The sequence below is a fragment of the Eretmochelys imbricata genome, chromosome 9 (assembly GCF_965152235.1).
Source record: "Eretmochelys imbricata isolate rEreImb1 chromosome 9, rEreImb1.hap1, whole genome shotgun sequence".
NCBI classification, from domain to species: domain Eukaryota; kingdom Metazoa; phylum Chordata; order Testudines; family Cheloniidae; genus Eretmochelys; species Eretmochelys imbricata.
The window spans coordinates 44,639,206-44,783,384 of NC_135580.1; the positions used below are offsets into that span (position 1 = coordinate 44,639,206).

Here is a 144,179-nt window from a genome sequence, read left to right on the forward strand (position 1 = left end):
CGAGCATGCCCAGCTGTCGGAGCTGGCTAACCACCTCTGGGATGGAGGCCTACTGTTCCAACCCATCATCCATATCTGCAGGCAAGCTCCAGCTAGCTTTAACAGCCATGGTCAACTGTGCCATGAGGGAGGGATACAGGTAATTTGCCTCCAAGCTGGCCCCTATCTTGAGACTCCTGTGAAGGAGGGGGTCTGTAGTGAGTGAGCCTATCCTGCCTAACTCAGGGGGTAAGAGTAAAAGCATCCACCCCATCGTCCCACAACAGTAGCAGCCAGGCCAGCAGCGGTTCCTTGGGATGCTGCATGAAATCCTGTAGCTTAGGATTTCAATTCCTGGATAGAATCCCTTCCTACCATTTGATTGTTCTCTCTGTGCGGTCCCTCGTATTTCGACAACAGGAGGCAGTTGTGGGTACAGCCCCGCCTTCCTGTCATCCCCCTTCCTGGGGGACTCGCCTTGCTTGTCTCCCAACTGTCCCCATCCCAGGTCTCTGGATCCCAATCGCTTTTGCGTACCAGTGCGCATATGGCAAGGGGACGCACATCTTGCCGTCCTCCCTTTCACCACCACCTCCCTTTCGTAATGTGAGCTGCCATAACTGCATCGGTGCTCTAATCGCTAGACCCATTCAGCCGTACTAGCGATGACTTCTTGGGTTAGTGAATGGGCCTCGTTTGCTTGCTGCAAATCAACCTCTAATCTTCCTATCCTCTGGCGCTGAACCAGCAGCGCCTTGCCCACTGCACGGAGCAGTCAGGAAGACCCATCCCAGGTCCCCCGCCGCTTTTCACTCCGTGGGTCCTACTTTGTCCAGCCGGAGCTTGGATATCAGTTCCTCCAGCCTAACTGGGGTAACCCCCGACTCCTGCTCGAGCTCCGGCCATGCAGCAGGGGCAACCAATTCCGCCAGCTTGCGAGCCACCGATGCCCACCATCCCATGGAGGGCCACCCGGGGATGCGGCTCTCTCCCTCCCCATAATCCTTCCTTCCCCTAAGAGGCATCCCTCCGCTGGTATCCTGTTCGTGACACCAATTGTGCCTGCGGGGGTGGTGGGGAAGATACCAGTGAAAGGAGGATGCTCAGGCCTAAGAATAGTAAACTACGCTTTATTGAAGGAAGAACTTACGCTCCAATCTGTGCGGGGAGCCCCTAGGATGCACAGAGGGGTTGCAGGGGACTCTGGTCATTCAGGATAGCTGACCAGGCAGGACTCCACCGGCGGGGAGCCCTCTGCGGCGCTATATTCTCTGCGCTTATCTCAGGGTTGCATGGGGTCAACAGCTGGTTTTGAGAGGAGGTGGACAAAAGGGCAGAGGAAAGGGTGGGAGCAGTAAGGGGGACAAGGTGGAAGCAGGGGAGAGCAGGAGAAGATAAAGAGCGCTGTTTGTGAGAGGAGTGATGCAGGAGAGGGGTTACATATTATGCCACAATATCCAGATTATCAAGTCTTTAACTATAAAACCAGCGATGGTCTTTTCTCTCTGTGAATCCTATTGTAAGAGTGGTTTATTTGAGTCACACAATATCCCTTAAAAACAGACTTTATAGTTATGACCTATTATAATCCGTGTCCTATAAGCATGATGTGCAATGAATGAAGCACAGGTGTTCCACATTCTGCTGGCTTGTCACCCAACCTGTCTGGAGGCTGAGAGGTTTATGTCCATTTTGCAACACTGTCTCCACTGCTCTAGTTGGGAAGCGAGGAACATTTGCACTTCTGCACGTCTGAATAGACTTTCTTGCGTGTTCAGTTGTTTGAGTGAACTCTGGTAACTTGATCTGATCAACTAAAAAGCTGAGTAACATTTTAGTGATCTTTGATGTAAAAAAGTTTCCTTATAAATTAATTTCCCCATGTATTTCTCATTTGACTGGCAACAGGATATGGGGCATATTGGGTTAACAGTTCATATTTTCTTCATATAGGCCATCACTGTCAGGTAAGTTAATGGGATCAGTCCAGTTCATGGTTTTAGTGCAAATCTCTGTCTAAGCGGAGGTTTGTTTGCTTTCACAGCACAAATGGCAAGAACTGAATGGCCAGAGGAACTGAATTGCCTGTGTTTGGAGGTGATCAGGAAGGAGGCATACTGGGATACGCTCACTGCTGGTGCCTTGCTGTACCTGTTCTGTACCAAAACAAAGAACTTATTTCTCAAGGGCTAGCAATCTAGCACCTTTTGCAAGCACCACAGTCACTTTAAGGGGTTGGGGTAAAGCATCAATTAGAAGTCAGTTTAACGATTCCATAGCAATGTCAGGCCCCTGCCACCTGGGATATTCACAGCATGCTGTGAACATCACATACAATTGCAGCCAGATGGCTGTTGTTTGGGAAATACCTTCTTTACTGGAAGGGATGGTAATAATAGAAAATTAGAAAAACATGATAAATACACACATGTGGTAAGTGTTCTGTATGAATGCATTTTCCATCTTCTGCAACTGAAATATTTATTTCCTATAAATATGTTTATAAATGTGTCAATCAGCATGAGGGAAGGCTTTAGCAAAAATATTTCTAGGGTGTTAATAACGGAGATTGGTAATCTGACAATTTTGTCCATTTGTTGATTAGTCTTCCAGGGCCTGATTCTCATTTACACTAAAGACCCTACTATAAATGAGAATCAGGACTTCAGTATTCTGAAAGACAGTACAAGGCTCTCATCTTCTGAACTACATGATGATTGACAATTTTTACCGTTCCTGTCAAGAAAATTAACACCCTGCTCAAAGCCAGTTTGATTTCTTCTCTTACCTTTCAACTTTCACTCATTTCTAAGGGCAAATAAATCTGCTGCTGTTTGCACGGGCACATGAAGGGTAGCTTAAACCTTCCACAGGGGTAGATTAAACTTTTTTGCTCAGTTCCTGGCTCCCTCTTTCAAAAGAACGAAACGTTCATAATAAACCATAAAAAAACCTCAAAGGCAAAGCTACCTTTTGCTTTGGACACATTTAAAGAACTATCAAGTTTTCTGCAGAACCAACAGAAGATAAAATTCCAGTTTTGCTTCAGGCACAAAGGAGTTTGTTTCTTTTTGCACACCTGTTTTATGTGACACATGCAGTGCAATGGTGTATGCTGCAGAATGACAGTTTAGAAAAACTGTATTTGGGTAATAGGTGAAAGTCAGACAATGTCATCACAACTAATAAAAGAATTTATTGTAAACTTATGTATATTACACAATTTTACATTATAATACAGAATGTGGAGGATTTAAACACTCAACATTTCAAATATGGACAATGTTCGTAAGGAGATCTTTGACTGACATTAAGACTCTTTAAAAAAGTCACAAAGGATATAGGGGAATATTTAGAAATATTCCAATTTCTTCCACACTTAACTTGGTTTACCAATTTTTACAGCCTTCCCCTTGTTGTGACACAACTTTCTTCCCTTCAGTTCTTACGGAACAGATTATCTTCTCATGAAGAAATGTCTATCCCACCACTCTTGAAAATTCAAAGACCTTTTTGCAAAAATGTCCTACATTTGGAGGACTAAACGAATGTTATTACTGGTAGCCGCTTTTGGTTTCAATGGATAATTTGTTCTTAGCAAATTTCACGTTGGATTATTCTCCTAGGGGTAACTATATTAACCTGGGTTTGCTCAGAAATGAATCAAGAAACTCAATCGTAGCTCCTTCAGACTATTATAGAATAGATGCCTTGGTTGAGGGGCCATTTTAGAACTCAAATGCTGAACACTTCGTTCTCTAGTGTTACAGAAAGATCATGTGGCTCAAGCAGTTGGGGCAAGACTTTGAATGGCAGGTGCCCAAAGATGGGCTCCTAAATCCATAGGAGGTGCTGGGTGCTCGGCACTTTTGAAAACCAGGCAACCAATGAATAATTTAGTACTAAGGGATGGAAGTGCATGTGTCACTCCAGAACACCAGTGCACTGGCTGCCCAAAAGGCCAACTGCCACATAGGCTCTGTCGTCCCATCCCAGGCTGCATAAAATCTTCTTCCCTAACTTAGAAATTGTGTACAAGAGTATCTAAAAGGTGCCAGAGGCTTGACTTCCCTACAGCCTGCAAATAAAACAGCAAGGATGAGAGGCTGCCAGGCTGTAACAGCACTTTGGGAAGCTAAGATAGGGCCTGACGTTCCTAAATTAAACTGATTCCTCTCTGCTCTCAGCACTGGCCCAGCCACTGTGCTCTAGCAAGAGTCCCCACAGCAAGAGTACTTCAGACTATTGTAGAGTAAGGGCCGGACTGTGCAGCTGTTCCTAAGGCAGCAAGCGCGCTCTCATGCAACGGCTCTTGCTGGGTGCTCACCAGCACAAGTGAGAATTCCACAGTTGGGCTCCAGAGTGTTTAAAACATCCCCTCCAATGCCATCAAAGCGCTTCATCTCAGAGCCCGACTCCAATTCCCTCTCATCAGTCCCATTTTCAATGTTAAGGGCAAACAGAGCAGTACTGGACTCTAGTCCTGTTGATTTCAATGGGGCTATCTGCAGACGAAGGTTCTCTTTACAGTGGGCACCAATGGCCAATTCTGGCCTGAGGAGGACAGTGTCAAGGGTCTATAGTTTAAAAACTAATTTAATTTTATTCTGGTTTGTAACTGCTCTTTGAAAGTCTGAAACCACCTTTTTTCAGCTGAACCACTCTCCCTCGATCATGCACATAGTTGTGTTTAACTGCAGAGCTCCTGGCATCAAGTTTATTAAGCTTTCTAGTGAAAAAAGCACTCAAGTATTAGTTTTGAAATACACCCTGTTCCCCAACAAAATAAGCTTATTTAGCACTTCTAAAATGCTTTACAATTTGAAATTGCTGCACAAATATTAATTAGGCCTCAGAACACCCCTATGAGATAGATATCTTTATTCCTAATTTTGAACGTGGGGAAACTGAGGCACTGAGCAGTGACACAACTTCCTCCAGCCCAAGCAGCAAATCAATGACCCAGGTGGGACCAGAACTCAGGAGTCCCCAGCTCCCAGGCCCTCATTCAATCTATTATGTGGTACTGCCTCAAAAAGACAAGGACTTTGAAAGCTTGATAAAGTAATAGTCAAATTTTGGACCCTTGAACCTTGACAGTATGTTTACAATATTGCCAAATACATACTGGGAAGATTTTTATATTCCCGGTTAGACCTTCTTACGACAATTAGCATTCACAAGGCTGCAGGTGTGCCCGTCAGATGTGGCATTCACAAGAAGGAGAACATGGTAATACCTAATGTACGTGAGTGGTGGGACCGGAAGTAAAAGTTCTATCCACAGCCATGGTATCAGATGCTCCCATGTCCAAAGTACCCATGTTTTCCCCAATCCTACTGGGCATCTTTCTGCTATACAGAGTTTAAACCAAAGCTTTGTTGCTGTCAGTTCCTCACAATCTGTGCTGATCATCGACTAATGTTCTCCAAAGATTTAAACAAGTATTACAGAGCTAGTGGCTTGCTCTCCAGCTCACTAACTAGGATTCTTCCAGCACCAAAGGTCAATACTTGCTAGGAAAGCAAAGGATCTCGCCAATCAATGCCCAGAAATCTTGACACAGAGTTCTCTGTAAAATGAACCATGCATCCAAGTCACTTTACTTTTCCCCTCACATAGATCACATGCTCAGTTAGTCTCTTTAAATTTGACGTTAGTTATTCATCTTGGCCATGCCCCCAACCTACCATCACTGGGATGTCTGAGGTGCTCACTCAGTCCCTCCTAAAGGAAGGAAATATTTGTTACCGTACAGTTAGCTGTATGGTTGATCCTGCTATGTAACAGAAGCCACGTTCACGGTGTTCAACTATATCTTCACAAATCGCTCAACACAATATCAGCCTCCAAACAAACCAGCTTCCAAAGCTGCCTATTGCTTTGCATGTATTCGCAGTACCTCGGGAAAATGGTCTCCAATGGCCCCCCAGCTCAGAGCAAAACCTGTACTGGTCTGTGGATTGCCTCAAAGGCAGCTGAAGTGCCAAAGAATCATCTCCATCTTAAAAATGCATCACCTCAGCAAGCTATCCAGCCATCAGTTGGAGAAGGCTTATTTCGCTGTCAAGTCTTTTTCAGCTAGCAACTGAATGCAAACTGACGAAGTCTGCTCGTCCACTTACTGACTAAACAACACTGCAATCTAACAACTTGATTTGGAACAGAGCATCATTTTGTTGCATTAAGGTGCATCTTTAATTGGAGGTAACGATCTAATAGCCCAACATTATAAAATGTATATAATAGCGTCCCACAGAGACGGTGGAATTGTCATTAAATACTTCACTCTTCAATCCATTGTTACTACAGCATCTTCAGGTTATTTCACTGTTCTTCATTTAATATCCTCATATGTTTGTTTGTGAGGAAATCAAGAAAGGGAATATTGCAGATGGCTTGGTGAATATTCATCACCGTGATCTCTCTTGGAATCCTGCAGAGAACGAATCAAAGAAACTATTACAGTATGCAAAAAGCCAACTGACTCTGAAGTGCCAGGCCAATAAATTTACTAATGGGGGGAAAAAGCCAAAAAAGGATAATAGTGTTACAGCTTCAGAGAAAAGGTATTAAAATGCCCTAGCACAAAATATATGCTAATCAGAAAATCTGGAGGAATACTCCTTGGGCATAAGCATACGAAAATTAAAGGGAAGTGCTGAAGTATCAGTTTTGTGGAACAGGCAGTATTTTAATTAAGCCATTTGCTTGCACATGTTAAACACTAAGGTGTTTTTTTTTTTTTTCCAATTTCAAGTTCTGCTAGAACACTATGAAGACAGGGCGAAGAACTCCCTAAATCAACTAAACAAAAGGAGAATAGTGTTTGGATCAGGAGTTACTGTAAGAACTACTTGATTCCCATGCTACTACATAGGCTACTGGGGTCTTGTCAGGCCACTGGCAGATCATTTGTAGGTCAACTTGTTTTGATCAGGGTAGATCAAATATTCCACATCCATCCCAGAATCCTGAAGACAGCCGCCTCCCCCTTAATTTTCATCTGTAAGTCCTTGCATGGTCCCTCAACTTGCTCAAGGGCGAAAAGTAGCACTTCGCTAATTCTCCCTCCCTGACTGACTGAGGATGAGTTTGCTGCTTCTACAGAAAACTCGAGCCCCTGCCAGCCCAGGAATCATAAGAATGGAATGCAAACAGTTGTAAAACTGAAGTTCTTCTGGTGAAAATACTGGGCCCACACTTATAGTCTAAGCTGATCACTTTAAAGTTAGTTTTCAGGCGACCAATAACTTTACACCCTCATGCGTACCGGTCATCTTTAAAGGAAGACAGCCTTCAATGAAAGTGGGACCCCTTACACAAGCCAGCAACGGAGTGAAGATTTTTGTTCAGTAATTCTTGTAGTAATAATAAAATAAAATTATAAACAATTTAACAAAGGTAACAGACATCCTGCAAAGACCAAAAGTGTGCATGCTATAAGACAAAGGAAAGTGTAGGTCCTCTACGTAGCGGGGAAGGAGAGCTAATAAGTGATGACATCAAGAAGGATGAGGTATTTCATGCCTATTTTACTTCAGTCTAAAAAGCTTAATGGTGACCTGTTACTCAACACAATTAATATTAATAGCATAGAAGAAGGAACACAAGTCAAAATAGGGAAAGAACAGGTTAAAGAATATTTAGATAAGTTAGATGTATTCAAGTTGGCAGGGCCTGAAGAAATTAATCCAGGGTACTGAAGGAACTAGCTGAAGCAATCTCGGAACAGTTAGCAATGATCTCCGAGACAGCTGGATTGCTGAAAAGGAACTTGAAGTTATAGTAGATCACAAATTGAATGAATCAACAGTGCGATGCAGTTGCACAAAAAGTGAATATCATTCTGGGGTATGTTAACAGGAATGTAATATGTAAGACATAGCAGGTAACTATCCCGCTATATTTGGCACTGATGAGGTCTCAGCTGGAGTATGTCCAATTCTGGGCACCACACTTCAGGAAAGATGGGGACTAACTGGAAAGAGTTTAGAGGAGAGCAACAAAAACGATAAAGGGTTTAGAAAATCTGACCTTTGAGAAAATTAAAAAACAAAAACAAAACTAGTTAGGTTTAGTCTTGCGAAAAGAAGACTGAGGCGGGACCTGATGACAGCCTTAAAATATGCTAAGGGCTGATATACAGAGGATAGTGATCAAATGTTCTCCATGTCCACTGAAGGTAGGACAAGATGTAATGGGCTTAATCTGCAGCAAGGAGATTTAAGTTAGCTATTAGAAACAACTTCCTAACTGTAAGGATAGTTAAGCTCTGGAAAAGGCTTCCAAGGGAGGTTGTGGAATCCTCATCATTGGAGAGCATTAAGAACAGGTTGGACAAATACCTGTCAGGAATGGTCTAGGCTTAACTGGTCCTGCCTCAGCGAGGGGGCTGGATTTGACTGCCCAAGATCCCTTCCAGGTCTACATTTCTGTGATTCTATACACTGAGGGTTCATTGCTCACAATGAACTATGTGAAGTTTTAACCATTTCTTAAAGCAGGTAAAACTTGTGTAAATGGCATAAATGATAAAAAGGAGGTCAGTCACTGTACCTGTTGTGAGGAGCTGTCTGGTACCCAACAGCCAGTGCTTGCCTTAGGATATCATTCACAAGTTGTTCAGTGGCCTAAGACAAAGGCAGTGTTAGGGGACGACATGTGAAAAGACTAAGCAATGGATATTATTTTTATCTGACTTCAATTTCATAAATAAGCAGCAGCTCAGTCAAAAGTTTGGTTTTTATTTTTTTAAACTCCGGAATCAGTTAGCTTTTATAAAATTGATCAGCCAATAGACTATAAACTGTACCAACAACCTGAAAAAGATTCTGTTGTCCTAAGACCAACAAAGCCCTGCTAAAAGTGATTTGTATGAGCCCTAAATATAATACCACTAGGACTTCCCAGTTTCAAGCTGTTAAAGGGCTTTGGTGATAAATAGTATATTCTTTGCTTTATCCGAAGTTGCAAATGACATATACTGGTATCATACTCTTGTATGAAGGAGAACTACCACTCATTTCAGGTATCCAGCAGCCTAACATCCAGATGGCCTAACATCACAGTCGAAAAAGGGACAGCAATACTTGGGGAAAAAATACTTAGCCCCTTTCGAACACTAATTAATCCTCAACATCTCTATAGGGTAGGTAGGTATCTTCTTTTTACAGATTGGGAAACTCAAAGTGACATGTTCAAGGTTACAGAGTGATTCAGTGTCAGAATAAATATCAGAGGATTAGAGTTTAGGTGTTTCTAGATCATAGTACTGTCTCCCTCCCAACAGACTACAGTTAGGAGGTTTTAAACACACGCACGCACACAGACTGAACACTTGATTCTGTGCAAGTCTTCTGAACTGATCATTAATCTATACTACTGGGTCTAATACAATTACAGACATGTAATCGCTGTCAGATAATAGCTTACCTTTAAAACCATATCTTCTATTACTGATGCATAAACGTTCTTGTGCAGCTCAACAGGCTGAAAAGAAATCCCTATCTATAAAATGAGAGAGAGAGAGAGAGAATTTTTAATCTGACAGATTACAACGTCAAATAAAATAACCAATAACAGATAACGCTTTGTTACGGATAAGATGACAGTGAACAATGTGTTTCGAGAATAACTAGTTACAATGAAAAAACAAATAAACACTGTAAAGTTTTAGTACAATATAATTTCAGGGTTTAGATCTGAATATCCAGTGCAGGTGAAACCCGATCAGACAAATGGCTGTGGGGACATATCTAAAACGCGGAAAAAGTTAAATCAATTTTGATTTGGGGGCACTTGGGGAGCAAAAGCCCCCCAGCCCTTGTTAAATTTGTACCTATATATAGCCTAGGTTTAGGATAGTTTCACGTTCTGTCCTCTCCTGGTTGTGAAGATTGAATCTGTATTAAATAGTTTTATTTCATCCCCCAACATCCTGCCTTTTGTGCTGGCCATGACTTGCACGTGGTCTGCATATGGAGTTCTGCTCAGATACTGGCAAGAAGGAAAAGTTTTACCCTCTTCCCCTCTGGCTGATGGGACTGGAAGGAGAAAAGCTCTCTCTTCTCCCCTGCTGCTACACAGAGGATCTCCCCTTTCTCCCCAATCCGCTACTATGAAGAAATACATCGCTTGCTCTTCATCAACTAAGCACCACAGGATCCATCTGGACAAAATACACTATTATAAATATAAGGTAATTACTAGCTCAGTAGCAGTTCATTAGCTTTGTGAATCATGTTTCAATACCTTCTGTGCCATGTCCCTCACAAACTCTGACGCAGGCAGGGAGGCCAAGTAGAATTTCATCTCCTCTTGTTTCTCTTCCTGTTCCTTCTTAATGTTTATTTTCAGTGGCTCAGTAAAGCTGAGGATATCCACTTCCTCATCATTCTCTGGTTCTTGTTTCAGAAACTGCTGCAGCTCCTCCAGTTTTTGGCAGAGTTCTTCGCCACTGGTGTAAGAAGATGGGCACTCTAAAAGAGAAGCATTCAGCCTTACTTAAGACATGATGGGAAAAGCATTTAAAAATGGATACATGCCCAAGGTCTAGTGAGAAATTCAGGTAATTAAAGGGCACATGTTGGTACTCCATGCTTAAGAACACAAGGCTGAAGAAAGAACAAATACTACCTGAGATTCTTCTCTTTAATGACAACAAGTGCAAGTTTACAGTACAAAGTGTTTGCACTCACCAGTTCCTGCTAATCATGCCACTTAAAGAGGCTGCACTTCAAACATTACCAGACTAATGTGGATTTACTAGAAGTCTTCCAGCAGTTCTTTTGTAGAAAAGTCTGGTAAACTAGAGGATACTCCCCTCACCACTTTGAGAAATAGAAATGCACACAGCTCTGAATACTAATCATGTTGCTAAATGTAATGATCTAATTAAAAAAAAAGAGGGGCAGATTCTCAATTGGTGTAAATGTGCATAGCTCTATTTTCTCTGTATGAGAATCTAACCACAGCCCTGCCAAAAGATGACAATTACCATTCCTCTGAACTATCCTGTCTCCTTCCTGCATGTATTATTCCCCTTAACAGCCAGTCATTAGTAACTGAAAAGGTTGCATACATTTTTGACCTTTCCTTTTGTACTTATCAGATGCTTTCCAGCCCTACTCGACACTGCTCACAACTGCTGCTTTGATATTTGTCTGGAGAGATTGGAAGTCACGCACTGTTCCACAGCTGCCTCTCTCTCTTTGGGAAAATCCATATCTTCATTCCATTCTTTAATCCCACTGCCCTTCTACCTCTTAAAAGCCTGACACTTCCAATAAACCCTCAAAAGCGTCACAAACTTGTCATTATGTTAACTGTAAAATGTACAAATTTTCTGAAAGCAATGAGACATCCAAACAGAACTCAATTCATAATTACACGTGGAACGGACAAAAAAAGCCCCATCATAGGATTGTGGTAAGAAAAAAAAAGGTTACTCACCTTTGTAACTGTTGTTCTTCGAAATGCGTTGCTCATATCCATTCAAATTAGGTGTGTGCGCACCGCGTGCATGGCTGTCGGAGAATTTTTACCCTAGCAACACCCGGTGGGTAGGCTGTGGAGCTCCCTGGAGTGGCGCCTTCATGGTGCTTGATACATACCCCAGCCGACCCAGCGCCTCCTCAGTTCCTTCCTGCCGGCTACTCTGACAGAGGAGAAGGGGGGGCGGGGTTTGGAATGGATATGAGCAACACATCTCGAAGAACAACAGTTACAAAGGTGAGTAATTGTTTTTTTTTTTCTTACAGTGCTTGCTCATATCGATTCCAATTAGGTGACTCCCAAACCTTACCTAGGCGGTGGGGTCGGAGTGAAGCAACATGGATTGTAGGACCCCTCTACCAAACGTCGCATCGTCTCTGGCATGCTGGACAATGGCATAGTGCAACGCGAAAGTGTGTACCGAGAACCAAGTCACGATTCTGCAGATCTCATGGATCAACACCTGGGCCAGGAATGCCGCTGCCAAAGCCTGGGCCCTTGTCGACTGAGCAGTGAGGGGCGGGGTCGGTACACTGGCCAGATCACAGCAAGCGCGGATGCAGGATGCGATCCACAAAGAGATCTGCTGAGAGGAGACCGGGAAGCCTTTCATCCGGTCCGCCACCGCAACGAAGAGCTGGGTCATCTTCCTGAAGGGTTTTGTATGCTCAATGTGGCCATTCGCACCTGGGTGAAAAGCCGAGATAGCCGCCAGGTGAACTCTGACCGAGGATGCTGCCAGGCCTTGCTGCTTTAGGTCCAGAAGATGCTCCAAAATGAGAGGCATGGATGCCTGGAGGGGGGATGCGATGTGCTGAGTGCACCAGCATGAAAACCTCTTCCACTTAGCTGTAGATGTGGCTTGAGTGGAGGGCTTTCTACTGCCCATCAATACCTGCTGCACAGATTCTGAACAGAGAAGTTCTGAAGGGTTCAGCCATGCAGCATCCATGCTGTGAGGTGGAGCGATCGCGAGTCGGGATGACAGAGGTGACCGTGATCCTCGATGAGGAGATCTGGAAGAAGAGGCAATGGGACTGGGGCATCCACAGACAGCTCCAACAGCATCGTGTACCAGTGCTGCCTGGGCCACGCTGGAGCCACCAGAATCACTTGCGCCCTGTCTCTGCGCACTTTGTGCAAGACCCTGTGCACAAGGGGGAATGGAGGAAAGGCGTAGAATAGACTACTTGTCCAGGGGAGCAGGAAGGTGTCTGTGAGAGGGAGGGAAGAAAATTGGAGAGAGTATCCCCTTTCCACCGTGCGAAGGACCCAATGGTCCGTGGTTATGAGGGACCAAGCAGTGGAAACGGAATAAAAGATTCAAGAAAGGTGGGGTAGGATCCTGAACGAGGTCCGGTACATCGTCCTCGGCTGTCCCTTCAAAAGGTTTGTTTAGAATCTGTTGAGGGTTTGGACGGGCCCTGGCCCTGCCCAGACTGGTGGTTGGAGGGTTTCCTCCTGCCGTTATGCCCCCATCTCCTATAAAAATCCTGCCTCGGCTGAAGAGGGGGATAGGAGCATTGTGGAGGCTGCTGAAGTTTAAAGGGCTTCTGCTGGGTAGCTGGTGTGTGCATGCCCAGTGACCTCATTATAGCACTTGAGTCTTTAAGGCGTTGCAGCCTTGAATTGGTCTTGTCCAAAAACAGACCCTCTCCATCAAAGGGGAGGTCCTGCAATGTTTGCTGAAGCTCAGGTGGCAAGCCAGAAGCTTGCAGCCAAGAGATATGCCTCATTGCGATTCGTGAAGATAAGGTCCAAGCAGCAGAGTCCGCGGCGTCCAATGAGGCCTGCAATGAGGTCCGTGCCACTGTTTTGCTCTCTTCTGCCAAAGCCCCAAACTCCTCTCTGGACTCCGGAGGTACTAACTCCTTGAACTTCAGCATGGAGTTCCAAGAGTTAACATTGTATCGGCTCAGGAGCGCCTGCTGGTTAGGACTCCTGAGCTGAAGTCCCCCCGAGGAATAAACCTTGCACTCAAACAGATCAAGGTGCTTGGCCTCTTTTGACTTGGGTGCCAGGGCTTGCTGACCATGCCGCTCCTTTTCATTCACTGAGGCCACGACCAGTAGACAGGGCTGTGGATGCGTATAGAGATAGTCCCCCTTAGAGGGGACAAAGCATTTCCACTCCACTCCCTTAGCAGTCAGGGAATGGATGCGAGCATTTGCCAGATTGTTCTGGCGGTGGTCTGGATGGTCCGAACAAGGGGTAGGACCACCCTAGATGGAGCCTCAGCGGACAAAATATTGACCACAGGGTACTTCACCTCTATCACCGCCTCCGCTTGAAAGTTCACATTCTGCGCCATCCTGTACAAGAGGTCGTGGTGGGCATGGAGGTCTACTGGAGGGGGACCCGATACCGCAGTGCCCACCACCACCTCATCGGGTGAGGATGAGGAGCCGGCCACGGGAGGAAGAGGGTCATCTGGAGCCTCTTGCAGAGCCCTGTGCCAGCGATCTTGGTGCCAGTACCAGGAATTGGAGTTGGAGGAGGGCCTGAAGCCGGGAGGGAAGACACCACCGTCTCAATGGTAGCCTCTGGTACTCACGGCTCGGATGGGACTGATCGAGAAGCCCCAGATGGATCACCTTGGGCTTGGTGGTGTGCCCAAGGCGTCCAAAACGGCCATTGAGTAGACCCTTGAGCGGGACCTTGCTCCTGCGCCTGCCAATATCCAGCCCCTGAATCGAGGCGGCTGAGTTCCAAATGGCGGCAGTCTGACAAGTGCGACTCTGCCTCCAACCCTGATGAACGAGAGGTGAAACGTGATGGACATGGTGGTGCTGAGTGGGTCTGCGCCGAGTCCCATTGACGAGACGATGGAGAACGGTGCTGCCACGCTAGGGAGTGGTGCCGGGACCTGGATCAGTGCCGGGGCCTGGATCTAGGCCGCGACGATGACTGGTGTTGAGAGCAGCGTTGGGTCTGGGATCTACCCCTTGACAGCGACTGCAGTGGTGTCGAGACCAGTGCCGAGAGTCGGAGTGGCACCGCGATGGAGAGTGGTGCTGAGACTGTGAACGGTGTTGGGAGTGGGAATGGTTCCGAGAATGGGATCGGTGCCGTGGCTCGACCGATGGTGCTGGCGGGTGGGTAAGTGCTGGTTTGCCCCGGGACGGTGCCACATGAACCGGTGCCTTGGTCTACTGAGGGGATGCCGACACTGTCATGGCAATCAGATCCCTTGCAGCCGTGAAGGTATCTGGAGTAGACGGCAACTGGACCTCAACCACGTTGCGAGTCGGGGAGTCCAGTCGCACCAGACTCAACGGCTCCGCCCTTGGGGTCGGAGTCAACGGTGCTGAAGCCGCTAGTTGTGCCCCATGGCACTCCGCTATGGGATGCGACTCTGTGGGCGATTCCAGGGAGGCTGGAGCTTGCTGAGGTGGGTCAGCCTTTTCTGGTTTCCGGTGCCGCTTCTGGCCAGAAGAGCGTGAGTGGTGCTGGACCGATGATGTCGGCTGCGGTGCTGGGGAACGTTGGTGCCACAGGTCTCTATCAGAGTCCAACTGTGGTGCTATTCCTACCGCTGCTGCCGGGGAGCTGCGCACCAAGGCACTCGGTGCCAGATCTTGGCGTGCCGCTAGAGGCTGAGGGCTAAGAGCCGCCTCCATGAGGAGCTGTCTTAGAACGGAAGTCCCGCTCCTTCTTAGTCCGGGGATGAAACCCTTTACAGATCCTGCACTTCTCAGCTTGATGAGATTCCCCCAGACACTTCAGGCAAGAGTCATGGGGGTCGCCTGTTGGCATGGGCTTAGAGCAGGAACCACAGGGCTTAAAGCCTGGAGCCTTGGGCATGAGTCCACGAGAAGAACAGGAAAGAGGGAAAACCCCTCCAACCCCACTAACACTAACAACTATAACTATTAACACGATAACTACCACTATAAGTATTAACTATTAAACTATGAGGAATACGTTAGGGAGAGTGGAGAGCAGCAAAGCCGAGCTCCACAGTTCCAACGACTGTCACGGGCGGTAAGAAGGAACTGAGGAGGCACTGGGTCGGCTGGGGTATATATCAAGAGCCATGAAGGCACCACTCCAGGGGGCTCCACAGCCTACCCACCGGGTGTTGCTAGGGTAAAAATTCTCCGACAGCCGTGCACACACCTAATAGGCGTGCACACACCTAATTGGAATCGACAGGAGCAAGCACTCGAAGAACCACGCCATTTTCCAGCTCAAGCACAACACGTTTATTTCCACAAGCACAAATTTTACGAAACATCAAGTTGTGGATGCCAAAGCTGGCTGAACTGTGACTTGCTTCAGAGTGAGGAATAGAAAAGTACAATCATGCTCTTTTATTAGCTCCATGAACGTTACTGATGACTAAGGCTATGTTTTAGTCACAAGTATTTTTAGTAAAAGACATGAACAGGTCACGAGCAGTAAACAAACACTAACTAAACTTGGGCCGGGGCGGCGGCGCAGTCGCTCTTGGGGGGAAGGGGCAAACTCCCTACCCAGCTCCATGTGGCCCAGCAGCTCCTAGTGGGAGGGAAGGCCAGGTGGGCACCGGGTACTGCCCTGCCACGAGCTCTGGCTCTGCAGCTCCCATTGGCCAGGAACTGCAGTCAATGGGAACTGCGGGGGCAGTGCCTCTGGGCGGGGCAGGGCAGAGAACCCCCTGGCCCCTCCACCTAGGAGCTGCAGGGACATGCTGTCCGCTTCCAGGGAGCCCCACTTCCCCCCCCCCCGAGGTAGACGCCACCCCACACCCCAATCCCCTGCCCCAGCCCTGAGCCCCCTCCCACACCCAAACTGTCCCAGCAGCAGCTGGTGTGGCTAGCCCCGGGGCTGCCTGATCTTCTCAGAGGCTGTGACCTCTGTGACAGACACGCAGCCTTACTGATGAGCGAAGACAGGAGTCACAGTACAAATATTTACGTGACTAAGATAGGCAGTAGTGGCTAAATTCTGTGAAGGCCATGGAGCTACTCTGTAGTAAATGATGAATACTGTACGCTGACGTGGTTATTGGGATGTTTACTGTATGAATATGTTGGTTTAGCTGAACAGCAGGCTGTAAGGAAAAACAAGCAGGATGGGCAGAAGAATTGCTCAAGATAACAACCCCCTCCCGCTAACGCTTGAGGATTGTTTGTTATAGGACAATGGCAGAGCCAGTCTTTGAGGTAGGCATAGTCAAATTATTTTTTGTCAAGATCCAAATTTCTTGGTCAAGGTATTGTCAAGGTCCAGACTCTACAGAAACATTTTTCATACCACAATAATAATGAAAGTAAGAGTAAGTAAATAAAAAATTTTTGCGGTCTGTTCAAAAGCAACGGTTGGTCCAGATTTGGCCCGTGGTTCGCCAATTGACTACCCCTTCTCTGAGGAGTCTGTCTTGACCTCCTGCTGAGCCTACCAAACTGGTTTTGACAAGCACGACCAAAACCTGGGAGCTGACAAGCGCAAAGGAACTCTGGCTGGATTAAAAGGGACTCACTCAAGAGAAGAGGCAGCTGCTAGGGAGTTGTTCTGGGGGACTAGACTGACATGCAGGCCCTGTGGGGGTGTCTGAAGAAGTTAGGCCTGCCCAAGCTACTATTGGGGATGGTAAGCCGTGAGGTAAGATAGATACATGTGGACTCTGAACACCCTCTCTCTAATGCTTTGTCCTACCGTTAAAATAATTTGCTGGTTTTGAGAAGGCTGTCCTGGTCACTGTATACCACTGGTCACAGACTCCCAAAGGGAAGAACCATGGTGTCTGATCCCAGTTGGACCTGCCAGGCAAGCACAGCTGATACACAGAGTACTGTACCCCAGGGCTGAGAGTGGGATAACTGCAGAATTCCATGCTAGAGAGGTAAAGGCCTGAGGCCTGACACCAGAGGGGCTGCGCTCAGAGTTCAGGAAAAGGACAGATGTGCAGTTACCCCTGTGCCCATGACAGCTGATACTTTATCTTCACAAGTGGCATTTGTGGTGTAAAATCAAAGCTGTTAAGTCCCACTAGGGAGCCGTCCCGTGGTTATGGACGGCCTGGTGGCAGACAGGTGGAAGGCTCATTTCTGTGTAGGTGTAAGCAGTGCCTCTCCCCCAGGCCTCCCATGAGTTAGGCCAGTTTCATGTTCTCACCCTGGGTTTATTTTCCAGCAGCAGAACAGCCTCCCATGCTGTGAACAAATTTCCTTTCAAAGACACACAGTCTAATTAGGCAAATTAAAACCCTCCATGGAGTTTCTTTAAACCAAGAGAGCTGGCTCTATATGCACGCTTGCAGTCTGCTGGGGAAGAAGACTATAAAGATTTATTAACACTCAATTTCATTATTTGTCTTGCCACCATTGGTTGCGTCCTTGCTCTTAATGTTAAATAATTGACTACTGTTTCACTGATTTTTGGACTGCTTCTTCTTCCCTGGCCCACTTTAACTGTCTCTCACTCACTCCATGTTGGGAAAGCATGCTCCATTCTGGAAGGCAAAACCAGTAAGGTCTAATGTCCTCAGACTACTGTCCCAGAATCATGCTGGCCAACAGGAAGTGATCGGAAAGCAAAGATCAATCTGACGACCCTTCAGTCTCTACTCCCTTTATTTCACAAGCACATCACTTCTGTAACATGCCTAATCATGCAGGAGGCCAGGGGTCTCAGCCGCACTTAGCCAGGCATACCCGATCCAGCACAATACACTGCCAGGGGCGCAACCCAGGATCAATCTTTTCACAGATCAATAAAATCATTCTGAGATCAGACCGGGGAGGAATCCAGCTTTAGGAGAGGGATCTGGTTTTGAAAGGGATTATTTGAAAGTGATACAAAGGAGCAGCACAGGAAAGAGTGGAATGAAATTCAGAAAGGGGAAATTTTGTAGGGAGAAGATTGTAGGGAGAAAGGGGAAAGTTGTAGGGAGAAGATTCCTGACAGTGAAATGTGTTCAGCTGTGCAATACTATCCACAAGGCAGCGATGGAAACCCCAGCATTCCCCCACTCTTTGTCTTAGACCGTAAACTCCTCAGGGAAGGGGCTGTCTTTCACCTTGTGCTGGTACAGTGTCTAGTCCAATGGAATCCTGAAATTGGTTGGGGCCTCTCTATGCTACTGTAATGTCAACAACTAGGCTGCACAGAGCATTGAAAACAAACAGTAAGGAACAATTTGGTTTGGTAGGAGGAAGGGGCAGATGTACTATTAGGCCTTTCTGATCTCTAATTTCTGCAGTTCCAACAGAGTGAAAATAGCTTCAGGAATATACTGGAGAATAAAGTGGGAGAGAGATGTGGGGTGTTTACCAGGCAATGTCTTTTGGGGGTAAAGGGCACTGGAGCTGGCCTCCCTCAAATGCTCACCTGGCTCACTGTCGATTTGAGTCAGCACATCTTCTATTGAATCTTCCTCGTTCCTTAGGGCTTCAGGGTCAGGCGGAGTGTAGCCGTGGCATCGACACCAATGCACCACATGCTTGGTTTTCAGGGGGCTGATGCTGTGAAATCTGGGATGCTTCTCTATGATTTCTTGTAGGATTTTTCTCACTGTCATTGCTCGTTGCCACTGTGGGAAATCAAAGTGAGTGCTTTGTTTAGCCGAGGTGTTTTACGTTCGAGTTCTAGGAGACCAGAACATGGTAAAGTGCAGTAATTTAGGGTCCTAAGAATACGGAGACTGTGACTACACCAGGTACTTCCTCAGAAAGCAGCATGACCTGAAAGAATGAGCATGGATTGGTGGTCCTGATCCTGAGTCATTCTGTAGCCTTGGACAGGTAATTTGAACTCTGTTTCTGTTCCCACCATCTGTGTCAAACTGAAAGATCCCTACCTCACAGCGGATAAGTTAGGTACATAGTCAACATAATCAATCACACTTCTGGCTGAACTTCAGCCTTCTATTGTTATAAGCAACACCTATGATCACAATAACTGAAAGCCATTAGAGGGAAATAAGTATCTCTATTGTTTTGCAGCCTGTTTAATTCTGTGCACCAGAACCGTGCTGCATCTAGTCAGCCGCATTGTTTCCTACACAGGTCCTTCACATAGCAACAAAGGGAGAAAAATTATGTAAACAATAGGAAAATGCAACTGCAACACCATAAAAATAGCTCCAAAACAATTATGCAAAATATTTCTCCACAATGAATTAAGAATCTAGTTCAATAATGGCTCTGCCTGAGAACAGAACTCACTCAGTCCTTCTACAAAGAGCGAACACGATACAGAGCAATTATAATAGAAAGGCACAGGCAGGGATAGAAAATATAGTGACAGGTTTCAGAGTAGCAGCTGTGTTAGTCTGTATCCGCAAAAAGAACAGGAGTACTTGTGGCACCTTAGAGACTAACAAATTTATTAGAGTATAAGCTTTCGCGGGCTACAGCCCACTTCATCGGATGCATAGAATGGAACATATCGTAAGAAGATCTATATATACATACAGATAAGTTGGAAGTTGCCATACAAACTGTGAGAGGCTAATTAGTTAAGATGAGCTATTATCAGCAGGAGAATAATATTAATTATATAGCTCATCTTAACTAATTAGCCTCTCACAGTTTGTATGGCAACTTCCAACTTATCTGTATGTATATATAGATCTTCTATGTGTTCCATTCTATGCATCCGATGAAGTGGGCTGTAGCCCACGAAAGCTTATGCTCTAATAAATTTGTTAGTCTCTAAGGTGCCACAAGTACTCCTGTTCTTTTTGAGAATATAGTGAAAATATATTTGGAGAAATTAGAGACAATATTATGCCACACAATGATGGCATATGAAGACAATGTTTAAGGAGGAGGCTATGCAAACACTGCATTATATTGTACAGCCCAGCAATTTAAAAATATTCCAAAAAGATTTTAAGTTGAAGCAACTGAAAATTGACCTTTAAGGTTATTTACATTTAATTAATTCTGTAACAGTAAATTGGGGTACTACATGGAAAGAAGCCCGTGCAAATTATTGTGAAACATGCCTCCATTTCCAATATATCAGAGAGTATTTTTTGTCATAGCTAAGAACTTTGGAATAGCTCCAGATTTCCCTATGCAGAAGCTTCCCCAGTACTTATCAAACATGTGAAGAGCGGATTACCTCAGCTGCCCTTCGTTTTCCAATATTCCAGCTGTAATACTGTTCCACCGAACTGGCACGGAAAGAACTGACATCTTCACCTAAAGAGAGCACAGCCAAAAAACTGCAGTAAAATTTTAATAACTCTGAAATCTAATCTACTTTGCTGCTGGCAATTTCTGAAAACCCCAAATAGGTTTTCGTTGGATACATTGTGCTTGGTGGGGAGAATGGGAAAAATGGGCTCTCTGTGTGTAGTCCCCACAGCACAAAGAATTCTATGCTCTTATAAAGAGTGGGCACATTCCCTGCACACAGCACGTACGTTCTTAGTTGTACCATCACTCTCTCTCTTTGTCAAGTTAGGCTGATACATGTGAGACCAACCATATTTTAAACTCCCAAAAGACAAAACGCGACTGAAGAAGTTCAGTGGTGCTTTGCTATTGTCAGAAGTAATTTCCTTCTGAAAACACTTATTTGGCTAACAATTAGAAATATAAACACAAAATAGAAAATGCAACAATAAAGCAAAGGACATCTCAAGAAGTTTTTACTGGCACAAATTTAGGAGGAGGGTATTAACTCCCTATCAGCAGATCCATGAGTGTTATATAGGACTCCTAAAATAAGAAGCAATGAAAGCTTTACTGCACAACCCACTACCACCATTTTGCTCATGTTACTGATTTTATTCAGTCTGTCCTTTCCAGTCTCCAGCAGCTTCTCCTCACTGAAGTACATTCATTACTAAGGAAACCTCATTAGTAGTATGTTTCCCAATCACGAGTGGTGTGTGGGTGTGCAATTAAAAAGGACCTTTTCCTGATCAATGACAAATGAAACGGACTGATGGTTGCCTAAAAGTTGCCATCATTGGTTAGATACGTACCAATATTCTAGTGTGAACTACCCTGTCTCTCTCATACAGGCAAGACAACAAATATTAGGGCTTGTCTATACTTACAGCTAGATCGGCAGTGCTGCGACTGATGCAGCGCTGTCGATTTAGCGGGGAAGGTGAAGACCCACTAAGTTGATGACAGAGCGCTCTCCCGTTGACTCTGTACGCCAACTCCCCGAGAAGCGTTAGGGAAGTCAGCGGGAGAGCATCTCCCATTGACACAACACGGTGTAGACACCGCAGTAAGTTGACCTAAGTTAAGTTGACTTCAGTTACAGTAATTTACGTCACTGAAGTAGCATAACTTAGGTCAACTTACAGCTGTAGTGTAAACTAGCTCTCAGTAACTGCCAAAAACAGGCCATGTTTTGTTGGCAGGATTTGACTGATTTAGATTCCTAAGTATTTTGCAAGCAACAAAACCCAAAAGTAAGCGTTCTGAGGCAGTGGTCTCACTTCATTCCATTATGCGTAATTTTCCCAGCTGCAAAGTGCCATGCACACCTTTGGTGCTATAAGAACGACGAACTGATTGTTTTCATACAGATCTTACTTTTCTCAGCAATTAATGGAACTTTCTTCACTATTGCTGTTAAAAGTTGCTGGACATTCTCCAAATGTTCTATGCTGCAAAGAGAAAGACCACAGTGAAGAGTAATTACTTTTTAGAAGAGATAAATCAGATATACAGGATTCTAACATCACTATCAATTTAAAAAAAATCCTGAAAAAATGCGTTAACATCAACACTGGTTTGAATAAATATTTCCATGCCAGTCCCTGATTTTACAGTGGTATGCACACAGATGGCTCCTTAGTCCTATATGCAGCCCCACTGAAATTAACGAATGGGTTCTCGATGTGGGCATAAAGTTCCACCCACCAGGATCAGGACTCAAAGCAGTCGTGGTCTCTTTTTGGTTTGCATTCTGCTGGGATGTAATCTCAGGAACAGGCCTTGCAGTAATGCCTAAGCAATGTCTACTAACAGTACAGTCGCTGTATGACGCCACTGCGTCAAACAGGTCTGACAGCAAGACGCTATTTCTGTAAGTTCTCACAGTAGGAACGTGCTCACAGTATTGCAAGATTTATACTTCACCAAACTCTTTGATGCTGCTGGTCCTCGTATCCCTTTCCTACGCTGCTTTATTACAGTGAAAGACAAGGGAACATCGGGCACATAATAGCATGTCTGATAAACACTAGCCCATGACAACTGATTGGTAGCAGAACATGTAGAAGTTTAGGTACAAACTTAACCAGTAACCATATTTTTAAAAAATATGACCTTTCCCTAGGATTTCCTTGAAGTTATTTAAGACCAACTGGTGAAATTTAAAGAGCATATTGGCTTCTGATTGATTTACATATTAGCATTCCCATGGAAGTCTCCACCAGAGTAGAGAGTACTATGACATTTTAAAAAATGGTAACAGGAAAATGTAAGTTATTGGCAGGATTGTGAGCAGAGGGAAGATCTCCTACATTCAGGGATTTCTACAGAAAGTTATTTTGCCGGTCAAGCTCTGGGTGAAGAGCTTCCAAAAAGCACTTGTGATGGCGTCACAAAGAAGTCCCCAGATTCTTCCACGATATCAGAAGTGCAGATGCTTTTAAGACACAAGGAATCAGATATCACATCCCCAGGCCTACTCCCAAGTTAGAATGTGGAAAGATCTCTTGACAATTACAGCAATATGTGAATAATAACATTCACAACCAGACAAACATAGAGAGAGGTAACACACATGAACAGGGTTTACTAAAGAAAAAGAAATTGAGGGAGGATCAAATTATCACTTCCCCAATTATTTTCAGTTGTATTCCAAGGATCATAGCCCAGCATTGATCAGAACACGCAATTGCAGTGGGAATTATGAGTGAATAGATTATATTCATAGCAAATCCCAAAAATGATTAAGCACCATTAAACAGCTTAATTTTTAGCTGTTCCGAGTACAAGACCATTCATAAAAATCAGTATTTTAATACTATATCCTGCACATATGGATGTAACTGAGGTCTGAAAATGAATGTCAACCAACGGACTACCTAGATTATAGTACGCTACAGAATGTATCGGTGGCTGTCCGATTTTAATCACTTGACTCCTCAGCCAGTGTTCTGATACTGTTGTGTACTGTCTTATAACCTGCCCAAAGACTAAGCCATATAGCTCTTTAGACAGGAAAGAACAATTACTTGATAACGTAATTTCCAAGTTCTGAGCTCTCTTCTGTTTTTACTGCTGCTTGACCATCTTGGGAGACCAGAGAGTGGCAGTTCTGTCCCGCTGAATCAGGCTCCATCTTAACTTCAGAGAAAAACAGAACAAATTTTTAAAATGACAGCGTCATTGATAGTCAGCTGGGAAAAGCCTGATAAAACTCAGAGTGCAGTAAAACCAGAGCTATGCATTTGATCAGACCGGCTCTATTTGGGAGCAGGAGGGAGGTGGGGAAGAATGATTAAAACCACCTGGAATACCCACATCCACATTCCAAAGACCGGTACTGAACAGGGAATATTGTCAACCTGCATGTGTGGATGATCTCTCCCCACACATCTGGCAATGCAACCCCACCTTGTGTGTGTATTCTACACTTTCAGCACAAGCCAACCCTGCCCTGCTGGCCATTCATCCTTCATCCAGTGGAGAGAGAGAGACTGAAATACAGCTTCACTCTATACCCAAAACCACTTAGTTGTCTTCTTGTAAGAAATATTCATGTCTGCAGCATCAGCAGCTTGTGGGTTTTGTGTAGGATGATCCAATTTCAATGGAACTGCTTGCAAGCATCCCTTGGTTTTCTGTCAATTGCAAGATCTGGGATGGCACAGTCATTGACATTTAGTGTTGCTGGGAAGCACTGCCAAATGATTACACCACTGAATTACCATTCTTAGGGTAGTGCTCACGCTTTGATTAACACACACTGCTATGAATAGTGTAGCATTGCATACATTTCCACAGTGGTGGGTTGGCACCATGCAAGTTTTACTACCTATGGGAACCTTTCAAAGTATCCTCCTTTAAGTTCTTTTATCCTCTTCTGTACATGTCTATCCCATGGACTATGTTGTGGGCATAGTGTCTTTGTTCACTTTTCCAACCCCTAGATTCTATTCCTATTACAGCCTAATTGATGGACATAGCGGAAAACAGATCCAAAGGCAATGGGATCTACTAACGGGGTCAGAACACTTCCATACGGCAGCCATGTTCATTCAGGCACAATCAGTTTCTTTGAGAGTGCTATTGACAATTCATTTTTTTACCTTTAGTGACAGATGTTGTGGAGGGGATGGGTACAACCGTACTAGCTGCAGTTACAGCAGTTGCAGCAGACGCTTTGCTGGTAGACAGCGACTGTATCACTGAAGGACAACAGGAAAAGAATAAAAATGATGTGTTGCATACTTCTAGATACTCTTCCCAGCTCGTGCTTCACCCTTGTTTTAGGTGGATAGTTTTATTAACCCTTGATAGCAAGTTATATTGTGTGTGCAACATGAAAGCTTGGGAACAACTGAAACCCACTACATGCTTTCTTCCTGGGTGTGTGTAAGCCTTGTATTGCTGTATGGCAAGAATGGCTGAGCTCTTTGCTATGTCAAACACCATCTAGTGCCCTCCACTGCATTTACCTTTGTTCACAGGCATCAGTATAGTCTGAACACCTCCAGATGCTGTATTTACGCTGAGCTGTTTGATCTGGCTGGGTACCGTCAGCACAGCTTGCTGGGGACTCGACTGGTTTGAGTGGATCTTTAGCAACCCTAAAAGAAGGGGGAAAGAGACATTTTAGACAATGCTTAGTTCAGTCTATCCCCTAATATTTCTCCCTCTTTCTGCATGAAACAGGATGGTATAAGTTATGCTTTGCTAACCTCTTAGCAAGCCCATGCTCACACTGAATTGTTAAACAAGTTTTTTGCTGAGTTGGATAGTTGCCAACACATTATATAACTATACTGCACAGGGCTTTGATATTTGTGAGGTGAGATTTATAATACACAAAAAGAAAAGGAGAACTTGTGGCACCTTAGAGACTAACAAATTTATTTGAGCATAAGCTTTCATGAGCTATAGCTCACTTCATCGGATGCCACAAGTCCTCCTTTTCTTTTTGCGGATACAGACTAACACGGCTGCTACTCTGAATAATAATATAAATAAATACATATATATATAATATATAAATACTCTATAAATAATACAGTAATCTTAAACAGAGACTGAGGTGTTGTGTTAATACCTATAGAGTTTAAAAGAACACGGCAAGATATTCAGCACAAAGGACTCTTGTCAGAATAAGACAAAAGTCTTGACTTACATTTTTCCTGAAACAACAAGGAGTCCAGTGGTGCTTATGCTCCAATAAATCTATTACTCTTTAAGGTGCCACCGGACTCCTTATTGTTTTTGTGGATACAGAGTAACACAGGTACCCCCTGATATTTTTCCTGAACTTATTCTTAGGGATCTGATAAACATAACCTGTAAATGAAGTAAATTATATTCTACCAATATAGCTCCTATTACAGTAGATCTGAGCACATCACAGTCTTCCTCAAAACATCCCTGTGTGGCAGGGCCATGCTATTATCCCCATTATACAGATGGGGAACTAAGACACAGAGAGACTAAGTGACTTGCCCAGGGTCATGCAGGAAGTTTGTGGTGAATGGACCTGAACCTGGGTCTCCCAAGCCCTTTAATAATAAATACTGACTGCCTTGAGAAACAAAGCTAATAGGAGCATATAGCATATTTACAAGGGGGATTGATTTCAATAATCATTTTTATCATGATTTAAGTAAGCGGGCAGGAAACCTTGATTTAAGTAATAATTTTAATCTTGTTTTTCATTTGAATTTTCCTAAAGAGAAGTCCATTCTCATTGGTTGGTATAATTATTAAAACATGTTGATTTGCAACTAAGTATAGCTTTTACACTAAAAAGTCGGTATTTCTGTCTGCTAACCAGGAGAATACACTATATCTATACATGTTTATTTAAGCAATTATCTAGCTTAGAACACATTTATTCCAATTCTTAATTTTTACATTATTTTTTAATGTTAGAAAATGGTGAATGACTCCTTCCTTATTTACTAGATGACAGTTCTCTAATTAGGATTTGCGTCAAGATGCATTTGGATGGTAATTGGAATTCAATTAAGAATGCACAAAACTGTCAGTTTTCATTTTTTTTTTAAATAAAATGAAACTACCTTAAATGTGCTGGGATGCATAAGAAAAAAATTGTTTCTTAAAATGTTATGCATTTAGGACTAACTGAATTATTAAACCAAGGAAATACGAGCCATCGTTAGTGAACTGATGGTTTGGGTACAAACTGTCCTATGTCTGCAGTATTAGTGTGCAAATCTCTTTGGTGTTTTCCCTTTGATACAACCATGTACTTGGACAAGTGGGATGCATCTTTGTAAAAAGAAAGTAAACTTGGCATCAAAACAGAGATTCCTCACTAACCACTAATGGAAGGAAAGCTAAAGTCATTACTCTAACCAGAAACACTCAATATGCAAATAACCTAGAAAGTCAAATTTCAAATTGTTCTTTTCATTGTTCTTTTCGCAACCTTCTTTCTGTTAATCAAAAAGTCATTTTACTAAGACAGATTTTAGAAACTAGAGGAAATTGCTAAATCTACAGTTAATTTCTGATAAGAGCTCAAAAATGCAAGTGCTCTGAATTTTACTGTTTACTGTACAAGGTATCTGAAGGAGTTATAGTCCAAATCTAAATTCCAGTAACAAAAGGCAGAAAGGAAGTTTATTACCTGATACAGCAGCTTTGCCAGAAACAGGGGTTGGTGTAGTCATCAAGGAAGCAACACTTACAACAGTAGAAGCAGCAGTTTTACTAGCTCCTGATGCACCAGTCTGCCCCTGGTTTATACAAATTTGGTGTTGCTGTCCTGATGTCTTTGCCACAGGACCCACAGTGGAAGATGAACTGGAACCTGCACCATCCGCTTGCTATATTAAAGAGAGAGACATGGCAGTGTCAAATGCGGTTTTATTTTACTGAGCATTTAAAATAATTTGTCATACTGCTAGAGAGAAGCATTTAAAAGAAATAAAAGCAACTGCATCTAGATCTATCCACAGTCCTACTGTCTGTCTTTAGGGAATACTATCATGCAAAGCAAAGCTCTTAAAAATATTTCCAAAACATATACATTTTGGGTCAGTTTCCCTGCAACTACCCTGGAGTTCTGAGCAGGAATGAAACAGACCATACATGTAAGAACTACTGTGCTGCTACTGGAACTTCACGAACAACGTTCTCAGGAACCAAGTCCCCTATTCACACAGGAGGCTTACCTCCTTGTTGAGGTTAGCACAGCACAAAAGTTTACAAGAATCTTGAATATTTCAAGGCTGGTCAGAACTCTAGAGCAGTGGTTCTCAACCAGGGGTATGCGTACCACTGGAGGAACACAGAGGTCATCTGGGGGTACATCAACTCATCTAAGTATTTGCCTAGTTTTATAGCAGGCTACATGAAATGCACTAGCAAAGTCAGTACAAACTAGAATTTCATGCAGACGACTTTATATTGCTCTATGTACTATATCAGTGTTTCTCAACCTGGGGGTCGCAATTTATTTTATAATTATACGGTAAAAATGAGAAAGTCAGCCATTTTTCAGTAATAGCATGCTGTGAAACTTTTGTTATTTTATTTCACAGTGTGTTATCTTATTTCAGAGTTTATTTCAGTTTTTAAGTGAGGTGAAACTTGGAGTAAGCAAGACAAATTAGCCTCCTGAAAGGGGTACAGTAGTCTGGAAAGGTTGAGAGCCACTGCTCTAGAGCCATCAGCAGAAAAAGGGAAAACATTTTGTCAGTTTCATCTTATAGATGCCTCCACTGACAGATAATGGTTTTGTTAATGCTTTATCCACATCTTAGCGACAGTACATTGTTCAGTCAGGTGACTCATTTAAAAAGGGACACTGGTAACTTAATAGTAGGTAAAGAAATTTAGACAGAAGCGTGACTTGTTCCTTTTGTGATTTTAGGGTTTTGTACTGCCACCATTCACCACAGTATCTGAGCAGCTTCAGCGTAAAATAGACAGGCAACATCAACGTCCTTAGCGGACTTCATAGAGTCTCTGACTCTTCTCCCTTTTGGAGACAAACTGTGGGTGGGTGGTGTTGTGAATGAGAGTCTAGCAAAGGTGGAAAGTGACACCTAAGATTATTATAACTGAAAGATTAGAGGAAAAACATATAGCTTTTTCTTTGTGCATTTGTTTGTGTGGATCTTTCACACAGCAAGAGGGAAGAGAGAAATCCTTTTAAAAAAAATAGGAAAATGAGATTCAAACCACACACACACACACAATTAAACTATAAAATGGCAGGGGACTCAGCTCAGGGGCAGGTGAGGAGTAACTACTCAACTTTTTTTTTTTTTTTTTAAACTGACTTGATTGCAAATTGATTGTGTCCACTAAGCTTGCCAAATATCTCGCTATTCTTTCCCTTGTTGGAGTTATCACTGCCAATTTTTGCTTCAGATTTGATGTTGCTGTTCCACTCACTCAGCTGTAACATCATGTAGTACACAATGGGAATGGCAGTGTAAGGGACAAGTCAATAGAGGGGTTAAAGTTTATTTTCCTGACAGGACCATATTAGGACAGCTTTAAGTGTCCTTCATAGCACAAGTACTACAATTTCAGCAGGACTGAAAGAAGAATAAAAAAAGAGGTAGAGTAAAATTTTCAGAAGCACCTAAGTGATTTAAGTGGCTAAGTCTCATTTTCAAAAATGACTTACACACTCAGAAACCTAAGTCCCAAAGATTTTCAATGAGATCTAGGTTCCTAAATGCCTCATTCATTTTTGAAAATAGAACTTAAGTGTTTTTGAAATTTTTACCAGTAGACTTTATTTAAATTACATAAATTAGAATATAACTGGCAGTGGTCCACCGCTACTTGAGAAAGCCTAGAGGGAACCCCAAAATGTTTGGCTCTCTTTTTCCCAACACTTTTGGAATTTAAATGCCTTATTTCAGGCTCACTCTGCCACTCTGGGATGCCTCTCTTGACGGGGACTGCATTATCATCACTTTATTTAGGGACAAACAGAAGGGTCAAACTTCGAATGCTGAAAATTCACAGGACAACAAACCTTGCAGGCTTCCACCCTCAAGGAGATCTGTTCACAGCAGAGTAGAGACCAAAAAGCTCATAGAGAGTCAAGGATCTCAAATGTCCAATACTTAAGTAACAGCTGCTGGTTATTTGTTGCCCTGTTGTATAGAGACTTTTAAGCACTTTGCAACTTCTGGTCTTCTCTCAGCCAAAGTCAGTATGTGTATTTGAAAGGAGAGTAACCCAAAGTCTGACCTCTTTCAGGGCATGCTGCAAGATCCTTCTTTTTCACAAACCCTTTCCATCATGACTGGATTTATTCTATATTTCAAAAAGAGATACATATAACCCATATACCCCCTGAACCTGCAAAATGAAGAGAACAAATCACTCCATATCAGTCTTTTGGGGACCTCACTGTGCTGCTCTAATTTACCAGTGTGGTGCTCAGATACTACAATGATGGGTATTATAGAAAACCCCACAATAGATAACAGAGGATGATTAGCACTGGAACACTCAAAGGACAGGCAGTTTTAACAGAAGCTGCATTAGTTACAATGACTTCGATCCATCTTTGTGCTGTTTTATTCCTCTTCTGCTGTCCACAGGTAAAATGATAAAATATGCCCAAATGGCAAAAAATACAACAGAAATTAGTTGAGTTTCCTGTCAAGCATAAAATTGGGCAAGAACACAAGCAGATGTCAGAAAACACAAGAGAGCTAATAATGTTGAAGAAAAAAGGTTACTGACGGGGAAAAAACAGCAAATTATTTCTTTAAGATTATATTGGTTAGGAACCAAACATTGCATATCGTTACAGACACCTGCATCAGCAGAGACCTGAGTGTGAAGTTTTTATCTTTGTACCAACATAAAGTTGGTTAGGCGTGTACGTCAGTGCACACATGTCGACAAAGCACTAAGTTTGTTCCTCCTCCCGTTAGAGGTCATGAGCAACTGAACTAGGAGGAGTCCACATGCATAGCATACTCCATGCCAAATTCATGCTCTACTCATGCAAGCACACAGACAAAGATGATTAGAGCAGAAGTGTCTCCAAGCATCATGCTAGCCCCTTTCCTGTGCTCATGTCTTGTACGTATGCGTCTCCTGGATGCTTTGTTTTTGACTTCTAGGTTCCTGTGACCATGTACTAGCAATGCTTCTTCTCACCTGTGCAACTCCGTTTGCCGGGAGGGACATGGCTGGGGTCGTGGCTGCAGTGATCACCCCTCCTGATACTCTCAGCACGGTGGTGCCGGGTTTGGAGAGCTGTGAGGAAGCAGGCACTGATTTCAACGAACCATCTGATATTTTCATCAGCGATGTTTGTCCACCAGGAGCCGCCTTCAAAAGAGAGAGTTCAGTTTAAGAGAAAGCATTCCAATGAAGTAATTTTTAAAACAGCTGCTTTTTGTACTAGAGCAGAAAAAATCAGAATATTTCTGAGGGAAGAAGAGGTGTTTTTGAAGCCAGATCACTAAGCTTAACTTTGAGACAATTGTTTATAAGCTGCTCATTGTCTACATTAGAGTCTACTTTTTCAGAAGTGACCCAATGATTATGGGTCTCTCAATTTTTGGGTCCCCAACGTGAGACACCTTAAAAGAACCTACTTTTCAGAGAGAACCTGCATTTATTTGCACCTGCAATTTAAGTTACTAAGAAGTCTCTGAGCAGGTCTACAATGCAGGGACATGGGACATTTGCAAGACTCAACCTGTGGATCCAAATAAAACAAGGTGCAATATTGTGTCCAGTTATTTGCACTATGCATATGCAGGGGTCACTGTCTGAAAATCTGGCCCAATATTTCACATACAGTACAAGCATGCTTTCTGTTTGTTTTTTTTTAAAAGGCTAAGCCTAAAGTTGGAGGTTTTTTCTTCGTTAGATTTTTTTTTTTGAAAACCAATCTGTTGCAATGAAACTATGGAATAAGTACAAAACCTGTTGCTTGCCTACCTAAACCAAAAGAGGGCTAAACTTTTTGTAAAAGTGTTACATTATTTCCCCTCATCACGAGACAATACGTATAGTTTGAACAATAGAGACAAACAAGATATTTGAAAGTTACCTGGGCAAATAAAGCAGTCTTCTGTCCAGTTATTACTTTTAATGCCTGCTGTCCTTGAGTGGAAGATGCTCCGACTCCTACGCTGCCCTGAACAACTGAGGCTGGTGTCAACTGCTTTCCAGAATGCTGGGGAGATGGCTGACCAACTAAAAACGTGCCCTGGTCAAAAATAAAAAAAAGTTACCTAGGTTAGGCTCTCTGAGTGGAAATCAAATGGTATGAAAAAAATTGAATTCTGCACCAGTAACGTGACAGTGACATTTGTAACGGCTTTCTCTGATCTGAGATTTTATTTTAAACAAAGATTTCTTGTCCTTCAGGTTGCACAGACTAATCAGATTTGCTACTGTCATTTGGAGTTAACAGAAATATGAAAGCCCATATATCTTGTTTGCTGACCTCAAAGGGTCTTAGAGGAAATCTTCACTCTCCGCAGCAGTGAGAGTACACAGGGCTCAAAGCACTTACTACCACAAAGATTATTTAAAAAAAAAAAACATTTTGCAATTAATTACAGTGGATGTTCTTGCTAGGGGCAGCACTCTCATCTCACTGTAAAGCGACATTATGTGAAACACTGGAAGTGAGAGAACCTCAGAAGAAAAGGTCACAAGCCAGGTTCCAATCTGCTCAGACACATCCACTGTAATTTAATAAGCCTCACATACTTCACAGTTTATTCATTGTGACAAATACAATTTCCCTTCTGAATGTTCAGAGACAGCTGGGCGGAGAGAAAAGGACCGGGGGCAGTCTTCCTTTCAGCTCTGAAGCCTAATTAATTCCACAAAGGTCACACCTAGAACAGAGTTGAAGCCATGCTAGACCCAACAGCAGCTGGAGACCCCACTCTAACAGACTAGCCTGTGGACCCCAGAGTCCTTCCCCACATACCATGACTTAATTGCCACCTCTCACCTGTTTTGTTTGTTTGTCCATTCTCTCTGTTAGCTTTTTTCATTGGCCTCTTCGCCAGCCGCCGCCCCCCCCCCCCCCCCCCACACTTTTCTGGCTTTGCTTCCCATGGCTCACTCTTGCTTTTTCTCCCCAATACCTCCCTCCTCCATCTTTCGATTTCTAGTGCTCTCTCTTCCCCCTTGGGGCTGCCTCCCTGATCTCTAGCTCTTCTGGTGTGTCCACCTCAACACCCCCCTTTCCCACCTCTGTTTTGGAGGTTGCTTCTACCCCTCCTGTCCCATTTTTGGGGAATACGCTTGCTCCCTGCAGTCATTCACTGGTGCATGTTCTCTCTCCTCCTACTACTCCCTTGTGCTACAACAAACAACAATGCTCTCTGCATCATGCAACAGCCCGCAGGGAGCAGAAAACTGCACCACACAACTCACAGGCGGGAGAGTGGCACAGAGCATACTGTCAGCTGCAGCAGAGATGAGAAGAGAGAGTGAATGGCCAGCAGGGCAGAGAGGTGGCCATGCCCTCCAGAAGGGTCTGGCTCCCCCTCAATTTGAAACTCAACTATTACAGGACCACGGATGCTAGCACAAGGTCTGGGCACCCCTGGATCAATTAAAATGCAGTACAACTCTGACCTGTGGTGTCTGTTTGAGGATGTAGGACGTGTAGGTGAGATGCTGGGATAAGCCACTACTTGTGCTTTGGGCAGGGGCTGCTGCTGCTCCTCCTCCTCCTCCCCCTGCACTTGTAGAAGAGCCTGACTGAAGACCTGTAACAAAAATCGAAACAATGACTCTGCAGAGTTCAGCATCAGAGGCTGAGCAGCCACACCATTTCAACAGTGAAACTACACAGAAATTCGCTTCTCTCCAACGACACCACATTCCTCTCTTATACATGTCTGTCCTCAGATGGGTGGGTTCTATGATAGCTCTTCAACAGGTACACAGAGACAGCAGCTGAGGTATCTATGTGCATATAACTTTAAAGGCCTTGTGTGACGCAGGCTGCCATGCGCTTCGTAAGTGAGCAGCATCTATGCACTGATTTTCCAATGCAGCGGGCACAGCATGATTCTGGGGGTAGTACTGTGCTCTTCCACCTCAGCAGACTCTGGGAACAAACTGACAGGGACTGAGGCTGCTTGTGGGTGCACGGAAGTCTTTTTTGTTTTGCTCTGCCGTCTCTACAGTCAGAGGCAGATGCAAACCAGCAATTTACTAGCTCTTTCAAAAGCCTCTTATAGATTATGCATATGTGAAATCCTACTAATGACCCTGCATGCTACTGAGTTTGCTTTTACATCAGATACACTTCACCAGTGTTTGAATATAATTTCAGAGTCGTTACAGAGCACTCACCAATGATTACTTTGCAAAGAGCGATAATCTAAGGCTGCATTTGGATACGCTTACTGAACTTATACTAAGAGCAGCGTGAACTCAGTCCTATTTTCAGTCTCTTAAAGTGGGCAAAATGGTTACTGTTTTTCCAAAGAATCAGACGTTTGCTTTACTTATCAGGTTATACTGTCCATTTCCCTGCTAGTGCAGGATTGTGCCCAACCTAGCTCTGAGAGTCCCAAGCAATGGGGCTCCCAGCAATATATCACAGACCAAAACACCTCAGTTAGGAAGGTCTATTTCAGCACTGACATTTATCTTTTTTTTTTTTTTTTTTTTTTAAAAAACACTTCATCCCACTGTTTCTGGTTATAGCCTCGTGTATTGCACTCAAACTCCTCCTCTGCCTTCATGGTGTCAATACCAAAGCTGATCAGAAAATGGGCAAACACCCCTCTGGTAATTTTGATTTTTTTGGGTTTCCCAATGAAAATTTGAAAACTATCAAGGAAAAAGGCACTTTTCTGCAAAAAAAATTTCATTTAGTCAAAACCCCCATTTTCCATTAAAAAAGTTTTGACCAGCTCCAGTCAATATCGTTCATAAATTTGTCAAGGTGATCTCCCCCCTCCCCTGACACCAGGCTCTCTCAGGTGTTGCAAAGCTAAGATACCCCTGTCATCCCTTTGAGCTTTCTGTATAATTTGGTCCCTTGAGCTCCTTGGCCATTTTTGTTGCCTGTTGCCAATTCCCTCTAGCTGTTCTCTCTCTGTTAATTTTTGTGTTCAAAAACGAAAGGAGTATTCTAGGCAAAACTGAACCAGCCCCGTCATATACATTATGCAACATCTTTGCATAAGAAGCCTAAGAGAGCACTGGGCTTTTCTATAGCAGCCACGACACACTGCAAACTAATATCTACTTAATCATCAACCTAATACTCTTAGCAATACTGCTTCCCAGCTTTTTCACTATGGCCCTGATCCAAAGTCCACTCAACTCAATGGGAGTCTTTCTATCAACTTCACTGGACTTTGGATCAGATCCTATATGAGCATTTGTGTTTTAGATTATTTCCCCCTCAGCCAGAACAGCCTGCCCTTTTCCAAGATGAATCTTCTTTTTCTTATTTTTTGCTCATGTTACCAGTTTCTCTCGTCCCTTTTTAATATTGGTCACGAGTTTTCACAACTGCTTTCAATTTAATGTCAGCTGCAGGTTTCAGGAATGTGCTGTACACTCTCTTTCCCGGATTACCAATGAAGGGTTAAAAAAAGCATGCTGACTGGCTGGAATCTTCTTCTTACTTGATCACTATTTGCAGTTTTTGCTTTAAAAAAACCTGGGGGTCAAGGGATGACTTATATGAAAGCTCTCAAGGGTCCCCTCACTGAACAGTACCATGCCTTTTTTTTCTCTTTTCTTTAGTGAAGAAACTTGTCTATTACTAACTCCCAAGGTACCAGAATAAAAGGAAAAATGCTTAACACATTAATTACAAAATGATTACATTATTTAACTCATTAGATTTCCCTGCAAGACTAACTAGCATTGTTTGTGGCTCGCAGTATGGCTCCTTGGGGTATCAGAAGCAGTTTTCCTTTTCCCGAAGGATTCTTGCTGTTGGTGGTAAGGTACAGTTTGGTGCCTGGTGGTAAATTAGCCAAGTTTGCCAGGTTTGTGGCTGGCAACTGCAGCGTAGCCATCACTAGAAACGAAATAAAAAACAGAAAACCATGTTAAAAATTCAGTTTTGCAGAGTAGGATTCATAATAAAACCTGGGCAACTGAAATAAAGTCAAACAAAATAGTGGCTAACCAATGAACACTGTGCATAACAATGAAAAGACCAAACAAATTTATTTGAGCATAAGCTTTCGTGGGCTACAGCCCTCTTTATCGGATGCATGAAAGCTTATGCTCAAATAAATTGGTTAGTCTCTAAGGTGCCACAAGTACTCCTGGTCTTTTTGCGGATACAGACTGACACGGCTGCTCCTCTGAAACCTGTGCATAACCATGAGAATGCTGTGCTCACAGCACTAGGTATCTCTTCTGTTGAAGACAGTTTACATATAACTACACTACACTAGTAATTTTAATAAATTTTTACTACAGATCTCTTAGCATGTTGTTTTGACTAGGTGTTTCCATCTCATTCTGAAATATAGTTGTGTTTGGAATAATACTGGAGCATGACAGAGTTCCAAAATGAATCATCCGATGAAGTGAGCTGTAGCTCACGAAAGCTTATGCTCAAATAAACTGGTTAGTCTCTAAGGTGCCATAAGTTCTCCTTTTCTTTTTGCGGATACAGATTAACATGGCTGCTACTCTGAAATCTGAATTTTGTAATCCAAGTTGAAAAGAAACTTTACCTGAACCTTGAGATCCACTTTTCTGAACCCCTGCCGAAGTCACCTGAGCCTTTGTTAAAGTTTGCACAGGTTGGGCAACAATTGTTCCACCACCTCCACTCACAATGGCTTTTGCTACTCCTTGGGTTACAACCTGCTTTGGACCAACAGCTTTTGCTACTGAAGAGCTGGATTTTGCCACAAGTATCTGACCACCACTGATAGCCACAGCTTGTTTCACCGTTGACTGTAAAGCAGAACCGACTGGAACCCCAACGACCTGTAATAAATAAGCAACCGATGACACTCTTCATGCAGGGTTTCTATGGTACACCACCTGGAGAGAATTAACATTCCACCTGGTGGGTTACCCAAGAAGTTAGTATCTATTTCAGGGCATTTCAGAGGTTAAACAAGCTACCAGGTTACCCATTCTGAAACAACAAACTTAATGTAATGGGGACTCAAACACATTAAAATGTAACTAAGACCAACAGAGTCAGAGACTATTAAAAAAACTGATCAACTCGCAACCATTCCTGGTCAGTCCACTGGTGAGAAAATAACTATAAAACCAACCATGATTTCAGAATGCCCATTAAAAATTTGAGTGTGACACACTTATCCAAGGACCCTCAATATTCCCCAACACAGGAAACTGCTTCATTCAGAAGGAACCTGAAGTTTGCCTTAGTGAAGTGCAGAGAGCCATGAGACCCAAGGAAGCCCTCAATGCCTACTGGCAAAGGGTTCACTATTATATCAGTAAACTCTTATCAGGCCTGACAAACAAACACACTACTTTCATAGTATTTATCCAAAAAGTGTCTTGTGAGGTATCAAATGAAAGCCAGTGACACCCTGGTCATTAATATCATTGTAAAATGTCTATACTAACACTATAGAAGGAGTTATGTATACCTATTGATATTATGCCTTAAAGTCTGTAACCAAGCAAAGGGAGAACCAGGAGGGAAGGTAGTTAGCTCTCTGTCAAATATAAATTAAGTACAGTAAAGCTGACCCAATCCGCATGTAGTCAACAGGAAAAAAAACAGGTTGACGACAGGGTGGTGTAGTGGAGAATTTGGACTCAGCATGGGCGACAGCACACAGGAGAGCAATCAACAGGGGCGAAGAGTCTTATCTGTTAGTGCACTTCAAAATGATGCATTTCAAAGGTCTACTGAACCATAAGAGGAAGGAAAAAGAACCTCTTTGTTATCCATTTGCTGAGAAAACCCCTTTGAGGGCATAGGGGTATTCACAAAAGTCTGGGTTGTGGTGATGACTGGAAGCCAGCAAGCTCTGCAGAAAAGCTTTGGTGAGAGACTGTATTAGACAAGGACTGTAGCCTAAGTTTTAATCTCTAGAAAGCGTTATACTTTTGTTGGTAACCATTTCTGTTTCCATTATTCTTGTTCAACACTCACCTGAATCTATGACTCTCTGCTCTTTGTTAAACAACTTCTCTTTGTTTTCACTATAAATAGATTACAGTGCTGTGTTATTACAAAGGACCCAATCCTAAATTGTAACCTTCCAGCTGTGTGCACACTGTCTCTTTGGGGACAGCATACCTGGCAATTACAGAGAGTGTCCAGTGACAGGGGCTAGACATCACAGGGGGATGCTTCTGAGGAGTTCTGGGCCTGGGATACACTTGGTGTTAATCTGCAAAGTAAAATGCGGGCTGGCAGGGTTCTGATGAGTTTGTTGGGGTAGCTAGCTGAGTGTCCAGGAACTGACACAGGTTGGCACCAGCAAGTCTCTCTCGCTGAGGCAGGGGGATAACATGCTGACCTACGGTTCTGAAGAAACTTAAGTTTCAATTGACTCATGAAAATAAACTCTGGAAACTTTGGCCCCAATGTTGAACTAAAACAGCCTCAGTTTTGTACACGGACAACACATCCAGGGAAGTATCACATTTGTGCACCTGCCAGACTAGGCAAAAAGGTAGTTTAAAGAACAATTACCTGATTTGTAAATATTAATATATATTTATATACGAAAATATATTTTGCATACATTGGTCCATGTGCTTGGCAGGTAGATTTCACTGTATACACCTATTCTACCAGAGTGGGTAGAAAGGAAGGAAGTAACCCTTTTGATGCCTGGATTGTTGAGCCATTACACATGGAGCTGCTAAGTGCCAAGCATGCCCCAGCTGCTTTGCTTCTCTCTCACTGACACATCACGCTGAAATCTACTGTCGTTCTTGTTCCACTGATGCAAAATAAAGTTTCCATTCTGGGCTAGTTTTTCCTGATTCTCTCTCTTAAACCTTTGCAACGGAGGAGTAAATAGGAAGCAGGAGGTTGTTCCCTGCAGGCAACAATGTGCAGCTGTTTCCACCCCCTTAACTTCCCCATGTAAGTAAAATTACCTATGAAAAATAAGAGAATAAGATCTACCTCTAGAGCTGGACTTGAACCTGTGGCCTAGCACTCCCTTACACATAGTACCTCCAGCATTCTAAGGCAGCAGCACAGAGGTAGCTGATTTCCTATGACCTCCCCCCAACTCAATGGCTGTAAGAGAAGCAGCACTGACTGCTGCCTGCTCTCCCCCCAGTTCTGTGCTAGCAGCAGGGTAGGGATGCGACAGTGAAACTGCAGTGAGTCCAGGCAGTTTAAGATATCAAAACATTCAATACCTTCGATTGGGCGGTCCCCTCTCCCGTGCTCACGATCTGCTTCTGAGGTGACAAAGCTATCATGTGACTCCCCTTCACAGTGACATACTGCTGCCCTGAGGCCTGCGAGGTTGTCCCAGTCACCGGTAGCTGTGGTTGCTGGGGCAGCTCTCCAGGCTCCTGCTTTATTATCACCTTTTCATAAGGAAAATTGGAGTAAACAAACTGCTTTGTGCTCCAAAAGAAATCATCATCTGCAAGCATCAGTCTTCAGAGAGAGGCAGGAGCTGCCGGGCTGAGAACGACACAGAGAGCCAAAAGCTCTGGAGCTCTGACACCAACTCCCACCGCACAGCCTCTGAACCACTCTGACTTCACTTCCTGTTTTGTCAAATTGGGCAAATACTTGCCAACTTTCAAGGGGCCTTATGAGGCTTAGTTAGTGTTTGCAAAGTGATGGGAAAGCCACAAGTGCGAAGTGTCATTATTAATATTAACTATGTGTTTGTTCTGTTTGGAAGCTTCAACTATGCATTTGTCTGCTCAGGGCTGAGCAGTACTCTGGGCTTTTAATTCCCATCCAGGATCCTGCCCCAAATATGGCCTGTACCCAAGACAAAACCCCAAATGTTGATAAATCCTTTTCTATCCTGCTACATTATGTAAAAGGTGTGCCTTATTCATTTCAGTTTCGACCCCTATTACCACAGGGTCTCAGCAACTTGAATGTATTTATCCCCCTAACTGTTATTATCCCCATCTGGGGAACTGAGGCTCAGAGACTGGAGTGACTTGTCACAGTTACGCGGGAAGTCTTGCGGAGCAAGACTGCGTCCCGGACTAGCACCGTAAACACTTCACCACCCTTCCTCTCTCATCCAAATTAACTCACAATGTAAAGGAATGTAAGGCAGCCGCTCAGAGCTCTGGGATAAACATGTAACTTTGGATGCCAGGGCCAGTAGTTAGAAATGGAAATCCTCTTCTATTAGATCATCCTATTCATTCCTCTGCAAGGAGTGGGCAGAGTACTGGCTCACAAGACGACAAGTGATACTACAGTTGGTTAAAAGGAAATCTGGACAAGTGACACCTAGGGAAATGCACTTAAACACCAATATTGGACAGTCAGAAACCCTGGTAAAGTACTAGGCGGCAGGGAAAATAGCCTAGAGGCTCAGACCACCACAGTTTATTTTTCATGTACAGCAGAAACTCAGAGTTATGAACAACAGAGGTACGAACTGACCAGGCGACCACACACCTCATCTGGAACCAGAGGTACGCGATCAGGCAGCAACAGAGACAACACAGACAGGAAAAAAAGCAAATACAGGACAGTATTGGGTTAAATGTAAATTACTAAAAAATAAAAGGAAAGCAGCATTTTACTTCTGCAAAGTAAAGTTTCAAACTGTATTAAGTCAATGTTTAGTTGTAAGCTTTGTAAGGTTATGAAAGAACCACCATAACACTTTGTTCAGAGTTATGAACATTTCATAGTTATGAACAACCTCCATTCCCCAAGGGGTCTGTAACTCTGAGGTTCTACTGTATTATGCAATAAAAGTACAGCTCTTTAAGATTTGCTAGAATATGGCAGCGGTTCATCAAGGAAAAGGATGAATGAGATGGAACAAGGGAGACAGAAAAGGGAAAGAGGGCAGAGGAACAATCAAGCCAACAGAACAGAATGGAAATGAAGACTAATCTACTGACAGTTGCAAAAGTTTTCATTTCCCTACTCACGTAACAAGGGAAAGGGCAGTCAGGCCCCAAGAACTCACTCCCAATGGTACCATGACATGCACTAGAAAAGTTACACGCTTTGTGACGAAACCCAGTGTGCAGTGATACTACCAGAACATGCAGCCCTATACAAAGCCAAGAACATAAATCAAATACCTTTGTAAAAGCTCCAAGTCCGCCTGTCACAGATTTAGGGCTTTGCGCCTTAGAATGACTCCCAATTGGACAAAGGGGCGGCATGGTTGCAAATAGAGAATCCTCTTGCTACGGATGAATACATATGACACACAATTAGGTGGAACATGCAATATAAAACATAAAGCAATGACTTCCTGTAGTCACATTACTGATAACACAGAGTGCCCTGAATTCCTTATCTGCACTGTTGTTGTAGCCATATTGATCCCAGGATATGAGAGACACAAGGTAGCTAAGGTTTTAATGGCTCATTACAACTGGTTTTATGGCTCATTACAACACCAATTTGTAACCCACCCTACCACCTGCAGAACCCTTGATTACCCACTTCATTTAAGTGATCTCCTACAGTGTGTTTGAACCCCTTATGCTTAACAATCAGTCCCACCTTGTGTTTAGCTTAGACACTCTGGTTACCCTCTACAGACCTCAGGAAGAGCTCGTGAAGCTCTAAAGCTTGTTCTTTCCACCAATAGCAGCTGTTCCAGTAAAAGATATTATCTCGGCCACTGGGAGCTGTGGGCGGCCATGCCTGCTGATGGTCAATGTAAACAAAAAGAAAAGGAGTACTTGTGACACTTTAGAGACTAACCAATTTATTTGAGCATGAGCTTTCGTGAGCTACAGCTCACTTCATGCTCAAATAAATTGGTTAGTCTCTAAGGTGCCACAAGTACTCCTTTTCTTTTTGCGAATACAGACTAACACGGCTGTTACTCTGAAACCTGTCATAATGTAAACAACCTGTCTCATGGCCAGCCAGCGGATTACCCTGATGGGCTGCGTGTGGCCTGTGGACCGCAGGTTGCCCAGCACTGACCAACACAATGGAATCCTGCCAAACAATATAAGCACCTGCAAACATCAAATCCTTTTTTGTTGCAAGTTATATCACCAGCAACTAAAACAATGTTTATTATTGTATGGTAATTAGCGGATAGAAATGGACTGATCGCTATAGTCACAGGCATGTTAAAGTGTTTTTATAATAAGCCTAGATTTTTCCATTCTTTAAACGTTGTAAATTTAAATTAGGCTAAAAACTGGCACACACAATCTAAGAGTTGGGAGCACATTTTAAAAGAAAAAAAATTGGAAAACCACTTGCTGATTTAAAGTTGCAAACAAAACAAAGTTCTGTTTCAGATACATTTTTCTTTCCTTTAAGCAAAAAATTCCGATGGCACGCAAACTTCATAGTAGAACTGGCAGGCTTGTGCAGAAGTAGCGATATTTTCTACCTACATTATGTACGTCACACACCTAGATCTGCAAAATTTTGTTTCTTTCATTCCAGCTGTGGAGGTTGGTAGATGAGTCAAATTTTTTTTTGACTCGTTCCATACTCTTTTCAATAAACGTAAATTCTTACTTTCAGTCACTGTGCCAGAAAACTATTGAAGAGATGAAGAAAAATGCTGAACAGACGATGCTTTGAAATGTTACACTGGACTGTTTTAATACAACAGAATTTGTTTCTACCCGTCCAAAATTACGTGTTCCCAACCCAGTGGAAGACACATTGAGATTTACAGGGAACAGACTTCCACTTATTTTTCTAATTAACTTCCGATTTCTAAACAGCGTCACCTTGAAAATATGTAATTCATTCAGTATGGGTGGTGTGCATCTTTGGATCTACTCTGATTTGTTTGACACTACAGAGAAGTAACTGCTCCGAACCAGTGAAATAAAGAGTTAATCTTAGCCTTGTTAATGGCAGTCACTGTGAACAGACTTTTTTTGTTTGTTTTTAAAATAGAATAAGGGGGTGCAAAAATCACAGTTAAAAAAGCTGCTCCACGTTTGCTGCCTCAAATATGTAAAAACTTGTTTCCTAAGAGAAGTGATATGATCACTCTGGGACAAAGTCTATGGATTGGATCTCTCACTATGATAAAAATACAAGATGGGAATACATGCTTCATTTTACGGAGTAAATCTTGTCATATGTACACACGTGACAAAATTCCTATTCTAAAGATTCTCAGAGACAGACCTGGTTGGAAAGGAACGTTCTGAATCTCAATTAAAAAAACTAAGAGGCTCTTCTCTGTAGACTGAATGGCAATTATCCAGGCAGCCTAAAATCAATTATTCTTGCATGTGCTGAACAGGCTAATGCTGACAAAGCTCCAGCACACCCCAGGCTCCACCAACTACTTTCAAAAGAGGGTGTCATTGATGCCATTAATCTGCCAAAATACCCTTCTCTGTAAAGAAAATGGGAAAGATTTTGTCTGAACTAACCCAGTTCCATACCTTTAGAGCTTTCCAGCTGTAAAGCACAAACCCTATTCATTCTCAATTTACCGTCAGTGACTCCACATTTGTCTGGGGCAAATACTTTTTTGTAGCTAAAGCTTCCAATGTCGCTAGCGCATTGGCGCTCTTTTTATCTCCCAGTTGTTGACATGAACATTTTTTTGATGGAGGTAGCTGTAAAGTCACCGAATGTCAGCTATTGGCCTAATATGAATGTATTAGTCATGCAGAAAATTTGGAACTGAGATTTTAAAAATATGCACCTCTTGTTAAATCTGATATCACCACCAACCAAGCCAAAAAAGATCAGAGTCTTTTACAGAACAGAGTCTTTGAAAGATGAGGTATTTTGACAGTACCGATAACTGTGCCCTCCAATGATTTCCTTATATGCTAACAAGAGACTGGCACTTTTCAGAGAAGTACTCACAACTCTAATTAGAGCTGAATGGAATTACACTATCATACCATATAAACAATTGTGCTAGGGCGGCTAGACAGAGTAAACGTTCAAATGTACTAATGAGAAAACATGAAGTTGTCTGGAATCAACATTTATGATGCTAAAAAAGCCTGCTCCACATGAAGCTATTTCTTTATGGAAACAGACAACCTAACAAGAATATTACCTTGACAGCTGATGTTACCAAGCTGCTTCCATGGATCTTTGAGACTGGAGATCCGGCTCCATGAGAGGCTTGAGAGACACTTGTCTGTTTGCTTGTTGGGCTTCCTGTGTATTGGAAGATAAGTTTTATGCAGTGTTGTAGTAGCCATGTCGGTCACAGAATATGAGGGGGGTGGGGTAACGTCTTTTGTTGGACCAACTTTTGTTGGTGAGAGACAAGCTTTCAAGCTTACCCAGAAGCTCAAAAGTGTGTCTCTCTCACCAACAAAAGCTGATCCAACAAAAGATATTACCTCACCCACTTTGTCTCTCTATTGGAAGATAAGGCAGATTTCAGCATAAGGGTTCAGTCCTTGGAACCACTGAATAAATACAGCTTTTCATCAAACAAGGAAGACATGATCGGGGAGATCAGGATGGGGACAAGTTACATTAGTGTTCTGTTACAGAAGACAATGTATAGTCAAAAGCAACACAAACTAAACATCCCTTCTTTAAAGGAACAAGACCTCTCTAAACATAATGCTAAAAATCTCTTTTCTTCTTCAAGTACTTTTGAATATTAAAACACACATTTTTAAAATCTGCTTCTTCCCTGTTTGAAGAGTTTACATTTGTACTCCACTCACCAAACTAGTTTCACTTTCTGATTCTCAATCAATGGTACAGTTCTGCAGCACGTGGGTTGCACATATAATATATCCCCTTGCAGTGTTTATTTATAAACTGTTTAGATTTATATTAAAAACAAAACTATACAGATATTTCTATTGAGGGCAGGTTTTGTGAAAGCTGGCTTCTACAAAACCTTTGTTTCAGACTTCACCTGACTTAGTAGTGTCCCTTTGTTTTACCCTCTTTTAAAAAAATTAAGATACTGGGTGGGAATCTGAAAACTACCTATGTGACTCTGACATACAAGTCCTCACTGACTTCCAATGGAACTCGTGCCCCTAAGCCACTTAGGTGCTTTTGAAAATTCCACTCGTTATCAAATTGCATCGGATTTACCCAAGAGAACTCAAAAACAGAGATTAAAAGAAATTCAGCTACTGCAAACATACAGTGGTTTTCCACCACTCAGTTTTCCTCCCACACAGTTGTACGGGGGTGCTCACTGAAAAAAATGTGATTTTCTGACAAAGAAAAGGGACACATTTTAATGAAGATCTTCCCCCTTTTTCAGCTATGTCTAGTGAAAAAACACATACTACATAGATCACTGTAACCAGGATGAACATACTATGTCAGCTCCAAGTGTCATTTTGAGAAGCTATCATACACACCTATATATAATTACGTATACGTGCATTTAGACAGGAAATTCTTCGTCTGTTTCTAATAATGGACTCACAAACAGTTATTTTTCCTTCAACATGCAGGCAAGGGTTTCCAACTGGCTCCTATTGCCTTCGATCTGTCTCCTGCAGTCTGTACTCCCCAGACCGACAGACATTCACTGCATAGGTTCCCCTAGCGTAGAGGTGGGCAAACTACGGCCCACGGGCCACATCCGGCCCGCAGGACAGTCCTGCCCAGCCCTTGAGCTCCTGGCCAGGGAGGCTAGCCCCCTGCCCCTCCCTTGCTGTTCCCCTCCTCCGCAGCCACGTGATCTCATGGACAGCACAGCTGGCTCTGGCTGGGCGGCAGGGCTGTGAGCTCCTGCTGCTCTGAGCTGCATGGTAAGGGGGCGGTGTGTGTGTGTTGGATAAGGGGGGGGGGCAGTCAGGGGACAGGGAACTGTTGGATGGGGCAGGGGATGGTCAGAGGACAGGGAGAGGGGGTGGTTGGATAGGTGTGGAGTCCCAGCGGGACTGTCAGGGGGCTGGGGGGTGGATTGGGGGCATGGCAGTCAGGGGACCGGGGAGGAGGGAGGGGTGTTGGATGGAGAGGGTCCGGGGGGGAGGGGGGCTGGTTAGGGGTGTGGGGTTCCAGGAGGAGGTGGTCAGGGGACAAGGAGCGGGGGGGGGGGGGGGGTTGGATGGGTTGGGGATTCTGAGGGGGGCAGTCAGAGGGCAGAAAGTGGGAGGGAGCGGATAGGGGGCCAGGCTGTTTGGGGAGGCACAGCCTTCCCTACCCATACAATTTTGCACCCTGATGTGGCCCTCGGGTCAAAAAGATCTCCCACCCCTGCCCTAGCGTCACCTCTGAAGCACCGTGGGAATCCAGTTAAATGAGTCTGGGGTGATCCTGAAGCCAACCAGCTAGAAGCAGCTGAATGAAAGTTCACAGTTGCACAAAGGTTGATACATCTCTTCTCCAGACCATCTTAATCCAATTGACCTATTGTTTCGATACAGCTAGAGAAACGCATGCTGGAATCTCTAGTACTTGCAGGTCACACTTCTGGGTTAAAGATGGGGAGCTGGCGGGGAGAGCACTTTGGCCATGGCAAAGGCACAGCTTTAAGCGTCCTTGCTTTTTATCAGTGTGTAGCAGAGCCTCACATTCCTCGCTTCTCATCTATGAAATGTGTACACTCCCTGGGGAAAAGAATGTGTGATTTCTATTTGGCCTTACTTTTTCTGTCACGGCTGAAAGCAAATTCCTTTGACGTTAAACGGACACATTCTGTACATTAATTATACAAACCAATAATACTGCTCTTCCTTTGTAAAAGGCTTTCAGATCTTCACAGATCTAAGTGAAGATAAGCTTGAATGTATAAAATTAACCTGCTACCTTCTACAGATCAAATTACGCACCTGTGCTTGGGGTTGCTGCTCCGACCATCTGTGCCGGCTTGTCCACAATAACGTATGGGTTATTAATGACTGAACTAGCAGACCCCAGCTTCATGTGCACTGGAGTGGAGGTTGGGGTACGAGGTAGTGGAGACGGGCTTGGGGTCGATATTGGAGAACCTTAAGGAAAAGAGTCCAACACTTCCCATCTCAAATTTCGTAAGGACATAAAAATGCAATAATAAAAAATGACTTGTAGTTCGGACATTTAGCTCACGGTGCACTTCCAGCCTGAGCGGGGTGCCAGGGCTGCAGGGGTAGGTAAAGCTGCATGATTCCAGACCTCCCCTCTCGCACTGTCAATATGCTCCTGTAGATGAGGGTGCTGAACAGCTCCGTGAAGCCATTCATCTTCCTTCACCTAGAGTGCCCCCTTTTACAGCCCACCACAGGAACAGCTCATGAATAAAGGGCTGTAGGCTCAGGCAGTCAACCACTAGGCCAAGCCTCTATTCTATCCTACACTCAGTTCAAATGCAAGAGCCCCCAAGAGCCATTACAGTACCACCATGTGGATTCTTGGTAAGTGGAAAGGGGATTAAACTGGGGATGGAGGAAGGAGGAGACAAAAAAACAGATGAGTTAAAAGGGGAGCAGAGAAAAAAAGATGGAAGAGTGAGATCATAGACAGAAAAGAGAGGGCAGCCACTGCATCAGGGAACAGAGCAAGGGGGCTGTGTGTGGGAGAAGGCAATCCTCCAATAATCTGCTCTCTTGGGAGAGAGGGCAGGAGGACTGCCAGCTAACAAGGAGCAGAAACACTCAATCCAGGAAGACCCTGATGATTTATCGTGACTATCACAAACCGAAAGGGGTCTGGGGTCTTAGCATGAAAAAATTAGCAGAGCCTAAGAAATGTTTAAGCAGGGGAACATCTGGAACAGCAAAGCTTGATATAGAAAAGCTGAAGGGTTTCAAGGAAGGCAAGACGGCTCTGTAACTCTCACCCACTGGAAAGCATCAGAGTCTCACTCATGCGACAAAGAAAAGAAGAGCAGTGGGACAGTACGTTAGGATGATAAGAACAGTTGGCACACATTCAAACATAAGCTGCTGGTGCCCTGGGTACTACTTTAAGATGGCAAGGACGACTATTGGCAGAAGAGAAAATACAACCACGCACAGGAGAAGCCAAGTTGGGAAGAGATCATCAGTAGCACCCTGCTTGGTACCCTGGTTCTTCATTCTCTATATGACCTTCAGATGAAGGTGGGGCTTTACAGACAAGGCTCCCAATTTCCCAAGTGACCCAGCAGGGTTGGCCATTAAAAATTTTTGATGCAACACCACAGCCCGGTGTAAGGCATTGCGTCAATGAAGAGAATGCACATTATGTTTGGCAGACGAGGGACTAGAGGTGAAAAGAGTTAACAGTACAGGCAAATGTAGCATGACTGTCTGGTTGAGAAGTTACTAAAAGGAAATCATTTTGCCAACTGCAATCAGCTGTTTATCTAAACAAACAGGGAATTACTGTCAATGGGGAAGGGAGGAAGCAGTTTGATTCTAAGGAGGGGACTTTGTTACTAGGAAAATAACAATTTATATACAAGTTTAAACCCGGTAATTTCCCTGATAACATAAAAGGAAACACCTTCGCCCACTTTACCCAGCCCAGTTGTTTGGCAATTTGCAAAGGGAAGAAGCCCTTCTTCCCATGCACACACCCTTACATGCAAGATGCATTTCAATATTATGTTTTGAACTAACAATTTTCACGCCTGAGCCCATTAGCAGCGGTAGCAGCCTTACTAAAGAGTGATCTCAAGTGGGTTGCTGGTAGTATTTATGCCCAGTGAGAGACTAAAACTAGTTCCCATCCTGCTTTTAATCTTGAATTCACAAATTAATCATTTTGTATAAGTTTTTTTTTTTTTTTTTAAAGATGGAATCTTGTTTAGTGCATTACACTGGATCTCCCAATTGCCTAACGTGTAATCTTAGCATGAAAAACGGGAAAGGACACAAAGCAAGACCAACTAGTTCAATCTCATCGTTCAGTATAAAGTATGATACTGAAACTAAAATGTACCTGATACAATCTTGCAGCTCATGGTGATGGGCTGGAAGGATTTTCCTGGAGATTCTGCGGGGCTCGGGATCTGACCCTGAGGTACTATTTTGCAACTAGCTGCAATTGGCTGAAAAGCTGAATTTCCATGAGAGCCAAAGGTTACTTTCTGTGTTGCCAATTTGGTGGGAGTCCGTTCTATTGAAGATGGCAGGGAATAAAAAGTGGTATGTCTTTCAGTTTCAGCATTCACAGGGAATCCTGATTAAAATATGGAAAAGAGAAATGTTTCTCAGGCTGACTCATCAAATTCCTTGTTGCGTTTCTCTACACAGACAAAAATTAAGATATGACAAACATGTCCACAAATATAAAGCATAAGAAAGTGGGGGTTTGGTTATGATTTTTTGCATTTTCATTTGTTATTTTGCTGGATACATCCTGAACAAAAAATTAAGACCCAGACTAACCATATACTGTTTTACCCAATATGCAGTCATGCACATTCGCTTTTAGCATATTTTTCAAAGTCACATTGACTTACCTAAAACTATTAAGTTTTGAGTGTTCATAAGACAGATAGATCAATGTAGCGGAGGGGAAGTTTCCCCTGAAGAAAATCCCTGTCCCTGCATATTTAGGAATAATTACCTAGGGGTAAGAGAGCTGACTACTGCCCTCTTATATTGGCCCATAGTCTACTCTGGTGTGGCAGAAGCTGCATTACTAAGGAGCTCAGTTACTCATGGATAATGGGCCACTAACAGAGACGCCAGTGTAGAGGTCCCAGGGGATGAAAAGTAGGTTTCCTATTTTCAATTTGCTTTATGGGCTGTCCCTCCAGATGTATTTAGTGTCTTTGCTCAAGTCTGAAAAATGCTAGTGTATTGATAGTTCAAAGGCCTGCATTTTCCTTTTTTGGTGTGAGACCATCAGAAGCACTCACTGAAACCTTGAACCTTCTCCCCTTCGCCTTCCCCATCCCCCTAACTCAGAACCACTGCCACAGCACACTGCAGGAGTAGATGACATGGGTGGAAAGGACGGCTGTGCCACAAACACAAGCACTCCCACAACTGGAAGAGCTGCATCAGGAGATTTTACCAGAGATGTCAGGGTAAATAAGGCCTCAGAGCTACAGCCACCAGAGCCAAGCCAACACTCCATGTTCGAGCATTTTGTGGGGCATAAATCGCTCCCTCTCATTACACACTTCTGCGCACTGGAATACAGATGCTAACCAGGAAAGCAAAGGGTTTCTCACTCTTTTCATCCCAGCTAAGAAAAATAATTGTCCCACAAGACCAGATACCACAACACCCATGAAAAAGTAAAACGGCAACAGGGTCGGCCTTTGTTTTGCTATGCAATCTGAAGACCAGACTGCTGGGCTCAGATGGCCTCAGAATGGTTTGTTGCCCCCAGTTCAAATGATTTTAAAATCTCAATTGTTGGAACATTGCAAAGGCACACATGACAATTAAAGGAAGATGTTTAAAAGAATGGAGGCTCAGTGGGATTCTACCTGTCCCTAAAGGAAGACAGCGAAGGCGAGACAAGATTAGGATGATCAACAAATGGCTCAGGCAGTAGTGCTATAAGGAGGGCTTCGGGATATTTGACCACTAGGAGGCATTCAGGGACACAGGACTGTCCTCATGGGATGAACTTCACCTGAGCAGGGAGTGACAGACTTATGGGTTGGAGGCTGGCAAAACTGATTAAAAGAGCTTTAAATTAGGAATTCGGGGGAGACGCTCATCTAATCTCCAGGTCTGATTCTAAAACCCGAGTGGGAGGAAAATCAAGTAAAAGAGGATACAGCGATGGAGAAAGGAGTAACGGAGTGCAGGAGAATGGATAAGAAGAAAAGACAATGTCAATATCATTAACAGTAACTGTCAGGTAGGCAATACTCACAGTAAAATGACTATGTCTAAGCAAGCAAAGAATCTAGGAGAAGCCATACAGGAACAACTAAAATGTCTGTACGCCAGTGCAAGGAGCCTGGGTAACAAAATGGAGGAGCTAAAACTACTGGTGCAGGAAGTGAAACTAGGTATTATAGGGATAAGAAAAACATGATGGAATAGGTTTCAGAGTACTCCTTTACTTTTCATGATGGAATAGTATTCATGACTGAAGTACAGATATTGAAAGGTGTGCTGATCAGAAAAGACACTATGTTAATGACAGGGTAGAGTGTAAAGAAATTAGAAGTGATGGAATGGATAAAACTGAATCTGGGTCAAAATCAGAGTGGGAAAGAAAGGCAACAGAGGCTCCACACCAAGATAGTGCTCAGGGTCTGCCACAGACCCTCAGGATCTGACGTGGATAAGGATAGAGACCTCTTTCATATTTTTAATGAAGTAAATACTAGTGGAATTGTGTGATCATGGGATACTTTAATTTCCCAGATATAGAGCGGAGGACAAGCGCTACTAATAATGGTAGGACTCAGATATTCCTTGATGTGATAGCAGACAGATTTCTTCACCAAACAGTCACTGAAGCACCAAGAGGTGATGCCATTTTAGATTTAGTATTGGCAGGTAGCAAGGACCTCACAGAAGAGCTGGTTGTAGAGGACAGGTTTGGTTTGAGGGATCAGGAGCGGCCTAGTCCAGTTTAAACTAAATGGAAGGAAAAACAAAAATGGTCTGCAACTAATGTCCTTGATTTCAAAAGGGCAAACTTAAAAAAATTAAGGGAATTAGTTAGGGGAAGTGGTCTGGACTGAAGAACTCAAGGATCTGAATGTGGAGGTGGCTTGGAATTACTTTAAGTCTAAGGGCTGGTCTACAGTACAGGTGTAAGTCAACCTAAGTTACACTACTTCAGTTACGTCACTGAAGTCGATGCAACTTAGGTCCACTTACTGCAGTGCCTACGCTGCGCTGTGTTGATGGGAGATGCTCTCCTGCCAACTGCCCGGGAGCTGGAGTACACGCGTCGACGGGAGAGCGCTCAGCCATTGATTTCACCAGACCCACTAAACTGACACCGCTGCATCGATCGCAGCACTGCCAATCTAGATGTAAGTATAGACAAGGCTAAAGTTGAAGAAACTAGGTGCAGCCTGCATCCCAAGCAACAGGAAAAAATTCATAGGGAAGAGTTGCTGACCAAAATGGATGAACAAGCATCTCAAACAGGTTACTGGGAGAAAGTAGAAAGCTTTCCTTGCTGATCCATTACTTGTAGGCTCTCTCTTGGCGTATTTCTACACTGCAATTAAAAACCCACGGCTGGCCCATGCCAGCTGGCTAGGGCATGCAGGGCTCAGGCTAAGGAGCTGTTTAACTGCAGTGCAGACATTTGGGATCAGGCTGCAGCCTGAGCTCTGGGACCCTCGTGCAGACATTCAGGCTCAGGGAGGGTCCCAGAGCTCAGACTGCAGCCTGAGCTCAAACATCTGCATCACAATTAAACAGCCCCGCAGCCTAAGTCAGCTGGGACAGGCCAGTTGTGGGTGCCTAACTGCAGTGTACACATACCCTTGGAGGTCAGAAAGTGTAGGGAAAAAGTGAGAGCTGCCAAAAGCCAAGCAGAGTTGGATCTTGCAAATGAAATTAAATACAAAATAAAAGGTTCTTTAGCTATATAAATAAAAAGAAAACAAGGAAAGAAGAAGTGGGAGTGCTAAACATAGAGGATGGGGTGGAGATTAAAAATAATCAAGGTACAGCCCAACACCTAAACAAATACTTTGCCTCAGTTTTACTCGGGGTAACGAAGAGCTTGGGGGCAGTGGCAAGGTGGCTAATGGGACCATGAATATTAAAGGAATTGGCACATGAAATTACAAGCCCAATAGCATAGATTTTCAATGAATCCGTAAGCTCTAGAGTCACGCCCTATGATTAGAGAATTGCAAATACAGTACCTATATTTAAGAAAGGGAAAAAAAGTGATCCAGGAAACTACAGGCCTGTTAGTTTCAATTCAATTGTATACATGGTGTTAAAACAAATTTTGAAATACAGTAGTTAAGGACAGAGGTAAATGGTAACTGGGATAAAATACACCATGATTTTACAAAAGGTAGATCGCACAGAATTCTTTCCCAGGCATTTGGCTGTTGGATCTTGTCCACATGCTCAGAGTCTAATTGATCACCATATTTGGGGTCAGGAAGGAATTCCCCCCCTAGATTAGACTGGCAGACACCATGTGGTTCTTTTGCCTTCCTCTGCAGCATGGGGCACGGGTCACTTGCTGGTTTGAACTACTGTATAAATGGTGGATTCTCTGTAACTCAAAGTCTTTAAATCAAGATTTGAGGACTTCAGTAACTCAGCCAGAGATTATGGGCCTATTACAGGAGTGGATGGATGAGGTTCTCTGGCCTGCGATGGGCGGGAAGGTCAGACTAGACTATCATGATGGTCCCCTCTGGCTTTATAAATCTGAGTCTGAATGCAGGGCAGGATCATGGTAGCTTTTGTTATATAACAGAAAATAACTTGCTTTAATGATGCAAAAAGTTGGTGTTTAAATAAGACTAAACCGTGCTTAAGGAAGAGTGTTTTAATTTAGGCTATTTGGACAATGAAAGTTTCTGTAAGATACACAGAAGTAAAGACTGCTCAAATGTTCAAAGAAAAAGTGGCAGCTATTTTTGACAGTGCCCAGGACACTTAAAAGATTATCCCAGAGGAACAGCCCCTGAAAGTGGGAATTATGTTCCTGCTTAAGCAGTAAGAGAAGTATAGGTCCTTGCTTTGAAATATGCTATCAACAGTGACAGAATCATGACTGACACAGAAGGTGCAGACAGCATGGAGGGGTATGACAAAAACTGCTCTATTTAAGCCTAGTGAAGGCATTTGCTTCAAATGGTGAGGAACTTCTGGTTAAGGCTCAGACAGAAAGTCAGGAAATCTGAGTTATATTCCCAGTTCTGACACATTTCCTTGGACAATTCCCTTAACCTTTGTAAAATAAAGATAATTCCCTGACTCACAGGGGTATAATGGGGCAAAATTAATGTTTGTGAAGTGTTTCAACATCCCAGGATAGAAGGCCCCAGATCAGTGTTTCTCAAACTGTGGATTACGACCCCCAGATTGAGGAGAGGTGATCATACATTTGAGGGCAGGGGGAGGGGAAGAAAACACCCCCGACGCTTGACACATCTGCCCCTCGATAGACAGAATGGGGCGGATGTCCCAAACCCGGTGGCATTGAATCACCATGCGCTAGGTTGCAACACCAATCAAATTTGGAGGCAGAGGGCCACATTTGATTGGCACTGTGACCTACCACATAGGATCGCAATGCCACTTGGGTTTGGGACATCAGCCCCTCTCTCTGTCTCCATCTATGGAGAGATGTATGTGCCTAACCTGGCTAGGATGCAACACCTAGAGTAGAGAGTTGGGCCCAGCCCTGCGGGACAGGAGCTGCTGCTGTGGGGTGAGTGCAGGGTAAGCTCGTTCTCCAACAACCCCCCTCCTTTTTGTAACCACTGGGGGTTGTGTTAACAGAGGTGAGCCCCAAAGGGTATCATGGCATGAAAAAGTTTGGGAACCACTGCACTAGAGGATGGTCCAGTGGTTAGGCACTAGCCAGGAAATCAGGAATCCTGGTTTCAATTCCCCTGTTCCACTACTGACTTCCTTGGGAACCTTGTGCAAAGTCACTTAGTCTCGCTGTGCCCCAGCCCCCCATCTGTAAAACGGGGATAGCATCACTTCCTTATTTCACAGGGATATTGTGAGGATAAAAGCCATTAAAGATGGGAGATGCTCAGATACTGAAACAAGAGGGGACACATAAATACTGCAGCCTTCCCATTCCCCTAACACCTTCATAGGCAGTCCTTTTCTGCAGCCAACACAGACAATCTGCAGTACAATCCCAGTACTCATAAATGTACATTTATGCCTGAAAGGCTCACACATTTAAACAGGCTGAGAAGATCACCTGTCTAAGTTGCCTGAAATGCACAGAGCATAACTGAAAGCACTATTCACCAAGTCACCCTTTCCAAGTGTATGTGCTGCAGAAGGCTTTTTCTGTTCCTGAGTTTGCAGAATGACCTACTCAATGAACTCTTGATAAATAATACTTCTCTGAATTCAATTTCTGTCACAAGCCTGTTGCTTCCTCAATACACTTAGCAGCCAGGTGCCAGTCAGATGATTTATGGGATATTTCAATATAGCTTGAAGTAAGAGTGTGGTAACTTGTAAACCAAAAACCCATTAAAAGTGACAGCCCCAGTATCAGTACTAGCCACATATTCTAAACAAAAAGAGAATACACGAATACCAGTTTGCTTTACCTTTTTCCACAGAAGCATCTGGAATGGACTCAAGTAACTGTTTAATTGGTGAAGAAGCTTTCACTGGCGCTGGTATACTTAGTGGTAATGGTAAAGACGTGGGGACATCAGAAAGGTCAGATTCAGAAGACTGGGAAAAGAGATAATCCTCGCCAAGAGAATGCCGATGTAGCTCAACATCCACTACCTTCCAGAAAGAGGTGAAAGGATTATGATAAATTATGCACTTGGCAGCCCAAATATTGTGAGTTACGACGCCTTAATTTGGCCAAAGCCTGCAAGCCCTCCGCACATGGAACTACCACTGATTTCAAAAGAGGCTGCACGGGCAAATGTCTCGCAGGATTAGGCCTACAACAAAACCTAGAAAAATACAATGATTTGTGATATTAAATATCACAACAAAATAGCACATATCTACCCCTACAGAATTCTGAACAGTGAACATCATCAGTCAAAGTTCCCACAAACTCAGGACCAGATCCTGAACAACTAATCTGTGTTATGTCCCATTAAAGTCAGTGGGATTCCACATAGGTGCAGGGGTATGTGTTTTTCAGATCTCAAAGCAGGATTAAGGGCTAACCTTGTATGCTTGGTTTGGAAATCCCTTGAAGCATACACTACAGCATTTGTTTACTCTTCAAAAATGTTCCTCACTATCTTGAGGAAGCCCATGTTAAAATCTACTTCACTGAGTGAAAAGCTGAGATTATGCAACTGCACAGAAAATCCTTCAATTTAGTAAAATAGAGGAGAAAAATCAAAATCAGAGATGATAAACTATGACTGAGGTTAAGTGATTTATCCCAAGTCTAAAATAGAATCTTGTCTTTAATCCCACAGTCCTGAGCTCTAACCACTAGATTACAGTGCCGCCTATACTGCAGAAAACAGTCAACTAAGCACAACAGGAAGGAGTTCACCCAACTATGGCTAAAAGTGAACAAGTCATAAAATCACTGTGAATCAAGAGGATAGTTCATTTGCTGGCCACTGGCTTCACTATTCTCTATTTTGACTATTAGCTCTAAATTCATTCCGTTCTTTAACTCATTTTTCACTTGTGTGCTAGATTTTCTGTGTGTTATTTTTATGTTAAGCTCATTCAACTGATCTTCTAACAAATATACACATACACTATTTATATCTTGAAAGTTTGCTTCTCTTAAAAATATATGAATTCATTTCTCTTGAAAATAACGAAGATGAAACATCAGCGACTTAAGGGCACTGCATCAAGCCAAGTCACTTTCCAGAATTACTTTATCATTTCATGTTGTAATACAAATCTAATCTATTGTTACAAGAAAAGGTAGTTTGGAGGGTTGTTGTAGCTGTGTTGGTTCCAGGATATTAGAGAGACAAGGCGGGTGAACTGATGTCTTTTATTGGACCAATTTCTGTTGGTGAAAGAGACAAGCTTTTGAGCTACACAGAGCTCTTCTTTAGGTCTGGAAAACGTGCTCCAAGTGTCACAACTAAATAAAAGGTGGAACAGAGTTTGTGGGTTTACTACAAGCATAATATTTCTTCTCATGCAGCCATTTTTAAAAAGAGTTTCCATGCTTTTATTATGAAAAGTTAAAACTATGGTAAAATTTTACTTGGCTACAGTCACTACAATTCTAGTACTAAACTTCTTACTTTGCTAAGTGTTCTGGGATATACAGTCCATGAAAGATTTTATATAACAGCTAGCATTTCCATTCTACAGCTCAGTAACTCACCGTTTCTGCACCAAGTGTCTGCAAGCCAGTATAGGTTCTGTCCAACTGTGGAAAACGATTAGATGAGTGAGTACATTGTAACATGTTAAAATATTAATATTTTAGCTAAAGTTTACAACTAATCTTTTCCGAAATAGTAACAGCAGCAAGCTCCTAACTACAATAAACTGTGATTCCATAGCAGCGCAGTGATATATCAAATTTACCAAAGCTAGAGATCACATTTTCTTTGGCAAGTAGCACCGTTTGCACTTTGTAGTGAGCAGAAAAACCATGCTGTTGCTAGGAGGGGAGGAAGGTAGGGTGCGCGTGCGTATAAATCTGTAGGGGGAGGGAAGACTGGCGTTCTGCATTAACTAGAATAAATTCTAATTAATTTAAATTAATTACATAAAAATAATTTAAGGTACAAGTGACTCTATCCTCGGACAAGTGTCCTTTTTATTCTTTGCATAAACCCAAACAAATATGAAACAATTTCAATTATATGCAACAGCATCATTAAATGGAATTTTTGTTACTGCTTAGCTAGTTTACCCTCAGGCCAACTAACCGACTGAGGTCGCCTTACCCAGTGCCCCATCAGTAGATAAGAGACAGGAAGTTTCAACGAAAACTGTGACACCAGCCGACAGAAGAACCCAGTAGCAGAGACTGCCTGAGCCATACAAATTTCAGAAGAACTCATGCTAGCAGACTAAGGCCCTGTCTACATTAAGGACATATACACCAGTGTGCAAACTCTTAACATAGACATGATCTACTGGCACAAAGCAGGGTTTACACTGATGCAGATTAACTGGTTCATTTACCAGATTAAGCTCCACCACAGTAAACTGCAAGTCTACTAGAGCTAGGTGGAGATGAGATTTTGTTGAAAAGTCAAATCAAGAATATTTTGGACAAAGCCAGAAATATTTCAATTCTGAAATATCGCAATGGTGCCTCAAGGGAGTCGTAGTTCAGTTGCTTCAGGCTCCCATTCACTTCTACAGGCCAGGCTCACTGGCCAGATGTCGTCTTCCAGAATGCACCAGGGTCTCTCCCCAAGGCAAAGGGATGCGGTGCATCAGGGCAGTCACTTGGCCAGGACCCACGGTGATGCAGTGCACCTGGGGGGCCCACCCACAGAGAAGGGGAGTATGGGGCATCCCTTCTATAACTCCCACGTGGCACAGCTGTGGCCATTCAGAATTGGATTATTTCAGTTTTCCAGGATTTCAGTGAAAAGTTTCATTTAGTCAAAAAACAAATTTTCCATCAAAAACCAGTCTGGATGGAAAGTTTTCAATCAGCCCTAATGCCTAAACCATGAGCATGCATCGATGTAGTCACACTGGTGAGACTTTCCTTAACACAGACAAGACCCAAGTCAAACTATAATAGTGCAGTGACAAAGTTCTGAGGACAACTAAGAACAGTGAAAAAGGAAGGGTAATAAGTGAATTCTGCTGGGGTTGGGCTCAAGTAATTAAAAAGAAAATAAAAGTAATGGCCATTTTCAGAAGTGCTGTGCACCCATTAATCCTCTGCATTCCAGAGCCTTTGGAAGAGTCAGGCCCATAAGAAACAAATGAGGATTCTGGGTTTTCCCTCTTCACCCCTTCAAGAACAGGGTAAGTCGAATTGTCAGGCTGCAGATCCTTGGCAGCTGCAGGTAAAACCACGGGAAGGAACTCAATAGAACACCACTCCTTATGTAGAGAAAGATGCCCCTAGTAAAAGCCTAGAAAGTTAAAATTGATGAGAAGATGATAAAAATCCAAAATCACAGGGGAGAGCAGCTAAACACTTTACTTTTCTGACCAGAGTCAATTCCAACTTCTTAGACATTGGATGCCCCCAATGGATCATCACCTCTTATATGGCTGATGTCACTTACTTTGCTGTATTTTCCATCTTCATCTCATATGTCCCCTAGTCAGACGTCAGAGGGCAGCAGTACACAAACACAATAGAGGAAGGCCACAAACACAGCACATTCCATAGGTTCTCTTGCTGACTCTATCGCCCTCTGTACCAGCCATTCTATTGAAGTACCTTCAGATTGTGTATGATATCGATCCTCTTGTTCTGGCTGTCCTTAAAGTGAATCTGAACCCTCACTGGAAATTCTCCCCAGCCTCGTCTGGTTAAATGAAATGGAGGCTCTCTGGAAACAAACAGAAATTCACATTACAGATACCCATACTAACAACTTCCACATTCATCTCTTCAAACAAAAGAATGCTTTCCTGATTGGCTGCTAATTATCCTCAATCTCACTCTCCACCAGAGAGAGAACATGCGGTCTATGTAGACAGTCACAGACACATCTTCATTGTGCATGCGGGAAGGTAAAAGAAAATGATGCCAAAATGGTGAACATTGTGCCAGAAGAGAAAGTAGTAGAGTCAGTTCCTTAATAAATGGCTGCATGATGTCAGATGAAAATCAGTACCATCTGACACTGTCGCAAGCTGAATTTCCAATGCAGAGTTACTATTCTTTCTCTCCTACCATCTATCTAGTCATAAAAGACATTATTATAGTGTTGGTAGACAAGACCAAAGCAACCTCATTTTGAGCACCACCTTCCCTGAATACTTCTGGACCCTCACTCTTGCCAGTGCAGGTTTGTCCTTTTATATGTATATGTAAGTATACATATGTAAGTTTATAAGTATGTCCCAGCTGAAGGGATGCATGTTAGAGATTATTATAAAAAAGGAAACCACAGAAATTTATAGTAGCCTGGGATTTTATTTAACTTATATCAGTTCCTGAGGTTGGGACAGATAGCTAGCCCTGCCTCCCCCACCCTTTCAATCCTGACTGCCCAAGAGCAATGCAGTCTCAAGGACACTGGCTATGTATACACATTTCCAGGTCATAAATCAATGAAGGGAATAAGGGTTGTTAATTTATTAGTAGGGAAGGAATGCAGGGAATGAATAGTGCATGTTATTTGCCCAAACCTCATTTTCTCAACACTCTCATTGCGGGAGTGTGAAAAAGGTGAAAATAGGTGTCAGATAGTTCTTTCTAAGGGCAAGTCTACACGATCGATTTAGTAGGTCTAGTAAAGAGTAAGGTAGACGGAAGAGTAAGGTAAGACTAAAGGAGATTTTCTCCCATCGACCCCACGGTAACTCAAACTAAGGTACGTCGACTTATTCACATAGCTGGAGTTGCGTAGTGTAGGTCGACTTACCGTAATAGTGCAGACATAGCCCAAGAGAGGGAGAGAAGGGACAGGGGGAGGAACAGATCCTATAAAAACCCCATCTACAGTGGTTTCACACCAGTGTTTTAAAAGATGCTTGGACAAGTCCTGCGGAGGGAGTGAGGCCAATGTACATAGGAGTTACTTTCCTAATCAGTCTGAGTGTGTTATGCCCTTATCTTAGTGGCAGAAAGAAGAGTGGAAATCTACTGTGGGGGAAAAATCCTGTAGTTTACTCTGTTGACCTCAGTGGGGACATATTTTTCAACAATGGCTTTGGAGAGGGAATGTTGACACTACTACATTTGGAAGTGCTTCTCTCTAGTGTCAACACAGCCATACCGTTATTGTAGTCATTCCTCAAAGCATGAGGTTCAACCCAAGACTATGAGTTGCCCACAGGAGAGAGCAGGAGGAAGGCATTTCAGGAAAAAGCTCCTTACTGAAACACACAAGTATCTTTAAACAAATGGGAATTCTAAAAACTCTGGCAAATAAAATGAACTTTTCACATTGGACTGGGTGGGAGAGAACATCTGTTTCGTCTGGCGTACAGCCAAACTTGCAATGTAAGTGATGTAATGAAAATAACAGATACACAAGTCCATACTGCTAATATGAAATACAGCATTTCAAGTTTCTCTCCGGTAGGAAAGGCTCTCTTTAATCTGTTAAAACAACTTGGTATGTGTTTCACAAGACTGTGGCATAACAACTAGCAAGTGCTGACAAACACCTGGAGAATTAGCTATAGTTAAGCCAAGTTAGAAGTTAAGCTAAAATACCAACAATGCAGCCATAAAAAGAAGGTGAGAATTTCAGTATTTCAATCCTGACAAGCTCAAAGACTCAAGTAATTCTTGATTACCTGACTTCCACCAGGTCGTTAGGTTTGTAACTGGGATGAAGGAAGAACCAGACTTTCTTGACAAAATGATTTATGCTGGGTTCTCTCCGAGAGCCTCGTACATACACCATCCATTTATGGGTTGACTGATCGTTCTCCTCTCTCTTGTCAGGAGGAATATACCTAGCAGAAAAAGTAAAAAATAAATAAATAAATTTACATACAAAAGATTTTGCTATGCTGGTTTTGGATCAATTTGGCAAGAGTTTTAGGAACAGTAAAAGGCTAATTTAGGCCTATACTACTGGCCATATTTGGAGCATCTTAACTGCATCGTCCAACATTTCACCAAACCCTTCAAACCCCCTTATCCAGGAACAAATCTGAATGGCTTTTATGTACATTTATACTCTTTGCTTTAACTGCACTCCTTGGTATCTCAATATATACATGCTACCCTTCCTGTGAAATAGCTCTGTGTAAATTTCCACCATCTAATCCTTGTTTCCTAATTAGGGGGTTTAATTTTAACCCTTCACGAGTGAGAGAAATTTACTTATCAAATCCTCTTCATACAGTTTTGGAGACAAATCACCTTGAAGAATGGTAAGAGTCAAGCATAATATATACATAAATCTTAACTTATAATAAACTACAGGGCTTGACCCACAAAGTCAAGATCTGGACCCAGATTTCTCAGTGTTTATGCGTGTTTTTAGGACCCATCTCTAATGGCAAGAAAAACAACATCCAACATTCACCACCAATTTGATTCTTTACACTCTGTGGGAAAAAAACCAGACATGAGTAGTGCTGCAGCTGGGGCTGATGGCCAGAAGTAGAGCTGTTCAAAGCTTTCCAAAATGAAAATTTTTTTCTCACCACAATTTAGCCTTCAACTTTGAGAAAACATTCAATTTCTTTTTTAAAATTCCCCATTTTCTGAAAAATTTCTCCAGAAACTCTAGATTAAAAAAAAAAAGGAGACTTTTGGTGATTCTGCTAAATGAGGTATATTCTCTCCCCTCCCACATTTTGGGGCTGGTTTCCTCCTTTTTATACTGTCAATTTTGATTGGTCATTTTAGTCACACGGGGGGGATTTGCTAATCCAGAATAAAGGAATCCCATTTTTAAAAATCTCTGATTTTGGAAAAAAACATTTAAAACGTTCTGGAAAATGAAAAATGGAATGGTTTTGGAAAACAATGGAATTAAAAACAAGTTTTGGGTTGTCAAAATTTCTGTGACTCCGTGTTTGTTTTTTTAACTAGCTTTTGCTAGAGGTGAGCTGCACTAGCAACAGGATGCAAGGGAATTCGCACAGTGCATGCCCGCACTATGCTAGCCACACCCATTTCCAGAACTTTAATGACAAAATTAACTGGCTTTGCAAGGGTTTTGACAGAAATGCTGCTCAATCTGACACAAAAAACATGAAATGACATTTCCTTAATTTGTTTTCACCTTAATTCAATGACATTTCCAAAAATTACCATACAGCACTATGGTACTAACTAAGCCTGCATCTCTTACCATGGTGGGAACCATGTAGTAGCTCAGTGCGACGGTCTTACTCCAGCTCTGACTATCCTGGCTTCATTGAACCACATCCCATCAAATACTAACTCCTACCTTCACCAAAGCAGAGTTCTGTTCCTGCAACTGGAGCCCTGTGGGGTCTCAGGGGCTTCCCAGGCAGATCCTATTGCAGGATCAGGGCCCAGTGCTGCAGGTGGTAGGGCTGGAAGAACTGAATGGGTCAAAATAATTTCTAAAAACCTTAGTTTTGAAGCAAGTGCAGAATCAAACTCCACAACTGTTATTACGATGAGTACTAGCCCTGGGTCCCACAACAGCTATTGCTCACACCCCATGGCCAATAAGGAAGGACTGGACTAGGAGTGCTGGTATAGCTATCGTTTGGAGTGTGCCTCAATTTTAGCTACTTCCTAACTTTAATCCACAATTCAACTAGACGGCTAGCAACTAAGACAATTAGTAAGACCTTAGATACTAACTTGGAGACGTTGCCAACCACGATTGTTTTCTTCACATAAAGCCGTGAAGTTTCATCATTTAACAGACCGGCCTTTCGCTGGCCTGTTTTGTGAGAGCTTGTAACACCAGAAGTGTCCTGAGGGGCAGAAAAGAAAAAAGGAAAAAAAAAAAAAAAAAAAAGCAAAAATCAACTTCGCAAACACAGACGTCTTTGGTACTAGAAAGTAAGCTGCTGTAGACCAATAAAAAAAAACATTCTAAAACAGACACACACAAATTGCTAACTGCCCATTTTCAAGTAATTTATGTATACAGCAAATAAACACTATATGGCAAAGCCGGGGTCCAGTTATCAGACATACACAATTGGTCTGGGCCAATATTTTACAATAGCAATTAATTAATTTGGATGGCCACCTCAAGATACTTGATTTTCAGAAAGTGCTGAGCACCTGGTGTCTGAAAATCAAGCCCCTTTCAGGAGTCTCAACTTGGGCATCCAAAAATCAGTAGCTGTTTTTTTAAAATCTTAGCCCTGATCTCTAGAACCAAATTCTGCCCCCCAGGGCCTCTATAATTACTTCAATGGAAGTGCCAGATATGTGTCTGGAGGAAAAATGTGGCCCTACTCCAGTAAGAATGATGGATAACAACAGAGCACCAACATCCAGATAAAGCCAGTGAATAGGCAGCAATCATCAGGTATAACACAAACAACCCAAGTGACCTTGTAGCGATCACTTATTAACTGAAGGACAAATCTACAGGAGAAGGTAAGATTGTAATCAGGTCCAGGACAAGTATGTGCTTCAGTGTCATTTTGCAAGGGGACTAGAGATACTTTTCTGGGCTCTTGACTGGCTGAAAATGTTGCCCTGAGAATATGGTAGAAAAAGGTTAAGAACCCCTGCCCTTTCTGAGACCCCCCCCACAACATGCTATAAAAATTCCAGGGCCCAGCAGGGGAGAGGGGACTCGGAGCTCTGGACCAGGGTGGGGAAGTTGGGCATAGGTGTAGTTTGACTTTTATTTTGGGTGGGCACAGGCCAGTGGGGATCGAGCCAGCTCCGCATGGCAGGGTATGTGGAGGGAGCGACACCTCCACTCCCTGACTCACCTCAGCAGGCCACCTACCAGTCTAGGTTTGGGGGAGGAGGGAAGGAAAGCGCAACCAAAATTTATAACTCAAAGGAGGTGGACTCAGCTCAAAAAGTTTGAGAACAGTTCAGGGTGCAGGTAGAGGGGTACCTAAGGGCTGTGTGCGGGCATGGGGGTAGCTCAGGGAGTAGCTTGGGACTGTGTGCAGACAGAGGAGTAGCTCAGGGTGCAGGGAGAGGGTTAGCTAGGGGCTGTGTGCCGGGAGGGCTCTCCTGTGGTCTCTGCTCCCGGAGAGCTCTGCCAGCCACAGGTCCTCCACAGGCTCTTACCGGGTGTGAGAGAAAATGGGGCTGGGAGCTGAGGAACAGCTTCAAGCCCCTGCACTAGCAGCAACAGGAGACAAGGGAATGCTGCAGATGCCTGCTCCATGGCACCCGGCCAGAGCAACAGCTACTGCCCAGCTCTGGCTTCCCGCTTCCGACCTGGCCAGGGGGTGGGAAATGTGTGTGGAGCTGCCCTGCTCTTGCAGTGTAGGCGTTTTTGTTTTTTGTTTGTTGGTTTTTTTTTTTGGGGAGGGGGGTGGAAGAACATCCCCTTGCCTCCCAACTCTGCCCATGGGCTCAGAGCTTCTGCTCTGTGGGGAGCACCGAGGTTCCAGCCCCACTGCTCCTGGCTTCAGCCCTGCAGGGGGGTGGTCATCAACCCCGCGGATCCTGGCTTCAGCCATGCAGGAGGTACTGGGGCTTGGACTCTGGGTTCTAGCTGCAGGACCCCACGGCCCCCCTGAAAAGGTTTGTGGGCCCTGCTGTTGAGAACTGCTGAGGTAGGGTCTTCAGTAATCTGACAATCCACATGTCTACAATAAAAATGGATTCTGTGTTGAGTTTATTGGAGAACAGACGAGTGAAATCCTGTCATGGAAAGTAAGGGGCTTACTGCAGGCTATCTGGCTACACTCTGGCAGTCAGTAACTCTCCAAAACAGGGCTGGGGCCCTGCTACTTGACTGGTGGTTCTGGGCTGCCTCCCTGCTTGCTCAGCATACTACTCCATTCCGCTGGGCATTATTCAACTTCACGTGCCATACAGAATCAGTTATTTCCATCACTGGTTACTGCTACTTGCCAAACTGTGGAATTTAATTATCTTCAATGGGTCAACCCGTCACCGGGATGGATTAACGAGGTTCTGCTATAATAGTAACTACAGGGCTCTGATTTTTTTCCTGCTGGAAATGGAGAGACTCTTTACAGGACTCTTATGGCAGATCTGGATCATTTCTATTAGTCTGTATGTTATTAAACAATCATGCCTTGGTTTAGGCAATGCTGTGTAATGATTAGGGCCGGGGGGGTGGTGGGGGACGGTACCAGGAATCAAGACTCCTAAGTTTCTCTGCCAGCTATGCAGCCAATTCATTGAGAGACCCCGAACAAATCTGAGAACTTCCTTCTGTAAAATGGGTGCAGTAATAAGTACCGCCTGCCTCGCAGGTATGGTGTAAGTCTTAGTTCTTATTTGAAAAAGGGCTCTGAGATCCTCAGGTGAAAAGATGCTATTGATTCTTCATAAGCTTAAGTCTGGGAATTTTATAAAAGAGTTGAACACTTTCCTGGGAACAGTGGAAAAAAACAGATCCCACCTTGCTGGCAGCATTTTGGCTGCAGCCAGAAAGGAAATGGATACCAAGTTAGGCTAATTATGATTTCCCAGAGAAGCAGCTGGGTACAGATGAGAAGATTCCCCTTTCTCCTGTGTAGGGTTGTTAACTGGGGCTGCTTACGAGGAATCTGTTTCTCCGGAGAAGACACCGTTTGCTACTGTTCAGAGAAGAGTTAATTTGTTAACTTGCAACCCCCAGGAGCAAGTGAATTAATTTGTTTCTATTCCTCTGAAGGAAATGAGCTGACAACTGACCACATTGAAAACAGGGAACAGTTGGTGTTTGTTGTAGGAAAAGGAACTTTCTTCCCCTTCCTTCCCTTTCTGAGGGAAGGAGATGGTTTTTGCTTTAACACCGTCAGGATGATTTAACCAATGAAGACACCCTGCCAGTTAGTATCATATTATCTAAAGGGGTGCTGAGCAGATCAAACCTCAGATACAGTAGACGAAGTCTTCAGAATTGCTGTAAGTGATGCAATTCCCATGGCAACTAGCAGCCAGGCAGCTGCACCACTGAGAGACACATCCAAAACAATGAGCGTTCCAGCACGTGCCAGCAGAAAGCCACCATCTGGCAAGACAACTTGGATGCTCACTTGGATACAACACTGCTGGGAGCCACAAACTTCCCCCTCTCTCTCAGGGCTTTTCTTCACTGCACAGTTAACTCAAGCGTTGCCACTAACTTGAGTTCCGTTCACAAACAAATCTCTTAGCTCGAGTGTGGTGGTGCTTTTAAATCAAATTGGCTGACTCCCCTCCCTGCACCCTGAGCTACTCCCTGCCCGCACACAGCCGCTAGCTATCCCCTCCCTACTCCCTGAGGTACCCCTGTGCCTGCACACAGCCCTTAGTACCCCTCTCCCTGCACCCTCAGCTGTGTTCAAACTTTCATAACTCAAAAATGGGGGCTCAGCTCAAAATTTTGGTTGCAGCCCCACCCCAAACCCAGACTGGTAGGTGGCCTGCTGAGGTGAGTCAGGGAATGGAGATGGCGCTCCCTCCACATACCCTGCCATGCAGAGCTGGCTCGATCCCTGCTCACCTGTGCCCACCCAAAATAAAAGTCAAACTAGACCTATGCCCGAGTTCCCCACCCCCCCGGCCCAGAGCCCCAGGTCCCCCGTTCCCTGCTGGGCCCTGGAATTTTTAATAGCATGTTGTGCGGGGATCTCAGAAAGAAAAAAGTTGAGAACCTCTGCCTTAAAGGACCTGTGTGCTAACTGGATCTGTAGCCTAACTCAGTGGTTTTCAACCTTTCCAGATGACTGTACCCCTTCAAGGAAGCTGATTTGTCTTGCATACCCCAAGTTTCACCTCAATTAAAAACTACTTCCTTATAAAAATCAGACATAAAAGTACAAAAGCATCACAGCACACTATTACTGAAAAATTGCTGACTTTCCCATTTTTACCATATAATTATAAAATAAATTGATTTGGAATATGAATATTGTACTTACATTTCAGTGTGATACTTGAGCCTGTTTTTCACTTGTGAGCTTTGTCTGAAGCCTGAACCCAGGCAGCGGGGCTGAAGCATGTGATTTAGCTTTAGGGGACCCCCTCTGGAGTGCAGCCCTGGACAACTGCCCTGCTTGCCAACCCCTAATGCTGGCCCTGCACTTGTGACCTCCCTTAAACCCATCCCTCGACCCCTATGGGGGCTGTAACCCGCAGGTTGAGAAACATTGTCTAGATGAGTTGAGTACCCCATGGAAGATCTTTGAGTACTCCCAGGGGCAAATGTACCCCAGTTGAAAACCACTGGTCTAACTTATTAGCTGCCAACCCGATCACTCTGCAGTTCAAGCATTATTTCACAGCAAGGCTGCTCTCACTGGAACTAACTTGAGAGGAGTTAACTTGAGTTAATTCTGTAGTGAAGACCTATCCTCAGTAAGTCTGCACAATCAGCGAAAGGCAACAGAACAACCTGCTGTTGGGGCATGGAAGGACCCCCACAGTATGTCTAAACCATGATAAAAAAATCTTCCATACTGAGTCTCAGAGCTCAGGTCAGCTGATGCAGGCTCACAAGGCTTGAGCTGCAGGGCTATAAAATTGCAGTATAGACATTCGGGGAGAAGCCTGGGCCCCGAGACCTGGGGCCTCAGAGCCTGGGCTCCAATCTGAGCATCTACACTGCAAGTTTATAGCCCTGCAGCCTGCCAACCTGAGTCAGCTGACCAAGCCAGCCACAGGTTATTATTGCAATGTAGACATATTCCCAGAGAGCAGGGTTGAGAAAAATATACTCCTCACCCTAGTCCCCTGCCAACGCTGGCACAGGCCCTCCAGGTAGTTGGGAAGGAATTTCTGGGACCACACACACCTTCTGTCCTTCTGCCAACCCCCTTTTCACAGCTTTACATTACCCGTCCGGTATTTCTACTTGGTCTCTGATCCAGGTTGTTTGCCAATCGCTCTTCCATGTCCAGACTGCCATTGTCTTTCTCCAGGAGGAAGTCATTGTGCTGAGATAATGAGTCACTTTCTGAATGGTTAGCAGATGGAGTTTCTGAGCCATGATTAGCAGGAGATGAGGATCTGGATGGCGATTCCAAGAACTTCTTGACTGAAGGATGATTAAAAACCATAGAGTCGCATGTCTTAGCTCCCTGCAATAATAAAGTTCAGGCAGATCCATTATTTTTTCCAGCTCAAATAAAACTGGCCAGAAAATGAAGAGAAGAGTATCAGCATACAGAAACAAAGAACCAATATTTAATCATAGGTAAATGATGATTGAAAAACTGACTACTGCTCAAGAAAAGAGGGCCAAATAACCTACTCCAACACTAAAGATGCCTTGGTCCAAAAAAAATCTCCATTGCAACACACCCAGACTACTTTGCAGGATGACATTAAACCAAGACTGGCTTCTTTAGGCTTGCAGGCATGTACTTTCCCATAACACAGGTGGTAACGTCACACCGTGTACACTGCTCTATTCCTGTGGTCAGGCAGGGTATTTAAATGCATTAGACTCTTATTCTTCATACAACTGGCATTCTGCAAAAGACTAAGAGATAAGCTGCATGCATCAGTGCCCTGCCTGCTCACAGAAGGTAACCAGAGGGTCAAGAGTCACATGCTTGCTCATGCCTGCAAACCAAACCAGGCATATTAGATCTCATCTTAGACCTACCTTCCTTAACAGAGTACCTTTATAAGTGACCTGCAAAGGACAACAATGGGTTAATGCCCCTCTTTTGGCTTTTTTATTATGTATAAAGGAAGCCTAGGAGGCTTTTTCTTGCTTGCCAGTTTAACCTTAAGCATATAAATCTGCCTCATCAAGGAGCTCTCCTTGGAAGAGAGAGAGAGACCTGGAGCAATAACTTTCTCAGCCCTGAACTGAAGAGGTAGGAGATGGGGGTTCTGAATCTTTGGGGGATGGAATTTTCAACAGTGCTTAAGGGCAGTGAGAAGCACTTCAGTGTTTCGAAAAATCCCATGGGTAATAAAGCTCTTTCCTCCCAACTGTTTGTTAGGCAATTGCGTTTAATAGAATCATAGAAGATTAGGGTTGGAAGAGACCTCAGGAGGTCATCTAGTCCAACCCCCTGCTCAAAGCACGACCAACACGAACTAAATCATCCCAGCCAGGACTTTGTGAAGCTGGGCCTTAAAAACCTCTAAAGATGGAGATTCCACCACTTCCCTAGGTAACCCATTTCAGTGCTTCACCACCCTCCTAGTGAAATAGTGTTTCCTAATATCCAACCTAGACCTCCCCCACTGCAACTTGAGACTATTGCTCCTTGTTCTCTCATCTGCCACCACAGAGAACAGCGGAGCTTCATCCTCTTTGGAACCCCCTTCAGGTAGTTGAAGGCTGCTATCAAATCCCCCCTCACTCTTCTCTTCTGTAGACGAAACAAGTCCAGTTCCCTCAGCCTCCCCTCCTATGTCATGTGTCCCAGCCCCCTAATCATTTTCATTGCCCTCCGCTGAACTCTCTCCAATTTGTCCACATCCTTTCTGCAGTGGGGGGCCCAAAACTGGACACAAGGCTCCAGATGTGGCCTCAGCAGTGCCAAATAGAGGAGAATAATCACTTCCCTCAAATACTCGCTAATACTCACTAATTAAAACAAATTTTTTAGACAGTCTGGCCATGTCTACACTAGCGAGTTTACAGCGACATAGCTATACTGATGCAGCTGTGCCGCTGTAAGAGCATTTGTGTAACCGCTGTATGCTGATAGAGAGAGCTCTCCCGTTGATATAATTAAACCACCTCCAAAGAGCGGCAGTAGCTATGTTGGCGGGAGAGATGACTCCTGCCAACAGAGATCTGTCCACACCGGCGCTTCTGTCGGTGTAACTTATGTCACTCAGAAGAGTGTGGTTTTCTCCCACACCCCTGAGCAACATAAGTTACAGTGACAAAAGTGCTAGTGTAGACATTGCCAGTCAGAGGCTCTCTCTTCCCCTCCTGAATCCTGAGCTTTGACTTCCTTGGTATTTGTGATGTAATCATCCTACTAATTCTCCAGTTACCCATAAAATATTCCATGAAAAACCTTTCAGCCTTCTCTGTGCATCAAAGGAGCAAATAACCAAAAACTCATTTTGTTTATACTCCTCTAAGCAAAGAGACTTACTAAATGTCAGGAAAAAAGTTAATAACTGAAACCATATTTAATTATAAATCTCAAAACCCATCTGTACTGCAGTAAGTTCACATGGTCAGAAAAGCTGGTTTTTATTTTTAAATTACAGCAGATCAAGAATGTTGTAAACACAACTTGCTGGAAGGTCACAGGTATTTAAAAAGGGAACACAATGAATTAAACTACAACAGACTGACACACTTTACTAGACAGTAAAGCAAAACTATGGTAGCTGCCGATAAAACCAAACCCTTACTTAAAAACATTGCATAGATGGCAAAAAATCTACCAGCCTTGTAAAATGAAAGGAGCTTTGGTCTGGCCAACATGCAAGTTAGACCCTTTGAGTGAAACTCAAATTCAATCAGAAATGCATCTGAACTTCAGCACCCAGCACAAACCTCAAAAGCTGTAGAAAAAAACAGGGGCAATGGCTGTACTTTTGTAAAGATTTCTTAAGCAACTTCTGAAGTGAATGTAATATTTGTGAAGCACATCAGACTCACAGATAAATTGGGGAAACAAACTCTCCATCTGACAGAACAGATACAGAAAGCGGGAGGGGGCAGTACAAACCCATTGTTAATGTGCCTTCCCCGTGGTACTAGAGGGAGCACTTGAAGATCAGAAGTAGCTCAGTCATCCAGAATAGTCAACACAGAAATCCAGAAAAAAACTTTCCTCCCATCACCACCAAATTCTCTGTCCATACCAATTCACCAACATGTGTTTGAAGAGGCAAAAAGCGAGTCGGATTTTAAAAAATAAAATTGTAAAAAGCCACCTGGAAGTGCTAATAGGATACTAGTGTAACAAAAGCAACCCCTGCTGAGTAGAACCACGCATCTGGGTATTCTCTAGGCAGGTAAGGCAAACCCATGGTTTCCATCCACACGCCCAAAGTTTGACACAGCAGTTCCATCCTTTATTAGAACACAGATAAAACATTACCCTCAATCCAAACATTAGCAATTTAAAGGTGAACTGCAAGTCAAAAACAAAACTTCAGTTAAACCCAGACACAGCACGTCCTGACAGTCCAACTTGCTAGACCACAGGGGCACATAGCATGGAAGTAAGTTTTAGCTAGCTGTTTCTAAATTCACTTTCTCCCATTTATTACATCTCCTTGGTACTCCCTGGTTCACTGCAGGTATTATTCTGTGAAGTCATAAATACAGTGGGCTCCATGTGTAAAAGTAAGGATGGTTTTGAAGTTAAGGCACTGACTGGGACTCAGGAGATCTGGGTTTCTGTTCCCAAATCTGCCAGATTCCCTGTGTGACCTTGGATAAATCATTAATCCCTCTTCTATCTCAGTTCTAATCTGTAAAATGGGATAATACTGTCCTACTCTAAAGAGTGTTGCATAGATAAATTCACTAATAGTTGTGAAGTCCTGTGTACTAATACCGTGATGAGCACTGTAGAAAAGACACTACATTTCAGAAAACAAAACATGGGTGGTGATGGTTTTTCAGGGAGAGGAGGGAACAGTGTTTCTGGGATAAAATAATTTAACAGCGTAGTTAAAATCTGTCTCTGCTGAATGCCCCTGCAGCCTGTTTTGTGGCAGCACAAGTTGTGCGCAATTCAGTTACCACGTTTGTTTTACAGTTCAGCTTTCAAGCGTTTACGATTGTACCACAAAAGCAGAACAGGAAAGCTACACAGCGGCTAAACTATGCAGTCTAACTTTGCAAATATTCTGAAGTTTTACTGTTCCAAAAATAAATTTTTACCTCTCCAACTTTAAGGAGACCAGCAGAAGCATAATAGTTAGCCACAATGCAGGCACGAAGCTTATCCATCATCCTCCTTGCCTCAAGCAGGCGCTACAAAAAGAAGAGAAACTGTATTATAAAGTACTGCTATTGCAGCACTTTTCAATACTTCCTGATCCTCTAACTTATCTCCTTTTAAGAGAGAGACCTTTATACCTGATCTATGACTTCAATCTCATGTTCCTTATTCTTCATTTCAACAGCAAACTGCTCTTTAATAATTGTCTCAATCTTCTGTACAGCAGCATCTCGAGCTGTTCAAAAAAGCACATTAAAGTAAAAGGGAAGTTTTCAGAGGCAAGGATTTATAGTTCAATCCTAAAGGTTCTAAGTGAAAAGAAATGTTATAGAAGGAAAAATAAAGTTTACAGTAACTGAGCACAACACAATGAAAGGGATCTCTAGCACTGAGTGCCAATTTCTTTTTATTTCTGGTCTGCACCAGAACATAATTTCTCTTAAAATATGTACATAAGTTGGTTTTTACAAGGATTTTTTTTTCTTGTAAGCACTGAGGTGGGAGACCAGTCACGAGACACTGTTTACTATTAGATCTGAAAAGTAGTAAATATTAAAAGAGAAAAAAAAGCCACACACACTGCAACATAGCCGTTAGACTGTAACAAACATATGCATCAATATGCAAACAAAATACAAAGAGGATGACGGGGCAGAACCACACACACACCAAAGAGGAAGTCTACAGATGGGTACGGGAAGGCTGTATCCTACTATGATATAAAGCAGTGGTGCCCAACCTTCGACCCACCAGAACATTTCATAAGGCCCATGGCCCGCTTCAACATAATACACTAACGGCTGATTCATTAGTATTTCTTGTCATGTTTATATCATTTTAGTTTACACAAGGAAGTATAAAAAAATGCGATAAAGAATGGGTTGTTTAATTGAAGTGTCATGTTTCATATAAAACAAGCCTGTAAATAACTCTCTGCATTCGCAGCTCAGCTGCAGACTAACCGGACCAATTAAACATATACTTCTTTAGTGATTGTTGCTATAAAAATTCAGGAAGACATCTTTGGACATGCACAGATTAGCTGTAGTCTGCCCTAGATGCAATACTTTTGACTGGCAGGTAAAAGCAGATGACGCACAAAAATGCCTCCAACAAAAAAAAAAAATGAAAATTGAGCGTTGAATGTCATGTTTTTCAAGGTAAGTGGACCGATCAATTCTTTTTTGTCCTCATCAAGGCCAATCATTATGTCTCATTTAGAAATAAACAGTTGCAGTGTGGAAGGAATATAACATCAAGAGACACTATGACACAAAACACAGGAAAAAGTATGATGCATAACAAACTGCAAAGATCATGTCTTTGAAAAAAGAAATTGGAAGTTTACAGCAAATGCTAAGAAAACAAGAAGAAAATGCAACAGAAGTGAAGGCAAACTACTGTATTGTGTATTTACTGGGCACTAAATGTTGATCTTTTTCTAACAGGGAGTTCATAAAAAAGTGTCTGAATGTGGTTATGGAGGAAACGTGTACTAACAAAAGGAACCTTATTGAAGCAGTAAGTCTGTCTCACCAGACTTTTACTTGAAGAATAGAAGATATCGGTGAAGATTTAAAAGAACAGCTCTGTGAAAAAATCCAAAATTGTGAGATTTTTTCAATGGCTTTGGATGAAAGCAATGACATTACTGATGGTGCTAATTGTCATTTGTGGAATAAACAAGGCATTTCAAGACACTGAGGAGTTTGTGGTGCTCCAGACACTTCATGGGAAAACTACTGGTGAAGACTTGTTTTGGAGATTTGCCCATACTATTAGGGAACTCCGTCTGTCTTGAAATCAACTTGCCACGGTAACATGAACAGCACTAAGAACATGGTAGGCCACAAGATTGGACTGGTGTACAAGGCTGGTGATTCATGTAACGCTGAAAGGCCAATGGCCTTGCATTGTATTATTCACCAACATGCTCTGTGTGGAAAACTTCTAAACTTGGAAAATGTAACGACAACCATGGTGGCCACTGTAAACTCGATTAGAGCACCTGGGTTGAATCACTGCTCATTTCAAACATTCCTCAAGAAAACTGATTCAGAATACGAGGATGTGCTGTACTCTAGTGAGGTATGCTGGCTTAATCGTGGAAATGTGCTCAAACTTTTCTTCACCTTGCGGAATGAAATCAGTATTTTCACGAATGAGAAGTCTAAAAATGTATCTGAACTCTTAGATCCAGTGTAGTTGTAGGATTTGGCAACTCTAACAGATTTAACAAGCCATTTGAATTATCTCAATTTGAAATTGCAAGGTAAAAAAAGGCTTGTTTCCCATTATACTCAGATGCAAAAGCCTTTCAAGCAAACCCAAAACTCTTGCGACAACACCCAGAGAGAGGAACACTATCTCACTTCCCTTCCTGTGAAAAACTCAGTCGGGATGAAAACATTAGCATTCCGGTTCCATAAGCCCAAATGGTAAAATTACTGGACCTCCTGGGTGAGAATTTTGAGGTCAAATTTTCTGAATTCAAGTCACACACAAGTGACGTTTGACGGTTGAAAAATCCTTTTGTTGCTAAAGTGGATAATATCCCTGTCTCTCTGCAAATGGAGCTGATTGAACTGCAATTTAACGAACACGTTTAATAAAAAGAAACTAGTGGAGTTTTACTCACTGTTGCCCAATGATCAATTAGAACAATAGTTCACTGCGAAGCCAGAGACCCACTCAAACACCTTAATCTCTAGTATGGCATCAGATGCTCGGTACCACAGTAAGACACCCGCATGTCAAAGTAATTTAACTTTGAATATAAAAGGGCAGGGTAGTCTTTCATTAATGCAAGTCCCAGCATAGCATCATCTAATTTTTGCAAAGCCTCAAATACTAAGAGTTACTCTCCTTGAAACTGAAAGTTAGAGACTTCAGCCACAACGGTGACTGAGTCCATCAAGGAAATACAGTGCCCACAAATTGGGCTGTTGTGATCTCCTTATGGGTGCCCTTAATTCCCGCTACATCAGCCCACAACTCAGTTTCTGCAATATGTTACAAATGGAACACGGCACTCTGGCCTGGCTGGAAAATTAAACTGCCTTTCCGGGAAAAGTAACTGGGTTCAAGTTAACTGACTGTAGCTGAAAGTCCAGGTCAATCTCTCCTCCTCCCACTCACCCAAACCTCGGATCAGAACTTTTAAGCTTTGTCTACATTCAAAGCTGCACTCGTTTAACGTAAATCCATTTAAAACCCGACTTAGTTAAACCAGTGCAAACAAAAATTCTTAAACTGACTTCAACTGACTCGGATTGCTTACCAAATTAAGCTAAAAATCGATATAAGCCAGGTTTAAATAGATTTAGGAGACTGTCCACACAGGGGTTTGCACCAGTTTAACAAAGTAAACCAGACCTGACAAGTACATTCAAACTAAAGCTCTGCCTCAGGCATGCCTACTAGTGCACTTCCCCCTAGTCTCACGTCCAAGTTACTTATATAGTTGTCAACATCTTCCCCGCTCCTGGCAGCTCAGTTCTTTTGTTCTGCTCCAGCTCCTTAGCTTCCTCAGATCCCAGACAATTCTGTTCCTTCAGCTCTACTTCCACTCATCCCCTCCCCTCCCACTAGCAGCTCAGAGCTGCTATGCCTGTTGTCGCTCAGCCCACTCCACGTCCTGCGACATTCACTTGCTCAGAGAACACTTCAACTTGTCTAGAGCTGCCAGGCAATAGGATTGTTCCCAAATTTAGCATTTTCCATTGTGCTGAATGAAAACCCATTCACCCTGCTGCTTCTTCTCTACTCTCCACTGTATTCTTCCATCCATCCAGCTTTCCTCCATCAATTTTACCTTCCCTGTCTGCCTCTTTCTCCCAAGTCTCTCTCCCCTATGCTGCTTCTCCAAGTTTCACTTCATTGGCCTCACCTGCCAAAATTATGATCATTTGTCTCCGCTTCTGCAAGATTCAGACCTCTAAACATTAGCAACAGCCTTCTCTTCCCAGCTATGGTTTGCCACCCAATTATATCGTGTGAGCCTATGCATTGTCTGTCAGCACTGTCTTGTTTCTTTACTTAGGTCTGGTCTACACCTAAAACTTAGGTCAATCTAGCTACATCACTCAGCGGTGCGAAAAATATACACCCCTCAGAGATGTAGCAAAACTGCCATAAACCCTAGTACAGATAGCACTAGGTTGACAGAAGAATTCTCCCAATTTTTATGCATTATTTGCTTCCTTATCATCAGTACTCACTGTAACTCTAATGTAACGCTGGTTTGTCTGCTCAGCTAATAGAGCTCAATACCTGCAGTCTTCCACAGGGTACAGTACATGGAGAGTTTTATGTTCCATAAGATTCCATGACACACAGTTCCTACCTGACTGTTCTGCTGCTTTGTGACGTTTATTTGGATGTGTGACTGAAATCTCCTCATAGTCTGGGTCCTTCTCCTCAATCACTCTCTTGATTCCAGACATGGTAGTTTGACTGCTTCACTGAGAGGAGAAAAAAAGAAATCCATGTTATTACCCACATTGACAATTGAACTGACTTCAGGCCTCTAAAGCCACATGATTTAATAGGGGAAGTCTGCCCTCCAACTGGTAAGAGAGGAAAGCCTATGTTTTGAATGGCTGTTTCCCTTATTGCTCCTAGCTGTGATTTATCAAACTGCTCAAAACTCTACATCGTTCCTGTTCTGATTTTGTTACACACTACTGTACAATCGAAGAGTGCAGCTCCAAATCCAGGTTTGTTTCTCTCTACAAACACAGGCAGTGGTACCTTTTTAAAGTAAATTTTTTACTGAGATGGCAGGCCAGAAAGCAGACGTTATCTATCTTGCCACTGAACAGTTACAGCAATGCAAGATATCTCATCCCTCACCTGGAGGGAACATCTTTACAGGAGCTCACTTTCCATACCTTTTTTTTTCTTGGCCCCTTTGCCAAGACTTCTAACAAAGAAGCCAGTTGTCATGGACTTGCAATAGGCACATTTGGCCAGTCAGAAGTAATCAGAGACCACCAACTTTTCTCCCACAAACTAGTGAGGGATGTTCGTTACCAACTGAAGTGAAGGCACCGAATCCTGTTTCTAATCCTCTGAATCATCCAATCTCTTATTACTGGAGTGTCTGTGCTTCTTCAGTGTTTAGAGAACATCCAAATTTGTTGGGATTAACTGATTAATACCCAATTCTAATAAAGCTAGGATTCTCATCAGCATGTCAGTTGTCATCCCCTTTCTTTCTCACCTAATTATTATACAGTAATTTGTTCAATGCAAATTGATTCATTCTTTGGTATCAACAAACTGGGCAAGTATAATTGTGAATCTGCTGAGGTCCAAATAAGCAAAAAAGATTTTTAAAAAAGCAACACCAGTAGAAAAAGCTAGGAAAGTTATACAGGTATGAGGTAGGGTGTGAATTTAAGCCACTGTAGATATACCAGTATAAGGCTCCGATTTGATACTTTTATTCCAGAATGAGAGTGCCTTTTTCCAGTTTCATTTATGTTGCTCTGGATGGGGTTTAAACTAAGCCCAAAAAAGTCATTCTTATTCCAGAATAAGAGAGTTCACAAGGTGAGTTATACTTGTATAACTAGAAAAGTTCCCCATGTAGACAAGCCATTAGAGATCTGAAATTACGTAAGGATTTGCTTTAACATAAAACTCTGCATTTTTCATTTCAATAATCTACAGTAAAAAATGATATGACAGCATGTATGCTTGTGTCAACTGTAACTAGGTTTAAAATGAGTGCCCTTTCACAATCAGGTACAGTCGAGAAACATGGCTGATCTTAGCTGCATAGTTCGGCCACATGCTACAATAAACATTTTGCATGTGCTTTTATTTTTTACCTTTGAGATATCAGCAACGTAAAGTCTGGTTTCCCCTGCCTTTGCTAGGGAACGTGTGGGAGGTGTCCAATGTGGATTTTAAACTCTCTGCCCTTTTCCAAGGAGTGGAGTGTTGAATCTCGAACAGATGTCCCCTTTATTGCCGAAGTTAAACGGACATTAACAAAAGCCGTTTTAAAGAGTCAGAATAGAAGTTACTTTCTTTCAATTACTCAGCTTTCAACTGTGATTTGTGTTACCACTAGTCTTCCAGGTGCCTTTACAGTTTGCGGGGTAGACAAGACCTGAATTTGAAATGAGAAAGGGAAAAAAAATTCTTAGATGATCTTTATGTGGAGAGAAAGAGGGAGGGCCCCACGAGGTTACCCGTACCCCTGGATTTGGGGAGAACATGGCTGCTTGCAAACAGGGCATGACCCTCCCCCGCCACTCACGTCGCCCGCTGAGGAGGCAAATGTGCCACCTTTGTGTCTCCTGGCTGCGGGGGCAGCAGCGCGCCCTGGGCATGGGGTGCCCATGGGCTCGCACATCCCCCCAGTTGCACGTACCGCAACCCCCCTGCCCGTTCGGGGACCCGACCGGCGCCCGACCCAGCCTCAGGGGGGAGCTAGCCCCGTCCCAGGCCGCAGCCCCAGGGCGAGGGGGGTGGGGGGGGAGAGCCAGGGCGCCCCCTGGTGCAGGGCAGGGGCCCGGGGGCGATTGCCCCTGCAGAGCCCACACCGGGGGCAGGGCGCCGGGCAGGCCCCGCCTGCTGCCCCCGAGCCATGCGGCCGCCCCCGCGCCGTCCCCTCGCCGTGCTACCCCAGCCCCGCGCCGCAGCCTCCCCGCCTACCGGCCTCCGCTGCTCGCCCCGCCCGGCCGCCGGCCCCGAGCGCTCAGCGCGGCCCCCGGCCGCCCAGTGCAGCAGCCGCCGCAGCGAGCGCCGCCATCGGCCCCGCGCCCTGCTCGGCTCCGGCTGCCAGTCACTGCGAGGGGCGGGAGCCGCGCAGGCGGACGGCGGCGAAGGGGCGGGGCGAGCCGCCCGGCGGCCGCCGCGGGGCGCCAATGGGAGCCGTGGCGCCTGGGTCGGGCGTAGCGGAGCCGCTGCCAGCCCCACCTCGCCTGCGGCTCAGGGGAGATCGAGGCCGGCCCCAGCTCCCCTGTGACCCGCTGGGCCTGGGCCGAAGCCGGGAGTTCTCCAGCCGGGCCGCTGCTCCTGGGTTGCCCTGCTGGAGGGCCCCGGAACGGGTCAGGAAAAGCCCCCAAACACACACCGGCCGGCCGTGGCCAGTGTAGAGTTTGAGCCCCAGTCTCTTTGTTAGGATAGGAAGGGCCCTGCAAGGGGTAACGCGGCTCTGCACGGCGCCTGGATGGCAAAGCGCCCTTGTCACACAGGAGACTGATTTTAAGGGAACTGTTAAAGTTTCTCTCTCTGGGGAATAAACATCTTGCTCCGTGAATCAACGAGCCATTGGCAGCCTGGCGTATCCCTTTTTAACTCTACCTCGTTCACTCTGGTTGACCTTCTACTAGTACAAAACAACCAAGGGACACAATGATCACAGGAAATGCTCCTTTAAAAATAATGGCTGCCCTCTCGCATACAGTTTTTTTCCTCTAAAAGCTATCAATACTGCCCTTGTGGGAGAGCAAGAGGAACTCTGCTGGAACAGGCTGGAGGGGTTAGGAGACTTGGGGATTTGTTGTTTGTCTGAAAGGCAGAGGGGGAACTAGTAAATATTTTGCTCAGAAAAGAGACCTTTGACTTATAAGCAGGGCTGCCAACTGCCAGACATCTAATTTTGACCTGTTGCATGTCTAATCCTGCTTTGTATTGTTGGGCTCACACTAGAGTCAATGGTGAGCAGTGACAATTGTAGTAGCAGCCATAAACCCGCCCATATAGGCTGCAGCATGGCTGGACCAGAAGGCAAATCAAAGTAATTCATTATTTTTTGAGGCCTGATTCCTGATTTGTTGATGTTTAAGGGCTGGCAATTCTGAAACTGACACAAATATAAACTGAGGGCTGGTCTACTCTAGACAGTGAGGTCAACCTAACTATGTTGCTCAGGGGTGTGAAAAATTCACATCCCTGAGAGATGTAGTTAAGCTGACCTAAACCCCAGTGTACTCAGGGCTAAACTGATGGAAGAATTATGCCATCAACATAACTACAGCTTCTGGGGGGATGGATTTACTGCAGCGAAGAACCCTTCTGTCACCATAGTATATGTCTGCACAGCATCATAGCTGCAGCGCTGCAATTGTGCCGCTGTAGAGTTTCTAGCATATACGGACCCTGACCCTCCCAAAGTGCCCAATATTCCTCTGAGGGATGTCTGTGCAAGTATGTCAGCCACTCAGACTATGTCCACACTAGAAATGCTGCAGCTGCAGTGCTTGCTGTAGTAAATTCACCTCTCTAAGAGGCAGTAGAAGAATTCTTCCATTGACCTAGCGATGTCAACACGGGGCTTTGGTCAACTTAACTAGACGTTGAGTGCTGTGAAAAATTTCACACCCTGTTCAATGTAGTTAATCTGACCTAACTTTGTAGCGTAGACCAGCCCTTGGTTTCTGCAGCTCTGAGGTCTCAATCTGCCTCGTCTTGCCCTAAACTTTCCCCAGGTTTTGCTGCTGGCCTGTAACTCCACTGGTTGACAGACCTCCACAGCCTTCTCTCAAGGTTTTCCTGGCCTCACATGACTTTTGCTAAGTACCATTGCTCTCCACAATCTATCTTTCACCCCCACAGTTAGTTGCATGTTTTAGTTTAATTCACATAAAAGTAACACTAACATGGCTGCTACTCTGAAATCTCTCCTGACATAGGTTACCTTCATACTAAGGCTTTGAGAGACACTGAGTCCAACTGCGAAAAGGGAACAGATAAAGAGAAGTCATTTTGAGAAGCTGGTTAAAAGAGTTTAGGACTGACAGCATGGAATATGTTTTCTCTAAAAGGATCAGCAGCATATACTGGAATCTTTGGAACTGATTTATTGGGAAGTAGGGGAGACAGATGATACATTTCAAATAAGGATAATAATTTATGTTTTCTTGTCAAGAGGGGGGTTGGTGGAAACACCAGGCAGCACAAAGGTTTTCACCATTCTGGAAAATGTATGTATCTATTCCAGACCTGATCAAATTAGATAAGGCTTGTATTTCTGCACTGCGAGTTCTTCCCAAAGAAAAACTGTACACCTTTCTGCTTTCTCCCAGGCTGTCCCTCACCCATGGGAGGAGCTCCCTGTAAACATCTGCAAAGCATCTCATTGTCCTTCCAGTCCCTCCTTAAACTGTCTTCTGACATGATGCATACAAAAACAGGACAGTGGTTAGGCATCCGCTGTGCTGTGTGACGACTGTTTTCCATTGCTGACCAGTATTGTCTCATTTTGTGGCACTTGTCTATTTGTTGTAACCAGTTGTTGTCTCTTTAGGTCAGGAATAGTCTCTTTATTCTGTGTTTATACTGCACTGTGGGGCCATGATCCACGATAGGGCCCATTGGTGCAATCACAATGCAAATGATAAGTATGAACAAATTTTAACATAACCAAAATGTGCCACTGATGTATCTAGTAGCCTCTTGCCAACATTAAGAATAAATATCTGTACTAATGAAATGGTATTCACCTCATAATATGTCATGCTGTCTGGAGTGGTTCAAGATCATGAGTGCCAACTTGAGGGCAGACACCCCACACTGGTGGTGTGTTCTATTATTAGATTTCACCAACCCAGTAACAAATGTTAACTCCTGGCATAGGTGCCGACTCTGTGGGTGCTCTGGGGCTGGAGCACCCATGGGAAAAAATTGGTGGGTGCTCTGCACCCACTGGCAGCTCCCCGCCCCACCCCAGCTCACCTCTGCCTCCGCTCCGCCTCCTCCCCTGAACGCACTGCCACGTCCTGCTTTTCCCCTGGCTCCCAGTGCTTGCGCTGTTTTTGCGGCAGCAAGTGCTGGGAGGGAGGGGGATGAGGGGCAACGCAGCATGCTCAGGGGAGGAGGCGGGGCTGGGGCAGGGATTTGGGGAGGGGTCCGATAGGGGCATGGAGGGAGTGGAGTTGGGGTGGGGACTTTGGGGAAGGGGTTGGAATGGGGGCAGGGCAGGGGTGGAGTCAGGGTGGGGCCGGGGGGGGGGGGCACGAGCACCCATCAGTGCTGGGAAATGTTGGCACCTGTAACTCCTGAATCACTGTAACAGCTTTACCATCGAGTCAGAGACGGTCCCCTTGAACACTGCAGTATATCTTGCCACGCAGGCAAGATGGACATAATGATAAATGGTCACTTACTCCAAAAATCAGAAAATACTTGGGTTGCTCCCTGTCTCAGGAGACCAGTCACTTTCCCCAGATCAATTTGTACCTGAGATCTCACATCAAAGATAACGCTGGTAGCCAATTCTATAGTAAACGATTTATTAACTAGGAAAAAGAAATGAGAGAGTTATTTATAGGTTAAAGCAAACAACATATAAACACAGATGAGTCACAGTCTTATGTTCCAAAAAGTGACAGAGATGTAGTAGTCTGTCCTCTGAATGTCTTTTAGGGCTAACCCAGGTTGATCCTCGGGAACTCTTCTTTTGTTTCTTTGCTCCAGCCCTTGTGAGTCCAAACAGCAAAGAGAGAACCATTTCTTCTGTGAGCATCTTTATATGCCCTTCCCCCAGAGTTCAAACGGATGGAAGGAGAGCTCCTGCCCATAACTTTTTCCATGGGTGAATGGGGCAATCAACAAAGTTTTTGTCCTACAATTGCCCATTTAGTCTTGATAGTCCTTCTTGATGGGTGGGATGGGAGGGGGAGAACCACTCTTCCTGGCTAGGTTCACAAGCTCAGAGTAGGCATTTTTACAATTATAAAGCAAAACATTGATATTACCTTATAGCATGGGATACAGACATTACAAGTAAGATTAATGCATGCAGCAACTTATAAGTGTTTTATAGAGACTACGCACATTTTTACAAGTCTAATGCCTATCTTGAACAATATTAACACAGGTGAGCTTCTCTGGTTTCCAGCTACGAATTTGTCAGTGCTCAGCTAACACCTACAGCCTTGACAAGAACAGGCACCTCATTTACCAGCATCGCAATATAAGTATCAAATTAAACACATTTAAATTTCCTTTTTGTTTTGGAATTTGGTTTGGTGTTTCTTTTTTAATCAGTGTTTGGAAAATAGAAAAAATACATATATAAAAAGATTCCTTTATAATTACAAAGGTAATTCAGGACCTATTATCCCAAATTAAAGGATAATTTTGCATAGTATTCAGACTTCATTGTTTTAATGCCTTTGTAGCATACATATTGTCCACCATTACTTGGGAAAGGCAGGTAAAGACTAGTAGTTCTGTAGCATAAATATCCTTCAAGACCAGAAAAAGGAAAGGAAAAAAAATAAGCATATTTGGTTTAAGTATCAGGGGGTAGCCATGTTAGCCTGTATCCACAAAAACAACAAGGAGTCCAGCGGCACCTTCAAGACTAACAGAGCTTATACCCTAATAAATCTGTTAGTCTTTAAGGTGCCACCGGACTCCTTGTCATATTTGGTTCAGGTATTTTACATATCAGTGTAATTTCAAAGCAACATTGTCAATTTTTTTTTTAAACAGGAAATAGTGAAAGAGCATCATTATTAAAAAAAACATGATTATTTAAAAAAGTACATAACATAGGAAATAAAGTATATACAGATCAAGGTGCAAGACATAAATCTACTCAGGAAATGAAAGTAAAATCTTGTTATTTCACACACTGTAATTTGCACAAAAAGTAGTACTCTTCGCTTGTCTGCAAAGACTTATTAGCAGTGAATTGCAGCAAACTCATATTACAAAGATTTTTTTCCTTATAAAATATACTACACTTCGTTTACTGTTTATAGTACTTCACAATATACTAAATGAGAACTTAAATTGTCAGAATAAATCAGCAAGATTAATTTTGCGATGTCCTCTTCTTTCTTTTTTCCTTCTTTCATTTAGAGCCAGATTCAGATACCAATAATCATGTCAAACAGTACCTTGCTCCACAAATAGTCCCATTGACTCCGGAATAAACTGTTACCCAACAGCATTAAAGGTATGAGAATTGGGCCCTTATTTTCTAATTTGCAAAGGGGATCAGCAAAGATTCTGCTGTATTATATGATATTTAGGGCCTGATCCTGCAAACCCTTTAATCTCTACTTAGCTTCAGTAGTCAGGCAAAAAATGTTTTTAGGTTCTGCCCCTCAGGCTCTGATCCCACAATCATTTCTGTGATTAGTTCCAGTGAAGTCAATCAAGGGCAATGGAACAATTCAAATGAACAAATGTTCCCAGGACAGGTTTTTTAGTTTATACCCTTTTCCTCAATAATGTTATCAACCTGTTTTAGTTTGGTTTTATTTTCTTTCTAGTCTCTGCTTAAAGGATAAAGGAGGGGGATATACGGGGAGCTGTTGAAATGATTAACATTGTGAGCCTGCTGTTTTCAAGATTTAATGTGTTCTAAGAACAGTTCCCAGATACCTATAAATGTATTTATTTTCATCGCTTTGTAGTCAGCAGTCTGCTCTTTCATGTGAGATTACTTCTGCCAGTGCAGAGCTCACTCATTTTCTGAGTGTTTTAATTCATCTTTAGTGTCTGAGTATGATTAATTTGGCTCTCACAAATGATGCTGGAAACACTCTGGCCCCATTGTGAAACACTGAGGTAGCAGATACACTGCTGGCATGGCAAACTTGATAGTTCCCATTACCAAACATTTATTTAAAAATGCTATATAACTGACGGGTAAAATACTTAGTCTCATATATCACTAGCGGGCCTGACTCAGCTCCACAGAAACAAATGGGAATACTTAAATTTTCTGATGTAAATTTGAATCAGGCCCTTCATCTGCTCTTGGTTGAGAGCAACACCAGCATTTAAATTACTCTCATTGCAATATAAATGGTGTCTATTATCAATTCTGCAATAATTGACTGTATTAGCTTTAGATATGACTTGGACTATACTGAGCGTCAGGTCCCAAGCAGTGATGGAATAGTATCTTTGGAAGTACAAGCACTGTAAATCCACCTCTTGAAATATATTAAATAAGGGAGGGGAAGGTAATGATGGCTGCTTGGGTCTCAATGAAGTTCAGTAATTTATAAAAATTGTGTTTAGACAAACAGCTCTTGTGTTTTTATTTTTCATAGTTTTTCTACCTTCGTTCAACTTTAGTAATATAATCCACTTACTCTTTGATCCTGGAATCAGCAGTTCTTAAGGCAACATCTTCTATTTATGGATGCCCACACTGGAGATATCTTAGTCTGAATCAAACCTATAAGAAGTTTGCAATAAGGCGTTAAGGGGTTGGTCGCAGATCTCCTCTTGCCCACTCAGACACAGGGAGTCAACTGCATTTGCATCCTGAACTCTGAGGGGATGGGGTCTGTGCTGCATTAACTGTTCTATGCTCCTTCTCTTTTAGCCCTGGTCTACACTAGGACTTTAGGTTGAATTTAGCAGCGTTAAATCGATGTAAACCTGCACCCGTCCACATGATGAAGCCCTTTATTTTGACTTAAAGGGCTCTTAAAATCGATTTCCTTACTCCACCCCTGACAAGTGGATTAGCGCTTAAATCGGCCTTGCCGTGTTGAATTTGGAGTACTGTGGACACAATTTGACGGTATTGGCCTCCGGGAGCTATCCCAGAGTGCTCCATTGTGACCGCTCTGGACAGCACTCTCAACTCAGATGCACTGGTCAGGTAGACAGGAAAAGAACCGCGAACTTTTGAATCTCATTTCCTGTTTGGCCAGCGTGGCAAGCTGCAGGTGACTATGCAGAGCTCATCAGCAGAGGTGACCATGATGGAGTCCCAGAATCGCAAAAGAGCTCCAGCATGGACTGAATGGGAGGTATAGGATCTGATCGCTGTATGGGGAGAGGAATCCGTGCTATCAGAACTCCGTTCCAGTTTTCGAAATGCCAAAACCTTTGTCAAAATCTCCCAGGGCATGAAGGACAGAGGCCATAATAGGGACCCGAAGCAGTGCCACATGAAACTTAAGGAGCTGAGGCAAGCCTACCAGAAAACCAGAGAGGCAAACGGCCGCTCCGGGTCAGAGCCCCAAACATGCCGCTTCTATGATGAGCTGCATGCCATTTTAGGGGGTTCAGCCACCACTACCCCAGCCATGTTTTTTGACTCCTTCAATGGAGATGGAGGCAACACGGAAGCAGGTTTTGGGGACGAAGAAGATGATGATGATGATGAGGTTGTAGATAGCTCACAGCAAGCAAGCAGAGAAACCGCTTTTCCCGACAGCGAGGAACTGTTTCTCACCCTGGACCTGGAGCCAGTACCCCCAGAACCCACCCAAGGCTGCCTCCTGGACCCGGCAGGCGGAGAAGGGACCTCCGGTGAGTGTACCTTTTAAAATACTATACATGGTTTAAAAGCAAGCATGTGAAAGGATTAATTTGCCCTGGCATTCGCGGCTCTCCTGGATGTACTCCCAAAGCCTTTGCAAAAGGTTTCTGGGGAGGGCAGCCTTATTGCGTCCTCCATGGTAGGACACTTTACCACTCCAGGCCAGTAACATGTACTCGGGAATAATTGTACAACAAAGCATTGCAGTGTATGTTTGCTAGCGTTCAAACAACATCCGTTCTTTATCTCTCTGTGTTATGCTCAGGAGAGTGAGATATCATTCATAGTCACCTGGTTGAAACAGGGTGCTTTTCTTCAGGGGACACTCAGAGGAGCCTGTTCCTGCTGGGCTGTTTGCCTATGGCTGAACAGAAATGTTCCCCGCTGTTAGCCACGGGGAGGGGAGAGGGTTGAAGGGGTAGCCACGTGGTGGGGGGAGGCAAAATGCAACCTTGTAACGAAAGCACATGTGCTATGTATGTAATGTTAACAGCAAGGTTTACCCTGAAAAAGTGTAGCCACTGTTTTATAAAATGTGTCTTTTTAAATACCGCTGTCCCTTTTTTTTTCTCCACCAGCTGCATGTGTTTCAGTGATCACAGGATCTTCTCCTTCCCAGAGGCTAGTGAAGATTAGAAAAAAAAAACGCACTCGTGATGAAATGTTCTCTGAGCTCATGCTGTCCTCCCACACTGGAGAGATGGCGGGCTGAAGAGAGTAAGTGGCGGGCTGAAGACAGGGCTGAAGCTCAAATGTGGCGGCAGCGTGATGAGAGGAGGCAGGATTCAATGCTGAGGCTGCTGGAGGATCAAACCAGTATGCTCCAGTGTATGGTTGAGCTACAGCAAAGGCAGCTGGAGCACAGACTGCCACTGCAGCCCCTCTGTAACCAACCGCCCTCCTCCCCAAGTTCCATAGCCTCCACACCCAGACGCCCAAGAACGCGGTGGGGGGGCCACCGGCCAACCAGCCACTCCACCACAGAGGATTGCCCAAAAAACAGAAGGCTGGCATTCCATAAATTTTAAAGTTGTAAACTTTTAAAGTGCTGTGTGGCATTTTCCTTCCCTCCTCCACCACCCCTCCTGGGCTACCTTGGTAGTCATCCCCCTATTTGTGTGATGAATGAATAAAGAATGCATGAATGTGAAGCAACAATGACTTTATTGCCTCTGCAAGCGGTGATCGAAGGGAGGAGGGGAGGGTGGTTAGCTTACAGGGAAGTAGAGTGAACCAAGGGGCGGGGGGTTTCATCAAGGAGAAACAAACAGAATTTTCACACCGTAGCCTGGCCAGTCATGAAACTGGTTTTCAAAGCTTCTCTGATGCATACCGCGCCCTCCTGTGCTCTTCTAACCGCCCTGGTGTCTGGCTGCGCGTAACCAGCAGCCAGGCGATTTGCCTCAACCTCCCACCCCGCCATAAACGTCTCCCCCTTACTCTCACAGATATTGTGGAGCACACAGCAAGCAGTAATAACAGTGAGAAGATTGGTTTCGCTGAGGTCTAAGTGAGTCAGTAAACTGCGCCAGCGCGCCTTTAAACGTCCAAATGCACATTCTACCACCATTCTGCACTTGCTCAGCCTGTAGTTGAACAGCTCCTGACTACTGTCCAGGCTGCCTGTGTACGGCTTCATGAGCCATGGCATTAAGGGGTAGGCTGGGTCCCCAAGGAGAACTATAGGCATTTCAACATCCCCAACAGTTATTTTCTGGTCTGCGAATAAAGTCCCTTCCTGCAGCTTTTGAAACAGACCAGAGTTCCTGAAGATGCGAGCGTCATGTACCTTTCCTGGCCATCCCACGTTGATGTTGGTGAAACGTCTCTTGTGATCCACCAGAGCTTGCAGCACTATTGAAAAGTACCCCTTGCAGTTTATGTACTCGCCGGCTTGGTGCTCCGGTGCCAAGATAGGGATATGGGTTCCGTCTATGGCCCCACCACAGTTAGGGAATCCCATTGCAGCAAAGCCATCCACTATGACCTGCACATTTCCCAGAGTCACTACCCTTGATATCAGCAGATCTTTGATTGCGTGGGCTACTTTCATCACAGCAGCCTCCACAGTAGATTTGCCCACTCCAAATTGATTCCCAACTGACCGGTAGCTGTCTGGCGTTGCAAGCTTTCACAGTGCTATCGCCACTCGCTTCTCAACTGTGAGGGCTGCTCTCATCTTGGTATTCATGCGCTTCAGGGCAGGGGAAAGCAAGTCACAAAGTTCCATGAAAGTGACCTTACGCATGCGAAAGTTTCGCAGCCACTGGGAATCGTCCCAGACCTGCAACACTATGCGGTCCCACTAGTCTGTGCTTGTTTCCCGAGCCCAGAATCCGCGTTCCACAGCATGAACCTGCCCCATTAGCACCATGATGCATGCATTGCCAGGGCCCATGCTTTCAGAAAAATCTGTGTCCATGTCCTGATCACTCACGTGACTGCGCTGACGTCGCCTCCTCACCCGGTATCGCTCTGCCAGGTTTTGGTGCTGCATATACTGCTGGATAATGCGTGTGGTGTTTAATGTGCTCCTAATTGCCAAAGTGAGCTGAGCGGCCTCCATGCTTGCCTTGGTATGGTGTCCGCACAGAAAAAAGGCGCGGAACGATTGTCTGCCATTGCTCTGACGGAGGGAGGGGCGACTGACGACATGGCTTACAGGGTTGGCTTCAGGGAGCTAAAGTCAACAAAGGGGGTGGCTTTACATCAAGGAGTATTTCAGGTAGGACTTCATGGAGGGTTCCAATAAGAAATGGTGCACCTAAGTTATTGTTCTTATTGGAACAAGGAGGTTAGTCTGGCCTCTGATTGATACCTGGCTAGATTGACCTCGCTGCACCTTCTCTGTGACTGCAGTGTGACCTAGAGGAATGAGTACCCTAGATGAGGGAGGGGGTGGAAGCAAATGAATACAAAACAAATCTGGTCTATTTCTTGTTTTGATCCACTCCATCTATCTTTTACATCTTTGGCTGGCAGCAGACGGTGCAGAAGGACTGCATGCCATCCACATCTCATGGCTGCTCGGCAGAAGATGGTACAATAGGACTGCTAGCCATCCTCATCTCTTGCCTGCCCGGCAGAAGATGATGCAATAGGACTGCTAGCAATCCGTATCGCCTGCCTGCTCACCATAAGATGGTTCAATAGGACTGACTGCAGGACTAAAGAGAATGACTTGATCAAGTCACTCCAAATTTAGTCCCTGCGCCCATGTCTGCCCAGGCGCTCCTGGCCGACGTGGCCAAGAGCACCTCGGACATGACGATGACGGCTACCAGTCCTATTGCACCGTCTGCTGCCACAAGGCAATGGGTTGCTGCTACTGTGTAGCAATGCAGTACCGCGTCTGCCAGCACCCAGGAGACATACCGTGACAGTGAGCTGAGCGGCCTCCATGCTTGCCGTGGTATGGCGTCTGCACAGGTAACTCAGGAAAAAAGGCAAGAAACGATTGTCTGCCCTTGCTTTCACGGAGGGAGGGAAGGAACGGGGGCCTGACGATATGTACCCAGAACCACCTGAGACAATGTTTTAGCCCTGTCATAAATATAAAGGGAAGGGTAAACCCCTTTGAAATCCCTCCTGGCCAGGGGAAAGCTCCTCTCACCTGTAAAGGGTTAAGAAGCTAAAGGTAACCTCGCTGGCACCTGACCAAAATGACCAATGAGGAGACAAGATACTTTCAAAAGCTGGGAGGAGGGAGAGAAACAAAGGGTCTGTGTCTGTCTGTATGCTGGGTCTTGGCCAGGGATAGAACAGGAATGGAGTCTTAGAACTTTTAGTAAGTAATCTAGCTACGTATGTGTTAGATTATGATTTCTTTAAATGGCTGAGAAAAGAATTGTGCTGAATAGAATAACTATTTCTGTCTGTGTATCTTTTTTGTAACTTAAGGTTTTGCCTAGAGGGGTTCTCTATGTTTTTGAATCTAATTACCCTGTAAGATATCTACCATCCTGATTTTACAGGGGGGATTTCTTTATTTCTATTTACTTCTATTTTTTATTAAAAGTCTTCTTGTAAAAAACTGAATGCTTTTTCATTGTTCTCAGATCCAAGGGTTTGGGTCTGTGGTCACCTATGCAAATTGGTGAGGCTTTTTATCCAACATTTCCCAGGAAAGGGGGGGTGCAAGTGTTGGGAGGATTATTCATTGTTCTTAAGATCCAAGGGTCTGGGTCTGTAGTCACCTAGGCAAATTGGTGAGGCTTTTTACCAAACCTTGTCCAGGAAGTGGGGTGCAAGGTTTTGGGAAGTATTTTGGGGGGAAGGATGCGTCCAAACAGCTCTTCCCCAGTAACCAGTATCAGTTTGGTGGTGGTAGCGGCCAGTCCAAGGACAACGGGTGGAATATTTTGTACCTTGGGGAAGTTTTGACCTAAGCTGGTAAAGATAAGCTTAGGAGGTTTTTCATGCAGGTCCCCACATCTGTACCCTAGAGTTCAGAGTGGGGGAGGAACCTTGACATGGTGGCATAGTGGTGGGATTAACCTGAAATCATTTTGAGATCCAGTTGAGATTTTTTGAACTAGAAATACAGATTTTAAAAAGGAAATTTTTTTTTCCTTTGGAAAGCAGCTGAAACTGAAAGCTGAAACTGTGGCCAAGCAGAGACAAAAGGGGATTATCTTTGTGAATTGCAGGTTTTCTTTGCCTGGAGGCAGGGTACTTAACTCCTGCAGGGAAATTCACAGTCTTCCAACCCAGAGGTTTTTTTTTCTTTTCTTCCTAAAAGTAAATAGGGGGTGTGTGTTCTACCCATTTGCTTTTTCTTTGGGCTGGGTAAGCAGGTTTCCAAGTAGTTGGAGGTTTTTTGCTTTAATTTGGGCCCAGAGCAGAGACAAGGGAATTGTCTTTTTCTGTAGGCTGACAATCACTATCAGAGAATAGATATTCTATTCCAGCACAGCAAAATTTTACAGCCAAGTTTTGTTTGTTTATTTCTAAACCTCGGGTGTAAAGTTAGTTAAAAACAGAGAGGTTAGAATGACCAAATCCTCAGCTTGACTACAGCTGGAATTAGCCAAATTTCAGGCTGAGGAAAAACAAAGGGAACATGAAAGACAGATAGAACTCATGCGGCTGGAGAAGGAGGCACAGGAGGCTGCCCACAAGAGGGAAATGGAGGCAAGGAAGCATGTGGAGGAGGAGAAGGAAAAAGAGAGGAAGCATGTGGAGGAGGAGAAGGAAAAAGAGAGGAAGCATGTGGAGGAGGTGGAGAGGATAAAGGCCCAGCAGAATATACCAACAAACCCTAGCAATCCTTCTCCAGGTACCACTTCCCATCCCAGAAAGTTCCCCACCTACAAGGCAGGTGATGATACTGAGGCCTTCTTAGAAAACTTCGAAAGGGCCTGCCTTGGGTACAACATCTCTACTGACCAATACATGGTAGAGCTGAGGCCGCAGCTCAGTGGACCCTTAGCTGAGGTGGCAGCTGAAATGCCTAAAGAACACATGAACAAGTATGAACTGTTTAAATCCAAGGCGAGAGTCAGAATGGGGATAACACCCGAGCAGTCTCGTCGGAGGTTCAGAGCCCTAAGGTGGAAACCAGACATGTCATTTACCCGACATGCCTACCACATTGTGAAACATTGGGATGCCTGGATATCAGGAGCAAGTGTTGAATCTCCAGTAAATTTGCCCTTCCTAATGCAAATGGAACAATTCTTAGAGGGTGTTCCTGAGGAAATAGAAAGATACATCCTAGATGGGAAACCCAAAACTGTAATCGAGGCAGGAGAGATTGGAGCCAGATGGGTGGAGGTGGCAGAGAAGAAGAAAACTGGTCGCAGTTGGAGCGGAGACCAGAAGGGACCACCCCAGACCACACCCTATTACCGGGGGCCGCCCAAGGCCCCACCTACCTCCCAAAGAACCCTCCAGACCCCTTATCGTCCTGCCACCCCGTTCTCCAGCAACCCTCCTCGCCCCAGTGACCCGTCAGCTGGACGATGTTTTAAATGTAACGAGCTGGGGCATGTAAAGGCCAACTGCCCCAAGAACCCCAACAGATTACAGTTCATTGCACCGGAATCACACCAGAGGTCCACAGGCCCAGATACCTCCCAGATACCCTTGGAGTGGAGGGAAACTGTGAGTGTGGGCGGGAAGAAGGTCACCGCGTGGAGGGACACCGGAGCACAAGTGTCAGCTATCCATGCTTCCTTAGTGGACCCCAATTTAATCAACCCAGAGATCCAAGTGACGATTCAACCCTTCAAGTCCAACTCTTTCAATTTGCCTACAGCCAAGTTGCCTGTCCAGTACAAGGGCTGGTCAGGAACATGGACTTTTGCAGTCTATGATGATTATCCCATTCCCATGCTGTTGGGGGAAGACTTGGCGAAGCATGTGAAGCAGGCCAAGAGGGTGGGAACGGTCACCCGCAGCCAGGCTAAACAAGCCGTGAGGCCTAGCTCTGTTCCGGAAACTGCTATCAGGACCCGGTCAGAGGTGATGGACCTGGACCTCAGGCCAATGTCTGCAACAGCAGTAGTGGATCCAGTCCCAGAGACCCAGACGGAACCAGTCCCAGAACCGGAACCAGCCGAACAACCAACACCAGACCCCGTGTCAGCACTGAATCCAGTACTTGCAACCTCAACACCAGAGGGCCCCACTGAACCTGAACTGGCAGCAGCCGATAACCCTACACAAGAGGCTCAGCCGGAGCCTTAATCCCAACATAGTGCACCAGCGGAGAGCGGTTCACAGTCAACAGAAACAGCTCCATCCCCTATATCGCTTCCAGAGGGACCAAGCCTAGGTCCACAATCCAATGAGGAACTGATGTCCCCAGCATCAAGGGCACAGTTCCAGACCGAACAGGAAGCAGATGAAAGCCTCCAGAGAGCTTGGACGGCGGCACGGAGCAACCCACCGCCTCTCAGCTCTTCTAATCGATCCAGGTTTGTTGTAGAAAGAGGACTTTTATACAAGGAAACTCTTTCTGGTGGACACCAGGAAGACTGGCATCCTCAGAGACAGTTGGCAGTTCCAACTAAATACCAGGCCAAGCTCTTGAGCTTAGCCCATGATCACCCTAGTGGCCATGCTGGGGTGAACAGGACCAAAGACCGTTTGGGGGGATCATTCCACTGGGAGGGAATGGGCAAGGATGTTTCTACCTATGTCCAGTCTTGTGAGGTGTGCCAAAGAGTGGGAAAACCCCAAGACCAGGTCAAAGCCCCTCTCCAGCCACTCCCCATCATTGAAGTTCCATTTCAACGAGTAGCTGTGGATATTCTGGGTCCTTTTCCGAAAAAGACACCCAGAGGAAAGCAGTACATACTGACTTTCATGGATTTTGCCACCCGATGGCCGGAAGCAGTAGCTCTAAGCAACACCAGGGCTAAAAGTGTGTGCCAGGCACTAGCAGACATTTTTGCCAGGGTAGGTTGGCCCTCCGACATCCTCACAGATGCAGGGACTAATTTCCTGGCAGGAACTATGAAAAACCTTTGGGAAGCTCATGGGGTAAATCACTTGGTTGCCACTCCTTACCACCATCAAACAAATGGCATGGTGGAGAAGTTTAATGGAACTTTGGGGGCCATGATACGTAAATTCGTAAATGAGCACTCCAATGATTGGGACCTAGTATTGCAGCAGTTGCTCTTTGCCTACAGAGCTGTACCACACCCCAGTTTAGGGTTTTCCCCATTTGAACTTGTATATGGCCGTGAGGTTAAGGGGCCATTGCAGTTGGTGAAGCAGCAATGGGAGGGATTTACACCTTCTCCAGGAACTAACATTCTGGACTTTGTAACCAACCTACAAAACACCCTCCGAACCTCTTTAGCCCTTGTTAGAGAAAACTTACAGGATGCTCAAAAAGAGCAAAAAGCCTGGTATGATAAACATGCCAGAGAGTGTTCCTTCAAAGTAGGAGACCAGGTCATGGTCTTAAGGGCGCTCCAGGCCCATAAAATGGAAGCATCGTGGGAAGGGCCATTCATGGTCCAGGAGCGCCTGGGAGCTGTTAATTATCTCATAGCATTCCCCACCTCCAACCGAAAGCCTAACATGTACCATATTAATTCTCTAAAGCCCTTTTATTCCAGAGAATTAAAGGTTTGTCAGTTTACAGCCCAGGGAGAAGATGATGCTGAGTGGCCTGAAGGTGTCTACTATGAAGGGAAATGTGCTGGTGGTGTGGAAGAGGTGAACCTCTCCATGACCCTTGGGCGTATGCAGCGACAGCAGATCCAGGAGCTGTGCACTAGCTACGCGCCAACGTTCTCAGCCACCCCAGGACTGACTGAACGGGCATACCACTCCATTGACACAGGTAATGCTCACCCAATTAGGGTCCAACCTTACCGGGTGTCTCCTCAAGCTAAAACTGCTATAGAACGGGAGATCCAGGATATGTTACAGATGGGTGTAATCCGCCCCTCTGAAAGTGCATGGGCATCTCCAGTGGTTCTAGTTCCCAAACCAGATGGGGAAATACGTTTTTGCGTGGACTACCGTAAGCTAAATGCTGTAACTTGCCCAGACAACTATCCAATGCCACGCACAGATGAACTATTAGAGAAACTGGGATGGGCCCAGTTCATCTCTACCTTGGACTTAACCAAGGGGTACTGGCAGGTACCGGTAGATGAATCTGCCAAGGAAAAGTCAGCCTTCATCACACATCTCGGGCTGTATGAATTTAATGTACTCCCTTTCGGGCTGCGAAATGCACCCGCCACTTTCCAAAGACTTGTAGATGGTCTCCTAGCGGGATTAGGAGAATATGCAGTCGCCTACCTTGACGATGTGGCCATATTTTCGGATTCCTGGGCAGACCACCTGGAACATCTACACAAAGTCCTTGAGCGCATAAGGGAGGCAGGACTAACTGTTAAGGCTAAGAAGTGTCAAATAGGCCTAAACAGAGTGACTTACCTTGGACACCAGGTGGGTCAAGGAACTATCAGCCCCCTACAGGCCAAAGTGGATGCTATCCAAAAGTGGCCTGTCCCAAAGTCAAAGAAACAGGTTCAATCCTTCTTAGGCTTGGCCAGTTATTACAGACGATTTGTACCGCACTACAGCCAAATCGCTGCCCCACTGACAGACCTAACCAAAAAGAAACAGCCAAATGCTGTTCAGTGGACCGGAAAGTGTCAGAAGGCCTTTAACAAGCTTAAAGCGACACTCATGTCTGACCCTGTACTAAGGGCCCCAGACTTTGACAAACCGTTCCTAGTAACCACAGATGCATCCGAGCGTGGTGTGGGAGCAGTTTTAATGCAGAAAGGACCTGATCAAGAATTCCACCCTGTAGTGTTTCTCAGCAAAAAACTGTCTGAGAGGGAAAGCAACTGGTCAGACACTGAAAAAGAATGTTATGCCATTGTCTACGCTCTGGAAAAGCTACGCCCATATGTTTGGGGACGGCGTTTCCACCTGCAAACCGACCATGCTGCACTAAAGTGGCTTCACACCGTCAAAGAAACTAACAAAAAACTTCTTCGGTGGAGTTTAGCTCTCCAAGATTTTGATTTCGACATCCAACACATCTCAGGAGCTTCTAACAAAGTGGCTGATGCACTCTCCCGTGAAAGTTTCCCAGAATCAACTGGTTAAAATCGTCCTTGAGATGTGGAAAATATTGTTAGTCTTTATGTACTTGGTAGTATATTTAGAGATGCATGTGTCTTATTAACTCTGTTTTTCCTAGAGCTCCAGGAAGAAATCCCAGCCAGTGTTTCACCCTAGCTGAGATTTGGGGGGCATGTCATAAATATAAAGGGAAGGGTAAACCCCTTTGAAATCCCTCCTGGCCAGGGGAAAGCTCCTCTCACCTGTAAAGGGTTAAGAAGCTAAAGGTAACCTCGCTGGCACCTGACCAAAATGACCAATGAGGAGACAAGATACTTTCAAAAGCTGGGAGGAGGGAGAGAAACAAAGGGTCTGTGTCTGTCTGTATGCTGGGTCTTGGCCAGGGATAGACCAGGAATGGAGTCTTAGAAATTTTAGTAAGTAATCTAGCTACGTATGTGTTAGATTATGATTTCTTTAAATGGCTGAGAAAAGAATTGTGCTGAATAGAATAACTATTTCTGTCTGTGCATCTTTTTTGTAACTTAAGGTTTTGCCTAGAGGGGTTCTCTATGTTTTTGAATCTAATTACCCTGTAAGATATCTACCATCCTGATTTTACAGGGGGGATTTCTTTATTTCTATTTACTTCTATTTTTTATTAAAAGTCTTCTTGTAAAAAACTGAATGCTTTTTCATTGTTCTCAGATCCAAGGGTTTGGGTCTGTGGTCACCTATGCAAATTGGTGAGGCTTTTTATCCAACATTTCCCAGGAAAGGGGGGGTGCAAGTGTTGGGAGGATTATTCATTGTTCTTAAGATCCAAGGGTCTGGGTCTGTAGTCACCTAGGCAAATTGGTGAGGCTTTTTACCAAACCTTGTCCAGGAAGTGGGGTGCAAGGTTTTGGGAAGTATTTTGGGGGGAAGGACGCGTCCAAACAGCTCTTCCCCAGTAACCAGTATCAGTTTGGTGGTGGTAGCGGCCAGTCCAAGGACAACGGGTGGAATATTTTGTACCTTGGGGAAGTTTTGACCTAAGCTGGTAAAGATAAGCTTAGGAGGTTTTTCATGCAGGTCCCCACATCTGTACCCTAGAGTTCAGAGTGGGGGAGGAACCTTGACAAGCCCCATCAGGCATTGGGACCTCAACCCAGAATTCCAATGGGCAGCGGAGACTGCGGGAACTGTGGGATAGCTACCCACAGTGCAACGCTCCGGAAGTCGACTCTAGCCTCGGTACTGTGGAAGCACTCCGCCAAGTTAATGCACTTAATGCACTGAGAGCATTTTCTGTGGGGACACACACACTCGAATATATAAAACCAACTTCTAAAAAACTGACTTCTATAAATTCGACCTAATTTCATAGTGTAGACATACCCTAAGTGTGTGTGTGTGTGTGTGGTCTGAGGCTGCATTAAGTGTTCTGTGCTCCTTCCCTTTTAGAGAGAGTGTGTATTTGCACACAAGCATGCACACTGCAGGGAAAGTCATCCTGCCAGAGAGACAGAGGGGAGGAGTTTGAGAGTAGCAGCCGTGTTAGTCTGTATTTGCAAAAAGAAAAGGAGTACTTGTGGCACCTTAGAGACTAACACATTTATTTGAGCATAAGCTTTTGTGAGCTACAGCTCACTTCATCAGATGCATGCAGTGGAAAACACAGTGGGGAGATTTTATATACACAGAGAACATGAAACAATGGGTGTTACCATACACACTGTAATGAGAGTGATCAGGTAAGGTGAGCTATTACCAGCAGGAGAGAAAAAAACCTTTTGTAGTGATAATCAACGTGGGCCATTTCCAGGAGTTGACAAGAACGTCTGAGAACGGGGGCGGGGAGGAGAATAAACACAGGGAAATAGTTTTACTTTGAGTAATGACACATCCTCTCCCAGTCTTTATTCAAGCCTAAGTTAATGGTGTCCAGTTTGCAATTCAAGAGGTGGAGGGAACTCACCACCAAACTAAATCATCTGGGGAAAACTCCGCAAGGGGGATCTGCAGTTTCCTCCCTCCCCAACGAAGCCCCTCCTGTAGATTCTTCCATGGGTTAAGCACAACGCACAAAGCAATATTCAAAAGACAAATGTTTATTAGATACACAGAACTTAATTTAAAAAAAAGAGAATTATGCAAGAAATACATTTAAATATAACAAGTACATAACATGTTATTGAAATTCTTTGCTACATTACAAAAAGGCATCTTTTTCCACTGCCAACATAATATGAAGATCTCTAAAATTGGGTTTGTGCAAGGTAATATTCAGCTGATTCTGGTACATGTTAAGTGGTCTGTACTTTTGTTCAGATCTGATTTGTGCTGTACCAATTTGTTCCTGAAAACGACATTAGCTCTTGGAGGAACAAAATGTTTTACTGTTCTGTACATAAGGAAACTGGCCAAACTCCCCTCCCCCCCCCCCCAAAAAAAAACAAAAAAAAAAAACAACCCAACCCAAGCGAAAACAAAACAACAATGAACTGCTTCCAAAAAGGAAAACACAAAACATAACCCCAGGTGAGGAAAATATATCTGTTGTTTAATGGGTGTATTCTCTTTCCCTGGAGAGGTAATGCCTATTAATGTGACTCAAAGTTATTATGTGGGTGTGCACTGAAAGGAGAATAGACCCTTATGTCATGTGCTCACCCATATGAAATGCATACCAATACATCTTATTCAAGTCTCTTGGTCTCACTTATTGCCATGCTGCATTATACAGTTGCTTCATATTACATTCTTTGGGGGGTAGAGGGGAGGGAATTGTGTTGTCCTAAACAAGATATTTCTGACAGAAATTTCAGCCAATGTCCTGAACTAAGATACTAATAAAAAATGCACTGTACACATTAAGGACAGTTGGCTAAAAACAGCAACATTACTCTCCTTTGTCACAGTGGGAGTTCTGGAAACAGAAAATAGAGAATGGAAAAAGCACACTATTACATCCCCCCATCAATTAAATCCCCCATCACTTTTTAAAAAAACAAAGTTTACATATTCTGCATAAACTGATTTAATTGTGCTTTAAATTAATGAATGTATAGATTGCTGTCATTGACAAGGACATTACTATTCTGGGCAGTAAAACTGACAGTCACAAAATATTCAGCAGGAACAATATAAGCTCAGACTGAAAGTAGATGAAATATTAGTGAGTTCAAGGCACACATATTTTGGTAACTTTAAACACACTCTTTTCTTTGGAACCAGTAGTACAAAAGAAGCTGCAATTACATATCTGCCACCATCACTTAAGTACAGCTACTTACATGCTCCACACAGTGACTTTACCTATTTATCATTTTTGTAAAAGATCGTCATAAGCAGTATCATAAAATGATCAGAAAATGTAATCACACACACATAATACAAACACACAAATCATTAAAAATATTGACTGAAGCATTATGATATGATAAAGAGGAGAATTTCCTGTAAATAAAACTCTCAGGCAATGTTATCTATGGATACACACTCCTAAGTTACCTGGACTCTTGTACGTAACATCAGTTATGAAAAACTGCTGCCATGTGTTGTTAGTGCCTTAAGAACTTGTGACTGACAAATCTGACCTGGAGGGACAATGGGAGGCTGGCTACTATTTTTGCATTAGTATTGATTGAATCTAGACATTCAGAAAAAGCTAAGATTGCAGTGGATTTTTATAGAGGCTACCTGAAGTCTAGTCTATGTAAAAAAACCCCCAAACTTGTATGTAAGACGTGAATATAAATATTTGGCTCCATGCCAGATATCAAACTTCTACATAAAATTATACCTTGCCTAACAGATTCTCTTTCAGTACATAGGACAGAGACTTTTTAATCAGACACACCAGCCAATTTAATTTGTACCTTCTCATGTGCAAAAGAGTCTAAGTTCAAATGAAAACATCTGCTTTGCTTCTGAATGACAAAGTCTAGCAAGTTTTATAATCCTCTTGAATTGGCTATTGCCATCTTCAACAGTAAAGAAAATGTTGTCAAAATTGAGCAAGTAAGAAAACTCAACCCTTCTGTCTTTCCTGAGCTTCATCACTACAAGGATCACAAGTATATGAACATGTGCATCTTTTTCTCCGAAGCTGAAGACAATGAACAGCTAAACATGATGCCATTTTGTTAAATGAGTCAATATCTGAGATCATGAACTGTAAGAATGTCTAGAAAGTCCTGGTTAGAGCAACCTCAACTACCAAATGAATGCACTGGAATTTATCTGTTACCTCTCCCACCCATCTATTCAGATTCTATTAATTTTCTTCTGAACTGGAAAGAGAATTAGTTTATAACTCCATCACCTCCCCTTTATGGTAGGGAACAATGAAAGTCCAGTGCACCACCAACTCATTGTGGAGGAGAAGAGTCTTAAATAGTAAGAAATTGATTATTTCTCATCTTGTGTCCTTGCACTTATCCATTTAAGCAGGATAACCTAACTAATCACACAAGATAAGGCAGTGAACTCAGTCTGTCTTCTAGAATAGCTAACAATCATCAGTGTCTCCTGCTTTCAAGCACAGATGTCCAAAGTTTCCTCTTTGAACTTCTCCTCTGTGAAGATGAACACTTCCTTTTCCTCCATCGTCAGCCTTTCCCTGAGGCTGCAGAGTGTTGAAAATCCTATAAAAATTCTGGGTGAATTAATATAGGAGGAGTCCATATCAACCTCTCCTGAGTTAAAGGCATCTGTGTGCCAAGGACTAAGAATATCAAAGCAATTTTTAATGATGTTGTATTAGTGGATGAGTCAAAAATCAGTAATATGTTGAACTCCCACTGTTAGAAGGGAAAACATAGTGCTTAATCCTTGGATCATATAGGATGCATACACTGCAAGATGAACTATCAGATGGTACAAATGGAAGAGGTCCCACAAGTTCAGCCAACCCTGAAGGCATATGGGGTATGAAGGAACCGACCAGAACACGAGCAACTGCTAGACTCTAGGAAATGTAACGTGCTGATGACTATAAAACTGATGTCATGCATGGTGCGTTTAAAAGCAAAAGGTTGTAGACCTCTCTAGGATGCACTACTCAAATTATTTAGATGGTACCTTCTTGACAGTCAAGTTGCAATTAAGTACCAATGTTCTTTTCAGTCAATGCCAAGATTCTGAAGATTGGCGTGACAAAGCTCATGAACATCAAAACTCAGAAGGAAAATATTTAATCTAGCTTCTTTTAAAGCTATGAGAATTTAAGGAAATTACTTATCTCTGTTAGCTAACTATTAGGTAAACTCTTAACAGTGAGTTTTTAAATAGCTGGAACAGCTAGAAAAGATTTTGCCCTGCTTCCCAAGCATAGCTATTTTGAAGTTATATCCTTGAGCAGATCTCATTCCCTGGGAGCTAGCACAAGTTGTGACTTTTCATCATGAAGAGCTTTTGATTACACTGAAAGGCACTTCAGTATTTTCTCTCAAGGAATGCAAATCGATTTTTTTTTGTCCATCAGGGCACGTAAGATCCAATCCAATGGGTTTGCATCATGGTGAATCTTTGAATCCATCTGTCCCTAAATGAAATATCTTGGAGAACAAGTGACCCAGGAAAGTGGTTCCATATATAATAGATCCCTCTAGAACATGTTAGATTTTCAATAACAAGTAGTTTTCTTTTACATTTTAAAAATTATTATTTTGACAGAATGGGTGATAACTTCAACTATATATGTACTGAGTCAAAAATATAAAATATTGACTGTTCACTTAAAAGAAATTACTGCAAAAATAACTTCTGCCATTTTAGCTATACTCAACACACTAATTCTTCCATTACTGGTACAGGGTCTAAAAAGCTGCATGCAAAAAAGTTTCTTCTACATCTAACTGTCTGCATTTACTGGTACAGTAAACAGCTACTTTCAAAATTAATATGTAACAGTAACAAGATACATGTAAACAGTTAACATAGAAAAGACAACATTCTAGACTATACACTGAATCTTCATACACATGGAAAGCAACGTGTTTGTATTTACAGAGTCTTCTGAACACAAATCAAAAGTAATTGCCACACAAATAACATTATATATCTACAAAATAAAAAACATTTCAGAACAGCTTACTATAAGGATCAACATTCAGTATCTTAATACAAAAAGGAAGGAAGTTGGGGGAAATGGAAATCTATCTTATTTCTAATCAGGTGCTCCTTCCATAATTACATTTTCACTTACAATGATGCACAAACTATTTACCATGTTACTACAAAACAGTTACTGTGCAACTACCATTGCTGTCAATGGACCTTATTCACGGGTGCTGGAATTATATTTTCAAAGTCAGGCTTGGTGAACCGGGAGCCAAGAAACCCAGAAAAGGATTCATTTATCTGATTCACTTTTCTTACACTACTCCATTTCCTCCAATTTAGGACCACCTGGGTGTATATACTTATGGACTGATTCGCTAGTTACCTCAGTAATATGCTGTGACGTTACTGACATAAACTGGGACCGTATAGATCATTGTTGCAACCAAGGTCCTGTAGTGGCACCAAATATTGTATAAAGGGGGTCAAATGAGGTGTCTAAAACAAGGTTATGGTTTGCTGGTTATGATTATGTGTTCTATATGCATGTATCATTTTTGTATTTAAAGTTATAAGTATTGGCTCTATACTGTCTGTATTTCAAACTTGTGCTCTGCTTCTGGGTGATATCTCAGACAAGTTGGTGTCAGCTCTGCCTAGCCTGTTTGATGGCCCATTAAGGACCATCAGATATACAACTGACCCACTGAGAGAAGGCAGACATGCCATGGGACTCAGCAAGGTATGCAGGGACATGCCTATCGACTGAACTCTGAGGTTTTTCCATGCCATGTGATGGACAGCTTGTCTTTGGAACAAAGAAAGAAAAACCACATGGCAAGAGACTATAAAAAGCTGCTGCAGCTCCTCCATCTTGTCTTCAATCCTGCTTCATACCTCTGGAGGAACTTTGCTATACTGAAGATTTGAACCAAGGACTGAAAGACCCAGCCCAGCTGTGGATGTACTCCAGAGACTTGATTTGAACCTGAAGTTTATTCTACCACTGCTGCAAGCCTGAACCAAGAACTTTGCCATTACTGTACGTAATTGATTCCATCTAACCAATTCTAGCTCTCATCTACATATTTTCCTTTTATGAATAAACTTTTACATTTTAGATTCTAAAGGATTGGCAACAGCGTGATTTGTGGGTAAGATCTGATTTGTATATTGACCTGGGTCTGGGGCTTGGTCCTTTGGGATCGAGAGAACCTTTTTTCTTTTACTGGGGTATTGGTTTTCATAACCATTTGTCCCCATAATGAGTGGCACTGGTGGTGATACTGGGAAATGGGATGTCTAAAGGAATTGCTTGTGTGAGTTGTGGTTAGCCAGTGGGGTAAAACTAAAGTCTTCTCTGTTTGGCTGGTTTGGTTTGCCTTGGTGTGCACAGAAACCCCAGCCTTGGGCTGTAACTGCCCTGCTTTAAGCAATTTGTCCTGAATTGGCACTCTCAGTTGGGTCCTGCCAGAATCAGCATTGTTACATATGCATACAATTTTATTTAATCAATATACCTAATATACACTATCAGTGTTTGGTATTTTGCTAGAAATTGAAGTCTGCATACATTCCTGAGGTTACAAAAGAAATGGCACAATGCGCAGTTAACCGCTCAGTGCTCCTTTATAATGTCACCACTAACTCAGTACTGAAAATGATGACTCTCTAAAGGAGACATATCCACACCAAGAGCCAGAATACCCATTTAATGGAAAAACGTGTGGGAAGGAGATGGAGAAGAAATTCCAAGGAGAACAGATTATGTTCCAGACATGTGGTTTGCTCCTATTTCCTACAGACTGAACAAAGAGTTCAGAACCTATAAATCTCCTGGGTCTGCTAGAGATTAGGGTTGTCCTTGAAGAGGCCCTTTGTGTTCATCTGCTCCAGTATTGTCTGTTTTCCCAGCTGGCAGCTATCCTCACAATTCCTCATAAAGGGAGTTCAAGGTAAGGAGAGGCTTTACGGGGATAGAGGATATGGTGTCACTCCCTGCCTTCTGGTAGGAAATTGGTGCATGGAGCAAGCGCCCCTTCCACATGCAAACTCCAAAGCGCTATGTACAGATTCATGAATTTGTGCCCCAACTATACAAGCATATAGTTCTGTTACAGAGATCTAAGTAGGAATTGGAGGAATATCTTCAGCAAGATTTTCAGCTTCATTGAAAAGCAATGGGCCAAAATTTGGGAGGATATTTTGGAAGTCTCTAAGCCTTCAAAATTAAAACAAGTAAAAATATGCTACTTTACACAGTCATTTGGCTAAATGGACAGGTCCCTGGGTAGTGTTCTGGTGATGTGGGGGAACTGTCAGGTCCACACATGCCCCCTATAGGGTTTACAGGAGCTCAATAGCGCTGGAAAAGGTGATTGTCTGAAAAATCTGTAGAAACAGAGTTGGCAGATATCCTGGAACTTTGCATAAATGAGGTACCACAAAGATCAATTTATAAAACAGCAGAGTTAGAAAGACCCAGGGACTACAGGCCTATCAACACAGAGTTTACACTGTAGAATTCATGAAGTTAGAATATCCCCTTGACTAGGGGTCTATCCATGCAGAAGAATGATGAAAGGTACCTTGCAATTAGCGAAGAACGATACCAGGAATTAGCTGACTTCAGCTCTACAATTTAAGGAGGTCAGAACTGGGATATAAAACTGCTTCACAAAAGTGTGCCTATGCTGCAAGGGTCATTATTTTTTCCATATGCATGTAGTCCAGTATTTGTAGGACTTCTAATAAATTATTAGCAACACTAAGGTCTGTTACTATGAAAACGATAGTTACTGAAACTTTTTGCAGTAGCTCAATGAACAACCATGATGCCACTGTATTCCCTATCCATTTACAGAGGAAAATTATTTCTCAAAGGTTTTAATATTTATTTCCTATGAAGCATTACATTAAAAAAATTCTATAGTAGTGGGTGATCATGAAATAAAGTCTATTTGGTAAGCCAAGCAATTTTCTGATAAAAGAACATCAAGGTGGGTGAGATAATATCTTCTATTGGGCCAACTTCTCCTGGCGAGAGACAAGCTTTTGAACTTACACACTAACAGAAGTTGGCCCAATAAAAGATATTACCTTCACCCACCCTGTCTCTCTAATATCCTGGGACCAACATGGCTACAGCAACACTGCATCATGCCTGTTAATCAGAATGATATGCACTCTTTTAAACTAGCACATTTTTTGTAGGTCGACTTGGTTAAATATTTTCAGTTAATAGACTCTGAAATAACTGAAAAAATAATACAGACATCAATCCTTAAGATATAGGCACAGCTACTTGTGAAGGCACATTCCCTACACAACATACAAGATTTTAATTACTGATCACAAAGAAGGGGAAAACAATGTAAATATTAGTTCACGGCTATCATGCGAGAAATGGCTGAACAGTTCATGGATATGTTTGTAGATTTTTTTTACCTTTTAATTAATTGAAAACATTTTGTTTTAAAAGGCACATGGATATTTAGTTTCATATGGCACTGAGGGAAAAGCCAGTTTCCCATTTTAGGAATCTTTGAAATCCTGTCCTGTACCAAGGCACTGCATTCTTTCATAAGATTTCCTTTCTTTACAGTTTAAAGCCTTTTTCATTGTATCTATGAATAGTCACACAGCCATGATACGATACTGGCCTGGGCATGGCTGCTACTCCCGTGATGATGCCTGTTGCAGGATCATAACAAAGAATGGTGTCTGTGGCTTCTCCATTTTCTCGTCTTCCACCAAGGATATAGATTTTGCCATTACACACAGACATGCCACAGTTTTCCTGTTTATCAAATACACAAACAAATGCATGACTATTTACAAAACTCAAACCCTATTCAAGGTTGGAGAGATGGTACAGCATTTTGGCTACCAAAAGGAGATAGCTTGGTGCTATATTATTTCCTTCTGTTACTGCCCACTGGAGAAAGCAGGACCTTTGCTCTTCTGGGGGAAGTAGCAGCATGATAATCCTGAAGACTTGGGCTATTCAGGCATTTGGCCTATGAAGGGTTGAAGCAGCTAAGTGTGGCTGATTCAGACTCTGTACATGAGATATCCAGCATTTGGGGATAGTACAATTAAGCAGCTAAGATAAGAAAACAGTGGAGAGAATGGAGGGATTGAAAGAAGAGAGAAAAGTGGAAAGACTAAATGTAGCAAATGTGGAATGGGAACAGGGAGAGAGGTTAAAGGAACAGAAGTAGGTAACAATTAGTGGTTAGAAAAAGGGAAAGGAAGACAGACCCAGGGATAGAGTAAATAAGAGACAAAAAAAGGAGATGCTGGGCTCTAGAGGAAAAAAGAGAGGCTAGGAGTTATTTTTTCCTAAAGGAGAGACAGAAAGAGGGAGTCAAAGCAAAAACACTATGCAGAAAATGGTAAAAGGAAGAGATGGAAAGTGGGGGGAACGGGCAGAAGCAGATCTCTTTGAGGGCATTTTCCCCTCCATTTTTCATTAGCAGATTTTCAAAAAATATGATGAAATTTATTGCTAAAGCATGACATACAAATAGTATCCCAAGGGGAAGGACACACACTGAAATTCTGTTCAGAAGGCTCATTCACACATTGCTGTGACACTGCTCTCTGCTGCTTTTAGATCTAAACAGACCAGTTTTATGCTCTGTTTAAAACATTTTCCTACAACATTTTGTAGTTCTGATCAATTTCAAGGAAACAATATTTTGACTAAGCAAAAGGATCCAATTTAATTTAGTATAAATCCATGTTTGGATGTGTTAAATTGGGGTAGTGGTTTCCAATCAGTAGACTGCCCATTCTAACATACTGGCACTCACCTGAAGTGTTACTTTTAGATGTTTCACGGTTTGTTTGCGTGTCTAGCCTATAATGAGTAAGGATACAATTTTGTCATGGAGGTCATGAATTCTGTGACTTTAACAGACCTCCATGACTTCTTTGGCTTCAGCCCCCACCAGAGCAGCAGGGCTGAAGCAGCCATCTGGCCCTGCTGCACGAACAGCGCCAGGGCTGGAGCAGCAGCATCCAGGGTGGACTTCAGGGCTGGAGCAACCACAGGGGCTGGGCTGGAGCAGTAGCTGGGGGCTGGAGCAGTAGCTGGGGGCTGGGTGTGGAGCAGAGGCCAGGACTGGGTCCTGGGCTGGAGCAGTCACCTGGGCTGGAGTAGCAGCTGGGGCTGGAGCACCGCCCAGACTGGAGCAGTGGCCAGGGCTGGTTCAGCCCCTTGGGGCTGGAGCAGTGGCTGGGGCTGGAGCAATGGCAACGGCTGGGGCAGCCACCCGGGGGCTGGTTTCAGCCGCCAGGGCTGGAGCTGTGGCCAGGGTTGGAAAGTCAGGGACAGGTTGTGGGCTTCCATAACTTTTTGTTTATTGCCCACGACCTGTCCGTGACTTTTACTAAAAATACCCATGACAAAATCTTAACCTTAATAAATGAAAAGCTAAAACTAGTGAATCTGAGAGATGTAATTTAACAGAGTTTCATATCAAACTCATTTCATATTAAATTATTAATACAAGGAAGATAAAATACATTTTTTAGACGTTTCCAAGTATTTTTAGTGTTTATTACCTGTCTGCTGAATGTATTCTGTACATGCATCCAATAATCCTCAACTGGATCATAGCAGTAAATTGCCTTGGTGAGCCCTCCCGCAACATAGATTAGATTGTTTAGAGATACAGCTGTTATGCATCTCTTTGCAATGGGGATAGTTGCACGGAGCAACCAAGAATTAGTATCAGGATCATATGATTGAACCTGAAAACAAGTAAACACATTTTAGGTTTAACACCGCAATTGAACAAAAATCAAACTTATTATCTGAGGTACACACAGAAGTTTTGATTCAAAGAGATTAAAAGTAACTATCTATTTGGAGTGCTTCACAAAAAACCCAAAGTAACTCAAGATATTGCTATGTCAAAAACATATACCTTGTTCCTACTGTACATCTACAACATTAAAAACAAAAAATATTAAACAGCAGTAGCTTACATAATAAATTATATAGTATATTACATTATTTACTTAAATATGCAGTTTCATTAAGAACTTGAATAGCTCTTAATACACAAAGCGAAAGATGATGTGACTATGACAAAGACTGTATTAATGGCATAACTGTGCTTTATTTAATTAGCTTTTTCTACTGTGAGATATATACTTTGCATTCAGACAATAGACTGGGCCGGGAGATTTGTAATTCAGTTGAAAAATCTCTCTGTATAATTTACATTTTTAGCAGTATTATTAAGATACATAGAAAGGAAATAACTAACTTTGTCAGAGCACGTGTTGTCATCAGGACCTCCACCAATCACGAACAATTTGCCTACACAGCTGGTTACTGCTGGAGAACTCACTGCTTCTTTAAGTGGAGCCACCTCTGTCCATCGATTGGAAAATGAATCGTAACATTCTACACTGCTGAGTCGACTTTGCCCATCATACCCTCCAACTACATACACCTATGCAAAACAAAGAGAAAATAGCATCTTCTTTATCTTTATCTCCAGTTTTAATTAATCAAGTATAGGATTAAACTCATTCAAAGCTTCAGTGCCTCAGTTCTGTATTGCTGTATTTTTGAATGCATAGGTTTTTCCCCCAGAAAACTTCTATGCAGAAGAACAGGAATATTGCCTTTTAAGATACTGAGCTAAAGAATCTCAAGAGAGCAGCCATACATTGGTATGTAGGGATACTGGAGCCAATGGACACCTGAACATATGTTACAAATATGGACATTAGATTCTTACTTGAACATGCTCTATAAGAAATCTCTATGATTATCTTCACTGATATTACAAATTATATTCAGAAATAAAAAAACCTCCGTGTTAACTTAACGCTTTTCTCCTCAATTTTTTATTTCTTACTTTCCTACTGTCTAAAATGACATTCTTTCCTCTGATTTACTTTTTGATCACATATTTTCTTACCTGGCTGCCTATCACATAAGTTTAAGAAAAAGAGACTCATAAGAAAGTAAGAATGGCCATACTGGGTCAGATCAAAGGTCCATCCAGCCCAGTATCCTGTCTGCCGACAGTGGCCAATGCCAGGTTTCCCAGAGGGAGTGAACCCTAACAGATAATGATCAAGTGATCTCTCTCCTGCCATCCATCTCCTCCTCTGACAAACAGAGGCTATGGACTCCATTCCTTACCCATCCTGGTTAATAGCCATTAATGGACTTAACCTCCATGAATTTATCTAGTTCTCTTTTAAACTCTGTTATAGTCCTAGCCTTCACAACCTCCTCAGGCAAGTTCCTTGCGCTGTGTGAAGAACTTCCTTTTATTTTAAATCTGCTGCCCATTAATTTCATTTGGTGGCCCCTAGTTCTTATATTATGGAAATAAGTAAATAACTTTTCCTTATTCACTTTCTCCACACCACTCATGATTTTATATATCACTGTCATATCCCCCCTTAGTCTCCTCTTTTCCAAGATGAAAAGTCCTAGCCTCTTTAATCTCTCCTCATATGGGCCCCGTTCCAAACCCCTTTTCATTTTAGTTGCCCTTCTCTGAACCTTTTCTAATGCCAGTATATCTTTTTTGAGATGAGGAGACCACATCTGTATGCAGTATTCAAGATGTGGGCGTACCAAGGACAATAAGATATTCTCCGTCTTATTCTCTATTCCTTTTTAAATGATTCCTAACATCCTGTTTGCTTTTTTGACTGCCACTGCACACTGCGTGGACGTCTTCAGAGAACTATCCATGATGACTCCAAGATCTCATTCCTGATTAGTTGTAGCTAAATTAGTCCCCATCATATTGTATGTATAGTTGGGGTTATTTTTTCCAATGTGCATTACTTTACATTTATCCACATTCAATTTCATTTGCCATTTTGTTGCCCAATTACTTAGTTTTGTGAGATCTTTTTGAAGTTCTTCACAGTCTGCTTTGGTCTTAACTATCTTGATTCATAAATATATTAACATTATCATATTGACAAATATACTGTCTCTGCTCAATTTGTTCACCTCAGGTCAATCCCAACTTGAAGCAGGTGCTGTTATCTTTAAGAAGTTACATACTACACTTAACTGATAAGCGTATATATCGCCACTCACACTCATGAATGAAACCTGTTCATAAATAAAATAGGCCTTTGGAAATGCAGCAAGAATAAGAGTTTCTTTATTGATTTATATTTTGATTTAAATGTTCAATATACATGCAGAATATTAAATAAAAAGGCCCTGATATTCTGCTAAAGTCATGATCAATTTGAATTAGTGGCTGCATAAGTGAAGGATTTGCAGATAAAAATGTCTGAGGTCCAGTTTTATTTTATGTATCAAATCATTGTTGGACACATGCTTAACCTCTGTGTTTATGAAGAGGTGTAATTTGCTGCTCATTTGTACCCATAACATTTAATCTCCTTTTAGTTCTTCCACAATGTACCAGAACAGTGCTCCATTGCAAAACAAACAAACAAAAACAGTTACTCACCTTCTCCTAACTGCTGTTCTTTGAGACGTGTTGTTCATGTCCATTCCAATCAGATGTGTAGAATGGACAAGAACACATCCTGAAGAACAGTTATGAGAAGCACTTCTTCGAGTGCTTGTTCATGTCAATTCCAATCAGGTGACTCCCAAGCTCCACCCCGGAGATGGGGTCGGAGTTAAGGAAATGCTGATTGGAGCACGGCTCTGCCAAATGCTGCATCATCTCTAGTGTGCTGGGTAATAGTATAATGAGCGGTGAATGTATGCACTGAGGACCACGTTGCTTCCCTGCAAATTTCTTGTTATCGGGACCTGGGCCAGGAACGCTGTTGACGAGGCCTGTGCCCTCCTGCAATGTGCTGTAAGTGCAAGGGCTGGGACCTTAGCCAGCTTGTACCATGTGTGGATGCAGGACATGATCCAGGAAGATACTCTTTGAGATGAGATAGGGAGCCCTTTCATCTGGTCTGCTACCATTACGAACAGCTAGTTCAACTTCCTGAACGGCTTAGTGTGCTCGATGTAGAATGCTAGCGCTTGCCAAACACCCAATGAGTGTAGCCTCCGCTCTCGACTACTGGCATGAGGCTTAGGATAGAAGACAGGTAGAAAAATGTCTTGGCTAGTATGAAAGAGTGACACTACCTTGGGAAGAAAGGTTGGGTGAGGCCTGAGCTGCACCTTATCCTTGTGGAAGATTGTGTAGGGTGGATTGGAGGTAAGGGCCTTTAGCTCTGACATCCTTCTAGCTGATGTGATGGTCACCAGGAAGGCTACCTTCCACGATAGATAGAGAAGGGAGCAAGTCGCTACTGGCTCAAAAGGGGGCCCCATTAATTTGGAGAGGACAAGACTGAGGTCCCATACTGGGACAGGCTGTCTGGTCTGAGGATGTAGGTGTTCCAAACCCTTGAGGAAACGGTCTACCATGGGGTTAGCAAATAACAATCGACTGGACGCTCCCGGGTTGAACGCTGAGACAGCAGCGAGATGTACTTTGATGGATGACGCTGCCAGTAATTCTTGTTTCAGGTACAGAAGATACTCTAGAATGAGTGGTATAGATGCCTGTAGTGGTGTATGCTGCTGGGCACACCAGCAAGTGAACCTTTTCCACTTAGCTAGATATGTGGCTCTAGTAGATGGTTTTCCTACTGCCAAGTAGGACCTGCCTTACTGGTTCTGAGCACAGAAGCTCCATGGGGTTTAACCATGAAGCTTCCAGGCTGTGAGATGGAGGGCCTGGAGGTCCAGGTGGTGAAGGCAACCGTGTGGTCCTGAATGATCAGATCGGAATTCAGAGATAACTCAATGGGATAGACACAGTTCCAGTTCCAGGAGGGTGGTGTACCACTGTTGTCAGGGCCACCAGAAATACCCCTGCTCTATCCCTGCAGACCTTGAGAAGTATCTTGTGCATGAGAGGAATCGGGGGAAAGGCATACCACAGGCGGCCTCCCCAGGGAAGCAGAAATGCGTCCGTGATTGAACCAGGACTGTGATGCTGGAAGGAGCAGAACATTGGACACTTCCTGTTGTTCCTGGTGGCAAACAGGTCGAACTGGGGAAACCCCCACCCTTGGAAGATGGAGTGTATGACATCTGGATGGATGGACCACTCATGATTTTGGAACGATCTGCTGAGGTGATCTGCTAGTTTGTTCTGCACTCCTGGGAAATAGGACGCCTCCAGGTGAATGGAGTGGGCTATGCAGAACTCCGACAGCTGGAGGGCTTCTTGACATGGGGGGAAGAATGGGATCCACCCTGCTTGTTGAGGTAAAACATGGCAGTGGTGTTGTCCGCCATGCACTGACCTCGTAGCTGGGCCTGCAAGGTTTGGCATGCTAACCATACTGTCCTGAGCTTCTTGATGTTGATATAAAGGGGAAGCTGCTCCCATGACCATAGGCCCTGTGTTTGTAGGTCTCCCAAATGCGCGCCCCATCCCAGAGCCTATGCATCCGTTACAAGGGACAAGGAGGGCTGGGGGCTGTTGAATGGAACTCCCTTACAGACTGCCCGGGGGTCGAACCACCATTGGAGGGACTTGAGTACTTGCCCTGGCATCATGAACACTACATCCAGACTGCTGCGTCCCAGGCAGTAGGCCGAAGCGAGCCACGCCTGGAGTGGCCTGAGCCTTAATCTGGCATGGTGGATCATGTAAGTGCAGGCTGTCATGTGGCAGAGGAGACTCAGGCATCCCCTTGCTGTGGTGGTCGGGAATTGCCTGAGGCCTTGAATAATGTCTGTTATGACCTGGAATCGGGTCTCTAGCAAAAATGTTCTTGCCCATACTGAGTCCAGCAGCGCCCCGATGAACTCTACTCCTTGGGTCGGTGACAAGGTTGACTTGTTCATGTTGAGGAGAAGACCCAGTCTGTTGAAAGTAGATCTGACTAATTGGACTTGAGACTTCACCTTCTCACTGATGTGGCCCCTGAGCAGCCAGTCATCGAGGTTTGGGTATACCTGCACCTGCCTCCTTTGTCATGGTGAGTAAGCCATCCTCAGGCATCCCTGTAAAAGGCCTTTTTAGAGCCAGATAAAGGTTTGGTTGGGCTTTGGCCCTGCCCTGAAGTGGGACTGGAAGGTTTGTGCCTGTTGTTCCTGCCCCTATGCCTATGAAAATCCTGACTCGGCCGAGGAGGATATGGGCTATGTTGTAGTAGTTGGGGCTTGAAATGCTGTCGTTGGGTTGCCGGGGTGTGCATACCCAACGACTTCATAGTCGTCCGGGAGTCTTTGAGACGGTGCAGCTTGGATTCTGCTCTGAAAATAACCCTGTGCCTTCGATTGGTAGGACCTGCAGGGTTTGCTGCAGCTCCAGGGGCAACTCAGTTGCCTGTAGCCATGAGTTCCTCCTCATGGCTACTCCTGAGGAAAGGGTGCGGGCAGCTGAGTCCAATGAAGCCTGGAGGGAGGTTTGCACCACTGCCTTCTCTTCATCAATGATAGCCGAGAACTCAGCTCTGGAGTCTGGTGGAATCAGCTCCTTAAGCTTCAACATGGAGGACCAAGTTGTACCTGCTGAGGATAGCTTGCTGGTTAGCTATCCTCAGCTGCAGGACCCCAGTTGCGTAGATTTTCCTGCCAAAAAGGTCCATCCTTTTCGGCTCCTTAGATTTAGGGGCCGGCTCTTGCTGCCCCGTCTCTCTTTCTCATTGACCGCCGATACTACAAGGGAGTATGGTTGTGGGTGAGAGAACAGGTATTCGTATCCCTTGGAGGGAACGAAGTACTTGTGCTCTACCCCCCCACTGGTGGGTGGGATTGAGGAAGGAGTCTGCCACAGAGTCTTAATATTGCTCTGGATAGATTTTATTAGTGGCAGACCTACCCTGGACGGTCCCTCTGGCGCAAGGATGTCGACCATGGGGACTTCGGGTTCGACCACCTCCTCCACCTGTAACCCCATGTTACGGGCAATCCTTCATCGAAGGTCCTGGTGGGCCCTGTGGTCAACTGGAGAAGGGCCCGAGATTGAAGATCCCGCCACCGCTTCATCTGGGGATGAAGATGAGGAGACCAGAGGTGATACGGGATCCTCCTGACTCTCTGACTCCCTGACCTCCTCCTCTTCAGCATCTGGGGCCTCTGTGGCGACTGTAGCCTGGCCTTGCAATGGGTTGTGCCTCAGAGTTGCCTTGGTGGCGACCTGGGCCGGCTGTGGGGCTTGCGCCAAGGTCACCTAGGAACTACGGAGCATAGGCCAACCTTTGCCTGTCTGGGGTGGTCTGGGCTCCGAGGCCAACAAACGGAAGCCCCTGGAAAAGGAGCCCTGTGCCTGATGGTAAGCCCAGGGGGTCCAAAAAGGCCATTGCGCCGGAGGCCTCCCATTGGTGCCTCCCTCCAACGCTTGTCAGATCTATGCCTACTGCGATGGGAATAGTACGAGTCACCATCTGAGTCCAAAGACATGGATCTCGACTGAGATGACCAGGGTGGTGCTGCATGGTACTGCGCTGGGGACCTGTGCCAATGATGCAAGGGATAGGTGTCGAGATTCCCAGGCTGGGAACCGAAACCAGGAATACAGTGTCGGAGGGTCCAGTGCCGAGGGACCAGTGCCGAGAGTCCAGTGCCGATTTTCTCTTGGAGCCGGAGATTGCTGCTGCTCCCTTGTTGGTGCCGGGGACCGTTGTGCCGCTGGTGCTGGGGAACCCCTCATGGAGTCTGGTGCCGGAGAGCGGTGCCTTGAGGATGGCGATCTGGAGCCGTGCCGAGGCGAACAGTGCTGAGCAGGAGAGGGTGACCGCTGCATCATGGCCGGCTTGCCTCTAGATGGCAACTGTCGTGGTGATGCCGGGGGCTTATCTCTGAGCTCCAGGGGCTGAGGAGCCGTCATCACTAGTAAGTCTCTGGAGGCTTCAAAAATGTCCGGGGTGGAGGGTAACTCCAACTCCTCCACCTGGCACTGCCCATCCCAGGAGTCGCTGTGTGCCAGACTCGACAGTCCCCTCATGGGAACTGAAGTCGATGGCACCCACTCTTGCTGTCTGTATAGCGAGGGCTTCACGGGACGCCCTGGTACTGTGCCTGCAGGTCCCGCTGTTTTCTGCTCTGGGGAGCATCCTCTGTCAGCTTTTCTATGCCGCTTGTGTGGCATTGGTGAATGTGAGAAGTGCTGGGTTGTCTGTGCATCCTGAGGTGCTGGAGAGCTCTTAGACGAGAGTCCTTCCTTGAAACTGTGTCACGTACTGATTCTGGGGCACTCCGTATGGATGCACTCGGTGCGGGGTCCTGGCGGTCCGCAGCAGACTGGGGATGAAGGGCAGTTCCATAAGCAATTGCTTCGATTGGAATTCTCACTCCTTTTTAGTTCTGAGGCGGAAAACCCTACAGATTTTGCAACTTTCTGTCTGGTGTGCCTCCCCCAGACACTTCAGACATGAGTTGTGGGGGTCGCTTGTTGGAACAGGCTTGCTGCAGGTTCTGCAGGGTTTAAAGCCTTGGGCTCGCGGATGCCCTGGAGCCCAAGGGGGGGGGAGGAGTTTTGGGGAAACCCCACTCCCAAATCTCACTATATACAATATATACACTAACAACTAAGACTAACTACAACTAAACTAGGCTAAGCTAACTCTATGAAAGAACGCTAAGGGAAGCACTTGCTAAGCAAGTGATGGCAGTTTCAGCAACGGTCACTGGTGGTAAGAAGGAACTGAGGAGGGGCTGGGTCGGCAGGTTCATATATTGAGCGCCATGAAGGTGCCACTCCAGGGGGCTCCACAGCCGACCCAACGGGAGCTGCTAAAGGAAAACTTTCCCACGACTGTGCATGCGGTGCACACACACCTGATTGGAACTGACATGAACAAGCACTCGAAGAAGAATCAAAAGTTCGGGAAACATCAGTTTAACTTCTATGGACACTGCCAACCTGACTGAGCCCATAATTCACTGGTTATTAAAAGCAATAGAAGTTGATGGGGAATGCAGTCTAACTGTAATAGTTACACATCATTTAATTTAAGTTTTGCTTATATTTGGGCAATGTATTAGCTACAATAAGTAATAAACTTTTTCTCTTACTTTACCAAGAAGGACAGCCATTTTATGACGCCATCTGCCTTTGTTTAGGGAAGCAACTCTGATCCAAATGTTAAGCTGAGAGTTATAAATCCACACATCACGGCTGTTAATTCTTCCACCTTTAAAATTATGAAAAAAGACAGAAAAAAAGCAATGTATCTTTGACTAAGGAAGTTATTAAATAAGAGATGCTGGATACTGACATATTCCTCTGCAGTAGACCATGGAAAATGTCACATCCTATACATCAGATGTAGACTCATCTGTAATTATATAAATTTCAGTAGATAAAGGTTTTCAGATGTTCTTGGTCACTGTGTAAAGGAAGTGCATCTCTTATGAAGTGAAGTCTCCCAAAACAATAATCTCTTCCAACCCCTTCCCCCAAAATACCATCTACCATAATGATCTACACCATTCTTCTCCCCACCCGCTACAAAGTACAATCTCCCATGATCTATCTCAAATAAGGCACCTATCACTGTGGTATCTTCATGCTGTACAGAAATTGGAGAGATCTGTTTCCTAGATGGCAATTCTCAAAGCCTCCTTTGTTTCTGATGTGCATGTTTGTTTGCTCTTGCCTTCTATTTGCTAGTTGTTGGTGGTTCCTTAGAAGATGTCACTGCTGGAGAAAAGTCTAACAAAGAGGCAAGACCTGCATTTTAATCTAAATAACCACTGTCCTCCACTTTAAGACAACAGATCCTTTGTTAATTATAACTTAGACAAACAATTCTAATAAGTCTCTCACAGATAATTAATACTAAAAAGTAACGCTTTTATCTTAATTGTTAAGTCATTATTGAGAAGGATATTATCAGCTATTTTTGACACTGGATCTCATTCTGCTGTGTCATAAAACATTACATTTCAATAAGGCAGTTGTTCAGAAGTAGACTGAGAGGTAGACTCAGCAAACATCATTCTGAGATGTATTAGCACGAGTGTTGTAAGCAAGACACGAGAAGTAATTCTTCCACTCCACTCCGCGCTGATTAGGCCTCAAAAGGGGTATTGTGTCCAGTTCTGGGAGCCACATTTCAGAAAAGTTGTGGACAAATTGGAGAAAGTCCAGAGAAGAGCAACAAAAATGATTAAAGGTCTAGAAAACATGACCTATGAGGGAAGATTGAAAATATTGGGTTTGTTTAGTTTGGAAAAAAGAAGACCAAGAGGGGACATGATAACAGTTTTTAAGTACATAAAAGGTTGTTACAAGGAGGAGGGAGAAGAATTGTTCTTCTTAACCTCTGAGGATAGGACAAGAAGCACTGGGCTTAAATTGCAGCAAGGGAGGTTGCAGAATCTCAATCACTGGAGACTTTTCAGAATAGGTTAGACAAACATGTCAGGGATGGTCTAGATAATACTTAGTCCTGCCATGAGTGCGGGGGACTGGACTAGATGACCTCTTGAGGTCCCTTCCAGTTCTGTGATTCTATGAAATGTTAATATTAATAAATATTTTCAAACATGAAAATACATGAGAAATACATCCCATTGTGCAAACCTTTCAAAATAATATGCTGAGCAAAATACATGCATTTTTTTGTGATAAGACATCACACAAACAGATTTTTTAATGTTGGGTAATATTTCAATGACTTTCTCCACACTCTTTAGACTTCTTTGAGCACCACTGCATGGATGAACCACTGGAAAGGAAATCTTTAAGATGTATATGCTATGAGGCATGTACATAATACTGGCTGTTTTCCTCTACAGGGTTCATGCATATGTCCCCCTCTCAGTTTCACTGTCTGTAATGGGGGAAATAGATAGTTCCAGGACAGGAGTTAGTATCCAGTTAAGTCTGTCACCATTGGTCCAGATGACAGACATGGACCCAAATAACTATTTTTTTGTCTGAACTTCAGAGGTGCTGAGCATCTACAACTGCCACTGACTTCACTGGGAGATGCAGGTGCTCAGCATCTCCAGGTCAGTATTTAAGAAGGGTGAGGTATTTGCCTCTACTCTGCATTTCTATGCTGAAAAAAGGTTTGATCTGTTTTCACTGCAGAATCTGAGCACTAATATTTAAAAACTGCATACTTAACTGGTATGGACGAGAACATATTGGATTGTGTGTCAGTTCATATAGTCATTTAGCTCTAAGCTCCACTCATATCAATATTATATCCCCAGATCTCCTTGATGAAACTTCAGCCGTGGCTGTAATGATTAATGATTAAAAACAAAACAATAAGAGAAAAATATCTGTGGCTACCAAATATAGGCACAGGGTTTATGCTCAAGACATACGGAGGGAGATGATTTGGTAAGCAACAGATAAGCTAGAGGGGGTGAAATTCGTGAAATTTTCATTTCAGCAGCTTCTGGAAATTCAAAGCACAACGATCTCCTAAAGAACTGTAAACTATCCAAGGACGTTCCTGCTGTCATCACGATACTAAGCTTCCTGGAATTATTTACCTGAAACAAGAATATCGTTCCGTAAAGCACACACTGCATATTCAGACTTGGTAAATTCTGGGAGCTTAGCCAGTGACTTCCATTCTCCTGTCACAGGATCGTAGCATTCAGTGTATGGCAGATTAAACCCCCCAACTCGTTCACAGCCTCCGACAATGACTATCACCTCAGAATAACCAGTTGATCTAAAAGAATGAAAACAGAAAGACAAAATAGATGTTTATTAAAGCATATGTAGCGAACAATATCAGCTTGAAAAACCAAGGTCATACAGTTTTAAAATCTGAAAATCTATTATTTAATGTGATACTGACTTCTACAGCAATAATTATTTCCTTACAAAATGGTTAAGCGTTTTCACTGTATTTCCAGCCGTCCCACTGTGTGCCAGGTAACCATGCCAATAAGTAACCTTTTTTTTTTTTTTTTAAATAAATGGTGGAGTTATATTGTATGATTGTTCCATGAAAAAATCAATTTTTAAAAAAGAAAGCCCTTAAACTTGAAGATTGTTTTCCTCCTCTGACTGAAAATGCAGAAATATCAGAGGTAAAGCTGAAGCCATGTGTGAGAAATTTATATATGCAGTTTTGGAAGTTTCATATAAAATCCATCATATTGAAAACAGTCTTCTGCAAGATTACAAATATCACAAAGACTCCTATGACAGTTTACACAACATTAATATTTCACAAATTTAGAACTAAATATCTTCCAAGTGTTACAGAAAATTTCTTTTTAAAAAAGTTTTGAACTTATGGATCAGATAAAAACGTTATTAGACAGGATGTATGGTTGCAAATACGTATCAGTAATGTGAAAGTGGGTGTGGTAATGGAGGGAAACTTTAAAGAAGGTTGAAATAATAAAACCAAGTACCAAAGCCAGCAAATTCAAAGTTAATGTTACACTTATCCAAAAAACAAAATAAAATCCAATATCAAATCCAAACATTTGAAAATATGGAAATGCAGAGTTAAAGAAGCTTAGACATTAACTCTTCTCCATATTCCTGCTCACTTTCCAGTCAAATTCTTAAGAAAACCTGGTACCTGCAGATTATATTTCTATAGTTATAATATAAAATAAACATACCTCACTACAATATCTCATTCCATATATGAATGGATAGAACGGACCAACCAGCTACTATATATGAGCCTACCAAATCATTAGTCCCTCCCTCAAATTCACTTTTGCTCATGAGCCACTTATAAAAACCTCTCTCCATTTAAGCTTCTCTAGTTTAGGGAAATTTGCACCCATGTAATTACATCAATGCAGGGGCTGCCTGAGTTGCCCGGGGCTAAGCGCACCAGCCACTGCAGAAGTCACAGAGGTCATGGAATCAGTGACTTCCATGACAACTCGCATCCTTATACAGGATTGCAAATCTTTTTTAAATTAAGAAATAAATGAGCCAATATCCGTGGATCGAAAATATTGCCTGAGAGTGGTGATGCATAGTTTTGCTCTGATTTACTAAAATATTTTAAATCCAGAACTGGAGTTAAAAATAAACAAACCACACCTCTGGATGGTCACACATGTGGAGATTAGGGTCTGATCTACACAAGAAAATTAGGTTAACATAAGTACGTCATTTAGGGGTATGAAAAATCCACACCCCTGCCAACTTAATTATCTAGTGCAGACCAGGCGTCTGTGTAGACAGCTCTAAGCTACGTCAATGAAAGATTTCTTCCGTTGACCGAGCTACCACCTCTCAGAGAGGTGGATTACCTACAACAAAAGGACAATGCCTCCTGTTGGCATATTCAGTCTCAACACTGAAGTGCTGCTGCTGTGCTGCTGTAGCATTTCAAATGCAGACAAGTCCCAGGAGGCAGTAGCTAGGTCGACAGAAGAATTTATCCATTGACACAGTACTGTCTACACTAGGTGTTAGGTCAGCTTAACCACACTACACAGAGGGGTGGATTTTTCACACCCAAATCCACCCCGAGCTACGTACTTAAGACAACTTAATTTTCTAGTGTAGACCAGACCTTAGAATTTTTTGCAAGTAGGACAGTGTGCTGTGAATAAAGATAATAGGGATCACATTCAAAAATAAAGAGGCAGGCACAAAATACAATTAGGCATAGGCTGTTAATAGTAACAGTTAACTATTGAAACAAAATGCAAATGGAGGTAATTAGAGCTGTGGTTCTCAAACTGTGGCCTATGGACCAGCAGTAGTCCAAAGATTCCTTCTGGCAGTCTAGAAAATGAAATACTGTGAGAAGCAAGAACGGTGGGCCCAGGAGATGGCATGGAAGATGGTCCATGAGATCTCTGTCATTACGTGGTCCCCAAAATAGAAAAAATGGAGAACCACATTACTAAAGTAACATTCATAGATACTAAAGGTCAGAAGGGACCATTATGATCATCTAGTCCGACCTCCTGCACAACGCAGGCCACGGAATCTCACCCACCCACTCCTGCGAAAAACCTCTCACCTATGTCTGAGCTACTGAAGTCCTCAAATCGTGGTTTAAAGACTTCAAGGAGCAGAGAATCCTCCAGCAAGTGACCCCGTGCCCCATGCTACAGAGGAAGGCGAAAAAACTCCAGGGCCTCCTCGAATCTGCCCTGGAGTAAAATTCCGTCCCGACCCCAAATATGGCGATCAGCTAAACCCTGAGCATATGGGCAAGATTCACCAGCCGATACCCAGGAAAGAATTAAATCCAGTGCTTTCACAGAAGAAATTAAAAATCAGATTTCTGATGTACTTCACACAGGAAACTATACAGCTCTCATGACATTATTTGAAGAAGCTGAATTAAACAATATAGACCAACAAATGGCTGCCTGGGTAGCAGTCCTTTAATCAGTTCAAAGAAAATCTGTTAAAAAAAAAATTAAAAATTTCCACAGACAGAAATTCTGAGGGATTTTGAAAAATCAGGAATTTTGTCTGTTAAAGCATCCGCCATATTTGGGTGCTGCATAAAAAATAATAGCCAGCAGTGCAGTAGTTAAATACAAAGTAATTCACTTAAGAGCAAAAAATTACTGAATTCTTACTTTTAAAAAGAAAAGTAGTTGAGAAGAACTGGTTGAAATGGATAATATGATAATAACCAATTAAAAGTACATCTGGATATATTTTTATTAGACAGGTCTAGTGGGTCTGTGAACTGAAATAAGCAACAACTGTAAGACAGTCTAAAGATATTCAAAGCTTATGGTATGCAATTCATATTTTGTTTTGAATACACAGGAGTCCACCCACTAGAACAGGGGTGGACAAACTTCTTTGGCCTGAGGACCACATCTGGGTATGGAAATTGTACGGTGGGCTATGAATGTCTAGTGGGGGAGGGGGACTCTATGGGGTGTAACGTGGGGGAGGGCTCTATAAGGGATGTTACCGAGGTGGGGGGAGGAGGGACTTATGTGGTGTCGTACCAGAGATTCCTAGGGGCCCTGCCAGCAGCGGCACCAAGGCGGCCATACCAGGCCTTGCCATGGGTGGAGGCACCCTAGCTGAGATGGGTAGGGCTGCTGAAGACCGGGAGGGGATTGGGCGTTCTGCTGCATTGGGGGGGCTGCCGTGTAGGGGCGGGCTTCTGATACCGGAAACAGCATAGTGAAGTCACACCTGCACAGTGTGGCTCTGCGTGTTGGAAGATGGTGCTCATCAAGGGAATTGTGAGTCAAGGGCTGGGGAGCGCTGGGTGGGTGGAACGGGGCATGCCCCCAACCCTCGGTTGGAGTGCCAGAGTGGGCCAAGTCCATGACCATGCTCCCTGGCGGGAGCCTGAGCCCCAGATAAGAACATCTGACGGGCCGGAAGCAGCCTGAGGGCCGTAGTTTGCCCACCCCTGCAACATAACCACTAGATGTCACTGAGAAGCTTAATGGAAATATGAGAGACAACCTCAAGATGTCAGTGCAACTGTATTCAGTTATCTGGCTCCCACATCCCCACTTTGTTCTACAAAGAAATCTTAGGGCAGGAGTAGTCAATAGGCCAACCGCAGGCCAAATCCTGACAATCAGACACTTTTGAACAGAATCCAAAATCTTTATTTACTTATTATTATCATTATTGTAGTTATTTTTATTATTTTTCTTCCCTGGAGTCTGGACCTTCACTATACCTTGACCAAGAAATTTGGGCCTTGACAAAAAAAAATTGACCACCCCTGGCTTAGGGGGCATAAGGGACAAGAAGGGAGGATCAACAGCTGTCAACCCAAGTGTCACAAACATAAAGGGAAGGGTAACCACCTTTCTGTATACAGTGCTATAAAATCCCTCCTGGCCAGAGGCAACCTCCTGTTACCTGTAAAGGCTTAAGAAGCTCAGCTAACCTGGCTGGCACCTGACCCAAAGGACCAATAAGGGAACAAGATACTTTCAAATCTTGGGCGGGGAAGGGCTTTTGTTTGTCCTCTTTGTTTAGTGTTTGTTCTCTCTTGGGACTGAGAGAGGCCAGACAGAAATCCATCTTCTCCAACCCATCCTAATCCAAGTCTCCAATATTGCAACCAGTATAGGTAAGCCAGGCAAGGCAGATTAGTTTATCTTTTGTTTTATGTTAATTTTCCCTGTGTTAAGAGGGAGGTTTATTCCTGTTTTCTGTACTTAACTCTAGCTATACCCGAGAGTTAGGAAAAAAAAAAAAACAAACTTGTGAATTTCCCTGCAGGTGGTTAACTACCCTGCCTTTAGGTAGAGAAAACTCCAGCTCAAAAAGAAAAATCCCTTTGTAAAAAAACTAACACCTCTGTCTCCAGGCAAATAGACAGAAAACCCTCTAGCTGCTCTCAGCGTAAAAAACCAACCTCTTCAGGTCTGTGCTTTTGGTTCAAAATGATCTCTAGTTCAAAATGATCCCACCGCTCTGCCACCATGTCAGGGTTCCTTCCCCACTCTGAACTCGAGGTACAGATGTGGGGACCTGCATGAAAGACCCCCCTAAGCTTATTCTTAAGAGCTTAGGTTAAAAACTTCCCCAAGGTACAAACTTTGCCTTGGCCTTGAACAGTATGCTGCCACCACCAAGCGTTTTAAACAAAGAACAGGGAAAGAGACCACCTGGAGACAGCCCTACACCCCCTTTCCTGGGGAAGGCTTGATAATAATCCTCACCAATTTGTACACGTGAACACAGACCCAAACCCTTGGATCTTAAGAACAATGAAAAATCAATCAGGTTCTTAAAAGAATAATTTTAATTAAAGAAAAGGTAAAAGAATCACCTCTGTAAAATTAGGATGGAAAATACTTTACAGGGTATTCAGATTCAAAACATAGAGGATCCCCCTCTGGGCAAAACCTTATAAAGTTACAGAAAACAGGAAAAAACCTCCCTCTTAACACAGGGAAAATTCACATAAAACAAAAGATAAACTAATCTGCCTTGCCTGGCTTACCTATGCTGGTTGCAATATTGGATACTTGGATTAGGATGGGTTGGAGAAGATGGATTTCTGTCTGACCTCCCTCAGTCCCAAGAGAGAACAAACACTAAACAAAGAGCACAAGCAAAAGCCTCTCGCCCCAAGATTTAAAAGTATCTTGTTCCCTTATTGGTCCTTTGGGTCAGGTGCCAACCAGATTAGCTGAGCTTCTTACGCCTTTATAGGTAACAGGAGGTTGCCTCTGGCCAGGAGGGATTTTATAGCACTGTATGCAGAAAGGTGGCTACCCTTCCCTTTACATTTATGACACCAAGTTTTAAACGTGCAGTGACATCAGACAATTTTTCAAATTTTTCTTGCTTCAAAAGAACTCAGACCAGAATCCCACAGTTTTTGAACAGCTAGTCAGAAACCAGTTTAAGTATAGAAACATACTGATACATATGCACACACAATCCCCAGAAAAGTTCGCCAGAAAAGTTTGAGTAGAAACATTAATTCTGGTATATAAAACTTTCAGTCGGTTCTATGCTTTTTCCTCACTAACAAAGTTTACATAAAAGCAAAGCAGGAGAAAGAAGAGGCAGCAATACATGGAACATACGGAGGGAATGGGGAAAGGAGCTACCAAAACCCCATTTTAAAAGAAATAGAAGGGGAAAGCATGGAGGAGGCTGGGAGGAATCTGGTAACTTTTACAAAACTTTATCCATTTTTGCAACAGAATCAAATGACAAGGAACTATCCCTTGACAAGGAACTATCTCTTGAATTTAATAATAGATACAGAGAAAAATCATTGCTGGGAGACCAGACAGCTTCTCTCTTTATAAATTACTCCTCTTGTTGCTGCATTCATGATTCAGTGTTTATTTTCGTCTTAAATTTAGTAACAAAAACCCTGCTCAGAAAATGTCTCTGTTAAACATAAGTAGTGGAGTGGAGGTGGGTGTCTCCTTTTTCAGTTCTCCAATGCAGCATTACAGGTAGCCAACTAACCTTCTCAAGTACCTATGTTATGTTTGGCAGAATTTCCAGGCTTAAACATTTTAGTTTTCCTTCTTTACCATTCTTTCAAGAATGTAATGTTTTTAGCAATTACCTGGGAAGGTATATGGCAGAATCCAAAAGAAATCTCCATAACCAACAGTTCCCAAAATACCACCATTGGCATTTTTTCTCATTTCCTCCTGTAGCTTACAGCAGCAATTTCCAGTTTTATTATGGGATAGTAAGAAGTAATGTTTTCGAATTTAAAAAAAACAGGTTACAATATTTAAACTTAAAATATTTTCTGTAGCTACTATGTAATTCTGTAAATATATATATTTGTTTTGTTATTTCATCTCTAAATCTGTTATATAATTCTAGAACTGTATTACTAATCCTGTAAAGTGTTTTATTAAACCTGTAAAGTGTTTTGTGGTGTAACAATGGGATTTTCAAAGCAGTCGCTGTTGCCCTGACTGAAAAATGCCACCCAGCTCCTTGATAAGTGTACAATACATTATTATTTTACACTGTAAAAATGAAATAATTATGAAATGTAGTGGATTAATGGCTGCATTGTAATGAGCTGGAATGAAAGCTGCTGCAAGTGGCTTAACTGGGCAACTAGTGGAAAGGGCTTAGGATCTCATCCTGCCAACATCTACACCTGTGAGTAACTTACTGATGTAAAAGTCCCTCCTACTGAATTCTAGGGGACTACTCATCAGTAAAGTTACATATATGTGTGAATAAGATTACTCAATGGCCTACTTAAAGTTAAGAATGTGAGGTGACCAGGCTTTTGTGTGGATAAGGCAGTAAAAATGCAGAACTCAGTAACACAAAATAAAAGACACTTTCAAATTTTTCTTCTCTATGCTGCAGTCTTGGTTACAGTTCATATCCACTAGACAAACAGGTAAAAAAATCTGCATACAAACATAATGTTCTTCTAGGGCATATCAGAAAAACAGTAAAAAAAACCTCTCACCTGCGTGGTCTAGTTCTTGGGGACATCATTTCATTTCCAAGTATGTGGTATCTTCTTGCTTCATGCAGCAGCTGATAACACTCTGGAGAATTCTGAATCAGCTGTTCCACTTCCACTGTCTGTACAAAATAGTTAGGATGTAATAAAGGGAGTCTCACATGCGTCAGAAGTTCCTGTAACACTGGCCTTCTCAGATCAACAGCACGGTAAACCCAGCGCATAACTGCTTCAAAAACCATCTCTTCTTTACTAATCACCAACTCATCACTACAAATATAATCAATAAGCTCATCTTTCCCAAGCTCGAGAAATTCTTCATGCTGAGAAACATCCTCAAATGTCTGCAGTGCAAAATTTCTGCATTTGGTGAAGAGTGTCTTTAGTGAGTGTGTATCAGCAAAACGCTGGATTCCCAGGCAGTTACAAGGATCCAGCTGCTCTTCCAGGAACTTGGCACAAGCATCACGCAGAACACTAATTTGAAAGAGACTTGATGTTTCAAAGATATATTGCACATTTTCTGTCGTGATTTTCACCTTGCCAGTGTACACGTACTGTAAAAAGCAATCCATAGCTTCAGCAAAAATGCCATTGATCTCCACCAACATTTCTCTGCTTTCTCTGTGATCATTGCAAAACATAGCTCTGAAGTAGCTACTGCAGGCTGAGAGAACAGCTCGATGGCAGGGAAACTCTCTTCCTTCCACACAGATAATTACATCTGTGAACAAGCGGCTGTCTCTAAACTCATTGAAAATCTGGAGTATGCTTTCAGCATGGGATGATCCTGAAGAGAAGTCAAAAAACTCATGACTTGATAAGGACTTTGGGTCCATTTCAAAAACTTTACGTTTGGTTGCAGGGGAATCACGGACCCCGCTATCCTCTCTATTCAGTCTGCGGCCCAGTATTAGTACCATTGTTACATCCGTTGACTATAGAATCATTGAGAAAAGATTTCTGAGTGTCTTCTTTACGGTGCTATGGCTAGAAGAATTAAAACATTTTAGTACCCAACCAATCAATTCTGACAGTTAATGCCATGAAAGAATTATGAAATTTATGAAACTTACATAATACAAAACAAATAGCCTGATCAGTCTAAAATCAGTGTAACTTACACTACTCTAGTAAAGGTCAAAAGTTGTTATTTGACAAATGATATGTGACATCATGCAATGCAGTGAAATATATCCTACTGTCATGCATACACGCAAAGAACAGAGTTAAGGCTGCTGTGGGAACCATAATTATGAATACCCTAGCCTTTGTTTACTTGAAGTATCACCCTTATATCAAGCTTAAAAATGTCAAGAGGCTAAATCCTAAATTCCTTACTCAAGCAAATCTCTCGGTTGATATCAGCAGGAGTTTGCCCGAGTAAAGACCTCCGGATTTTGCTATACAGATTTTTAAACTACTTCTTACTATGTGTTTACACAGCCCCTAGCAAAATGTAACTCTGATCTCAGGGCCTCCAGGTGCTCCTGTAATACTGCTAATAAAAGTAATATTAAAGAAGACTGAAAATTTTAAACTAGAAAAATTGCAGAGGGAGGCGACAAATCACATCTCCATCTTCAGTATACATCAGTACCACAATGCAATCTATGGAGTTTAATGATTTTGTTTTCCAAGTGACCATTCTTGATCAGCAAAAGCAAATGTCTTAGCTCTTCTTTCTTATCAGCAAAACAATCAGTTAATCAATATGCTAAGGTGAAATTAAAAATTAATACAGGTTGCTAATGTGCATTTTGGAAAAAATACTTAAAATTCATGTTGAAGCATAATGTAGATACCGCAGAAAAAAGGCAACCACGTGAATAAGTATCAAATAATAATTATGTATATTTGTGAGAAATCCATTATGCAAGCAAATGAATAAGGAGTCTTTGCATCTGGAAGTAAGAAGTGGGGGCTACCTAGTGAGTTAAAGGAGAATTTCTGTTTTCTGACCTTAGTTAACTCCTATCTAAAATTTATAAGCAAAGACTATAGTCGAAAGCATTGTATCATCATCAATATATACAGCTCTCTCACTCAAACGCAAATTATGTTGAAAGAACATTATTAAGATTGCAAAGTCAAACACTCAAAGGTTAGGATATGAATTAAGGTAGCCTGTGAACATAATACGATTAATTTGCCTAGACATGGTGAAAGTATATATGATGAGCATAGCTCAGTTGGTATATCTTTTGATTCCCGATTTTTAAAACCAACTGGACTAAAGCCCTACCAAAAAAACCCAAAAAACAAACAAAACAAAACAAAAAACCCCACGCCCCACTGGGAAGCACTCCTGCACTAACTTCCATACTTCTAAGTGCATGGATTTATTTTTAAACTTCCAGGAAGATGTGTCTCAAATTATTTTAAAACTTGTGCAAAAGGTTCTTTTAAAAAAAAAAAAAAGGATTCTAAGAGATTATGTTAATTTCCTCTCATTCCCCAGAGACAGTACAGAGACAGTAAATGCTGTTTCTAACACTAATTTTATTTCCTGACTGCTCAGTATCTTCAGAGCTGCATATTACTGGACCAAAGTCTGGCTACACCATCTCTTAATATAGAACAAAATGAACCATACTTTTTTTTAAACAGGCTTTTTATAAAGCCTTTTTAGAAGATACTATTCTTGACTGTATTCTGTAGTACAGTTTCCTCACTCAGACAATTTTAAAAAGGAACACTATAAATATACCAAACATGTCATACTGTTGCTTTTACATAGGGCTCAAATCTATTTCAGACAGAATTTAATGAAAACCTTTAGAAATTATTTACAAGGTAGAAAATACTTTTGATAAAGTCATATCAAGGCTACAAAATAATTATCCTTAATTTGGATTAACACATGGATTACATGTCAATTTATTGCCTAAAGAATACTGTTGAATTCAATGTAACATTTTCAATAAAGCCTGCTAAAGCACGCAGTTAATATTGTGTCACTTGATATTCTAATCTGTATCTCTATAGTCTATCCAATTTATTTTGCACGTTTTACCCAGTAATGACATCTCCTGGGCCAGATGAAAATTAAACTCACCAGTTATACTGTTTTCTAAGGAACTAAAATATGAAATTGCAGAACTACTAACTGTGGTATGTAACCTATTGCTTAAATCAGCATCTGTACCAGTTGACGGGCAGATAGCTAATGTAACACTGATTTTTAAAAAAAGGCTCCAGAGGCAATCCTGGCAATTACAGTCCAATAAGCCTAACTTCAGTAGCACGCAAACTGGTTGAAACTATAATAAAGAACAGAATTATCAGATGCATAGAGGAATGTGATTTGTTGAGGAAGAGTCAATATGACGTTTGTAAAGGGAAATCATGGCCCACCAATATACTAGGATTCTTTGAGGGTGTCAACAAACATGTAAACAAGGATAATCCAGTTCATTGATAATCCTGAACTTTCAGAAAGCCTTTGACAAGATCCCTTACCAAAGGCTCTTAAGCAAAGTAAGCAGTTATGGAATAAGAGGGAAACTCCTCATGTAATAGTAATAGGTTAAAAGATAGGTAATAAAGGGTCGGCATAAATGTCAGTTTTCACAGTGGAGAAAGGCAAAAAGCGGGGTCCCCCAAAGATCTGTACTGGGACCAGTGATTTTCGAGATATTCATAAATGATCTGGACAAGGGGGTAAACATTGTGGTAGCAAAGTTTGCAAACAATTCAAAATTACTAAAGATAATTAAATCCAAAGCTGACTGCGAAGAGTTACAAAGGGATCTCAAAAAACTGGATGACTGGGTAACTGGACACTGGATTTATGGCTAAGGCTTCAAGTTTGTCACGGAGGTCACGGATTCCATGACTTTCCATGACCTCTGCAGTGGCCGATGCACCTGGCTCAGGGCAGCTCAGGCAGCCCCTGCGCCAGCCGTACCAGCTGGTGCTCAGGCAGTCTTGGGCCACTGTACCTCCCCCCGCCCCCGCCCCTGCCCACCAGCAGCAGAGTTTGGGTGTGGGAGGGGGCAGGGGCACAGGACAGGGTGAGCCAGGCTCTGGGCAGTGCTTACCTGGGGGGTTCCCTGGAAGCGGCAACATCCCCATCGCTCAGCTGCTACGCGGAGGCGTGGCCAGGAAGCTTTGCACCCTGACTCTGCCTGCAGGCACCACCTCCGCAACTCCCACTGGCCACGGTTCCTGGCCAACGGGAGCCACAAAACCAGCACGCTGGGCGGAGGCAACTCGTAACCCTCCCACCCCCTGCAGCACTAGCGGGGGTCCCAGGCTGTGTGCCGCTGTCTGCCCCACTCCAGCACTCAGGCCACTCTCCCCCAGTTTTAGTCACGGGTATTTTTAGTACAAGTCATGGACAGGTCACGGGCAGTGAATTTTTGTTTACTGCCTGTGACCTGTCCGTGACTTTTACTAAAAATACCTGTGACTAAAACGTAGCCTTATTACAACAATCTGTAACCCAGTAATCCCCTCATTTTGTCCTATGACTGCAGAAGTTTTAACTGGCCACTGTACCTTCAATGGTCCCTTACAATATGTGCTAACTACTTATGCTAAACAATCTTTTCCCATTTAGTTTAGTTTGGACACTCGACATATCTTTCCCAGACCTCAAGAAGAGCTCTGTGTGGCTTGAAAGCTTGTCTCTCACCAACAGAAATTGATCCAATAGAAGATATTACCTCACTCATCTTGTCTCTCTAATATCCTGGCACCGACATGGCTACAACTACCAATGGGTAACCAAATGTCAGATGAAATTGAATGTTGATAAACTCTTGTGAATTGGAAAACATAATCCCAACTGTACTTACAAAATGATGGGGTCTAAATAGCTGCTAGCAGTCAAGAAAAATCTTGGAATCACTGTGGATAGTCCTCTTAAAAAATCTGCTTAAAGTGCAGCAGCAGTCTAAAAAGCTAAGAGAGTATTAGGAAAGGGATAGATAATAAGATAGAAAATACCATAATGCCATTATATAAATCTATTGTATGCCTACACCTGGAATACTGCATGCGGTTCTGGTTGCCCTATCTCAAAAAAGATATATTAGAATTGTAAAAATTACAGAGAAGGGCAACAAAAATGATTAGGAATAATGGAAGAGTTTTCAGATAAGGCGAGATTAAAAAGACAGTGTTCATCTTAGAAAAGAGATGACTAAAGGGGGGAACGTGATAGAAGTCTATAAAATCATGACTAGTGTGCAGAAAGTGAGTAAGGAAATGTTATTTACTCCCTCACATAACACAAGAATCAGGGGTCACCTGATGAAATTAATAGACAGCAGGTTTACAACAAACAAAAAGGAAGTACTTCTACACACATCACACAGTCAACTTGTGGAATGTTGTGAAGGTTAAAAGGATAACTAGGTTAAAAAAAATTAGATAAGTCCATGAAGGATAAGTCCATCACAGGCTATTAGCCAAGATAGTCAGGGATGCAACTCTGTGGTCTGAGTGTCCTTAAATCTCTGACGGCCAGAAACTGGGACTGGATGACAGAGATGGATCACTTGCTAAATTCACTTGAAGGATCTCGCACCAGCCAATGTCAGATGACAGGATACTGGGCTAAAAGGACCATTGGTCTGAATCAGTATGGTTATTCTTATGTTCTTATATTGAGGGCCTAATCCTGCTACATTTACTCATATTGGGACTAATTGTACAGTAAATTCAGGCTACTCAGCATAAGAAAGTGTGGCAGAATTGGGATTTACATCAGCGGTAAAAAAGGAAAGTGCAACTGTGAGAATATAACTATAAATCTAAAGGCCTGATTTTGATATAACTGATGTAAATAAGAAATAACTTCAAAGAAGCTGGTAGAGTTATACCAAGGTAAAACTAGCATGTAAACAGAATCATGGCCTTCGTGTATAGCATAACAGGGTAAAATTCTGTTCATCTTATTCCCGTGAGCAATCTTATTGATTTCAATGGAATTATTCACATAAGTAAAGAAAGCAGGATTTGGTTCTTATTAAATTGACAATGTTAAGTTTTAGCATGCAATATGCCGTGTAATTCATAATACTCGTTAATTGCTTAATAAGGGGCATTGTGTTTTCAAGCCATATACCTCAACCAACAGTTCTCAAACTTCATTGCATCGCAACTCCCTTCTGACAACAAAAATTACTATACGACCCCAGGAATGGGGACCGAAGCAACCCACTTTGGAGTCCCGAAACACAGTTTGAAAACCCCTGACCAAAAATGTTCGATCCTTGAGGAAGGCAATGTGTCTCTTCTATACTTTGTACAGGGATGAGGACAAAAGTCAGCAATCAATTAGTAAAATAATAATAATGTGATAAATAATAAAATACAGCTTCATAAAAGTGCATGGTACTTTAAAGACATGTTCTCAAGAGCTACCAGACTTCTTTCATTTTTTTAAAGTACCATACACTTTTATGAACTGTATTTTATTATTTATCACATTATTATTACTAACAAAGTATATCACACAAATTATACCAAAGGGGGGAAGAAATTAGGGAGAAAAGCAAATTACAACAAACAAATATTAGAATTCACTGCTTTTAAATGTATTAGATTGCAATCCTTGTCCTGCTGAATTAAAAGGCTATATTTCCACTAACTGCAGTGCGAACAGGAATTAGTTCCTAGAATTCATACGTACTGTCCTTTCTATGGCCTTGTTTAGGTAATATCAGAAAAATACTCCCATTGGTGCTACCACCCATTCAGTTGCATTAGTGTTAACAGGGAGAATGGGGGTGGGCCCTAAGGCTTGTCTACACTTGAAAGTTAACATAGGTAAATTAGGGTGTGAATGTGAAGTGCAACAGCTGTTCCTGACTAACTCCATGTTACTGGATTCAAAGTGGATTAAACTAAACAGGAACAAGGCACTATTGTTCCTGAATAAACCTAGGTCTACACTTAAAATTTAGATCGACCTAGCTACTTCTTTCAGGGTTGTGAAAAATTCCCACATCTGAGTGCCAAAGTTAAGATGACCTAACCCCTGATGTATGTGCAGCTAGGTCCACTGACCTATCTACGCTGCTCAGAGAAGTGGACTAACTTCTATCACTGTAGCGCCTGTAGTGTAGACATGGCTTAAGAGTGACCACACTATTCCTGAATATCTCCATGTGTACACAAACCCTAAATGTTGAGTTTCAGGTTCTCTGCAACAAATTTAACTAAAGCTAAAGAGACAGAAAAGAACAATCCCACAAAGAGTGAAGTTTCTAAGCAGCCCCTACATCTCCAAAATGACATTATGCAGAGAAGAAAATAATGGCAAAACCTTGTGTAAATCTTTATTTACATGGAGCGTCACATGGAGGTAACTGGACTACTTGTGAGAGTAAAGATGACTTGAATGAGGAAGGTTTGGCGAGACTGGGCCTTAAACCAGCACAAAGAAGGTATGTTCATTTATTGAATCAGAAAGAACAATCAATTTTGAGGTCACTTTAATATTTAGGCCTGATCCTGCAATAAGCTATGTGTAGGCAAACCCCGGAGCCAGGCAGAGCTCACTGGAGAACCCAGCTCATAAATTTTCACTGTTCCAGTACAGCAGTCTTTCATGTCACTTTTATAATCCCGTGTTATGAAGTGCACTATACATCAACTGTAAAACGCTGCTTTGGTTTATAAGATTTGTGTAGTGGGTTAATTTTTTTTAAACCACATTTTAATCCATAATTTGGATACGCTTAAAATTATATGAAAGGAAAAGTTTGACAGATGTGACATACTTTTTGTGCTTCTGTAACTAAAACTGGCAAGAAAGTTGCTCCCTAATATAATCTTAATTACTTGTATTGCACAAGGGGACCTAAAACCTTGAAAACCCCAGGTACCTCATAATAAAAAAAGTTTTACTTAAGCCTAGCCAAAGGTTAACTGAAAAAGGCAAAAAGCTGTTCCAACTTGTTTTTATCTATTCATCTTTGGTATTCATATAGTACCAATCACTGTTGTAGCTGGCATTTTTCTGGTGGCCCTACCATTTTCTGTAAAAAATAAATACTGTAAATGTTTAGCCTTACAGTTGTGAAGAAAACTTCTGGAATGTGAACCACTGTGCTTCTCTTTTCCTGAGTCTGCAGACAACCTGAAACAATAGATTGGAGAGATGTGAATTTCCCCATTCGTCTAAACTCTTTGGGGCAGGGACCATCTCATACAGCTCCCCCATAAGCTTCGATTTCACTACATTAGCACTTATTAAAGTCTGTGCTGTCTAAGGGCTATGTTACACGTGGCCTGATTTAGGAACAACTGTTCCTGAATAACTCCATGGGGTAGGCCTGATCTCTACTACAAATTTACGCCAGCATAATTATATTGGCTAAGAGTGTAAAAAATCATACCCATAGCCAATACAGCTATGCTGGAAAAAAAAACAGTCCAGTGTAAACCCAATTATTCCAACCAAAGAGTACTTCTGTCAGCACAGCTGATGTTGTTCGGGGTGGTGGTATTAGGGCTGGTCTACACTAGAAACAGGTTGACCTAGCTACATTCATCAGGATTGTGAAAAAGCCACACCCTCAAAGATGTAGTTAAAACAACCTAAGCCCCAGTATAGATAGTGCTAGATCAACAGAAGAACCTGTTTGTTGCTGTAGTAAGTGTCCATAGCTATATATACCCTCCCTAAATGGTGTAAGCTACACCATATGAAGATTCTTTTGCAGGATAAACTGCATCTACATGGGGTTTTTTTGCCAGCATGTTGGCTAGGGGGATGATTTTTTCATATTCTAACTGACATAAGTTGTGCAGGCAAAACTTTGTAATGTAGACTTGGCCCATGTGTAGACGAGCCCTAAGGCCAGGTCTACATTATAAAAGGTTTGCCAGGTTGACCACTAAGCCCGACCTGATCTTGGAAGTCATTGTATAGGAGTTTCTGTATTTTTATTCATATGTTAAAATAAACGAAGCTGCTTAAGAAAAGTTTTTATAAAGGTAGGGGACACACACTATAAGGAATTCTTTCAAATAGGCTTTGCTATCAGCAGTAGACCTACTGAGACCTAGGAGTTAGCATAAACAGTTGACGTAAGTTAGCTTGAGTGTTTGGTTTAGGTTATAAGGACTTTTGCAACACAGATCTTGTAATAAATAAGTAAACCGCAAAAGAACAAAAACTAGGGGGACTTTTAGTATGTGTAGTCATAAAGTTAACTGCATTCATGCATTAGAAATATTAGGAAATGTACTGAGGCATATGGCTTGTGTCAACAATCAGAACCCCAGTTATGGTTTTCTGGATAGCTCTACATGAACCTTAGGCTGGAAAACAATCTAAATATGGTTCCTACATGTGTGGGTGCTCAAGGAAAAGGAGTATAAAAAAAGATGTATGGCCAACCTCTGGTGTGTGCATCAGGGTGATCAGATAGTGGAAGCCGGGAGCATTACACCCCACTTATGATGTTCTGCACTGACTGTTTCTGCTATCTTCACCAGTCTCTGTTATATTGTGAAAAGAAAAGGAGTACTTGTGGCACCTTAGAGACTAAGGTTAGTCTCTAAGGTGCCACAAGTACTCCTTTTCTTTTTGCGAATATGGACTAACGTATTTTGGATGTTTTTTCTACATTTTCAAATATTTGATTTCAATTTACAACACAGAATACAAATTGTACAGTGCTCACTTTATTTTTGATTACAAATATTTGCAGTGTAAAAATGATCATAAAAAGAAATAGTATTTTTCAATTCACCTCATACAAGTACTGTAGTGCAATCTCTTAATTAGGAAAGTTGAACTTACAAATATACAATTATGTACAAAAAAACCCCTGCACTCAAAAATAAAACAAGTCCACTCAAGCCTACTTCTTGTTCAGCCACACACTAAGACAAACACGTTTGTTTACATTTACGGGAGATAATACTGCCTGCTTCTTATTTATATCACCTGACAATGAGAATAGGTGTTCACATGGCACTATGGTAGTCGGCATTGCTAGGTATTTAAGTGCAAGATGTGCTAAACATTCATAAATGCCTTCATGCTTTGGCCACCACTCCAGAGGACATGCTTCCATGCCGATGATGCTTGTTAAAAAAATAATACGTTTATTAAGTTTGTGACTGAACTCCTTGCGGGAGAATTGTATGTCTCCTGTTCTCTTTTACCTGCATTCTTCCATATATTTCATGTTATGGCAGACTTGGATGATGACCCAGCACATGTTATTAGATTTAAGAACACTTTCACTGCAGATCTGACAATATGCAAAGAAGGTACCAACGTGAGATTTCTAAAGATAGGTACAGCACTTGTCACAAGGTTTAAGAATTTGAAGTGCATTCCAAAAACTGAGAGGGACGAGGTGTAGAGCATGTTTTCAGAAGTCTTAAAAGAGCAACACTCCGATGAGGAAACTACAGAACCCGAACCACCAAAAAAGAAAATCAACCTTCTGCTGGTGGCATCTGACTCAGATGATGAAAATGAACATGTGTCGATCCGCTCTGTTTTGGATCGTTATTGAGCAGAACCTGTCATCAGCATGGACGTGTCCTCTGAAATGGTGCTTGAAGCATGAAGGGACATATGAATCTTTAGCGCATCTGGCACACAAATATCTTGTGGCGCTGGCTACAACAGTCCCATGTGAATGCCTGTTCTCACTTTCAGGTGACATTGTAAACAAGAAGCGGGCAGCATTATCTCCTGCAAATTGTAACCAAACTTGATTGTCTGTAGCAATTGGCTGAACAAGAAGTAGGACTGAGTGGACTTGTAGGCGCTAAAGTTTTACATTGTTCTAGTTTTGAGTGCAGGGTTTTTTTTTGGTACATAATTCTACATTTGTAAGTTCAACTTTCCTGATAAAGAGATTGCACTACAGTTCTTGTATGAGGTGAACTGAAAAATTCTATTTCTTTTATCATTTTTACAATGCAAATATTTGTACTAAAAATAAATATAAAGTGAGCACTGTACACTTTGTATTCTGCATTGTAATTGAAATAATATATTTGAAAACGTAGAAAATATCCAAAAATATTTAAATAAATGGTATTCTATTATTAACAGAGCAATTAATTGCGATTATTTTTTTTAATCGCTTGACAGCCCTAATGATTATACTTGGATTTATTTGGATAATTCAAGTTTCTATTGTGACCTACCAATCTCATAATTAATAATTTAAAGTAGCCATCTGACTAAAGAACCTGTCATTAGTGACTTGTATAATCTGCAACCCAAATTAATGAAAGACTACGGTCAGTATACCTCTACTGGCAAACCCATTTAGTGTACATACAGCTTGCCCTGGCAAAAATTGCTTTTGTCAGAATAGCTTATACTGGTTCCCTGAGCAAAATAAGACACATGGGCAAAAGCACTTTTATGCCAATATAACTGCATCTACACTAGGGCTTTTGCCAGCATAGAAATGTCATAAGAAAAAGATCATACCCCTACCAACATTACTACATTGGCAAAAGTTGCTAATGTTAGGGTGATCAGATGTCCCAATTTTATAGGGATAGTTCCAGTATTTGTGGGTTTTTCTTATATAGACACCTATTACCCCCTACCACCGTCCCGATTTTTTACACTTGCTATGTTGTCACCCTAGCTAATGTAAACATGGCCTGAAGCCTTGTCCTTACCAGGAAAACAGGTGTTTTTTTACCACATTACTATCACATGGTAAAAACAAACAAAATCCAAATCCATAGTCTGGCTGCACCCTAGGAGTTTTGGAACATGTGTAGTACTAGGTGTTATATAACCTCTTCTAATAACACACCTTTAATCCTAGTCAAGATAAAGCTTATGTGTTTGTGTAGCACCGTCCCAGTATAATGACCTGGGTTGGCCTCTATTGTAATACAAATAAATAAATAATAAAACCACCCGTGTTTATGCTGAAGCCTAATAACTGCATTTTAATTCACATTCTAATTATTTTAATGATTATTTTAACAAACACATCCAGTGGATGTGCTTTATTCCACATTGTTGGACATCATAAATCACATACAGAAAAGACAGTTCATCTAGTCCATCCTTCTGACCAAATAGGATTGTCCCTGCAGTATATTCTCTAACTTTTGTTGGGTCTACTTTTAAAAAGTGATGTGCAAAAGGGGGGAAATGTTTCTTTTTTTTTGTTTCTGTGTGACATAAGAAAGGTCTAAAAAGTTTCAGGGATTTTTAAGAGTTTTTTTCTGCTTGTTATTTTACACTAGAAATTCAGGTCTTGCATGCTCTTGAAAACTGTGACTGAAGAACTGACGTGCAGTACACTAAAACCACTCCTAATGCCTTAGTTCAATGGGATTTCCTTATGTCACATCCTTATGTGGTAGTTTTGAGCGTGTAACAATGGGAAGATTGGTTTTATACATATGCTTATACACTTAAATATTTCTTTGTTAAAAAGATCCGATAAAAACAAAGAAATAGAAAAAAGATGCACTGTACCATCAAGGCTGTAAAAATAATGGACAAACGCCAGGAAATTGAAGGCTGATATGGTCCTAAATTTACACTGTTGACTTTTTCCTGTTTACAGCCACTTGAGTCAATGGGGGAACTTGTGTTACTGGCTTTTGTCTAAAGGAGTGCTTGTGGCACCTTAGAGACTAACAAATTTATTTGAGCATAAGCTTTCGTGAGCTACAGCTCACTAGCTCACGAAAGCTTATGCTCAAATAAATTTGTTAGTCCCTAAGGTGCCACAAAAAGAAAAGGAGTACTTGTGGCACCTTAGAGACTAACCAATTTATTTGAGCATGAGCTTTCGTGAGCTACCCATCCGATGAAGTGAGCTGTAGCTCACGAAAGCTCATGCTCAAATAAATTGATTAGTCTCTAAGGTGCCACAAGTACTCTTTTTGCGAATACAGACTAACACGGCTGTTACTCTGAAACCTGTCATTAAGATGCCACAAGTACTCCTTTTCTTTTTGCGAATAAAGACTAACACAGCTGCTACTCTGAAACCTGGCTTTTGTCTGATTGCATCACAGCCCTAATGTTATTTAAATACATATTTTGCATATGTTATAAATGTATTTCCTGAAACTTGTGTGCTATTTCATCAGGTATTGTCAGAAGGATTCTATTTATACTTTGTGCCCTGAGGGCTAACTGCTTACTAGCAGTTACAATCAAAAAGTGCTTTAAGGTTGTTGTTCCCCACCCCCTTTCCCCATACACACGCACACAGACACGCACACGAGTGAAATGTCAAAAAATGCTACACAGGATTGCAACATAAAGGCCTACCGAGGTCAACTGGAGTTTTGCCTAAGTGAGTTGTGAGGCCCATATGGCAATATTCCCAGGCTGAGGCAATATACTCATAACTTGTTTACTCTATGTACTGTCAGTATGAATAATACTACAAAAATAGAAGTCTGGTACCAGTCTTCCCAGTGCTTGATTTACCAGGCTCTAGATTATTTGCAATAGAAACAATATATATTAAAGAGACACAGTTGTGTTGCTGTGTCACTGTCAACTAAGTGACCCCTCTGTTCTAATCTCTGTGATTTGGAATTATTTAGGACAATCAGTGTGGGACAGAAATCATTTAACTGCTTTGAGAAGAACTGCCAAATATCTCACTTTAGTACTCTTTTAATCCCACTTTGGACTTGTCTATACTAGAAATTTAAAAAACCCTTTTTTAAATAGGCACAGTTGCATACGTTTTTAAAATGGTTTAAATGGCATTTCAGACCTAACAAATGCATTTCCAAACTAGTTCAGACTAACATGCAATTCAGGGTCTGTCTATATCGGAGAGATTCTGTTCTGCAAAAGAGGGTCAAGGCTTTACCTAGGACACGTCTTTACCAGCAACGTTAAAGCGCTTTAAAGTGGCTTGTGTAGTCGTGACACAGCGCTGGGAGAGAGCTAGTGCAGCACAGTGCTGGTAGCTGTTCCCCTCCTGGCGGTGGTTTTTTAATAGCACCAGGAGAGCTTTAACGTTGCTAGGGAAGACGTACCCTAGATTCTCCACAAAGAGTTGTTCCAGGTCAAAGAAAGCCATGTTTGCGGAGTTTCTAGTATTTACCTCGAGCTAGGTAACTGGCAATCTGTTACCTGGAATCAGAACACAGGGGCGCTTGCAGCTACAGGCGCTGTGCGCGTACCACTGCCGGGGCCACAGGGGGGAGGCACAAAGGGGACAGCAGCCCCGGGCCCCCCTACTTGAGACGGCCTCCACAGCTGGTACTTCCCGGCCGAAGCCCGCTCCACACAACTACTGTAGGCGGTTTGGGGGGTGGGAGGGGGCTACTGCCTGGCCCGCCCGTCCGCCCTCTTCCCTCAGCTCCGGGTGGAGACTGTCCGGCGGCGAACCAAGGGGATGGGGGGGGAGGGGGCGCCTCAGACTGGCGCCAGAGACGATAACCATCCCGACCTCCGCAGGCCACCGCATGGTGTGCGCATGCGTATTACCACAACGGGCTCCTTCAAGGCACCACCAGCATCATGGGCTGCCACGTATGCGCACGCGCGCGCCCTCCAGCTCACCTTCACCCGGGGCAGCCTTAGCGACAAGCCACCTCCCCTCCCGAATATTTCTGCCCAATCAGACCGAGGCAGCACCAAAGTCCCGCCTCCTGCTCCCTTTTTATCCAATCGCCAGTACCTTTAATCCCTCCAACACTATTGTTATTAAGAGGAGGAGGACAAGGAAGGAAGGATCCAAAGTACTAAATACCAGGGGAGGCAGCGCCACCCCTTCCCTCCGTTGTGGTTTGCCCCAGTCCACATACACCCAGGGGCGGGGAAAAAAGAACGTTACTGCCCTCTCTAGGCCCTGCACTACCCTGGCCGGGCCCGGAGGGGTTAATGTGATGGGGGGACAGCACCCTTCCCCCAGAGAAAGGGTCACCCCCCTGTGATTGGCTCAACCACAACGAATCCCCCACCGTTCCCGGCCGCTGTCCCGCCGCGGCTCAGCCGGCGCAAGGTGGCCCCGCGCCTGGGGTCAGGCGTGTCCCCGTGCGGCCGAGCCCCGCGCCCCCTCCCCGCCAGGCTGGGGACCGCTCCGTACCTAGACACCGGATGCTGGGGGAGGGGAACTTGACACCCACCTGTGGAGAAGGGGGGACGTTACTAGGCTCCCAGAGAGCGGCAGGCTCAGCCTCCTGCTACCTTGGCCATGAGCTGTGGGGTTAGGGGTCTGTTACAGCAGTGGATGGGCGAGGCTCCGTGGCCTGCCATGGGCAGGATGTCAGACAAGATGAGCATGATGGTTCCTTCTGGGCCTAAAGTCTATGGTCCCTGCCCCAGGCTGCTTTACACCCGTCCCCGCTGGCAGCAGGCAACCTGGTGTGCTGTGACAGGGCTCCTGGCCCCATCCCCTAGAGCCCCCCCAACACACAGGGTGACTGCCGCTGTGATTCGCTGACAGCCACGCACAGACACCCGTTACCTCTCAGTCCTGCCTCCCGCAGATTTCCTGGTGCTGGGAAGTGGGGCTGCTGCTTGCGCTCTTGCTTTGCCTTTTTTGTTTTAGATCTGTGTCTCTAGCTCCAGCTCAACTCAAAACAAAGGAGACCCTGAGAAACATGTGACCTGCCAAAGCCAAAACACATGATGTCAGTGACACGCCAGCCAGTGGGATCACAGCGGCAGAAGTACTTGGGAGATGTAGTTCAAAGAGACCACAGCGGTGCAAACATCCGTGTCACGTCGTTTGCCTGCCCATTTTAGTCCATGGTCAGAGTTGAAGTTGCTATTTTAAACCATTAGCAACTATCAAGGGGCCAACTTCCCGAAAATAATTGCACCACCCACCTAAAAGATAGATACACCCAGGCACTTGTTGGCATGTATAATTTACACATTAATTTTCTGAATGGAACCAGAACTGAATAGTCCTAACTGCAGTGAGAATTTAGTCCTTAGTTGTAACTTGAGGTAATATTTTCAGAAGGCCACTTCCAAAAATGAGCCCACAATCTTGGTGAGTGCAACCGTCAATGCTCACAAAAGTTCTGATTTATGCCCCTGGGCCCTTTTTCATTTATTCAAACTTTTAACATGTGGAGGAGACCTTCAGTAGTTTGGCTTTTTCTGTCCGTTAAAAGACTACTGACTGTTTAGGACATTATATATTGGGAAATGATTGATATGTGAAATTTTTAAACTAGATTTCTTGTTCGATAGTCAATGTTTCAATACTGATTTAGTTGAAAGAAGAAAAAACTAGTGAAGAGGAAATTGGAAACAGAACAGGCAAGAAGAAAATGAGAGGCTCAGTGAAAAATATTCTCCAACAGCCACTGATATACAGTGTAGCAGCCTTACAAAATTATGGTGTAATTATACCAGCCTAAATTCAAAATTTACTCAACTCCCTTTATCAAGATTATAATGAAAAAACCCAACAACTTATATTTTACTCCTCTGACAAAAAAAATTAACCTTCACCCCAAGTACAATTTTGAAATATGACAGTACTGTATCTTTCAAATTAAAGCACTGTTTTCAGCTGTTGCATTTTGTATCTGATGCTTTTGTGTCCCCTGAAATCTACAAATTTACTTTTGGGGCCTACCCAGTACATATTAGGAAAATACACATCTGACTAATGAATATGGCAATGTCCATGCAACTGTCCTCTCATAAATAGGCCCCCAAACAGGAAATAGTTAATAAAAAAAAAAAAAGAGAGAGAGGATCCTTACTTCATCTACTCCAGCTACAGTCTCCCCTAATTCCTCTCTGTTCTCCAATATACAAAGTGTTGTCAGTAGGGTTGATTTACTTGTGTTTAACACAAATTTCAGGATTTTTCTTTCTTGCTCACTTCAGGAAAAGCTGTAATTTTGACAAGGTTGGCTCCAAGGACAGTGTGAGAACAACACTGCCCTGATACTGTTGGATTTCTAAGGCACCTGAGTGCATAGCTAGTTCACTGCATGAGGAAAACAGGGGCCAAGGTGTTACTCAGACTCTCCCTCCCACTCTGTAGAGATGGGGAGAAGAGGAAATAGTATAATTCCTGGTCATATATAGGTAGTAGGTTCTTTGCATGCTCAGCTCTTCACAATCTGCCATGTCCTCACCTCCTACCAGTGCTAGTGAACCAGTAACAGCCGAGAGATGTGCTGGCTGCGGCTTCCCGCAGCCTCCTTTGGCCTGGAAAGGCAAACTGTGGCCAGCGGGAGCCACGATCAGCCGAACCTGCGGACGCGGCAGGTAAACAATCCTGCCCGGCCCGCCAGGGAGCTTACCTGCTAAAGGTTGCAGATCCCTGGGCTAGCTATACCTTGCAGCCAATTAGCAGGATCTTGGATCCTTATCTGGTATCTATCATGTGGGGGTTAGAAGGGAAAGATAGTGTACTTCCCTATCCCATGATGCCAGTGGATAAAGAAGAGAAAAGAATAAAGTAAACAGATAACAGCTTTATTTCAAACAAATAACTTAATAAAAGATAACAGTGAGTTGTGGTTTGACAGTTTGGGTCTAAAACCCAGGCCCAACCAAATACGTACCTTGGCAATAAACAAATAAACCTAAAACAAAATACCCCAGATACTGCAGTGTTTCTAGGTGTCCATAGGCAGTAGATGGTACTAAACCGTTATCACAGGCAACTGATGAATCCTGGGTCTCAACCACTTCTTAGCGGGAGATCAACAGGATCTGCTGATGCTGAAGAGAGGCCTGGCTCTGTGATCACTCGAGGGTGAGCGATCAACAGGACCTCTGTACCTTTCTCTGAAAATGATGTGGAGTTCAGAGATTGGTAAGCACAGTCTCAGTTCTTAATGCTGATGTCTTCAGATGCTGATCTTCTGGTCCACGTTGCTGCGCAAATACAACAATACCATGGCTGCCTCTAGGACGGACAGCAGCTAGGCAGCAGGTCCACAAGCGCGCCAAAGTTCTGAGGTAAAACTGGCAGCTCTCCTGCTGGAACCTGTTTGAACCAGTTCTATGCTGACCGTTGGCGGCCGTTCCTGCCAAAGTTCCAAAAGGGTGCAAAACTTCAACAAGAAGCTAAACAAAGATGGAGTCGAGCTGTTGTTTGGCAGGCACGCCATTTTGAATTTTAGGCTCCATATCTAATACATGGTCAAATACCTTAACCAAATGTAAAGGCATAAAGTATAACTTATTCTAAAGCACAAACAATTTATAATCTCTATTTCATATACAAAAACACGTTACAGTAGGGAAGGTATCTGGAGTGTGGCAAGAGGGCAGGCTGACATCTTTCTCTTGCCCCATTCTCCTGGGGAGAGAGAGAGAGAAGCAAAGTAGATTCTCCTTCTCAACAGGAATAAAAGGGGACTGAATTCAACCTGAATCATGCACACGGCAGATCAACTGATGCTTCTCCCTAATTTCAGAAATCACAGGACCCACAAGCAAGGGGTTTGAGGTGTGCCTGCTGTCTCCTGCACAGTGAAGGGAAGTGTTGCTGAGTGTAGGTAAGGTTATTGGCTGTGCTAATATAAAATCTGCCTCTTGAATGAATAAATCTATAGTGATTTTCCTGGCCCACGAACAGTTTGTGAATAATTTGAGACAGGAAGGACTCTGGATGAAGGAGTCTTTTGTTCTAGTTTTCCTCTTGTTTCCTTCTGCTACTAAAGTAGCTTTTCCAGTGCCCCCCTGCCCTTCCTTCACAGTGACCCTAGTGCCTGATCTCTCCCATTATGGGAACATAGTTTCTGCTGTCAGGATGATTCCGCTGGGCTGCAAGAACCCAAATGGGAGGCATGATATGTCATTCCAATGCCAGGATTATTTGGTTCTAAGTAACTGT

At 43.2% G+C, this 144,179-nt stretch overlaps 2 protein-coding genes across 6 annotated transcripts; both read right to left on the reverse strand.

The window, feature by feature from the left end:
- Window positions 1-3,155: 3,155 nt before the first annotated feature.
- Window positions 3,156-78,549, reverse strand: YEATS2 (YEATS domain containing 2). 4 transcript variants are annotated; one of them, XM_077825859.1, is made up of 32 exons: window positions 78,423-78,549; window positions 77,591-77,874; window positions 76,099-76,216; window positions 71,891-71,988; window positions 71,693-71,785; window positions 67,707-67,949; window positions 62,587-62,702; window positions 60,588-60,749; window positions 58,555-58,666; window positions 56,515-56,559; window positions 54,785-54,971; window positions 48,514-48,753; window positions 46,443-46,601; window positions 43,739-43,842; window positions 40,803-40,910; window positions 38,919-39,092; window positions 36,278-36,536; window positions 35,446-35,607; window positions 33,192-33,325; window positions 31,642-31,800; window positions 30,738-30,911; window positions 27,226-27,424; window positions 25,064-25,195; window positions 24,695-24,793; window positions 23,618-23,729; window positions 21,966-22,039; window positions 20,530-20,609; window positions 18,790-18,991; window positions 10,234-10,460; window positions 9,415-9,489; window positions 8,539-8,612; window positions 3,156-6,415 (listed from the first exon to the last, which is right to left on the reverse strand). In XM_077825859.1, the coding sequence occupies exons 3-32, from the start codon at window positions 76,196-76,198 to the stop codon at window positions 6,307-6,309; spliced, it is 4,212 nt and encodes a 1,403-aa protein (XP_077681985.1). In that variant the 5' UTR covers window positions 76,199-76,216; window positions 77,591-77,874; window positions 78,423-78,549; the 3' UTR covers window positions 3,156-6,306. The 4 variants fall into 4 exon arrangements, with proteins under 4 accessions (XP_077681985.1, XP_077681986.1, XP_077681988.1 ...); XM_077825860.1 differs by lacking the exon at window positions 71,891-71,988; XM_077825862.1 differs by lacking the exon at window positions 48,514-48,753.
- Window positions 78,550-97,636: 19,087 nt separating this feature from the next.
- Window positions 97,637-140,960, reverse strand: KLHL24 (kelch like family member 24). Of its 2 annotated transcripts, XM_077825778.1 has the most exons (8): window positions 140,829-140,958; window positions 133,449-133,513; window positions 125,422-126,408; window positions 118,061-118,245; window positions 115,622-115,740; window positions 107,889-108,077; window positions 107,179-107,367; window positions 97,637-105,406 (listed from the first exon to the last, which is right to left on the reverse strand). In XM_077825778.1, the coding sequence occupies exons 3-8, from the start codon at window positions 126,339-126,341 to the stop codon at window positions 105,206-105,208; spliced, it is 1,803 nt and encodes a 600-aa protein (XP_077681904.1). In that variant the 5' UTR covers window positions 126,342-126,408; window positions 133,449-133,513; window positions 140,829-140,958; the 3' UTR covers window positions 97,637-105,205. The 2 variants fall into 2 exon arrangements, with proteins under 2 accessions (XP_077681904.1, XP_077681905.1); XM_077825779.1 differs by lacking the exon at window positions 133,449-133,513 and having other exon boundaries at window positions 140,829-140,960.
- Between the last annotated feature and the right edge of the window lie 3,219 nt (window positions 140,961-144,179).

Coding starts and splice junctions, on each gene's coding strand:
- YEATS2 (XM_077825859.1), bottom strand. CDS start 76,198: ATGTCTGGAATCAAGAGAGTGATTGAGGAGAAGGACCCAGACTATGAG. Junction 22,040..23,617: donor CTTGGAAATTACGTTATCAA/GTAATTGTTCTT, acceptor TTCTCTTTGCAG/CATAGAACATTTGGAGAATG. Junction 20,610..21,965: donor TCCATTAATTGCTGAGAAAA/GTAAGATCTGTA, acceptor TGCTCTCTTTAG/GTGAAGATGTCAGTTCTTTC.
- KLHL24 (XM_077825779.1), bottom strand. CDS start 126,341: ATGGTACTAATACTGGGCCGCAGACTGAATAGAGAGGATAGCGGGGTC. Junction 115,741..118,060: donor GAACGATATTCTTGTTTCAG/GTAAATAATTCC, acceptor ATAATTTTAAAG/GTGGAAGAATTAACAGCCGT. Junction 105,407..107,178: donor AGAATACATTCAGCAGACAG/GTAATAAACACT, acceptor TTTGATAAACAG/GAAAACTGTGGCATGTCTGT.